The sequence below is a fragment of the Seriola aureovittata genome, chromosome 23 (genome assembly GCF_021018895.1).
Source record: "Seriola aureovittata isolate HTS-2021-v1 ecotype China chromosome 23, ASM2101889v1, whole genome shotgun sequence".
Lineage (NCBI taxonomy): Eukaryota > Metazoa > Chordata > Actinopteri > Carangiformes > Carangidae > Seriola > Seriola aureovittata.
In genome coordinates this window covers 11134038-11274469 of record NC_079386.1, presented here as the reverse complement: position 1 = coordinate 11274469, position 140432 = coordinate 11134038, and the positions used below count along the sequence as shown (strand labels likewise).

Below are 140432 nucleotides of genomic sequence, written 5' to 3'. Positions count from 1 at the left end.
GAAGGTGTGCAAAAAACAAACTAAGACACACGCACACACACACACACACACACACCATAATGAACCACTCAGGCTTCAGCTACACACGTTATAAACAGCAGCACTATGGGGTGTCTCCGCTGGTGTTCTTACATATTTTTATCGATCTGGTGAAAACAACTTGAATTTCTTTCTTTACGCTCACAAAGGCTTACTCAATTTTGTCTGGGGAAAAAACAAATCACTACAGTCTGTCAGGATTATGCAAGTGACTCAGAATCGCCCTAAAAAACAAAAAAAAATCCATTATCAAGCATAATAGAAAACTGTACCTGACATTTTATAGATGCCAATTCTGACTGCAACTTACATACTTCCTTTTGCCTCTGGTACAGTACCACAGGACAAAGGGCTTCCTTCCCTTATTTGAAGGAGGTTTGATTAACGTCTGTTCCTTTCCTCTTCATCACTCCATCCTCTCTTTATTTTTTCCCCACAGAGAATCAGTTCTGCGGAGGACGGCTGACCAAAGCACAGGGCTCTGTCAAAACGCCCAACTGGCCAAACTCTGATTACCCAGCAGGCATCAGCTGCTCCTGGCACATCTCTGTAGAACCGAGCAACGTAAGCCGATCACTGCGCTTTGTATTTCATACTAGACTTATGCTTAGAATTTCTGTATTGATTTAGGTTCATTAATCAAACAGTGTGAACTGTCAAATCATTTTTAAAACCTCTCTATGTTAATTGGACGTTATGTTTTTGTTCTGGCTGACATGTCAGTAATGTCTAATAACAGATATCTAATCTGTGTGGGAGGTTTGTAATATCTCTTTAGTGCCAACAATCACATGGTCACTTAACCAGCTGGGCTCAATGTTGTTAGCTGTGATTTGCTCACTCTTTGTGTCGGGATTGAAATCAAGGGGTAACTAATACTAACTAGACACCTGACCTTCTATCATTTTGGATGAACACCAACACTGAATGTGCAGGAGTTGGTGTTAAGAATCAGTTATCAGCTAGGCTAACTAACAAAAGCTGCAGTAGCATTAAAGTTGTTATTTCCTTGCACAAAATGTTAGAAGACTTCAAACTGTAGGTGCAGCTAGGTGTGTTGAATAAAGTGTTTTGGAACTGGAGGAGGAAGTGGAATCAAAATAGTAGTGAAGGGGCCCATCACAAGGAAATGTTTTACCTCAGGTCTCTAATGTAGGTTCTATTTGTGTGTGTGTGTGTGTGTGTGTGTGTGTGTGTGTGGTGTGTGTGTGTGTGTGTGTGTGTGTGTGTGTGTGCGTGTGTATGTTTGTGTGGGAGTGTGAGTGTGACAGCGGCCTTGTGACGAAGTTCAAATGAAAGACTTCATTGAAAGCCAGCAGACGTGTTCATGTGTGCCAAAAGATTGAATGTAAGGAAAGGGAGAGGGAGGCAAAGGGTAAGAGAGGGAGTAAATGCCCGTCTGTATTTCTGAAGTCAGGCCCTTCTCTTCCACAACCACCTCTACTTACATCGGCACTGCACTGGGTTCATGAAAATTAGTTGCATGAAGCAGCCCACATCCTTCATTTCTTGTCATAAATATATGGTTTATGTTGCCACCTCGTTTCCAGGTGATCGAGGTGAAGTTTCAGAAGCTGGACTTGGAGCCCGACACGTACTGTCGCTACGACTATGTGGCGTTGTTTAACGGAGGAGAGAGGGACAACTCAAGAAGAATTGGGAAATTCTGTGGAGACAGGCCACCGGAGTGAGATTACTCATCACAAATCACAAAACATGGGATAAAAGTTGCTTTTCATTCACTCACTCTCTACTTTTCTTATTCTGTACATAGAACTATAGTGACCAATGGGAATGAGCTCCTTGTCCAGTTCGTCTCTGACCTCAGCATTACCTCAGATGGCTTCATGGCCTTCTACTCCAGTGTGCCCCGCGGGTCCCGAACACCCACTGCTGGGGGAGACTTTATTTACAGTCCTCAGTCGACGTCCATGCCACAAAAAGTGCCCGTGAGGCCCAGGAAACCCATTAAACCAACCCCCAAACCTAGACCCGGTCTCCAGCCTAAACCCACCAAAAAAACGCTGGTGAAGAAACCTCCTCCACGCAAACCTATTGCCAAGCCCGCAGTCAAGCCCACAGCTAAACCCAAACCAGCTAAACCTACACCTAAGGTGCCTGTGAAAAAGCCTGCACCTAAACCCAGAGTTAAACCCACACCCAAACCTAAGATTATCAAGCCGGTGCTCAAACCAAACATCAAGGCTAAACCCACGCGTAAACCAACACTGAGGACGAAGCCCACCTTAAAACCTGCTGTCAAACGAGTAAAGCCAACCCCTAAGAGCGGAGTTAAACCAATCGTCAAACCTAAAGCGACACCTAAACCGGGACAAAGCAAGACAGTGACGAAGAAGCCTGTCGTGAGCAAGAAACGTGAGTGGAATTTATTGACTTTGAAATTTATAATCTGCTTTTTGCCTACATGTATATATTTGTGCACACCTGTAGTAGGATGCAAGTTTATGTGCTTAATTATTTGCCCGTGTGTTTGTTGCTGTGTGTGTTTAGCTTTACCACTGAACCCACTGTGTACACAAGCCTGTAAGAGGACAGGAACCCTCCAGTCCAGCTTCTGCCCTCATGACTTTGGTGAGCCACAACATCAGCTGCACCTCTGATTCTCACGAAACTTCCTCTACATAAATTTTCACGTCTCTACCTGTCACTTATTTCCCCAGTTTGTTCTTGATTTCTCTCTGTGAAACAGGATTTTGCTGTGACTTGATCTCAGCTTTTTCCTTGCTAACTTTAATTTTAGTTTGGCCTGACAACATAAGCATTACTGTTCAGTGAAGTTTAAACACAATTCCTTTGTAATTTATAAAAGTGCGTGAATATCATATATAATTTTCCTCAGTGACCACATCCATCCCCTTTTTTTCTTTCAATGTTCTGTCCTACATTTCGGTCTCTCTTGCAGTGATTACGGGTAAGATTACATCTCTGACGGCTGGTCCGAGGGGCTCAGCAACTGTTGAGGTGTCCCTCATCAAGGCCTATAAGACAGGACGCCTCAACATCAATAAATCAGGACCGGGAATGTCAGTCATGCTGACCTCCACCTGCAAGAAATGCCCTGGTCTAAGCAAAGGTACAATATAACACTCTATTCTCAGTCTTTTCCTTGCTCTCAATATCAATTTGCTTTAACCTCTTATTTGAATATTGAACTGACTGAGTACAAAATACAAGGACAGAAAGAGCAAAAATCTTCTATGCAGACGATGTGATTCTTTATTTAACCAATATATCTCATCATTAAAGACTAATAAATAAATTAATATACCAATGTGTCTTATTAATAATTGAATATATAGGTTGCAACTGTAAATAATAATTATAACACTAGTACTGGTACATTACCATACATTTTCATACGGTATTTGGCCCTTTATAGAACCCATTTAGCTCCTTGGGTATTGATGAGCATGACCTGGCGTTTGACATATTCTGACATATTTTTTCTCACTCTCTCTCTTTTCCAGGCCTGAACTATGTGCTGATGGGAAAAGTCGACACACAGGGCAACGGCCATCTCAGCCCCTCCAGCTTCACTCTCCTCTATAAGCCAATCCACGCCAAAGCACTGGCCAACCTCTCTGGAAAATCCTGCTGACACCACAGCTGAACTCACCAGTCACATGAACAGCCGCAGCTGTCTCTCTAAAAACATGTAACTTGACTGAAAAGACTGAAAATATTATTAGAAATATCCAAAGATAATTTTTATATAATACACATAAAATTAAGTATTATATTTTGTATTTTGTATGTAAATTATAATATTTCTGTGTTAAAAGATCATCAGTCAATCATCATCATCAATAAACCATGTGATACTGGTGCTTGGAGGGATTTCAATGTCTACCATCTATTATCTTTTTATGGTAAAATATATGATCTGCTCTAAGGAAAATATATATCCGACACACATGAAAACACAGATGAATATTCTTATGTTTATGGTTTTTACATCCACCAACCACCCTGATTGTGATCTGCTGTCTAGGTTTGTTGTTAGTTCAACCATCATTCATTCAACTTTATTCATCCCTGCAAGGGTCTTCGTGCATCATCATCATCATCATCATCATCATCATGCTCTTGCTGCCCACAACAGCACCAGGAGATAACCATCACACATACCAGGATGTACAGTATGTCAAGTTGTTGGTCCAGAAGGCAAACATGTAGAGCGTCTTGTTGCAGTAGGAGCTAATTTGTGTTGTGTCCTTGTTGTAGTTGGGCTCATAAATAGAGTAGATACACACATTACCTGAAAAAAAAAGAATATATTATATTCCAACTTTACATGACACATTTAATGTTCTAATCTTTTGTTATGGTGCAAAAGAAAGTGAAAGAGAAAACACTGTAACGGGATAACATTTAGTGTGATGAGAAAAATAACTCCCCTGGAACAGAGACAGGATTGTTGTCTTCTGTGAACTTTATGACGCACTGTGCACATTAGAACCTTTGTTTGTTAGTGTTTTTGTTTTAATTAATCCCACAAAGGAATGCTGTAATATCAATTTGTTAAACAATAAAAATTATCCTCTCTACTCATCCCCCCAAAAAAGTCAGATGCTTCCCTCAGCAAAAAGAAAAAACTGCAAAACCGCTCCTCCTGATAATTTGAGTACATTCCCTTACCAGCAAGTAACCGACTGGAGAAAAGGAGTGACAGCAGGTAATAAAAGATGACGTTGCACATCATATATTTATCACACTTACACACACAATTACATTATATATTCCAGCTGTAGATACTTTGAGTTTATTTCAACTATGCTGACAGCTCTCACCTGCTATTACTGTTGGGATTCCCAGAGTGTGTTGAGCTCTGTCACAATCTGGCATAGTAACTTGATAAATCAAACCTCCAGAGGAGATGGATACATGAGCTGCCTCAGGTACATTAAGATTAGTCTTGACATGGAAAAATGCTACTCATAAGATAAAATGCAACAGTGAAACAGAGACACTAACTGCCCACACAGGTTGCAAACTTTCCAGAAAGCTCCCTAAAAGCTTTCAGTAGCAAGACTGAGATAGAAATGGCAACATACAGTAAGCCCAAAACATCTAAAAACAATGTCAATAACTACAATGTCTTATATAATATCTCTCTTCTATTCCTTTCTGTCTCAGTAGTGAGAATGATCGGAGTTAAGACTCAAATAATTCTGCATTTGGTCTCTCTGTTAAAGTTTACCAGTGACTATAAGGTGAAATTCTGCTTAAATGAATCAGAAGCTGTAGAAAAAACATCATCATCATATTGACATGGATGATCATTAGTGTAAATCTCAGATATTCCTAGAGAGGTTCTGGGCAAGAGTTTCTAGCTTTATCCCAAAGAGCAAAAAATGTTATTACTCACATCCAAACATACTAGTTTTCATAATAACAAGAACCCTCTTTACACTGGTAAACAGATTTCCTGTTGTACTGTGGTAGAAGGGTGAAACTTCCACTAACTGATCTTAGCTTGTTAGCTTTGTGTTGAGAACAGCTTTCACCCTTTTGTTACAAGTGACATCTAGTGGCCTGTAAATGGTATTGCAGTGCATTAATTGTCCAGTAGTTTCTGGGGAAAAGTTCTACTTAAACCTGCATTCATTTATTTTTTTGGCCAGAACATGCTGTAAAAAACTGAAATTATTGGCTTTTAATGAAGCAAATGTATTAACAGTTGCCTATTTACACATCTAGCAGATATGTATCAACATAAGCAGTCATCTGTGGTCGTGTGTTTGGCTGCCTCTCCTTTTAACTGCATTTAAGTCTCTACAAACTCCCGAGGTAATATATTTAGCTCTTTAGTTTCTTAATGCTCCACTATGTTAGTGAATGAGTAACTTGGATTTCTTCTTTTAGCAGCAAGAACAGTGAAATAACTTTAACTTATTTACCAAACAAACTCAGAAATGTTGAAAGTCCTTCCACCAGAAAATGTATTATATACAAATACTAGTACAAAAATAGTATTATTTCAGTTTTAAAGGTTAGGCACATTCTGTGAGAAAATGATGATTAAAGAAAAAAACAAGATGTGATAGTATAACCTGTCATAATAGAAGGTAGATTAAGTTTGTGTATGCATGGGTCGTATATTTCTTCTTGATATTTTCTGTTTCCTTTCTGTTACAACAATGCCTGGTAATAAGACGTGAAGTCGTACTTTAACCTTGAATATCTCTGCATTAATCTGTATTAGTTTACATGCCACACAGTTTGAGACATTTCATAAACTCCATATGATGAATTTAGTGTTCAACAAATTAAAATGATCAGGTTTCTCCAGTGTGTACCAATTTTGAATAACACACTGCTGCTTGCTAACATACAGAGTTTTTGGTCTTATCTTATGACGTAATCTTGATTTATATATTGGGTTATTTATTTCAGTTAATATAACTTGAGTTCAGTCAGTAAACTTCACAGATAATATGTGATATTATGAACTACACTTACAGTCCTGTCTCAGAGCGAGTGAAAAGGGGAAGTGAATGTTTATCATTATATGCAGTTGTGTATGTACAAGATGAATGAAGATGTTACCTTTTGGCTCTGATAACATGTGTTTAGCAATTTTCACAATATTTCAATTTATATACTAAATTATTTATCATGAAATAATAATTGATGGATTCATTTGTTTTATCGCAGCCCTTCTTGGATAGAATAAACATCTGCTGTTAGACTGTTACATCGATTATGAGTTTGAATTATATTGTATTGAAATATTGTATCTATGTTTATTATGAAAGCACTGATGTATATTTGTATAAGGCAAGTGTCAGATTTGTTGGTCAGTACTGTATCTGGCTGTGGACAATTTTACACTCATTAACTGTCAAGTGGAATTTTTTGTCGTCATCATAAACAGCCATAAAACAGCTATTAAAAGTTATCTTAGTTTGAGGAAGTATTCATTTACTGTTTTCCGTTAGTATGACCGGAGCTGTCTACGTGAAGTAAAGCTCATCTCGTGGTCACACAGGGCGTTTTTAACGACATCCCCAACTAAGATCTGGCTGAGTTCGCGTTTCATTCATTTCCTTTTAATTTCAGCTTAGTGTTGTGATTAAATGTCACGCAGTGGAAACTAAAAAGGCCACCTTCAGAAATGTTTCCTGGAATCTAACCACCGCACTAGATGTCATGATATATTTAGGTTTGGATTGTAGGAAATCAAGGTTTAGTGAAGTGCATGATGGGGAACATGAGGAATATGATTAGTTAACTGCCTACCTGACGCAACTCATCAACAAACATGAGCAATAAATAAAAAAAAACAAAAAACAACCAACATTTTATTGCTTCATCCTGTACTCCGAATGAAGTTTGAGCCCAATTTCTGGCTCAACATGTAAAAAATACATCTTATATCATATAAATCTGCAGAAGAAGAAAAGGCTCAGCAATGAGAAAACATTTCTTATAATCAGTATTAAAATCGATTCCACCTTCGAGTTAAGCATGAATCTGTTGGGTCAGTGCAACTGCAATACAAGATAGGTTTTAAAATGACACATATTAGTCTTGTGTTGCACATTATGTATTTAATAAAGAAAGTTCACTCTAATCTGCTCCCCATATGTTCCCATAAACTCATAGCCTAGGCACACTTGCAACAGAAAAAACTAACAGCTTCAGCAGCAAACATGATGTGTACAGTACAGCGGCCCGCCTCCTCGTCGTGTCTGCGGACCGTCTTTAGACGTTGTCGTCGGGGTCGGCTCGGCCGCACAGGCAGAAGCAGACGAGAACGCAGCAGCCGCCGAACAGGAACACGGCCAAGAGGATGTAGACCAGAGTGGTGGTCCAGAAGGCGAACAAGTAGACCGTCTTGTGGCAGTACGGATCCACATTCGTTGTGTTCTTGTTGTAGTTGGGTTCGTAAATGGAGTAGATCCACACGTTACCTAAGAAAAAAAGGATTGATCACAGTTTAAAAGCTTACAGACTTGCTCTAACCACCTTCTTGGCTTCTTACAGGTAAAATGTCCACTGTCTGTATAATCTCTTTCCTTCAGGAGACAGTTACATTATGCAGCCGCTTGTTTTATTCACTGTCAGTGCTACTATGAAGGACATGGCTTACAAAGGTGTGGAGGATCTCTTTTGAATAATTAAATTTTTTGAACATATCTCACTCTTGCTCCTCTGGAGGTTGAATTCTCTTAAGTTAAGTCAAAGTGGATAGATGTGACTGTAATTAAGGAATATAATGTGCACAATGTAATGATACTAAACTAGAAGGCTAGCACGCTGAACCTGTGCATCTTTTCAAATAAGACTCCAATAAGGTTTCAGCTCGCTAGCATTGTAATTTCTCAGAGACGGGACTATTATTTTTTTTACTGATCTAAAATGCATAAGGTTGAGTCCAAACATCAATCTACAGAGTGTGTGTGCAGCTGTGGAACTGTAAAAAAGTGTGGGGTGTTAGTTTTGGTGGACATCTAGTGGCTCATACATGTTACCAGAGTGTTGTTGTTGATTGTCCAGCTGGTGCACTTTAATGGAAGCGAGCGAGGGAGTGTAGCATAAAAGAGGTAATGCCCACTTTAATGAAATAATGGACAAGGTGGAGACGATGAGTAGCTTCCATTATTTTCTTTCATTAGGAAACCTTGCTGTGTATTATTACACTTACACCACTCATGCTAAGATTTGAACTTAACATGGACTGAAGACTTAGTTTTGTTGTTATGGTTACCTGCAATTAAGCATACTCAATTGTCATTTTTAGGCCCACTAGGCTGAAACTAATGCTCTGTAATACAATAAATACTCCCTTCATGAAGGTTATAATGGTCAGTTTTTGTTCACTGTTTTTAAGACGGTGTTGATTAGACTGCATGGTTGTTTTGGAGGCTGCGGTTTGTGGTTATGTTGAAATATGTTGCATCATACTGATAGGTGATAATGTTTAATCATTGGTGTAATTTCAGTTTCTCTTTCGACCAGAACCATGTTTGAGATACACCATAACAAAATTCATATCGACAGAAACAAGTTTTTCGCCCCCAAACACTGCCCCATCTTCTGTCACGTTTCCCGCCTTGTGGCTCATTCGCCAGCCCACCGCTATCTACACTCACCAGCGATGAACCAACAGAAGAGGAAGAAAGATGTCACCGAGTTCCAGGTCATGCAGACTTGACTGAGCGGGTTGGAGGTGCCATCTTTGGGCTCCTGGGCGCAGGGCAGGCAGGAGAGCACCGCCAGCACCAGGCCAAAAACCCCCACCACTATCAAATAGATGGGGATGTAGTGTTGCCGTGGACATTCATTCAGATACACTGACCCTGTTGGACACGGGGGAGGACGATGGGAGATCTGTCAGTCCACATTTTCACAAGTGCAGACTTTCTGGCATTTCAAAAATCACAACTATCCAGTGAAACCGGCTGCTTCACCGTCACTGCAGAAAGTTTACTCAAACACAATGAATTAAATGTCTGTTAATGTGCACGACTCTCTCACCAATTGCAATTTGAGCAGTAGGCAGGATGCAGAGGAACAGCTTTGAAGGTCCTGAAAGAAGACAAAATAGATTCAGTTGAAAGCTCAGACACTCAGACACTAGGACTCTTTTCTGAACCTAATCTGAGAATAATCAACCAGTGTGCGTGAACAGAGCTCACCTAGTATCGGTGTTGGGGGTTGAGGAGGGCTGCGGATGTGTTGAATAAGACCAGTGCGGGACATTATATCGGTAGTGAAGGCTCCAACCTGCAGAGGAGGATAAAGGTCTGAGAATAATGTTGATAAAACTAAAAGTCTGCACACTGGAAGATGACAGTGACTCTTTCACAAAAGTTTTTCTCTTGCATCGTTCTGCCACCAACTTGTTTTACAAAAGCAACATCTCTAAACAGCAATTTACAAACGAGTCAAACTCAAGATGTAACATTTTCTGCAGGAAGGATGGTCTAAGGATGATCGCTTTATCCAAATTACAGCAGAAACAAAAAGACCAATCATCAGTTACTTAGTCAACAAAAATTAATCAGAAACTATTTTGATAATCAATTACTTATTTGAGTAATTTTGCTTCTCAAACATCAGGATCTGATGTTTACTTTGTCATATATACAGTAAACTCAGCATCTTTGGAAAATGGGATTGTGGATTTTTGAGTATTTTTTGTAATATTTCATAGATCAAACAATTAATTAATTCAGAACATAATCAGCAGAGTAATGGGTAATGAAAGTGCTTATTAGTTGCAGCCAAAATCCCAATAAACTTCTAAATAAAAGGACATTTAAATCTCACTGAATCTCTCTGGGTAATCTCCTATTTCTATGTTAGTATAATTGTGTATAATAAAGATTCAGCACAGGCAAAACCAGAAACCTAGACCAGATCTTGACCTACTCTAGATTCAGGTCTTATATCGTCACCCTTAACCCACGGGTTCTGTTGCTTGGTTTTTCTCATGAGAGAGTGAAGTTTTTGTCGGATGATTCTGACAGTTCTTCAACAAAAATACATGCAAGTGCAGGTATTTTGATCGTCTTATAACCAGTGATTTAAAGAAGTATTGCACCAATTCATGTCACCTCCATAAAGTTAGGGATCCCACAAAGGACAGATTGGACAAGAATGGTTAAAGTCAAAGCAGCAGAGGCCCAGATATGTCGAAATCTTTCCCCCAGTAGGCTATCTCTCAAAATACCAACAACACTGGATCATAAATTCCCCATGATGCAACTGGATCGCTCATTTGCATCTTGCATCTTTCATTAGACCTGCAATGCCTCTTTCTTTCTTCACTTTGTAGCACTTAAAGGGAATTACAAGTGGAATTGTCGTATATTTTAATTTTCTTTGCATTAAAGAGCTTTTAAGGAACAGCAATGATACATATAAACGTGTGGCTGTTCATTAGAGAGACTACAATTAGATTAAGTCATGGATCAGGTCAGGTCACTTTGCCACAGATCCTTCCAGTAGATGTAAATTGCTTCTCATGCAGTCCCTATTAATGAGTGTCAGGCAGTATAATCAGGAACTGTGACCAACACAGCGTGGACACAATTCATGTTCACGCACAAAAACACAACAGTAACCACTTTAAAAAATGACTGACTGAGAGGTTTGACTGCATTCCCTAAAGCCAGTCTGACCAATGTTGCAAAACCGCAGGAGCGACAAGAATCAACCTGTGCATCACCACATCACACAGATATGACACAAGGACACGGACCAGATTTGTCTAATTTTAAAGTCCACAACGGGATGTTTTTATAAGTTAATATAAATGTGACGAACAAACGGCTACAACAGCTGAATACATACTATTCTGAGGACGCCCCCACCAAACAAGAGAAAAGTAAATCACACTCAGGTAGGTCCAACTTTGCTAAAAAAAAAAAAAAAAACAGGGAGCTGAATCACCTGGGAAATAAAACGCTGTCAAACCTGAGCAGATAACGTTGAACCGCGCCTTCTCCGACGCGAAGTAAACTAACTGTACGAGAATAGGTTCCGTCTGCAAAACACATACGCACGAAGTCTCCGGTGAGGGCGGAAGTGGCGACTTAAAGCATGGAAGCGACTGTTTGTTGTTCAATTCTCCGACACTCACCTATTCAGTTTGACGTCTGTGTCTGTGTGTGTGTGTGTCTGTGTGTGTGTGTGTGTGTGTGTGTGTGTGTCTGTCGGAGCCGCTGACAGCCGCGCCCAGCAGAATGTCAAACCTCCACCTCTCGGGGGCGCGCATGCACAGGAAGTGAGGCGTTCACGCGGTCAACTGGTTGTTAAGATAAGTTATGACAGGCTCTAAAAATTGACTTTGGGTGATTGGATCCTCCAACAGGTCCCAATATCATTACAAAGTATGGCATAATAAAATAAAAAAACTTTTTATTTTAACTTTTTCTCTAAGCATTGTTTTTATTTTCTTGGAAATAATGGATAACTTCATCTTTGGGATCATCTAAAAAACCCTTTTTTGGTTTAACTGCTTAAGTTCACACTAAAAAGGACATAAAATGGACAAAGTGTTCTACTAAACTGCGCCAAAATATGATTATAAAAGATACTCATAGTGAGTAAAACCTCATCTTCGAACAACACAAAGCAAAGCGTGTTTTATTCTTCAAACACAGGAAGGCCTAATGGTAGCTTTAGATCCCTTCACTTCCGAAAGCAGCACTCAAATGTACAGTAACAGGCCGAGCCTCCTGATAAACAAATACTGTCAAATTAGGGCAGATAACAGTTGAATGCGTCCTTGCCTTTTAACTGAAGTTTGTATATTTGCTTTGAAGCAGGTGTGGACTTCTGAGCCTCTGGCCACATAGTAGATGATGTAATGGCCAGATGATTTTCCTGAGCAATAACAGCTGCAGTAATGTTGCAAAAAAGTTTGTTACATCAACTATCAAAAATAAAACAAAAAAACATAAAAATGCAAAATATTTCGGAAAAGAAAGTTGATCGGGAATACATTCAGGCTCTTTTATTGTAAGGCTCTTTTATTTTCGCTTTGTGCGTGTGATTTTAAGGTAAGACTAACACAGTATCTCAAAATGCAACATTTTGCTGCCGATGAAAAGATCAGAAAAAAAGTTAGATCTTTTCGTTGCTATTTACACCACCTTTCACTTTGCCTTTGCCTAGTCACTGTAAGATATGAGGCCGTTTGACGTCAGCAGAAGTGAATAAACAAACATGCAAGAATGCAAACCTTATTGCAACAACACTCTCTAGGCTGAAGGATAAACTGAAAGTGTTTTCTTAAATAAGTTTTTAAAAATGTAGGCTAGTTTTATTATTATTATTTCATTGATTTAAACTCAAATAAACAAATTGAAGTTCATAAAATGGAGACATTTAATGACATGAAAACTGACTTGCACAATGTTAATTATTTAATCAAAATACAGGTGCTGGTCAATAAATTAGAATATCATCAAAAAGTTGATTTATTTCAGTAATTCCATTCAAAAAGTGAAACTTGTATATTATATTCATTCATTTACACAAAGACTGATATATTTCAAATGTTTATTTCTTTTCATTTTGATGATTTTAACTGACAACTAATGAAAATCCCAAATTCAGTATCTCAGAAAAATTAGAATATTACTTAAGACCAATACAAAAAAAAGGATTTTTAGAAATGTTGGCCAACTGAAAAGTATGAACATGAAAAGTATGAGCATGTACAGCACTCAATACTTAGTCTGGGCTCCTTTTGCCTGAATTACTGCAGCAATGCGGCGTGGCATGGAGTCGATCAGTCTGTGGCACTGCTCAGGTGTTATGAGAGCCCAGGTTGCTCTGATAGCGGCCTTCAGCTCCTCTGCATTGTTGGGTCTGGCGTATCGCATCTTCCTCTTCACAATACCCCATAGATTTTCTATGGGGTTCAGGTCAGGTGAGCTTGCTGGCCAATTAAGAACAGGGATACCATGGTCCTTAAACCAGGTACTGGTAGCTTTGGCACTGTGTGCAGGTGCCAAGTCCTGTTGGAAAATGAAATCTGCATCTCCATAAAGCTGGTCAGCAGCAGGAAGCATGAAGTGCTCTAAAACTTCCTGGTGGACGGCTGCGTTGACCTTGGACCTCAGAAAACACAGTGGACCAACACCAGCAGATGACATGGCTCCCCAAACCATGCTTCTGACGCTGTCTCTTGTTCAAGAGTGGCTTGACACAAGGAATGCGACAGCTGAAACCCATGTCTTGCATACGTCTGTGTGTGGTGGTTCTTGAAGCACTGACTCCAGCTGCAGTCCACTCTTTGTGAATCTCCCCCACATTTTTGAATGGGTTTTGTTTCACAATCCTCTCCAGGGTGCATTTATCCCTATTGCTTGTACACTTTTTTCTACCACATCTTTTCCTTCCCTTCGCCTCTCTATTAATGTGCTTGGACACAGAGCTCTGTGAACAGCCAGCCTCTTTAGCAATGACCTTTTTGTGTCTTGCCCTCCTTGTGCAAGGTGTCAATGGTCATCTTTTGGACAACTGTCAAGTCAGCAGTCGTCGACATGATTGTGTAGCCTACAGAACTAGACTGAGAGACCATTTAAAGGCCTTTGCAGGTGTTTTGAGTTAATCAGCTGATTAGAGTGTGGCACCAGGTGTCTTCAATATTCAACCTTTTCACAATATTCTAATTTTCTGAGATACTGAATTTGGGGTTTTCATTAGTTGTCAGTTATAATCATCAAAATTAAAAGAAATAAACACTTGAAATATATCAGTCTGTGTGGAATGAATGTATACAGTACACAAGTTTCACTTTTTGAATGGAATTACTTAAATAAATCAACTTTTTGATGATATTCTAATTTATTGACCAGCACCTGTACATTGCATTCAAACATGTTAATCAACAATGATGACAACATGAGTATAATTAATAAATATTATAATAACACAAAACAAAACTTGTTTTGGCAGCAGTTTCACTTTTTTGGTTAAACTGCTGAAGTCATGAAGGATGCCCACCTGCACATCTGACCGGCAGATACACATAACCACTCATCTGTTAAATAATAGAAACTTAATATGTTATTTGCACCTTTTGTTAAATATATTTTTAGGAACTGTCCAACACAAGCCTCCACCAGGGAGGACAGTGGTTGCCATGGCTGGATGTAGTTACCAGGGCAACCAGACGATGCTGTCACAAGTCTGTGAGGCAGACGCTGGAGGACGTCTCAATATAGATGCGACCTCGGTATCCCGAGCCGGATTGGCCACCTCGTAGATCAATCACATGACTCCGACTCTTCTCAGCCTTGGCCGTCTGGAGTTGAGCCACGCCAAGCACCGAGTCCCACAGCAGGCCCCTGCTCCACAGCTGCACGACAAGACACACACACAGATTAGGACTGGTAATGTGTGCTTATTATCTGTGTGTGTGTGTGTGTGTGTGTGTGTGTGTGTGTGTGTGTGTGTGAGGGGGAATGTGTGTACCTCGACAGAGATGTGTGTGTTGGGGTATCTCCTGTAGAAGATGGTTCTGAGGTTGAATTCAGGGTTTCCCTCCGCCTTGAACACCCGTGTCCTGATGGTGTCGTTCTCGCATCGCACTGTGGCATAAACATCTGGAGCTGTGATCATAAACAATATCAGATGATGTAAGGAAGAAACAAGAGAACAAGGAGCTCTGCAAATACAAACATATGTGGGAGCTTTCTACGATAAATTTGACACCACTGAGAGTCTAATGTTCAGCTTTTGTTCATGAATATTTAAAATGTACATTAGGAAGCTACAGACAAAAAACAAGAGTGTTTCCAACTCCAAGTCTCTTGCCTGCCCTGCTCTGGTCTGTGTATGTGTCACAATTCAGGAGACATTGTGCTGAGTGACCTGTCTGTTTGGGAGGGCTGAGTCCTGACGCTCTGCAGAGATGAACGGTGGTCACCACTGTAGGCTGAGGTAGAAAACACTGGAACACAGAGGGAGACGGCAAATCCTCCCTCAGTTCCCTACATGATGGAAAAGGGGTTCATGTTGAAGAGGAACAAGGGAAGTTGAAATCTGAGAGCAGGAAACGTAATGTTGCTGTAAAATTGAAAGAAATGATCCACAGTGTGTTCGTATAAATATTCAGCTTTAAGAAGAAACAGCTGCAATCAGCTCAATCTTAAACTGGTGGCCCTTGTGATTGTTTCACATGTTTAATGACTTTTCCCAACATTTTGTGTTTATTCATGTTTTTTTTGTTCTGCTTTTACAGTGAAACATACAGATATCATAAGAAAGTTTAAATCTACATTATGCTTGTTATATAAATTAATAACATTTCATAAAAATACATGTACAATTATATCAACATTTGTTGTTCCAGGGATGTAACATAAAATCCTCTAAAAAAACAGGAAGCAATTTGCATTTTTCACAGTATGGTACAAATAAATGGGCAGCTTATGTGAAAACTAATAAAGAACCTTCTATTATATATATATACCTTCTCTGAAATTCAAATGTGTTGGACATACAATAACAAATGCTTCATGTGAGACTGACAGGTGATCTCTGGGGATCTCACAGATTAGCTGTGTCCCAAATTGTCTCTACACAATTAACGTATATAGTATATTTTGAATACGAATTATCATTATATTTTAGCAGTCAGTAAAACAGTCAAGTATATAGATTATAATTGCACACTGCCAGTTAAACATCACAAACACACATTAAAATATTTTCCCTAAAATCTAAAACTTATTTCTTTGTTTTCCCAGATCTCTCTGGAGCTGTTTAACAAACACCCAGCTCCACCATTCTTCGTGTGTTGCATTCTGGGACAAAAATATGCATTAACAACACACTCAAATATCAATATTTAGTATGTATACTGTCCGCATACGGATCATGTTACCTGATTTTAATTTGAAACCTGCTATCAAACTTGCACACAGACACATTTCACACACCTGAGTCTGACATGGGAATGGGAGAAGAGTCGTAGCAAGAAGCGTCCGGTTGCACCCGGCAGGAAGGTGGTGGGCAGCACGACGTAGCGGCCTGGAGCCAGAGTTGCCCTCAGTGTTACGCTGCGGGAGTCCATGTAGACGGAGCTGGCCGCCTGCTCCACCACGCACTGCACACGGCTGCAGCGGTTCACCTCCGCCTGGGGACGACACCGGCAGGGAAATGATTTTTGAACTTTTGCAGGATTTGGAAAAAGGTGCGTTGTTCATATTTAGTGTCACGACCTGCTCACCTTCAGCACCTCAAAGCCGATAGGCAGGTTTTCTCCTCCTCCATCTTTCCTTTGTATCCTCCTGTCCTCCTGCTGCAGACAGATCAGCACCTCCTCCTCTTTGCCTCCAACCTCAAACATAAACTATCAGAAAAAAAAGACAGATAAATTATGTTAATGTCCAAAGTTCCTGCACTCATGTAAAGTCCACTTTAGTTTTACCTGTGGATTGTGCAGGAAAGTCTCTCGATGGTTGATGCATCCTCCACATCGACTCCTCTTATCCACCTGTGGCTCCCATCCTCCATTCCTCTCTCCACCATCATCTTCCTTCATCACTTTTTTAACAGCCTTATCTCGCTCACACCGTCCTCTTTTCCGTCCCTCCTGCTGACTCTCCCCGAGCCGGGCCTCCTTTCGGTTCCCCCGCTGCTCGGTCCCTCCAGGTTTGACGTTTGTCTTACCTAGGGTCAGAGCAAAGTCGCCGTGGAGGACGGTGGATGGAGGGTATCCAGGGGTGGTGGGGGCCGGAGCCCACTCCCCGTAGCAGCACACTTCTCTCCAGTGACAGCTGGGCCACAGCAGAGCTCTCTCCACCAGCCGGCACACCACCACGTCCGTGAAGTAGTGACAGAAATCCTCGAAATCCATCCTGAGGGAGAAGAAATCAGAGTAAGGTTAACTGGAAATTTGTTATATGCACATAAATCAGAGCAGAGGCTAGATAACTATTACCTTTTTATTTTAAAATCCAAATAATAAAAACAAATGTACCAGAACTCCCCAACGTCCCGAACAATGAGGCCCATCTTCTCCCTCTCTGCACGACTCATCTGTTGCCACTGCTGCGACCTGCAGGGGGCGTGCAAGGCCAATAAAGTCAAAGCTGTAAGGTCCAACACAATGGAAACGGCATATGAAAAGTACAAGTTCAACTTCTGGAAACCTTTTATTGGTCCATTTTGGCCATTTCAAGAGTTTCTCATAGTTTCATAATGAAAATGGCAGATGTCTCCTAGTGAAACAATTCCAAAACTATTGTAAAATGTCAGACATTGTCCAAAAAAGTTGCAGTGGCGCTGTAAAACGTTGTAAAAGTCTGACACTGTTAAATGTCAGCAGAGGCTTAATTCCCAGAGCTCCTGCAAAACGTATGATGTACTCAGCAGTCAGACATGTGGCAGATGAAGTCAGTAAAGTGCCCTCACCTTTGACTCCAGGCGCCCGTCCAGTCTGTGGTCCCCCATGGGTTCCTCATGCGCACCATGAAGAGTTTGGACACCCCGCCCGTCTTCAGGCTCTTCTCCCCCAGCCTCACCTTCCTCACCGCTGTGATCCCGTAAGCGTGTCCTTGCACCAGGCCGCAGTCCAACACCGACTCCACCGCCTCCCCCTCTGCTGGCTGAGAAATGTAAAACATACAGAACTTATTTCAGCCTGTTCTCCAGTTTCTAAAATGCTGAAGATTCCCAGATGCTCAGGGATAAAAGGCCCAACCCGTATGGAGCAGGTGATGAGGGCTTTGCATTCGTGCGCCTTGGCTAGCGTCTGGAAGAGCGTCCTCCTGTGGTCGCTGTGCAAGGTGAGGGCCTCGCGATCCAGACTGAGGGGCTCTGAAACACCCCCAGTGAAGTCAATCAGGGCCTCTGCAGTGTTTCCTCCCTCCAGTGCCTCATAGCAGCCGTTGAGCCTGGAAGACAGTCAAGAGTGGGACTGATTGATTAAATGACTGTGTCAATCTTCCCTCTTCTCGTTTGGACAGGTTTTTATGATACAAAAATCCACCAGATAAGATTCAGCGACAGTTCTTTTTACGGCTAGTGCCATCTTTTTTTTTTTTTTAATTCTCACCTTCAATAGTATATGTGCATGCAAAGGTTAAGGTTAAGGAAAAATTGCGGTTATGGCAAATGAGAAGAGTTTATTGTAGGGCTTCACGCCAATCCAACACCCCGACCTCCACCCCCTGGCATTGTGTCTGATTACATCCAGGACACACTACTTCCTGAGCTGACGCTGGACATTAATTGTGAGCTGTAGATTCATCCAATATGGAGATTATACCTTGGAAGAATGGGCTTTTTTGTCACGATGTAGTACTTGTTTGTAGCTGTTAATTTCTTATAGTACTAGATGACAAAGGAGCAGAGGAATCTGCAAGGTCCTGGAGCCCTTAACTGAGGGTAGAAATGGTGAGGGAGGGCAGTCAGGGGCAATAGTATTGCCATAAGTAGCAGTGACAGTCGTAGCAATCAGGGTACTCTACCTCTGCTAGAAGTCCCATCAGATGTTAACTAGCATTTCTCATTTCCATGCACTCACTTGGCATAAGCCTTCTCCAACAGGGCGCTCCAAAACTCTCGGGGTGTAGCCGAGCGGCAGAAAAGCAGCACGCCATCCCTGCTGACCGGCAGACGGTCGTCCACAACAACGTCCATCCAACAGCCAAGGCGCCAGAACCGGAAATGAAAGATTCCCGCATATAAGTCAAGGCGTTTCGGGTTCCACTCCTGTTCCACGTGGTCAGGGATGACCTGGGAGGAGGAGGAGGAGGAGGGGAAATGAGGAAGGAAAGGAAGAAAGGAACGAAGGAAGAAAGGAAGAACAACAGGCGGGTAAGGAGGGTAAGGAGGAAGGAAAATACTCAACCCTCTTCCACAGAGATGGCTCAGACGCCAGGCAGGAAATGGCAGCCATCATCCAGCAGTTACCCAGACTGCCTTGGTGCAAGTCACGAGTGCTGATGCCATCGACAAACAGACGAGGGTCCTTGCATATTTCCTGGATGGGGATCAGCAGAAAGAGAGATGTATATGTAACGCTTTAGCTGCTAAATGCCACAATATGTTCACGAGCAAGTCGCAAACTTTTTTCTATCCCTCGTCTGGTGTTGGGCAGTTTTCAGCTTATGTGCTGAAAACAGCTTCCTGTTGCGTCTACAAACACAGAGAGCAGAAAGAGTGAACCACAGCAGTAACGTTTTGGGTCCTATAACCAAAACAGTGAGCTGAGAGATGCTAAAATGTTGCATAAAGCTGGAGGGAACTGCAGATTATTATCGGTGGGTTCATTACACACAGTCATTTGATCCACTGTTAATATAAAATATTGATTATATAGCAGCTTTAAAGGCACTCACAGTAATGCGGACTAAGCTGTGTGATTAATGGGTGCAGCAGTTAACGTCACAGTGTTTTATGAGGCCTGTGAGCTGATTCAGTCCGAGTGTCAGAGCACTGCTGAGGAGACAGATCCCCTCTGTGTGGACCTGTTGATCTCAGTTTGGACAGGGTCAGGTAACAGTAGAAGTGCTGCTGGACACACACACACACGCAGAAAGATACACTCTCAGTGGTCGTAACCTTGTTAAATGCAACTCGAGACCAGATCTAAACCGTCTCGCTAAGATGATATCAAGTTCATAACAAGTACAGATGAGCAGATGAGGCCACCCAGATTGTGAAGTGGACCGTTATGACCGCAAATGGGAAGTCAAAGTGTGTTTTACGTTGTTGTCGTGTGTTTGTGTGTGTGTATGTGTGTGTGTGTGTGTGTGTGTGTGTGTGTGTGTGTGTGTGTGTGTGTGTGTGTGTGTGTGTGTGTGTGTGTGTGTGTGTCAGCAGGTGTCACACTATCATCCAGTTCCCTGTTGATACACGCTTAACATACCTGAGTGGAGCATTAGGAACACAGTACCATTAACCCTCTCTCTTCCGCCGTAAATCAGCAGATTAATCGCCGGCGTGGTTTCACATTCTGAAGGCTCAGGCCTCAAACTGAACGAACTCAATGAACCAATCCGCCTACTGCTCAGATATGTCTGAATTTGTTGACAAAATGTTATGATGTTATGAAGTACAATGCGATTAACTGGTGAATTTGGGGGTTTTGAAAATTCTTAAAAAGCATTCAATTCTGAATCCTCCACAAGTAAGTATTAAAAACGTTCAGTTACTACATTTGCTGCAGACAGTAACAGTACCTTTATTTTTACATTTTTTAACTGGTTAATCCACCCATCAGTTTTCAGCCACCTATGTGTGTCACATTCATTCATTCATTTACAAGGGATTGCTGTCATATACAGCTGGGGAATACTGACAAGATTTAAGTACTTAATTAGTAAATGTAGGCCTTATTGTCCCTATTGGTTCTCCATCATTTTTTCATCTGTATGACTGTGAAAAGGTTATGAAAGTTCATTTTATTTGGTATTAAAGAGGTCATAAGAAGTTTTGAAGTTACTGTGGTAAATAAAATTATTTTGGTTACAGACTTTAGGGAAAAACTTCATGGTTCTGACTTGCCATCTCTAATTTAAGTTTTTTTTTAAAGTACATCTCAGACAGAAGTGACCCTTACAAAGATGACACAATGAAGAAATCAGATCAGGAAGCAAAAACATCCGGAAAACCATTGCCATATCCTGCTTATTTCCAGTCCTCTCTTAATCTTTCTCCTGCATTTCTACAAATATAAAAACCTATTCTCTGCTGCATAATGATAATTTTGTTCATACACACATGATCCATTCCCTTAAAAGTCCTTGCACTGTTACTTATAGCCTGTCTGCACTGGGCAATAAATAATTTGACCTTCACTTTAATCTCTCGTTTCATTGTGTTTATTCTTGTGCATTACACTCCCATTAAATACTACTTGGCTTGTTGTAGCCACAATAAACACCTATACTTATACACAGCTACAGCCATCTCAACATTGTGCTAAAAACACCTGGGCTATTTAAACTGGTTGTTGCTATTCCTTAACTCAACTGTACACACACACACACACACACACACACACACACACACACACACACACACCAATATAGCAGTCCATCGGCAGCACACGCCATTTGCTCCCTGAGAGCTAAGGTTTCACTGCCTGACGCCTTACCTATAATAGAAAGTGCTTTAATTAACCCAATCTGATGGAAACGTAACACGCTGAGCCAGACACTCGATTTAGATGTGTGAAAACTCTTCGTAGGGATCTGAACTCATCACCGCTGTAAATGATTACAACTGAGAGTGATTTTACCGGTGTCACAAAGAGTTTCCTCCATCCTTCATCCCCGTCCTCCTGTTTCTCCAAGAGCTTCTCCCCCCACCTCCCCCCGCACACCTCGCACTCACCCTCGGCCTCTTCCAGGTCAGTCCCAGCGGGGGCTGCCTTTTGTAAAACAGGGACTGGGCGGTGGTGGGGAACAGGGGATCCTTGAAGAGCGCACCTCGACGCATGCAGTCCCGCCGCAGCCTGTGGAAGCTCTGACCCTGGAAGTCTCTCACTCGTTCGGGCATCCTGGCTGGACAGAAGAGGCCTGAGGAGGAGAAATGTGACAGATATATGGAAAAAGAAATATAACTGCAAGGGTCAAATGGGAGAAATTTGAGCTACGAAGCCATGCTCCACTGAGGTGGTGTAGGGTTACACTGACAGCGTGTTTAGCAGACTTATATTAAATATCAAAACAGTCTGTAAAAATCACTAAACATTTTGGTTTCTTCTAATTTCATTCATCAAATTGCTCAGTTGTTCAGTTATAGAAGTTGTAGACTTCATGCATTTAAAGCCTGATGTAATGTGAGAGGACCCAACAGGTGGCCCGCAAGAGAGCATTTAATGTCCTGTGATAATCCACGTGTTGTTTTAGGTTTTCCAAAGAATAAAACTAGAGACTTATTATGTCAGATTTTTCACATGAAGATCCAAGAAGTGCAAAGATGCCAAAACACAGAGTTTAGTGGCAGTACCTACAGTATACTGCTCAAACACTGAATAACAGCGAATTAAAATGAACAGAAAAGTCGGTTTCCTCTGTGAAAACACAGGAATCATGGAATAACATATTGTTTAATGTAGACTGCCACAGTCTACATTTGCTTTTCTACCATAATAGCAGAATTTATAACATATAATTTATAATTTAAGTGTCAAAATTAGACACTGACTATCTTTGTTTACAACGTTAATCAGAAGACACAAGTTGTTTAGATATGATATGATAGGCTGGTGTGTAGAGTGAGCTGGAAAAACTAACATATCACTTATGGACAGTAGCATGTATATACATTTATCGATTGTTAATCTTTTGAAAAATTTAAATGTTTAGTCATTTAGCTCAATTTTATCATAGATTAATCACAATTCTTTATTTTCCATTATGAATATTATGTACACTGATATCATAGACACTGACTTCTGGTTTTTGTGTGACTTTAGTGGCCATCTGGGTTGTGTATTTTCGAGCAGCAGAGGAAGCTAGAGGTCCTGCAGGGTCAGTGTGTGTGTATGTGTGTGTGTGTGTGTGTGTGTGTGTGTGTGTGTGTGTGTGTGTGTGTGTGTGTGTGTGTGTGTGTGTGTGCGTGCGTGCGTGTGTGTGTGTGTTAGGGAGAAGGGATAGGGTGAGGACAGCAGTAAGGTAATGGTACCGTTTTAGTCATCAGTGATTTGAACTGCAGGGGACCCTAAGTCAGCTAGCTGCGTGCGTGTGTGTGTGCGCGCGTGTGTGTATGTGTACGTGTGTGTGTGTATGTGTACGTGTGTGTGTGTGCTTATGTGTACGTGTGTGTGTGGGTGTGTGGATATCAACTGGTGTGTGTGAAGCAGTGTGATTCTGCGTCACTGATAGTATGCCAGGTGGTGTGTGTGTGTGTGTGTGTGTGTGTGTGTGTGTGTGTGTGTGTGTGTGTGTGTGTGTGTGTGTGTGTGCACGTGTGTGCGTGTGTGCGTGTGTGTGCGTGCTTGGGTTTGCAGATACCGCACAGGTCAGTGTTATCAATTATCAGTGAGGTTTGGTTTTTTCTTGTATCAGATTTATGCAGTGGCACAAACAACAGGAAACATGTAAAGTAAACACAGATTTAGATTATATTATGAATCAACCTCATGACTGACAGTATCACAGTATCATGTCCTGCAGTGGAAAACGTATCCAGAGCTTTTACTTAAAGTAAAAGTAGCAACATATCAAAAGTACTCATTCTGCAGAGTGGTCTATTATTGTAATTATTTATGCGTTTACGTATATTACTTTCATGTTGCAGCTGGTATAAGTGGGACTAATTTTTAATCACTTTATATAACTAGTAAGTTCATGCGTTCAGTTTCTGAACTTACGTAGACTTGAGGTACTTCTCCTTTACTAGAACATTTCCACTTTCTGCTGCCGTATGCTTCTACTCCACTACATTTACCTTATAACTTTACTGAGTAGCTTTCCACCACTCATCATGTCTTAATGAATGTATGAATATCAGCAACTCCTGTGTCTCAGTATTAACATGATAAAACATAACTCGCAGTTTAGTCAGACTTTAATTAACATGTCATTTAAATGAACTGTTTTTTCGAGTATTTTGAGTCTTTTAATTGGTGTTTTTGAATTGAGTTGGTTTAGTTTGATTTGATCAGCAAACATTTAGTTTTACGTAATGTAATATTCCTTTTCAAATGAGATCATTTGCAGTCATTAGAGCCAGAGCACTGTAATAAAGCCCCTGCTTTTTGAAATAGCTTTTTCTTATGTATTGATTTTGCACATTGTAGTCACTGCTAATGTTTGATACTATTCTAATGGATGAATTAAATTTTTTTTGTTGTTGGATGTGTCTGTTTCAGTGTGTCTTTTTCTGCTGTGCATTAATTGATATATATATATATCAATTAATGCACAGCAGAAAAAGACGCATATATATATATATATATATATATATATATATATATATATATATTATATATATATATAAATATATAAAATAAACACAGCAGCAATATCTCATCAAAAACAGACAGAAATCATGAAAACCAGTGTTAAAAAGAAGAATTTTTTTCTTTTTCTTTTTTTTGGAATGACTTCTCAAATACTCTAAGAAGCTGTTTTAATGAATGCCTTTAAAGTTAACAATTAGACATTGACTATCCACAGTATGTTAAAGTATTTGACCACAAATACAATCAAATGCAGTTTTTTTGGAAATGAAAAATGTGCTTTGTTTGTTTCTTAAGTGGCCATTAAATTTATCAAAATATATTGAAAACAAGCTTCACTGAAAATATGAGCTTTATGATAATCTAACAAAGGTTTTACTCCTGTCTTTGCAAGCATTACTCATCTAAAAACATTTGACAGCATCAGAAAACAGTAGATACTAGATATAGAAGTTGCCCAGTGTGTGTATATTAAAAGAGCTGTCATCAGTTTGAGACATCCAGTGCTCGGCTGGCAGGCGAGGCTCTCGTCCTGTCAGCGCTGGTGGTGGGTTGAGTGTTTTTTTGATAGAATATTTATCATTATCATTCACTAATTTTAAGTCACAGGAGTTGATAAAATATAAATTCAAGATAGATCCTTTTCAACAAGTGTAGGTATTTTACCTTTGAGTCAGGTTAGAGGTTTATCCACTTGCTTTTCCTGAGATGAGACTATTCCTTAAGCCCCGGCACTAGATGCAGGTTCATGTCCTCCTCTGGTCATTTAGGAAATCCTTCAGGGAATCCACATTTTTTCAGCGACAACCACACAACCAAAAATAGGCAGAATGTGTCCACTCCTTCCTGTTGTTCTTCTTTGGCTGTTAAAAGCCGACTGACTGCGTCCAAAGCAAAATTTTCTTCTTCTTCTTCCTCTTCTTCTTTCCTCCGACTCTGTCAGGAGTGTTTGAAACATTTCCACCAGGAACTCATTTAATGTTTGTGTTCACTGGACCTGGATAAAAAAAAAAAAACAATATATGTGAATGATGTTAATGAATAAAATGCAATAGAAAAGTAGAGTAATGATGATATTCCTGCAGCTCTACGATGCTGCAGGACAAAAGTACAGCTTGATGTGAGGGTGCAAGATCCCTGACACCATCTCTTATGACTGTGTATCATGTGTGCGTGTGTGTGCATACGTAACAGCTTCTAGTGTTGATGCATGAGTGTGTGTGCCATGTGCATACAGCCGTGACACACAGGGCAGGGTGACACTGCTGCTGGAGCCGAGCGCCTGTGTAACTTTATCTCCCTCCACACAGACAATAGACAGACGGGTCACCACTCCAAGTGACATAACACATAATTATAGCCGTGGAAACCCTCACACCAGTAAAATACTACACTTACTGCAGTTACTCTTGAGTTTCAGACACTTAGGATGAACAGTGTATCATCTGACACCTGTGTGCAAGGTGTTCTGCTACTGGAGAACATAAACAAATGTGTTTTCCAGGAGTGTGTGTGCACGTATTGCTTACTGCTGCTGCTGCTCTTCTGGTTGGTGACTTCACATTCTGTCGTGTTCTCCTCCCCACTCATGCCTCACCCCGTTTCTCCTCTCTCCTCATTTTAACATGGCCAATGACTCTCTCTCTCTTCTCTTTTTATCCCCCTTATCTCTTCAGTCTCTTCTCCTCTTATCTCTATCTTCTCCCACAAAGACTCCTGGAGTATCTGTTGCTGCCCAGTGTGTTGCCCCTGACACCTGAGAAACCAAGAGGCAAGCACCTTCTATTTTAACTGCTTCACTGCCAAATATCAGGCTAATTATCCCCCGTTCCTATATATGTGATCAACCTCACAACCTGCAACAGTGCATTAGTGATGACCTAGAAAAAGCATGTTTCAGCAAATAAACTGCAATGGCTAAAAATTAAGTGTTGTTGTTTTTTCATTTTACGTTGGGCTTTTTAAAGAACACATCAAGGGACAAAGAGGTAAAGATCCAACATTGAAAAGCAAAATGTGAATAAAGTAAAGTAAATAGCAACGTGACCATCAAAACATCAAAACACATGCTCTGCTTTGCTTGAATCCCATTCCATGTAAAATACATAGAAATACTTCAAAGTATGTGTTAAAATATGGCAACAATGGCACATATGTCCAATATATTTTCATGGTATTTATACCATAAATGCTGATATATAAGGTATGGATACATAAATCCTTCCAGAAAACTGGTGCATTAAATTCTCAGACAGTGTTACGACAAATATCTCAAAATGCATTTAATTGGTGTAATATTTTGGATAAAATAAAGAAATTAATATTTCCAATTAAATAAATATGATTATTTTTAACCTTAACGATTAACCTTTTTAAATAATATATACTATAAACATATCAAAATAACGTGACATGTATTATTATATTCTTTATATTCCTAAATTCTTGAATAAATTGGTGTATATTTGGAGTATACTGTAAAAACGGCTAGGCTACATATTAGCATACTAGTTATAATCTAAAGTTACAATTAAAATTAGCAGAATTATGTTGATATTAAAGCAAACATTTAAAATTATATATGTAAAATAATATGAGCAGGGGGTCAGACAAATGAGAAGTGGTATGCTGACTTTTAAAAGTAAAAAAATGAAAAATATGAGAATAAATACAAATGACATACGTATTTTTTTTGGAGTTGAGTTTTTCTTCTATCGACCTTCCCTCCTGAAATCGAAACATCGGGGATCGGCTACGCATGCGCAGTGGCAAGTCGCCGTCAAAAATGCCGATGTGGCTGCCGAAATATTAAACTTCCAGGTCGCCTGTGGGATTTAAAGCAAACTGTCGCAATGAATGTTTTCTTTCTGGCTTTGTTTTGTGTCTGCGGCTTTGTCGCAGCAGACGAAGACGAGAGGCTGCCGAATAAATGCGAAGGTAGGACGAGAAAGCGACACTAGCTAGCCGCCGATATGGTGCTATTTGTTTACAAATGTCTGTGTCCTCTGTCTGCCTATAAACTTTGACATGCACGCTGGTAGAACAAAGTTTTTACGGCTTTTTACGGTTGTATTTTCTTGTCTGTCAGTGTGTAAGTTTCTGACAGTGGAGCTGCAGGATGCTCTGGCGAAAACCGGCCGCTCCAAAGAAGTGCTGGAGGTTGGAGAAGTGCTGGATACAGGCAAGAGAAGAAGAAAGATCAAATACAACACGTCGTAAGTTAACTCTTGTCTGAGGAATATAACTTTAACATGGGGAGAAGACAATTATTAGCTACATGCTGTTTTACAAAGGAGTCCATGTCACTGCTGTTATTTCTTCAGACTTTTCTCAACTTCTCCAGTTTCACTACTGATATTAAAAAATGAGTTTTATTCCCCACCACTAGAGAACTCTGCTTTATTTGTTAAATCTATGGAGTTACCCTTTAAGAGGACATCTCACTCTTGCATTGTTTAAACTGTTAGAAAGCCTACAACTCTGCCGTGTGTCTATGTGTGTGTGAGGCCAACATTTAAACATGTGTTTTGACTTCAGGGAGACTCGGCTGACAGAGGCGTTGGACAACATATGTGAGCGCATCCTGCAGTATAACGTCCATGCAGAGAGGCCGGGCAGCCTTCGATATGCCAAGGTCAAGTTAATTTGCTCATGTTTTAACATTTTTCACACCCAGTTACATACATTGTATGTTCCTAATGGAGTTAAGAGCACAGGAAAGAATGAGAAGTTTTGATTTTCTAATGGAAAATATTAAGGATTGCTTGTAAGTAGTGTGCCTGTGTTTCCTGTGTGTTTAGTCAGTGACCTTAAGTCTGAGTTCCTCTACCAAAAACTTGTGCTTCATCATTTATTAACAACCATGCCTAAAATTTAAAATTTTCTTGTTTGATTTTTGTCATTTTCAAACATTTCATTAACTTTGTATAGAAAACTGACAGATCGCTATTTTGTGTGACTGCAGGGAGCCAGTCAGACCATGACAACTCTGAAGAACTTGGTCCACAAAGGAGTTAAAGTGGATCTGGGCATGCCGTTTGAACTGTGGGACGAGCCGTCTGTAGAGGTGTCGGACATGAAGAAACAGGTAGGGTTGTGTGTCCTGCTGTTGTCAAGTACAGCACTTGTGGAGCAGTGGGAAATGGAAAATTGGAACACAACTGATTTATTTCAGAGACCTCAATATAAACTTAATATCTGATTGTGTGTGTTGTGCAGTGTGAGACGATGCTGGAGGAGTATGAGGAGGTGGTGGAGGACTGGTACTTCCATCATCAGGAGCAGAGACTGGAGAACTTCCTCTGTGAGAGCCACATCCTCAAGACATCAGAGCTAGGTAGGGGACACAGAGAAAGTGGGGTTAGCTTCACTTCAGCACAGAGACGTGTTTGGTAAAGTCTCGTCCGACACTCTTGATCTGTCCCATTATTTTACATTGTCTTTCTTTAAGAGCGCTGTCTCAAACACAAGTTACAAGGTGGATCCAAAGGAAATGAAACAGGAATGAATGCCAACAAAATAAAAATACTTTTAGTTTTGCACATGAACTCACTGAAATCCAAACATCCCAGCCCTCTCTCTTCCCTCTGATTGAAAGCAAACTGTGTTGCTGAAACCTCTTCGTCCTCCTCATGTTGTTTTTCTCTCCCTCTCTCAGAATGCCTTAAGGAGGTGTGGAAAGGAGACATGGGGAAAAAAGGAGGGGCTGGCGAGGCAGGGGGCGACAGCACTGAAGAAGAAGGAGTGAATGACAACACAAAGAAAGAAGAGCAAAAGACGCATGACGGTGGGGAACTATGAGGAAAACACTTTGAAAGAAAGAAAAATGCAGAAGACAACACAAAACCTCAGTTTTAGAATTTGGCTGGCATGTTTTTAACTGTTTTCTTGGAGGCAAAGTCCAGTGCATATATTTACACTATTTTAACTATTTCAGCTTTTGAATGAAAAATCTTATTTTAACTTTATTTCTGGTGCCAAATTTAGTGATAGTTTACATTGAGAGTTACATTGGTGTGAGATTATGCTTTGTACAATTTAACACTAAATTTCTCCTGTTATTTTTATAGAAATGGTTTTAGCCTTTTATAAACTGTTGCACCTTTTAAAACACTCATCTATTTGGATTAAGGTTTGAAGCCTTTACCATGTTGAGACTCTTTCAGTGTTATATGTGTGTGAACGCTGTTACATCTCTTCTTATGCCAACACTATATGGTACATATGACTTATTTTTTACCCCTAACTGCCATCTTTAATTGCAATATGTACAGTTTTTCATGTTGAATAAAATGCTTTTTATACATAATAATGTTGCATATTTGTTTTTTTTTCTGCAGTTTGTTGAAGAAAAATCTGCTAAAATATATGAGAGCACATTTTGTTACCAGAAGAATTTGCCTCTTATTTCTGTTTCTCTCACATTTTCTCTGTATATTGTGTCTAACTTAATGATAATTTGATGCTACAGTTATCAAATTTTCTGTCTTTCTCTCACTTGAACTAAACTCACAAGACCAGGTAAACAAACCAAACTCTGATGGAATAATAACTGCAGTTGGAGATCACAAGGTCAAGACCTTTGTGGTGAAATGTCATGAGGACAGCATTGAGCCAGAGTGTCTGGAAGATCATCCGAGCACCTCTGACTGACTGTAGAGGTGAAGTGATGGTCGGTGAGCTTTGTAATAATTAGAAATACGATGTCAGTACGCCTGGAGAGTGAGTAAAAATTGCTAAAAAAAGAGTGTCCTGTGTGCAACAAACCCTGCTAAAGCTTGATCATAGTATAGTTGCATAATGCTGCCACCTAGTGGTTTTGCTTTGTTTCACTTTTACACTTGCTTTAGTTCACTCCTCCAACATCACCTTAAGGCCTGGAGATTGAAGGAGCTGCCATTCCTGTGCAGTGTGAATATAAAAGGTGCAGTTACACAGACATAATGGTCTCTAGAGCTGCATATGTGCCGTTGCTGTTACGTTTTATTGTTGGTAGAAAAGCTAGAAAAAAGTGGAGCTCAGGGAGATAAAAGTATATATTGTACTTTATACAATGCAATATGTATACTGTATCAAACAAAGAGAAGTTCTAAAGTCAAGAAAAGCATCTCCATATGTAAACTGAGATAGTTTTGATCATTCCCCCTGTCTAGAATGGCCCTGAAGTGATCCCTTTGTAATTTATTTTTTCACATTACTTTGAGTGTGATATGGGAGAAAAAGGACAGAAATCATAGACACAAGTATCACACATTTTTGACTGCACTTCAATATCACACTGTGAATAAAGAAATCGAAAACACACCATACTCTAATGTGTTTGAAAAGTAATAATTTTACATTTGAATATATTTTACTTTAATTATTTCATGCACCATGGACAGGGCACTTTCTGTTTCTTCTTATCAATTAGTAACTTTCAGACTGTATTTGCATTGATGGAAGTGTGAACTAATAGTGATTTTAGTCCCTTTCTAACCCTGCAGGAGGGACACGGTGAGCATCAGAGCCCTGAAGCCAACCTGGAGTCTCCCCGATCTCTGCCCCAGGTCAGGTCATCTCAACCTCAAATATCCAAATTAGGAATACATTTTCCCTGAAAGACCAAATATACTTATATAATATAGTAAAAAGATGGATCGCTTGTTCAAAAATGTTCACTTTAAATATATTTAAATAATAGTTTTCTTTCTATGTTTTCTATGTTTAGGTGACTGAAGCAGTGAGAGAAAGTTGTCAGTTTACTTCCAGGGTGAAACGGTCAGCGTTGACCTCTGTAGATCATCATCATCATCATCATCATCATCATCATCTTCCTCTTCATCTGTATGTAGAAAGCTGTGTGGCTACTCTGACCTCTGAGTCCTGTGTCTTTAATGTCTACTGTAGTTCCTCCTATTCATTTTCCAAACTAAAACTACTTCCTATGATCAGTTTTTGGTGGTCCGCGCCGGCAGCATAAATCCATCAAGTTCCTGTATCCCATTAATATTTAATGCACCCAAATTACTGATGTATTAAATGCTGAGGGCAGAAGTTAAATCTGATAAGGATACGTGTGTTCTTTGCAGATGTTTTACAGACTCCGAGCTGAACGGCTGCAGCTCTCGTTTCCCCCAGATTCAGCCCAAACCTTTTTTCCTCTGCCAGGACCACACACACACGCTGTGAGCACCGATCTATAAATTACAATTTTTATTGTCAACCAAAAATAATCTGGTCTGCACTCTGACATTAATCATGTTGTACTGTCTCCTGCAGATCTTTATTACATGTTACCTGGAGGCAGAGCCCATTTCTAACAAGGGCCTAGTGAAAAAAGGCCTGTTCCGTCATGAGTGGGAGGTCAGTTTCCTGTTTTATCCTCTTCTCTCTGCCTACTAATGAAAATGTGAGGGCTGCTATAGGGTTCAAGAGACACACAGCAGTAGTGCCAAGTCCAGCCACAGGAGGGCACTGAGGAGCAAAACAAAGAGCAGACAAAATGGTATTGCGTCTGTTACTTGTACTAGTTGTGTTGAATTTATCACTGAATTTATAAAAGAGGCAGTTTATGAGTCATGGGATCAACAGAAAACGGTCAACACCATGTGTCTAACTCAAATGTGCATCAAGTAATTGAGTTAAAAAACGGTGTTTAAGCATCTGTGAGTTCTTGGCCACAAATGTGTCAGTTTGACAATAATAATCAATAAAAAGTGCTGTTCCAATTTTGACCCTTTGTGTTTTATTCGCAGACAAAACCTCCAGGTGCATTTGAAATACCAACGTGCCTTTCTACGCTTTATTTATCCAGCAATGTGATGCAATCTCCCTTGATAATGGAATATTTCCACAGTTAAATCTATAACTAATAGTAAATTGATAGTTTCCAGATGCAATGATAACTATCTCCAAAAGGTACTATCTCCAAAAAACAACACTCCCATGTTCAGATATGTTTTAGGAGTTTTAATTGGAAATACTTTTTGTAACTATTCAGCATTTTTGTCTCAGGTTGTGGGTGATGGTTAATGGATGGTGGGTGGGTACTGTGTCAGGTGATGGCAGAAATCTGACCGGCCTGTCCTTGCGTAATAAAACTTCAAATATGCATTACATATGAACTGTATCTTCAAAGGAAGTCGTATGTAATGCATTTCAAAAGAGTGGTGCTGACAAATATTTATATTTAAAGTTTTATTATACAAGGTCAGGCCAGTCAGATTTCTGTCATCACCTGACACATGTGGCATAATACCCACGAACCGTCCATCAACCACAACCTGAGACAAAAATGCTTAATAGTTACAAAAAAAATACTACTGGACCATACACAATATTTTTTATCATATTACACAGGAAATCATGGAGTGTTTAATGGACAGTACTAAGTCAAGATGTGACAGAAAATGAAGGGAGAGATACATCAGAGAGGGGTTCACATGTAACAAACATCCATGGTTAATATGTTAAGCCCTGAGACCACCACGATGATATATACCTGCTGCTATTTGTCATCTGTTCCCCTTCAAGGACAAGGTATTGTTATATCATCATAGGCAGAAGGTAAACCATTCTGGACATTTGACAGTGGTCTTTTTCTTGACTATTGATCCTTGAACGCAGCAGGTTAACTTACAGTGAGTTTTTCCTCCAGTACAAAACAACATCTCCATCCAACACCTGTCAGCACTCATGCCAGGGACAAAGTGAGGGAATGGAGGAAAAACAAAAAAACATTGCATTTGGATTCATGGCAGCCAGGGTCATTTTCCACTCTGCTGAGTTTGCCAACCAAGTTTAAGAGCCAAAGAGCTCAATCAAGATTGTTTGTTTTTTTAAAAAGACATCTTTCTTGTTGCATTAAAACAAAAACCAACGTACTGTCAAGGATATGCTTTGTGCAGATTTCTGAAGACAAACGTAATTTTGTGTGTTTTTAATACAAACCTTTAGTTACCAGAGGTGATCCTCCAGGTCAAAGCTACAAAGAGAAACCTTTTGCTGCAGTCCCCTGGCAGGGCACAATTAAAACATACATACAATGACAGAAGAGCATAAAACAAGCATTGTAGGACACAATACAAAATTATACACTGTACATCAGCAACAAGTGTATCTAAAATCACATAACAGAGGAAGGTCCAGATAAATATCTCAAAGCTCATAAGATTCTCCAGTTTCTCCAGTATCCTGCAATAATGATACTGATACACATATCTAAATTAAATAATATCAGTTGTTCCACTGTTGATGAGATGATGTCAAAATCAGAGTGCTGTATATTGGTATTGGACAAAAATATATCCTTTGCAATACCAATATTCAAACTAATACATGTAAACCTTTCCATAGCACTTATTAGTTACCGTTTATGCAGAGGTGTGTAAAACAGTGTCGTCAGCATATATTTGCTATTCTATCTGGCTACAATGTTGTGGGAGATCATTGCTATTTAACTGAATAGTAGAGGACCTACCATGGATCTTTGCGGTACACCCATTGTCTTCAGATAATTTTTTCTGTTCTCTTAAACTTCCCTTTGAAGATGGAATGAAAATGGGATCCTCCTTTTAAAACTATTAATATTCATCTATACTAATTTACTGTTAATGTTTGTTTTATTTATTATCTTAAGATAAAAACATTTACCTAATTTCTGATTTTTTTTGGGCCATAGCAACAAATCTTTCCATCACAGAGTTAATTTTACAAAAAAAGTGATATTGATTTGGTTCTATATAAATAAAAATTAATTTATTTGAAATGTGTTTCCAGGTCAATACAACTACACACTCTGGCACAAAAAGTTGTAAGTGTTGTTTCTTTCCTCCTGTACATGAGAAATAAATGTAAACCACAGATGTAAAATAAAAAAACATAATTTCTATATACCTTAAACTCATGCCCATACAGTATCTGATAATTAAAACAAAGCACAGTGCCATATTGTAGCACTTAAAAAGTTTGAGCACAGCTAATCCATCAAAGAGACGCCCCTGTATTGTGAAATCTGCTCTTATTCTGTCATGGTGGCTTAATGTTGACTTTTATAATTACACCTCCGTGGTATTTTGTTTATTTTGATTTGAGTCTCAGCACACTCTTTGCTGCAGGGTTCAAACGTTGGCATTGCAGCGCACCTGTCAAAGACCACCTGAAGTGTTTTATTAAGCACTTAAACATTTTTCTTATTTCATTTTAGGGATGATTTCTGTTATCCATTAGCATTTATGTTATTTGAATCATTCAATAATGGCACCAATTTACCTCTACCTCTATCTTCATCTCAGCTCACTGAAATCTCTTGTGTCTTTGTGTTTATGCTGCCAAAGTGCAATATTGACGCATAAACGTGCTATTTCGCCCTTCAATTTACTTTATTGCACTTGTCCTGCTTCCAAGGATAGCATTTCTTAAGTGCACTGTAACTACTTGACACACACACACACACACACACACACACACACATATACACACACACAGACACACACACATACACACACACACACACACACATACACACACACACACAAAGCACACCTGGGGAAACATTCCTCGAGGGAAGTCATCAATCAGTTTTATGGCTTTCTCTGGGAAAGTTTCCTCCTCTCCAATCAAGCGTCTTCCCTCCCTCCTTCCCTCCCTCCCTCCCTCCGCCTCAGTTCTCTTTCTTATATTTCCATCTGTATCAGTTTTGCTTCACATCTGAGAACGATCCACTCCAGCCAATTAACTTCAACCATTTTTCCTATTCCACTGAGGGATAATTGGAGAAAACTGGAGGGTGAGCTCTCTGCCTGGACGATACGAGATAAGGCTACTGCAACTGGCTTCTCTCTGTGTTCTCAATTTTCCCGCCAGCGGTTATAAACCTGAGGTGGAGGATCTGCACAGTGTTAACAAAATGCCGTAACAAGTCATGAAATGTTGAATTAAGTCTTAAAGTCCTACTTTTCTTTTGTAAAGTGGGAAAACTGCCATGGTCTCTGGAGCAGATCAATCTGTTTCAGGAAGTTTTTCGTTTTTTTTGTGGTTTAGTTTTTTCTCCAGAGCTTGTAACAACAAATACAGTAAAATGATCTATTTTCAGATCAATTGTTAAGCTCAGATTAACATAACGTGACTGTAATGTGTCACCGATGTTGGAAGGAGTACTCAGATCCTTCACTTAAGGGTCCAGCAAACATATTTTCTCAATTAGCTTCTTATTGTAAGCAGTGGGATCATGCAAGGACACAAAATTAGAACAGCTTTGCTTAATTTATATTGAGAGACTTTTGTATTTGCGTGTCTGTCTGTGCTCTTCTCAATGTTTCAAATCGGGTGGGGCTCTGTTGGGAAAAGATGAGGTAAGTTATTTTTCATGCACCATTTAGGATTTAACAACAGTTAAATCAAAATCTGATGTGGTCTTGTTTGCTTATGGTGGCAGACCACTATCCTCATTAATCAGATTAGCTGAGTTTTGTTTTTTTTTAAATTAAATTTAACTCTTAATAACTGCCCCCCCCCCCCCCCCCAAACTTTAAAGTGACCCTCCACTCAAAAATGTGTTATGGTCATTGTTACTTCTCCTGCATGGGGCATGGACCCTCACTGTGCAGAATGATGCATGTTTAGAGTTGGGACACTAAAAGTTTTTTAATTTACCTGACGAAAGAGAAAAGTTTCTCTATGCTCACTTTAAATCAGAGTTTACAGCTTGTCCCTTGGAGCATGATTTGTGGTTTCATGACTAATCGGAAGTCAATCCCGGTCCAATCCACAATTTACACCAGTGTGATGTGGAAACGTGACATCTGCATTGCACACACAAGAGAGAATTGACTTTAGGTGATGTAAGAGACATCTTATATCCAGTAGTTAGACTTTTAAAATAAGAAATAATTGTATATTCATCAATTGTGGATTTTTCAGTGAGGGAGGAGGTGTAAATGTCATTTTAAGAATTAAGAGTATTTTAATATTTCTTCAAACATGTCTGGAGGGAATCTTTAACTTTGATTGTTCCTAATTTAGTCACAAATATTCAATATTGTAGAGAATTGTTTAAGATTTAAAATGGAATTAACTATCAAAATGTATGAAATGAAATAGTTCCTTTCAGAGTGATTCATCATTGTTTTTACTAACGGCTGTAATTCTATCTGAAAGGGTGGTTTAATGTGTAACTGTGCATCATTTAACAAGCTGACTACGGTGGGGAGAGCATTCAAATCATTTAAAGTAAAAACAGTAAAACCACAATGCAACACTCTATTATACAAAACAAAACATTACAAGTAAAATGAAAGCAGTATAATTTCTAGACTGCTTAAAGGTATGATTCTTATACAGGGATAAGGGCTGCATCAAGATACTAACTTTAAAGTCTGAGAAGTAGAAATATTCACAGTTGAAAAATGGCCCTGAATGCGTCATTTTTTACAAGCGGATCATGTGTTTTATGTGTAAAATCTTCATCTGCAAAGTGACAAGTACAGCTGTTAGAAAAATGTCTTGGAGCAAAAAGTAAAATCTTCACATGTAAAATGCGGCGCAGTGACGGCAGAGTAGTTCAGAAAGCATGAAAGTGTAAAGCCAGAAGTCGACTCCAAAGAATACAAATGCCTCCAATCGGTCATTAACTCTAGACTATTGCTTGAGTCAATAAGTTTAGTACACTTAGGCCATTTTTTCCTGTTAATATCTGATTGGACTTTGGAGGGGTAGGCCGCATTTTGTCACATGATATTAATTAGAAAGGTGCACTGGCACTCGCAATATATTGTTTATAAGCTGATGAAAGATCAATCACACAAATAGACGTAATAGGCTGGTTAGGATGACATGAAGCAAATAGGATAGTGGGTATCAGCGTGTAGATCATCCAAAGAGAGGTTACTGTGAACTATGAAAGGTTATCAGCCCAGTGAACCCCCGTTTCGTAACGTCCTGGTTTGGGTGTGATGGATTTACAGTATATCTGAGGGGCGCCGTGCGTCAGGCAGGATGTGGCTCCTCTCGAGGTGGGATCTCTTGGCTGCAGGTCAGTTACTATAAGAAGAGACACCTCCCAGCTGATCCCGTTAATTTGTCTCCCTCCCTCCCCCCCCCCCCCCCCCCCCTTCAGTACCCAACGTGTTGCCCCCTCTCGGTAGGTTTGTCTTCCCGCTCTGCTCCTCTGCAGACGAGCTGGATGTCCGGACACTTGCTGCGCTCCTCTTCATGATCAGGAGGCATCGCAGGAGCAGGAGAAGCGGGGAGAAGGAGAATCACTGGGACGCACATGGTGAGCTTGTCCTGATTCATTTGATCCTCTTTCTAAATGTTTGTTCGCTGGGACTCTGATACTTGAGGTGTTTGTGGAGTTTTCCTCTCTGCTGAAGTCGCGCGTAAAGAGAAGCAGAGCGTGGAGGGCGAGTCTGATCTTGTATTTTTTGTCACTCAAAAAAAAAAAAAAGAAAAAAAAATCACAAAGATGAATCTGCAAAATGAGAGTTAAAATTATATGAGAGTAGCATTTAGCACTGCCTTATGTTTTCTGCCGTAAAGTATCAAGTAATTTAACAAATAATGATGAAATATTCTGACATTTAGTCCGTCATTGCTGCAACTTCTCCGTAGAAATTCAGCCGATTGGCGGGTTTCAGACTTTTTAAAATCTTCTTATTTATTACAATAATTTTCATTATAAAACTCTGAATACAGAGACTTCTGATGTTGAAGTTTATTGTACTGTATTTAACGGACTTTTGGTGTATAATCCAGGCCAAATGTATACATTTGCCACAGTGTTATTTTTGAAATTAAATTACCTAATTATATTCATTACAACTCATGTAAGAGTAAATCCAAAGTTGATATTTTTACTTTCAAAGATGGGACTGAATTTCCTCATTACTCCTTAATTTTAGCAAGTTTTTCCAGTGAGTGTTACTGCAAGTTGCAGCCGGGACAATCCAACTGTTATTATGATCATTATAAACAGTTTTAAGTATTTATGTTTGATTTTTGTCACCGTGTCCTCCTGTTGCGGATCAAATGAACAATATAATATCAAAACATAAAATATGAACCTAACAAGACAATAACATTGTTTTTAATTGGCTAGACCGAACCTGGAAGAATTGGCTCTAAATGCAAAACACCTGCAACTAATTATCAAGATTAAAAAAAAAAAAAATCTGAATGAAGTTGTTTGATCAAACGGTGATAGCTTCACTCTGTAAATATTATTGTTCCTCTCTGGGAGATAAAGTTAATTGACTGCGGCCAATTTGTGCTTAACAAGTGCAATTAGCTCTGCAGAATGGATGTAATCAGGCTCCGGGTTTCACTCTCAGCTCTTGCCAAAATCATCAGACCGAACATGACAAACATGTATGTTTAATGAACCGTGGGCAAGTGAATCATATAATTCTCAGCTCCATTAAATGAAACGGCCGTAAACTGCGTGTGACTGCAGGCTGTTTGCCTTTTAAAGATCTGTGCTGAGTTTTCCTACATTCGCTTTGCAGAACTTGTAGAAGAAAATATACCGAGTTTCTCTTAATACACATACACACAGCTCCTTTTAATTTTGTTTTAGGATACAGAGGGGCGTAAATTTAGGTCACAGCAATTTACCTTTGAGACCTTTAATGTAACTTTGGCAGCAGTAGAAATTAATTAAAGCAGGCTGTTGTGTATTTCTTTTTTATAATCTAATAATCATGTTTAATATTAAATTAACTGAGAAAAAAAACTATGAGAGCTTTTTATTTGCTTTTGTTCTCATAAAGGGAGCGGCCGGCAGTGTTTTTGTTTTATTTCAGCGCCTGCTCTTCATTATTAACTGAATGACACCTTGTGGATTTAATTGACATTCAGAGGCCTCACTTTTATTTCCATCATGCCTGAGGTTGTCTTTGGCATGACTGCAACATAGAATCACAATGATTTCATTTCCATCTGTTTTTCAATATCAACATGTGAAGCTGGAGCTTTACAGAAAGCCTGCTGCCAACTTGTATGAGGCTGTGAAGGGGGGGTAGGATTGACAGGAAACTTAAATATCAAATGGGTGACATGTGTTTTCTTATTCACAAATGAAGTAAGCAGGGCTCATGGGTCAATGCAGAAGCAGAGGGACCCTCCGTGTTGTCTGCGGGGGTACAGTCGGGCCCCTGGGGGCCCCACACATGCAGCAGATTGGCAGTTTGTTGGAGATGCAGGCATGAAGGACACGGGCCTTTAGCTAAAGATACAAGCAGTGACAATCCATTTTGTGCTGACTGTTGCTTCCACCTCCTGGGCTGCCCCACTAAAATTAGATTATTACACCTAAAACAGAGCTCCTGGAATCCTCTCCGTGTGGAATAACACACACATGGGCTTCAACTGTGCAGGCAGGAATGCAGTTTGGGAATACAGACCGCATACGTAGCCCCTCTCTTCTCACCCGGAGCACAGTGTTGTATTTCTGACCGGCTGAGGACAATTGCAAATTAACAAAGGTGTCAGTGTGGTAACATGCGCCAACAGGTGCCTTGGTTCAGCTTCAAACATGTAGGCCATAAGAGAGAGCTTATATAATTGATCATATTTATTTAAAGGCTCCGTGTCTTGGGGCAGAGCTGCAATGTAGAAGCCTGGGAAATCTTCCCAGCGACTATCAGCCTCATATAAACCTCTCTTTAAACTCCAAAGCCTTGTGTTTACTTACACAAACCGCAATTTAGCCTTTTTGAATCTCCTCACGATGCGGCACAGCAATTTGGATTTAAAATATTTGTCTCCGTCTTGCTCCGCTCGTGGCTGGACGGAGCTGCTGCCCATGACGAGGAATGTTAAAATGTGTGAGACAGGCCAAATCCAGCTCATCTGCTCCCCAGAACTGCTCCAGACCCAGACAGGCCCACAGCTCCAATGTGTGAACAGGCCAAAGCGAGTTAACAGGTAGTAAGAGAGAATACCACACACCAGAGGTTTCTACACTATATTTCCATAACTTAAAGTCCTCATTTCCTGCTAAATCCTCCCCCTTAAAGTCCCATCATAAATTCCCTCTACAGCCTAAAAAGCAATCAAAGAACGATCAGATTTAGAGGTAGGAGCTACATGTATATAAAAAAATCTTCACGGTTCCCCTTGCATCTTCTTTAAACAGACCGTTATTCCTCTTTTATTACCCGACAGACCCACTTCTCCCTCTGATAACCCCTCTATACTCTCACTCGAATGGGGCAAACACTTATGCAAACAAGTGTTCTGCAGAGATCTGTTTCTGTTTCCTTTGGCATTGTTCTCTGTTTATCAGCATCTAAATCTATTCAAAGTTGTAAGACAATAAAACATGAAAACCTCCGAGGGGAGGTGCACAAATTCCAAACTAAACCATAAAACAGCTCCTTTTTTTTTTCCTCCTCCAACATTTTTGCTTGATCAGCTTCATGAGACACTTTAATTGCACTTCACAGGGTTTCAGCAAAACGAAGCACGAATGGAGGAGATTTAGATTGGGAAATCAATATGGACTTGCAGCTTGTTGCCCCGGCTTCGAGCTCGAACATGAGCGTCGGTCTCCTCACTCTCCTCTGTTCGACTATGCTGTAAACATGCCCCCAGGTTGTCAGCAAGTATTTTTCCAGCCACTTGCCAGCCAAGCATAGCTGCTTCTAAAGATCACCCGCCGGAGATGTTGTTGATCTCATCATACCACTATTTGGCTGTATAAGCTTTTTTTTTTTTTTTTTTTTTTTGAAAACAGAGAGATTGCTGCCAAGTTATTTTCAAAACTTTTTCACTGAAACTTAATGTCTCCAAAATGGGGTCGTGTTTGTATTTGTTTTGTAATTTAGACCTTGATTTGAGGTTTCCTGGAAAGAACAGGAAGGGGGATGATGGCCTCTTTCACACACGTGCTATTTGTAGTCAATGCACATTAGCAAAGGAAGTGGTGTAAAATACCCCTGATGTGCAGTTTCTGCATTTATTCTCATCAAACTGCACTTTGCAGGAAATGCCGCTCATCTTCAACGTGTTGTTCCGACACCGCAGCCGTGTGAATTTATGGAAAGCGGCAGAGAAAAACCGTTGAAACCATATCCGGTGGGTTTGGGTGGCGGTGCCAGACAGATGATCTGGTTTCGGAAGAACAGAGAGTCTGGATTTGGCCTAGTGGGGCGCATTAAAAACCTCAGGGGCCCTCTCTCAGATGAGCATCCATTTATCAAAGTGGTTGTAATGGGCCAATGTTTAATTAGTCATGTAATGTGACAAAGACAAGAGCAAGTGCATGTCATGGGAATGTTAAACAACCGCCCCCTTTCTCTTCTAGCCTCATGTGTTTCACCCACCCCAACGCTGAACCCCCGCCCGCCTACGCTCACTCGTCATTCCCCATCCAGAATGAATTCTTCAGCATGCTCTCAACGCTCTACTACTTCCCTGAATCCTCTAATAACCTTTACCCTGCTCATAATCCCCTTCGACGCTCTCTTCCCTTCTTACACAGTCAAGACATTGACACCGAATGAAACCAGAGACCTAATTAATCATCCGATCAACTTATAAGTCCGGCTTTTTATCAGTGCGTTCAGATTCCCATGGGGCATGTCTCGACACGTCAGGAATGACCAGCCAAGGCATTCTGGACCCCAGGAATGTGGCTCGGTGGCACCAGACTCACAGTTAGACCACTCATCACTGTGCTCACGGCTTGTGGCGTTTCTCGTAGCAGCTTCACAAAAACAGAGTCGTCTGATGTGTCCGATCTTCCCTTTTTATCCTCGACCGAGTTTAACTGATCCACTTTTTAGCACGTCTTCTATTTTGGAGGTCAAGAGCGGAGCAGGTTGTCCGGGGCAGCAGAGGGTGTGCCATGGCCTCCTCGCGGGCCCCTCAGAGCTGTGTGGTCCCTGAGGGAAGCCTCATATTTCGGTTGTTGGCTAATTGAGCGGGATGACGAGGCCGGAGAGGCTCTCTGCCCCGTCCTCTCCTACGGGTTTGGTTTATGCAGCCCTGCTGACTTTGCTGTCAGTGTCAAACGCTTGTTAGGACATCATCAATCTCGCAGCAGTTAAGAATATTCCCAGAACAGAATGAAGGGGGCAGGTGATAGATGGACAGGGAGACGGAAGAGCAGGGAGAAAGTTGTTTGAAAATGTGGAAGGAAGGTAGTTATTGACGAGAAAATGACCTGTCCTCTGAAAAAGGGAAAGAAACACGAGTGACCCCGAAAAATGAAAGTGGAAAGTGTTGAACGTTCTTCTCAGGGAACAAGTTAAAGAAGTGCTCGTAGGGAATGTGCTTCTGGGCTTCGTGTGAGCCGTGAAAAACAATAAATCACTAGTTCCGGAGAAAGTAGATTCATTGTTCGTTGTGTCCACATGCCATAATTAATGTTCTGGGGCATCAAATCCTGGCACAGAAATAAATTACTCTCATCACCAGTTGTAAGAGACGGGAAGGGATTTGTACGCACTGCGGACATACAGAAGACCATGTATGTCTTTACCACGGAAGTATCCATGTAGGGGCTCAACTTGAACACACATTTCAATCTATAAATCATTTCCTACCATCCCGAACACTAATCTCCAACCCCTCTTATTCCCTCCCCTCTTTTCTTCCAGTCTATTTTCTCATACCCTCTCTTCTGCTCGATAACCCTTCACACCGGTCATGCTCAGCCCCCTCGCTCGCCTGCAACACTGACCAACGGTAAAGTGATTTGAAAAGGGGAGCCATAAACGTGATGGATGTGGTCCAGCTCAGGGTTTAGCCCCAGCTGTCGGGCATGTTTTTTGTCATTTCAGACAGACCCGCTGGGTGCGCGCCCTTCTTCACCCCCACTCATCCACTCTTTTTTGGGACTGAGCGGAGTTTTAAGACGAATATGTTCTTAAAGGCTGTCAAGGCCACGGGTTCAAACCAGTGGCTGACACTGCTCTGAAGATCGGAGATTACATTTTTACGGGATGAGATCTTTACTGGTTTCTACCGAAAGCCAATAAGGTGCAGTTGAAGGGATGTGGTGAGCTGGTATTGTGTGTTTTCAATAAAGGCACAGGTGGTCGATCTTAGATTTCCTTCTTTGGCTTTGAATGCAAGTCATATAAATCAATCAGTTTATGTTTTTTTTTTTCTTTTATGATCTAGCTCCCATGGTTTTCTCTTAAAAATCATCTTTTTTTCTTCCCCAGGCTCGATGACATGATGTTCCTACCCTTTTCCCCTCCCCCCTCCACCTCTCTCTTCCCTGTTTTCCTTCTACTCCTCCTTTTCCTCCCTCCGTCCCTCGTCTCTTCTTCCCTTTCCCACACCCCGTTGAGCTGGACTTCGCCTCATGACCCCTGCTATCACCTAGACGGCCGCCCGCGACACTGCTTGTCGGAGTTTATCAACGCTGCCTATGGAGTCCCGGTTAATGCTAGTCACTCGCAACAAGGGCCAGACTATGACAGCAACATCATCACCTTGACAGACCTCCACAACCCTCACAACCTCACATGCTGGATGGCTCACAGAGGCACTGACACCGGGGAATGGGTCCTCACCGTACCGCTGGGCCGCCGCTTTGAGATCACTTACATAAGTTTGCAGTTCTGCCACCAGGGGGAGCCATCAGACCCCATCTCCATCTCCATCCTCAAGTCGATGGACTTCGGGCGCACCTGGAGGCCGATGCAGCACTACTCCAGCGACTGCCTTGGAAACTTTGGGCTGCCCTCCCAGACAGTGGCCCAGACCAGGCATCAAGAGACGGAACCTCTCTGCTCAGACCCTCGCCCCCTGCAAAAGCAGAGAGGTGGCATGGTGTTGGCCTTCTCCACCCTGGACGGACGACCATCATCTCCCGATTTTGACCACAGCCCCACCCTCCAGGACTGGGTGACGGCCACAGACATACGGGTGGTCTTCCATCAGTTGTCTAAAGTCGCCAAAGCGGGCAACCTGGATAAAAAGCAAGAAGCACGATGGCGTGACGGTGGAGAAGATGACAGAGGGACTTTTGGACTTCTGAGGTGGAGATCAGGCTACAAGGGCCGCACTGGAGATCAGGTCGACAAGTTAAACGCAGATAATACACTGGCATTTTTTGACAGGGAGACAAAAAACTTAGATATAAGTGGGAGGAATAAAGGGGAGAAAGTGGACAAACATGGAAGGAAGGGTCATAATAAAGGGTCAGGTCAAGACGAAGATGGACACAATGTGACCAGCAAAGAAGGGGGGGGTAGTTTCGGTATGGACACTTTCACTTCCTCAAAGAAAAGTGGGAGAGGTAGAGGGCGTGGTCACAAGAAGGAGCGCATTCATTGGCTTCCTTGCCCCAATGGCAACTGCAATTGGACAGTGGAGGGGCGGAACAGGGGCAACAAAGGGCGGGAACTGAGGAAGAGGAGGAACAATAATCTCAACACGAGACAAAGTGCCAGGAATCTGCAGGTGGCTCCGCCCTCTGCTTTTATCTCTCACGTCCGAGCTCCTCTGGCCCTCTCTGACCTGCAGGTTGGAGGCAGGTGTAAATGTAACGGACACGCTTCCAGGTGTCGCCGTGACGACACAGGCCGGGCAGTATGTGTGTGCGAGCATCACACGGCAGGGCCAGACTGTGATGTGTGTGAGGATTTCTACTTTGACAGACCGTGGCATCGGGCTACACCCACGCACCCAAACCCCTGTGTTGGTGAGTCATTCAACTATGTTTACTACTTTTTTAACATATAGAAACATACAACACAACACAGGTCACTCAACAATGAACTGCAACAAACAAAAGGTAGATGTAGACTGTACATGCAAGGGGAATAACTGTGTAAAGTAAAAATGTGAAAGTGTGGCATGTATATTCTTTAATTTATGAATTAATTTCTTCTTTTTTTCCTCTTTCTGAACTCAATCAAATCTAAATCAGCAGAAGAAATACTACACTGATTATAGCGCAAATACAGTAAAGGGCTCATTCAAATTCAGTCCTAATTCTGAGCATAGACTTTACAGGCTACAACTCTGACTTTTCTAACCCACCAAGTTAAATGTTATAAAGTGTAAAAAAAATAATGTAGTTAATTTTGGTCACTTAAACCAGACACACTGATTTCAGCATTCACATTAATAAAACTAGATGCTGACTGATTCTGGACTTTTGAGGCCAGATCCCTTAAACCTGATTTTTAAAGAGTTGTGACCAAGATACATACTGAGCAGGACATTTTACAGTTCAAAAATAAATGTGACAGTGCTCTCTGATGGACAAACCATTTATTGGAGACACTATATTGAAATATCTTGTCACTTATAAGCCGCCGTGTAAGCTCATATTGGCTGATATATCGTCCTGGCCAATTTATCCTCACAAGCGCCATGACACAAATGTTACTGTGACTGACTGTGATTTCACTTGTTTGTTACTTTATGGATGAAGTATGAGTATTCATGATATAGACAAACTTTTTGAATGTGTTATTTTTGCGAACTAATCTCTCCTTTGCCCAGCCTGCGAGTGTAACGGCCATTCAAACAAGTGCCGCTTCAGCATGGAGGTGTTTCAGCAGTCGGGCCGACGCAGCGGAGGCGTGTGTCAGAAGTGCCGCCACCACACGGCTGGACGCCACTGCCAGTACTGCCAGAATGGGTACACCCGCAACCACAGCAAGCCACTGAACCACCGCAAGGCCTGCCAACGTCAGTCATTGTGTGTGTGTGTGTGTGTGTGTGTGTGTGTGTGTGTGTGTGTGTGTGTGTGTGTGTGTGTGTGTTTGGGGTCTGGCTCAAGGGGAAAAATGATGTGCATTCCTGGGAGATGAAAAGCAAATCATAGTGTGAGAGACAGTGTTAATGTCTGACAGTCTGAACGCATGTCCGTGTGTGTGTTTACATGGCCGTTCTGTCCCTGTCCGAGCGAACAGAAGTGTTTATGGGGTGGTTACATTGTGATAGTGAAAAGCTATTCCTGTTAGCGATACTCACACAAAAAACACACACAGAAAAACCCCCACTGAGCTGCCACCTGTATCCCCATCGTTACCACCGGTTGGCATCTGCCATGACCCCTGACCTTTGACTGGTCACATGTCCTAAGTGACTGTGACACTCAGGCATTCACATGTGGAAGCTTGACCACGGGCCTAATATATCCAGAGTTAATGGGCTCTCTTTGAGCTTGACACACGTGCAGGGATGAAAAAAAAATGAGCTATGATTAAACATCCCCATGTTTTGTTTTTTTTCAATATTTGAAACTGCGAATTCACATCTTCCACCTCACTGTCTTGCATGTCAGCTTTAATTTATTGACACCATATTTCACAGAGTTACCATTCAGAGGCAAGTGGTGATATAATTACTCATTTTCTCCTGTCAGGTTGTAAGGACTTGTGTAAACATTAACAGAGTGTGAACAGAGCTGCTCAAGTGTGGCTTCCTCTCTCTATCTGTCTTCACGCGCTGGGTCTTATCCAGTGAGAGTAGAGGTAAATAAAAAGCTTTGCAGTGTAAACCGTGGCAAATCCAGGCAGTAATCATTATACAGCATCACGACGGCCAATATGAAGGTAAAAAAACCAAAAAAAAACAGAAGAGGAATTAATGTAGACTCAGGATCGGTCTCCAGCTTGATGACGGTTTGTGGTAAAAGCACCAAGAACAATGATGGAAATAAGGTCAGGAGTTTGTCCATAAGCCAAACCAGTGATGTGATATTCAGTAATTAAATCCTTGTGGAGGAATTTGTCTCTGTTTATCCATCACAAAAGAATCTCTTCCCTGGTGTCAGTAAATGTCTCGCCTCTTGCTCAAGGACACTCCCTCAGGACAGATGCTTGCTGTCATGCAGGATTAAACCTGAGTTCTGTCATTGATGGATGGTCGTCTTAATCCCGCTGGTTGCACAGTCTGTGTTTTGTTCAGTAGACACAGATTTTAACACATTTTGGCTTAAAATACTTCCCACTTGCCTCGATGTGCTGTCTTCACCACAATGCCAGGAGAACTTGCTTGGGCTCATGCCTGTTTCATATTCATACAAATGAAATATACTGGCACATGGAAGCTAAACAGTACAACCACAGCCTTCTGGGTGCTGAAAACCTTCACTGGAGTCACTCCATTTCATTAAAGCAGCATTATTTAACATTTTTATTTTTATAGCAAAGTCTAAAATGTCGTGTGCAGTTAGAAGTGACCATTTTAGCGTCTTTCAGCTCATTGTTTCGGTTGTTTTCCGCATTGTTTCACCAAATAAAGTTTTGATAAACCTATTGCACGCTACCTGCCCGGCACCAACTGACAGACAGACAAGTTAGCAACTAGCTCATGGAGAACAGAAAACAGTCAAAAAGGATGACAGTTGTAAAATGGACAGAGATACATCTTCAAAACTAATTGCTTTGTCCTCACTGAATGTGGAAACAGGCAAGTGTTTGCTAACACGTTCAGTTTTCTAAGGTGATAGTATGCCACTGTTGGATTTTCAGCTTGTTGCACTGCCCTAAGTGACCTGCTTTTACAAAAAAACACGGCCCATGCAAGACTAATCTTTCCATTCTCTTTTCCAGCATGTCAGTGCCATCCCCTGGGAGCAGTGGGTCGCTGGTGCAACCAGACCTCAGGTCAGTGTCTGTGCCGAGAAGGGGTGATGGGCCTCAGGTGCAACCGCTGTGCCCCAGGATACAAACAGGGCAAGTCCCCTCTACGGCCCTGCATACGTAAGTTTACAGCCACTATTTATGCTAAAGAAGAATCTAGAAAAAGGGCAGTAATATACCTTTATATGGAGATCATGAGAAAGGTAGAAGTACCATGTTGTTTTAGCATTGGAAATACATTTGGAGACGAGGTCTCCAATGCTGGTTTCTCTTGACAGTGACCACAGTCTTCCCTTAACCTTATCCAAGCAGTTTGAGTTTCCTAAACTTGACCAAACCTTTGTCACGAAGGGTCAGATCAGAAAACAGTCATATGACTATTTTTTGTAAACTGATGGGGGCATCAGATCAGATTATGGATGACCAGCCTTTCTGTTGTTTAGGTTGGAGGACTTGTTTTAATATGGATGGTGAGTCTTAACTTATCTAAATAATATCTCTGTGCATTTGATGCATGCTGCCCTTCTCAAATAAATCACAGCCTTTTAATAGTTTCTTGTCAATCATGACAAAGTGACCTCTTTAATTTCTCCTTCAACCTCATTTGCTCGCGGCCTAAATGGATTAAACCTTCTATCAAGAGCTCTAATCCTTTATCAAATAGTAGCTCAATATAAAAGGGGCCGCTGCTGTCCTGACCAATTTGGCCCAATCTCCCAGCGTGTCCCCTTTTCATCATCCCTGGAGACGGTTTCCATAGCAGCGTTAACATGAGCTGACCACTACAGGGAAACCTCATCTCCAGCTGATCTGGGATGAGCGTCAGATCAAGTGGATTGTTTCTACTCATATCTCCGCTCTCGACCAGCACCGAACCTCAGCCATGAGCGCTAATCCACGTGCACTCGCTGGGCTAATCGCGCGAGTGCCGACAACCACACAGCCACTAACGCTGTGTAAGCCCCAATCAGGTGACATAGGGAGCCAGTGGCGACGAGCTTCACACCTGTTGTGCAGCTCAAAATGCCCCCATCACAGGGCCCAGACCCATAACTCTCCCAGTGAAAGGAGTGAGTGAAAGAAAACCTTGTTTGTTTTTACTGCCAGACCATCTCGGGCTATGTATAGCATCCCTTACCCCCACCCAACACCACATCCAACACCTCGGTTCCTCCTCTCATAGGACAGAGCAAAAGGCACGCGGCAGCCAGGCTAAACTTAAAGTTAGCTCGCACTGAAACGTTTGTCCAGGCCTCGAGCAGCTCAGGAAGTTCACAGAATTAAGTATATGTCAAAAGTCGAAATGAAGTAACTACATATTTGGTCACTTACTTACGTCATGGTAATTCAGTTACTTTTTCCATATGAAGCAGTAGCTACAGGCGCCATGATGGAGAAAAAGAAGCTCAGCTACACGCCTGCTCAAGCTAACGTGACTTATGTTAGCTTACCTGATTTCAGTAGCTGTCATCTCAGTTTTTGACTCCAGTGCAATTCATGCAATTTCAGCTGCTTTCAAATCACATATTTCAGTCAATTAGGCTGTAAGTTGATTTATTACATTAGTTTCAATATAAATATGAATAGCAGAAGGACTGACACCCAGCAAAACTGTTATATTAAACTCCTATGAACTATGGCATTTAAATAATCAAAATAAAGTTTATTTTCTTAAACAAAAGAAGTTAGTTATTTGGGCAGATTTTCACTACACGATTATTGTTTTCAAAAGAATTCATGATAATCATGTTAATAATAATGATAAGTCAAATCTTTAACTTTCTTTTTTTGTGTGTGTTTTGTCTCTTTTTGGCAAATGAATTAGACTCATAAGATTGTAGGGAGATGGAGAGAGAGTCTGTAACCATAACTGTACAAAAGTGTAGGTCGACAAAAACAATAAACAAAAACAAAAAACTATCACTCAGTGGATAGTGAAAAGGTGACCAGATGAACCAATAAGCAAAAGATTCACAAGGCCAAACATCTGCCATCACAATATTATCATATGTGTATTATTAACACTGTATTAGTATTTCATTTTTTATATCGCGGTTATCGTCAATACCTCTACCATCTTGTAACGGATACGAAAGCTAAATGAAAACATTTTCTTTGTAGAAACTGAATGTTCTCTTAACACGCTGATGATTATCCAAAGTCCATAATTTTAATAATATTTCTGAATTTAGAATCATAACTTTTCAGAGAGATTTTTTTAGATATCGAATATGTGAGAGCTTGACTTCTTGTTAAATGAAAACATCGTCAGAGTAAGACATCAAAAGTTTAGTTCTGGGAAACTCAGGTAACGTACTGCGTCAGTATCTAAAAATGTCAAACGATACCCAGTCCTGCTCACAAAGGTTCCCTCAACCGGCTCATTACGACCTCTCACATACAGTCTGCACATCCACAAACACACAGCGACTTCCTGTCTTTTAAAAGTAGGGGGACAAGTAAGCTGGGTGGGGGTGTAGGGTGTCACTGGCCCAGTTGTGTCAGAGAGGACGGGACATGAAGGCGGGGGGTGGGGGGGTAGAGCGTGAGCTTGGTAATATATGGCTGCGCTGTCACACACACACACTTTTACAAGAGGCCTGGATAATGTATGTACAGACCAACAGGTTGTTCATTTTCCATCCACAAGTTCACGGACACACACACACACACAGGCACGCAAATTTTTATTAGACTCTGTTTAATGTTTGAGACAAAACCATACAAGAAGTGATGGTTTGACCTTAGTGAATTTCTAAAAGTAAAGTTTGTATCTTCAGCGTCAGGCAGTGTGTTTCTAGCCCGTAAAAGGACCACACAAACGGCCAGTTTGACACTTGCTTATCTTCTGCACAGACATACCTCACGCACTCAGAGGCATTCAAGCGTAACACACAAACCCCACAGAAGGCCGACGCTCGTCTGTGTATCTGCTCCTGTCACCTGTCTGAAACTGTGTTTATGTTTGCAGGAATTCAAGAGATCGCTCCGACCCCAGTGTACCAACCTCAATACAGCATCGGTGAGTAGATTCAACCGCCTTCTTTAAGTTTTTAAATCTTTTCAATAGGTAGGCTACATTTAATATTTCACGGTCACCTTAGAAACGACCTGGTCTCGTGAGTATCTCTAGTTGTATTTCATCAGTTGGGCTGTTTTATGGCAATATTGGATTTACAGAAGTTTTGCACCAGTGTGAGAAAGTGCCTTGATTTTTTTTGAGACATGTTTCAATGAATTAAACAAAAACAGAAATTCATGACTGCTTATTGCATGTATACATTTCTAGATCATTTAAATTGCCAATATAACAGACAAATCCATCTATATCGCCAGCCTTGAATGTTAACCATGTTTCTCATATGCTTTTTATTCTGGCTGTTTATTTCTCTCTTAGTTCAACTTATAAAATATACATTATTATTAAATCAAATGAGGAGTGTGTGAGATTCCAAAAATTTAAATATTCAGAGCAACTTTCAATCGAAGTGAATAAAGATTTTGTTGTAATGAAAACTGAAAGAGAACACACACCTCTAGAGATGTAACAGGTCGCAGCTTGACTGTGACTGATATAATCTTTCTATTTAAATTTATTTCAGCATATCTTGCCATGAATTACTCTCTTTCTGTTTTAGTGTGATAAAGTTTTTTCGCTCTCCAGACATATCCGTTTAACCCTGTTGCTGTCACCTCATGTATAACACAGAGATTTATTGCACTTACTTGGAATCATATATCAAAACAAAAATCCTCTCTGAAGTCTTGCCATGGGCCACATTTTTTTAAACAGAGGGGACCTTGAATTGAAACAGTTTCGGGAGCCGCTGTTCCTCGGGCTGTAGCTGAGCACCTCCTCCTAGTGGCAGCTCGAGGAATGTCCCACCTGCTGCACTCGCGGGTCATCTGTTAGTCACAGGATACTGTGATGACAAATAGAAGCAGCCATATTGTAATTAGGGGAAAAGACATGTGCTGATATACTTGCTGTGAAATGATACCCTCTCATTTGATGCATTCTCCCTCCCTCCCTCTCTCTTCACTCTCTCTCCTAGCGGAGGAGTGTGTTTCATATTGCCAGCCTTCTCAGGTTAAAGTCAGGATGAACTTGGAGACCTATTGTCTCAAGGACTACGGTTGGTGTCATGTTTTCTTATCTATTTTTATTTTCTATTTTTATTAACTTGTCATAAAAATCATAATTTAGGATTTAATGATAACAATAACCACAACAATAATAATAGTTTATTAATATTTAATCAAAATATTAATTATTATTAATAATAATAATGTATATTTTGCACCTCTGTGTTTCTCAGTGCTGAAGGTGCAGGTGAGAGGGATGGAGCGTTCAGGTCCCTGGTGGCAGTTCTCCATCTCAGTCCAAACCGTCTTCCGCACAGGGTCCACCTCTCGCGTTCGCAGGGGCCCCCAATCCCTCTGGGTCCCCGACCGTGACCTCGGCTGCGGCTGCCCCGCCCTCCACGTGGGTCGGACATACCTCCTGATTGGCGCAGAGGAAGGAGAGCGAGGCTGGGGCCCAGAGGAGAGTCGCCTGGTGGCGGACCGCTCTACTCTGGCCCTCCAGTGGCGGGAACACTGGAGCCCCAAACTCAGGGGCTTCCGGGGGCAGGACAAGAGGGGCCGCTGCCCTCCAAAATCCCCCAACAGCCACCACAGGGAGCACTCAAAACCCCAGTCTGGGTACGTCCCCCCTCACCTGCTGACTGAGAAAGACTCTGACAGCGTGAACACGCACTCTGTAGAAGTGGACGAGACTCAAACCTTAGCAGTGCCGCACACACACCCTCACACAGAGGTTAAATCCACAGTGGCGACCCCCTCACCCACTACACCTGCTCTGGTGTGTTCCACTCAAGGTCCTGAATAAAAAAAAATAACAAGGAGAAACAACAAAGACAGGATGACTGAGATTTTCACCTTCATCCTCCACCTTTCTGGACATTTTGCAACAAGAGAGCTACTATAAAAAAGGAGAAGAAAGTGCTTTTTCTAAATTTTTTTCTGAAGGTTTCAGGAAAAACAGAAGTGACTTTATACAGAGAAACTCTCAACACACACGAACACACACACACACACACACACTCCTGTTATGTGATGTTCAAATGCTGATCTAAAAATGTGAAGAAACACACATTTCCTCATGTAACTGTTGGGTTTGTGTGTTTTTGGAGGGTAGAGGTCAAATTGATGACGGAGCACTAACGTCTACAGCAGATGAAATATCTAAATATACCCACCAAAAACAAAACTGGTGCTATGTGAAATATTAGTTATGAGAATTTTAATATTTTCTACTAAAGAAACTTTTGAAAATTAAAGTTTGACTAAACTCTGACTAAAAGGCCATGCAGCATTTTTTCCAGTATTTTCTGAATTATATTTATTATTAGATTAATTTACGTAACACACACAAACAAGGGAAACTTGACATAACAAAATATACAATAAGGGTAAATATTCTACCTCACATTTACTACACACACGTAAACAAAGCTAATTCAGTGATTTTTTTCCTTTTTTAAATAAAAACTATTAGAGATCTTGTTATATAAATGACAGGTTTTACTACAAATGAGGCCAATACAACATTTTTGTATCATAATGAAATTTGAAAATAACATTAATTAATTTACGAAATAAAAATAGTTTTAAACTGACAAACATGCAAATTGCAAACATAGTTGATAGTTAACATTTATAGAACCACTGTAAAAAAAAAAATTGAACTAATATTTTCGTAAAATTCATAAAATCCTTTTATCTCTGACATTTTTCATGTGTTTCTTTACTCATTCTCTGAGCCTGAAATTCACTTGTGTACATAATAACGTTGCACAAATTGTTTTTTAACAGAAATTTGCCATTTTTCCACTTTTATATCTATTCTCAGTAGTTAGGATAAAAGTAAAGCAAGCTCCAGGTTACGCACACACACACACACACACACACACACTCACAAGCGTGTACATACACACACATACACCTTGCATTCATTCTGCACAATATTTTGGGAAATTGAGACTATCTACAATCTGGACAGCTGACACACAGACCAAACTAACCTCAGTCTCATTTCCTAACCGTACAGGAATCCTCAGACAGTCACCGGCCTTGATATGGATCTAAAAAGCATCGGCCCGACCTGTCGTCATGGCTTCTGTTTCCATTTGGGAGATATGGCGTCATAGCCCAGGGGAAATGGTGGAGGTGGTGGGGCAGTGTATTAAGACAGATGGGCGAGCTCCTATTTGTTGAGCAGCTACATTGTTTTGGTAGCGGCCGTGTCAGTGATTGGTTGTGCTGCTGTGCTGAAGCCAACGATTGAAAACACAAAGAGAAAAATAGACTCGCTGACTGATGATTGCTCAGTGCGATTCATCACACAGTACACTGATGGGAAGGGTATGTGTGTGTGTGTGTGTGTGACAGTGTGTTGGCACGTTTTTGAACCCTTATGAGGTTCAAACGTCCACAAAGTCCAGAATTAACAGTTTCTTGGCGCCAAGTAACACACAGGGGCCCCCAAACAAAAATCCACTGATGCCGGGAATACAAGAAAATAAAAATCGACTTTTCAAACCCATGTGTGTGTGTGTGTATGTGTGTATAAATATATATTTTTTTTTTTTGTTTTGCTTTGTTTTTGTTTTTCATTATGGCATCTTTCACATTATTCTTCTGGTCTAATGTTTAGTTTTCAGATAATTCACTGCATTCATCTCTGCCTCCAGGTCAAACCTGGCCACCAGTTTATGATAATAATATAAATTATGCGTGAATGTGGGGATTTGAACAAGAGAAGGTCAGTGTTCTGTGACGGTGTGATTTTGTTAAAACATTTGCTGCATACGAAACAAGGAAGACGACTGATACTGTGCAAAAGACCAGCTTGTAAAGCCAGAACCCTTCAAACTTGAAGCTGCTGTAATCAATATATTTATATTAACAATGGATCAAATGACAAGTTGTATAATAACTCTGCAGTTCCTCTCAGCTCTGTGCACCGTTTTAGCATCTTTCAGTTCATTGTTCTGGTTTTACAGCCAGCGTTAGTATCGGAAAGGAGTGACAACAAACCAATGGAAACTAATTCATTTAAGAATCTTTTACACAAGAAAACAAAACCAAGCTCATGACAAGACGAAGACAAAGCAGATATACTAGGAAAGCTGTAGCATGTAGAGTGCAGGGTTACAGCTGCATCACATTCACGTGTATAATAACACTAACTTATGTGTGTTAGAGGTAGAAGTATCTGTGTCTGTCTGTCTTTGTGTGTGTGTGTGTGTGTGTGTGTGTGTGTGTGTGTGTGTGTGTGTGTGTGTGAATACGAAGCACCTGCTGCGTTACTGCAGGAAACACCTGTCAGCGGTCGTCTCCTCAATGCAGCCTCTGTCGACATGAGGGTTTGATCCTGAAACTCCCCAAACACACACACACTTACACAGACACTAAAAGACAACTTAAGCCCGCAGCTCTCTCTGCTGCAGGGGGAGCACGTTGTCTGCGGCTTGGTTAACGTTAAACTGACAACACACACTTTACTGAGGCGCTGCAGACGAGGGCAGGCCTACTGTTTTGGTGGCATATGGAAAATTTGGATCAGCTTCTTCTCTTCCGGCCTGGTAGGCAGCAGTGTGTGTGTGTGTGACTCTCTCTCTCTCTCTCTCTCTGTGTGTGTGTGTGTGTGTTTGTGAGTGTGTGGTATTATGTTTACAACCTGCTGAGGGTAGGTTTTACGAGAGGTGACTCCTCTTGCACTGCAGCCAGAGCCAAAGTTCAACTAGACCTCTTGCAAACACACACTCACTCTTATTTTTATCCTCTCATTTCCTTTTACACACACACACACACACACACACTTCAAATTTCTCTTCACTCTCATCTCTTAGGTTGCACATCCTTCCTCACACACTCTGACAACTCAAGTCCAAGTTCAGCAAGTTTCACCACCACAGTTTTCAGGACACACACACAGACACAGACACACACACACACACACACACACATAGACACACACACACACAGACACACACACACACACAGAGCTTCTGTTAACCTGAGAGGCAGGGGGTCAATCCCTGTGATCCACAGCCTGCATGCCTTCCATTCAGACACGCCGCCGACACAGCAACCTGACTCCCAGCTAGATTAGGACTAATCAAGCATGGCACAGCTCTGGGCAGAAACGCCATCACTCACACTCACACACACACACACACACACACCTACAACACAGATATAGGGTACTACAAACATGTTCACACACAGAGCTTTTGCTGTTTGTGATGTAACGCTATTTTCAAGAGCAAAATCACCATTAGTTGTCCTGATGCTCAGTGGTTACATACAACACCACTTGCCCTTGCTTATGTAGTATCATTTAAAATAATTTCAGCAGTGTGGCTTGCGTAGATAGTTTTCCTTATTATTCAAGTTATTGCACAATTGTGCATGTTGATATTTCTTCCATAGTCCAGGTGGGATTCATCCCTATTATATGTAGTATGGCATAATTAGTGAAAAAATGATAGTATGGCATAAAAAGTGAAAAAAAACAACATAGTATAGTATGGCATGAAAATGCCAAAAACATCATAGTAAATTAAGGAATGAAAAGTTATATAAACATCATTGCATAGTAAGGCATAAAAATGCCAAAAAATGTCATAGTATAGTATGGCATAAAAGTCATAAAAACATCATAGTATGGAATAAAAATGTCAAAAAACGTCATAAAATGTATGGCATAAAAACTCATAGATTTGATTGGATTAGATTCTTTAGACTTTAGATGGGGTCACACCAACGGGCTGCATGAGGTCAGTAGTTGTCATGTTTTTGATGTTCTCAACCTTACTGGGGTCTGTTGAAACACCAGTCTCGTCTATTATGTGGCCAAGAAACTTGGCAGACCTCCTGAGAAAAAGAAGCACTTTTTGGGGGCCAGCTTCAAGTTATGGCCACGTAGCCTCCCAAAAACGATCTCCAGCCGCTGCAATGCAGTCTCCTCATCAGGTGCAAACACCAACAGATCATCCAAGTAGCACAGAAGACTCAGATACTTTTGGTCTCCAAAAATGCTGGTCATCATGCGCATGAAGTTCCCGGGGCTGTTGCAGAGGCCCTGCGGCAGACGGTTGTACTCATACCACCCATGGGAGTGGTGAAGGCTGAGTACTTCCTGTCATCCTCGTGGAGTGGCACATTGTAGAATCCAGAGGTCAAATCCATCGTGCTGAACAGACAGTTTCCTCCCAGCGCTGCCAAACAATCTGCCTGGTGAGGAAGGGGATGAGCGTCCTTCAGGGCTCTCTTGATCAACCAGTGAAAGTCTGTACAGATACAGAGATCTCCATTTATTTTCCATACAAGCACCAAAGGTGATGCGTATTCACTTGTCGACTTTCTGGTTATTTCCTTTTCCTCCATCTCACTCAGCACTTGGCGTAGCTTCTGGTACCGGCCAGGGGGCACATGGGAGCCTGAATGGTCTGTCATCTGACAGGTGTATGCGGTGTACAAAGCCTTTCGCCTCCCCACAGTCAAGATGGTGGCGTGAAAAGACATCTCCATACTGCAAAACAAGGTCAGCCATTCTCCTCTTGCAGCCCTCAGATACTTCACATGACTCAATATCAACACCACTGAGCCCAACTGCCCTGAGCTTGTCTTTGGCAGAATTTGCATCTGCAGTAGGCGGCATGGCAAATTGAGTGCAGCTAGCAAGGGGAACCTCTGAGCACTCTGCAACATCCAAGTGCTACGACGGGGTAGACATGAGCCAGCTTCGCATTGCGTCTCAATAACACAGGCTTGTTAGATGTATTAATGAGCTTTAGTGGGACCCATCTGTCTCCCCACAATGTAATTACAATCTTTGTGACTAAAACACCTCTGGGAGCCGAGCAGGATGACGTGGGCGCTGTCATTGCAGTGCTGCCTGGGGAAACAGAAGAGTTTTTGGGCAGTTTTCCCCAGATGAGATATTCACGGCCAGGCTCGAGGCAAGTAGCTGAGTTACACCTTACTGTACTGACCTTGTCAGGAACATCTTCACCTTTCCAGGGGTTCAGACCAGACAACATGGACAGGAAATGTTCAGTTTCTTGGTCCCTGGTTGGGCAGGGGCCGGACATCGTCTTCCAGTAGGACTCACATAGCTTGGACTGATGCAGGATGTGTTTTATGACGTTGCTCCCTAATAATCAACTCATCATGCTGTCCTGAAACAACAAGTGTGGGGACTACCATTTTACAGCCATACACTTCCATCTCCACATCAAAAGGACACTTTGGCTTACCCCGAAGTCCGCCACATCCAACAAGCACCATCGTCATCAGTTTGGGAGTTTGTGGTGCGACCTGTACTGCCTCCCTCCAAATACAGGTTGGCTAGTTTCCCTCAGACTGTGACTGGGAGGAGTTATTAGCAGGGCAGTTCAGTCTGGTGTGGCGAGGGGCGAGGCTGGCAAAACACAGTCTCTCAGACATGCAGTGTGAAATGGTGGTGTGGCTTGGGTCATCACAGACTTTACAACTTGCTTCTCCGGTACTTTGCTCGCAAGGGGCACGCTGGAACCTCCCACCTTGAATTGGATGACAAGTTTTGCGCCGCTGCATTTTCTCCATCATCTCCTGAAACATGTCAACCATACAAGTGAAGAGTCTCTCCTCTGACTGTCGGAGATTTTGTGCCACAGCTGGTACAGACGCTTGGCTTTGAGCATGTTGGGGACCACCCTGAACTGAGACAGGCACTGGAGAGGGGCATGGAGGGTGACACACATGACGTTGGGCTTGGAGAGAGGAGGGTAAGGGTAATGGATTTGGAGTGTGGCACTGCTCATATGCTGCTAAGCTAGATGATGGTGGGCCTGGCCGCTCAGAGGTGACCATGGTGACGTGGCTTTTCAGCTGTGTAGCACCACCTGTGTAGTCCTCAACGCTCTCTGGTAATCATCAAGCCTCAGTTGAACATCACGTGAAGTCCACTCATGCATGGGCTTACACTTTAAGGTGCAGACATGAGGGGGCTTCACTGAAATAGTGAAGAACATCATATGACTTCAGGTTTCTTTTTAACATCAAGTGTAGGATCACTACGCAAGGCAATCTTCACAACATCCCTGACCTTGCCCATTAAGTGGCTCATGATTTCTTCTGCTTGTTCACACACAGGAATCTCTTGTTTTCTGAGGTGGGTTTTATTCAAGTCAATCCAGTCCTGGACTGAGTATTTGTCAGTGCTGTAACCTCTGAATGTCTGGAGTACTTTATCAGGACTGTCACATGTGGGAGGTCATGTGGTGGAGGTAGTCTGGTGGTCACTATTCATGTTTACAACACCAGCTGACATTAGCTTAGCAACAATGGATTCACCGATTTGAGCACCTAACTGCCCTACCATGTCTGTGAGGTGGTGAATGGCATCAACATCACTGTGGGGTGTGGAAGTCAGGGGACCCTCCCTCATTAAGGGCTCTGACCTAAACCCTGTTTCTGCACAACCATCAGGTGTGAACTTTGAATGCCCCACAGCCCCACTGTCATCAGTATCACTGAACCAAGCACCCCTACCTTTAGGGAAAGTAGGACTAGCAAACCTATCCATTGTTATTTTAACAGCTGCTTTTAACCATTAATGTACTTGCTTTGTGTATTTATAGAAACAAAATGGAGTAGAAAAACAAATCAAATGGGAGCACAAGAATAATATATATAACAGTAAACAAAAGTCGTCAACTCACTGGGGGTTAAAAAAAACAAACAAACAAATTAGAGCACATTGCCCTAAACCACAATCTTTTGTTGAAGTTGTTAATATGATTAATATTAGATCTATTTTTTTATTTATCTGACTGATTTAAATTTTTAAATGTTGGTCAGGACAGCAGCACAGCATCCACAGCGATGATCCAAAGGGTCACAGCACGAGTGTGACGAGTGTGAGGATGGAGCATAAAGGAGGATGAATTAATGGACTGCTTGGGGCATTTATTTGCTCCTGCAGAAGACAATAAAACACATTAACTGCCTTCTGGTCTCTCCTTTCTGCACCTCTGCTCCCCTCAGTAATGCAAGACGGCACTGTGTTCTTATTCATTTTTTTCCTCAAAATACATATACATGAATTATTTTAACATTACAATATGCATTCAACTCATTTTACACATTACTAAACAAGAGCTTTAAATTTTCACAGGAAAACATTTCACTCAGTCAAATTTACGAACAAATCTCCTCAAAACCATATGGTTTTGTATGGTTTTTTATATATAAAACCATACAAAACCAAAGAGGAAAACAATGCCACCTGGTGGCCAAAGGAACACAGAACGTGGGGTGGCGTGACTAAACAGACACAACAAAATGTATAACTTAACAAAGAAAAACACATACCTGCAGAAGACATTAAAACACACATTAACTGCCTCCTGGTCTCTCCTTTCTGCACCCTATACATGCAAAACAACAGTGTTTATACTAGGGAATGCGAGCTGCGCTGCGTAGGTTGCATGACACAAGGCGGACTGCCGCCGTACAATTCGCGCCAAAAAAAAGTGTAACTAAAAACGCCTGTAAGACTTACTTTACCGGTCAAAACAACACAATACCGCTTAGTAACATAATAATATGCAACTGAGAACAATATGCACCAAAATTATAACATAAATAGCTCAATTTCTACAGAAAATAGCATAATATCACAGCAGTATTCTCTCGTACAACTTACCCTCAGTAATGCAAGATGGCACTGTGAGGGGTAGAAGGGAGGAGCTACGGAAGCCCAGGGGGTACGGAAAAGGCAGAGTGCAAGCAGGTAATTTCCACAGGAAGAGTAAATAAAAATAATTCTTTGAGATAAAATTCACAAATACTCAAAATAATCATTAAATGATAAATAAAATTCACAAACACAAATTGGAAATGATAATAAATAAAGTGCATTTTTATCTCTGTTACACCCACCCCCACTGAATTTTATCGAATATGAGCACCAACTACACAGTTTACACCACAGAAAACAGCACAAATTCACAAATTACCAGGGTTCATGAACAAGAACACCAACACCAAATGTATCCCATAAGGATAAAGTGGTATGAGAGCAGCGCTTATCCCTCAATCCAGCAACTGCTAACAGGGTGCCTCCTACACCCCACAAGACCCCAGCAAATAGTGTAGTGCAGGCCCATGACACAGTACAAAATTAAAACAGTTGAACATTATATCAATACAAAAACTTTCAGACCCAAAAGGGGCATAGGCTATCTGCTTAAGATTTAGCAAATAAATTAAGCTTTAACACTGAACTTGTCCCGAACAAAATCCTGCCTGAACATGGTTTGTATTAGTCTGTTCACAGGTTTAACTAAGCGACCAAATCTTGACCTGACATGTGTCTGTGCATTACAGGGCATGGTTGATGTCTGGTCAACAGTGTGCAGAATGTCTGAGGCATTGTCTGTCTATGTCATGGTACTGAGAGCAGGGTCTGACTGACTCACACTGGCTGGGATGTCCACAGCAGTCAAAGGGGTGGAGTCACCGATCTGTCGTGTGGCCTTCAGATGAGACTGGACAGTCCTGGGGGTCAGAAACATCATAGTATAGCATCATAGTATAGCAAGGTCATAGTATAGCAAGGCATAAAACATCATAAAAATATAGTAAGCAAGGCATAAAACATCATAGGATAATAAGGTATAAAAATTTCAAAAACGTCATAGTATAGCAAGGCATAAAACATCATAGTATAGCAAGGCATAAAATATCATAAAAAACATCATAGTATATTAAGACATAAAACATCATACAAACGTCACAGTATAGCAAGGCATAAAACATCATAGTATACTAAGACATAAAAATGTCAAAAAAAGGTCATAGTATAGTAAGGCATAAAATGCCATAGTATAACAAGGCATATAACTCATAGTATAATAAGGCATATAATGTCAAAGTATAGTATAATAGGTTTATACAAATGTCAACCACGACATGTAGCAAAGACTTTCTGTAGAAATGAAGTCAGTGTAGGATCTTTGTTGACAGGGTGGTGTCTGCACATTAAGTCTGAGTGTGGAACAGACTGTGTGGAACAAGTGCCGTCACAAGTCTAGCATCTGACTTCTCCTGTAAAAAGTTTCCCACCATTCCCAGGTGTCGACCAGTCGTCTGGTCCAGTCTTTAGTCACAAACGTCTCGGGCCTTCCTCAGCTTTGTAGTCTGCAATGGGAACCTCATTTTGTCTTTGTAGTCGTCAAGCAGAACCTTATTTTGGCAACCACAGTGTTAGAAGGGACAGGTGATTTATGACGCTCTGTTCTTTTCCAGTCTGAGACTTGTTCTGGATGTTGTTATGGTGTCCGCACACGGTTCTCAGTGTGTTAGTACTGGCAGAGCTGGACTGGGGGTCCAGGATTAGCGATCAAAAGACTGAGGGGGGGTTTTGGGGTAAGAGGTTAGAGGTAACATTAGCCCGGCATGCCCAGGTGGTGTGGTTGAAAAGAGACTCCCATCTGTGGTGTGGATGGGTCGAACATGGGCCGTATGTATGTGTGTTTGTGTGTGTGTGGCTTCCAACATGCTGTATATGTGTGTGCATGACTTTTATGGGGTGTACACTTCGTGGTGAACTCCGTCTAGTTGGATCTGAACCGTAACTGATTAGATTTCAGGGTTGAGGATGTGACCTCTGACCTTTTTACAACATCTGCACCCCTGAGTTTTCCTCAACCACATTTCAGCTTCACATTACTCTGTGCCATCAAGTCCATCTGCTTCGTTATGTAAATAAGACAAAAAAGAAAAAAAAAAACAATAAAACAGTTAAAACACAAGTGCACTGGTGTTTAGATTTCAGTTTTATTCACTTCAAATTAAATTTTATAGTAAATTATAATGCATTAAATTACAAAATACATTGTGGGAAGATAGCCTGTTTCCAGACCATAAATGAACCTTACTTTGGAACAACAGGTCCAAAAAGGGTCCAAAAAAATAATAAAATTTGAATATCTACTATTCCAAGACCACAGTGTTGTTGGAAATGTGATATGATTGAAAGCTGGACCTATTATTGTAGTGTAATTTGATCTTAAACATTTAAATATTGATTAAAAAACAAAATTAATGAGAATTAATGTAGCTTTAAAAAAAATGGTTAGATTTAAATGTCATCTGTGTTTACATGTTGTTCTACAGGAAATTTGAAAAGTTTTCAAAAGCGACAAATAAACAAAGACCATATTTCCATCAATAAATACATTTATTGTCTTTCTATTGTTTCTCTTTAAACACACTATTTGAGTTTCCTGCCAGGCCTGACACTGATGGTGGTCTCACATGTGGGTGGTCTCATCCTCAGCATCTGTGTCATGTGCCACAGAGATCTGGGCTTCAGGGAGGTTGTTGCACTGCAGGTAGCAGAAAACCACCTGGACCTGAAACACAAACACACACAGAGAGAGAGAGAGAGAGAGAGAGAGAGAGAGAGAGAGACAACATGAACACACAGAAAGCATAAGTTTTAAAAAAGTGTCACTTAACCTTCACACCACAGCTGAATGTACATTGTTGGTTAAGTTAGTGACACAAACACTTTTTAATACGTCTTTGCTTAAATAAAAACTCATTAGAAACTCCACAACTCATTATACAGAGAGGTACAGTGGGTTACGTTATAGAATATTGTACAATTTATGTATAACTGAATTCCAAGTTGAGATAACTAATTTATGGAAAAAAAATCTTATTTTGATAGCATCAAAAGATAATGTCAATATTTACTTTAATTATTTTATTCAAATAATTCTTAATGAATTTCTTTCAGAGTAGATTTTTGTTTGTATTTGTTAATTCAATTAAAATAAAATTTAATTAGAATAAGATCTGAAGGGCTGCAATTCTAAAAAAACAAAAACAAAAAACTATTACTCGTAAATTATTTCTCCAATTTATTAAATTCTTTAATAGAAATTCAGTGAATTCAAAAACTAACACCTGGTGGATATACTTTTTGTTGTTGTTGTTGTTTGTTTGTTTTTATTTAGAGTTAATAAATTTTAATTAAAAAACTACTTTTAGGTTACTAAAAGGATTCGGTATTCCTCCACCATACTTTAATTCCTAAACTAGCCTTTAAGTGACAGAACACTTAACTGAATAGATAATAATGATTTTTGTGTCTGGTCAACATTTTCTAGATGTGACCTCAGTTTTTTTATAAACTCTGACTTGCCCTGATCTATGCTAAAACAAAGTAAAAAAAAAAAACATTTGAAAAACCAAACACTGTCGCTTACACCCACCTGTACCTCCACCTCCTGAGAGATGTCCACAGCAGGACCGCAGTGTCCCAGTCCGGCCACAGGGGGGCGTAAAAGGCTCGGACCGAACACTGTGGCCAGGTTCAGCAGAGACATCTTGTTGACGTCCTGCTTCTCAGACACTCTGGGGGAAAATGAATGAGGGGAAAAGTGAGGTGCAAGAAACTTGAAGCAACAATGCAGATTCAAATTATCAGCAGCAACGTCACAAGTCATTTGGCAGTTGAGGGTGTATGCAACTCTAGAGATGATGTCATTGTCAGTTACTGTCATCAGTTCGGTTTTAATTTTGTTGAATGATGCAGATTTTTTTCATGAATGACACCTCAGTTTAATCTAGTTAATTATTTAAATTATTCTATAGCGGATTGTAGAGGAACTCAATCTGAGATGAAGCAACGATTGAGTGATTGTGTGGTGCTGTGTTGTCTGTTGACTCAGACCGTTGGAGGTGGTGCATGAGGTAGAGGAAGGTGTGACGGTTGGCTTCAGGACAGGACTGTAGCAGGGACAGCATGGAGACGAGCCGTGAGTTTATGTCTTGGATGTCTGAAGAGGAAACAGGTCACATGCAGTTGAGCTGACTTTAAGATTCATTTAGAGGTGTTACAGGCCATGTGTTAACTTTTATCAATCACCTGTGGCTGGTTTTATCTCAAGGTTTTTTTTTAGTACCATTACTGGCAGAAAATGGCCTCTAAAGGTTAGAAAATAACATTTGTTAACGTCACATAAAAGATGCCAAAAAGGGAAACCTTTATATTTATTATATAAGTATATGTAAAGTTTTACATCAAGTGTGTATGTTTTAATGCTACAGCTTGAATAAACATTTGTGTTATTCTTTCAGGTTTTGTGCTCTGTCTTGTGTTGTTGATGCGTTCCTCTTACCCAGCGTCGTGGCCAGACTCTGAAACAGCTCAGTGGGTATGAGAGGTTCAGGCAGCTCCCTGAAGTACAGTTTGAGAACACCAGAGACAGCGTTCACCTCTGCACTTCTCAGCCTGGTTACTGCTTCACGCAGATCTGAGCGGGACAGGTGATGATGGTTATGATTAGTATTATTGTATCTTCTTTTGGTACACACTCCCCTCTTTATTAGAGCAAAAGCCCCGTCATAAAACATGAGCATGTAGCTGACAGCTCCCGACATGAAGCCTAATGCAACTTAACTTAAGCAACTTTTAATAACTGACCCACTGAGGTTTTGTTCGTCAGACTGTGGTCACTCAGGACCAAACACAAACAACTAAGTCATTGAACAACAAGTCTAAGAGTGTACAGCCATGTTAGCAGCCCACTGAGGTTTGCACAGTGGTGCTTTGAGCTAAATGCTAACATCAGCATGCTCAGTGTTAATGCTAACATGCTTACAGTCAGCAGACTTAATGTTTAACATCTTGTGTTCGTATGCTAACGGTTGCTAATTAGCACTTGACACAAAGTATAGCTGTGGCTAATGGCTAATGTCATTAGTTTTGCAGGTATTTATTCATGAACCAGGTCACTGGACAAATAAACACTTTGAAATAACTGACAGACATGAATGTTTGTCCCAAATTTCATGGCATATTTTATTCTGGACCTTTGTGATTGTGCTTTAGCATGGATTTTAATGCAAAATTAAGTACCTAACGAATTGTCCAAAGCCTCTTTATGGTGCTCTATGAGCTTTTATATTTTTGTTGGTGATGAAGGCTGTTTTCAGCCGTTTGCATTGTTTGATAATGTGAAACTGGGGGGAAACTGTCAAGAGAAGATTGATTGTCAGTGCAATTCACTGGAACCAAATATGAGACATTTGGACAAAGTTTCACCCCCTGTAATGAATCCAAACATGAAGTAAAAAAGTAAAAATAAAAGTCTCCCACGTTTGGGCCCTGATTTCTGGCCTTACTCTGACAAACACCTGTTGTTTCAAGCAATCGGAGAATATGAAATAACAACTTCTGTGTCTGAATTACACTTTTGAGACATAGCAGCACATGCCAGCAGAAAACTGAGGTTTCGCTGTGTGTTTTCTTACTGCTGTTGAACGCAGCTTTGAGCATGTTGATTTCACCGGTGGTTCCTGAGATCCGGTAGATTCCCACCTCATCCATGCCTCTCCTCTCCACCTCCTCCACACTGCATCGCACCACATGGGGCACCAGCACTCCCTCGTGTCTGGCAGAGAATAGAATAGAAAAGTATGAAGAGAAACACATCCTCAGATTGGGTTGATGGGTTTGATTTCAGACTTCATTCTTGCCACACTTCTGCTTCTCTTCAGCCAACTGTCCCACAAAACAAACCGCCTCACTTCCTGAAACTAGGTGTGCGAAATGGCACAGAGGGGAAATTAAACTGTCGACTCAACTGCAGCTTTCAGTTTCAAGTATTTTAGCCCCCCTCGTGAGCACAGACGGGGTTGGTGAAAACGCTTTTGTTGTATTCGAAAGATTAGCAGGAACTTACTGAGCCACACTTTCAATAGGGACACAGAAGACGGGCTGTTGTTGAGCTGTGGAGCTGGGCAGGTTGAGCGGGTGGGGATTGTACTTAAGGGACAGAGTCACCTCCACTTGGCCGAGCTGTAGAGTCTGTCTCCTCCATCGCTTATTCAGGGATTTAGAGTCCAGCTGATAAACACAAATATGTTCAAATCAACATGAAGGCAGGATTTTACAGAAGGACAACATGTTGAGATTTGTATCATGCATCTTAAAATAAAGTTTGAGTGAGACCAAGGTTAGAAAACAGTCTAGGTCCACCCACCTCTGTTTTTATGTAGACCTTACATTCTACATGCACATATTGAACATGGTGCTACGGTAGGTAAAAATTTCATTCAAATCCATGACCTGCAGTGGGTGCTAATATATTTTCTTTTTTTAAATCTATTCTTTATATATTTATAGCAGCATTCATTCGTTCTTTCAGCCACTTCGGGGCAGCACAAAAAGCTGAAAACACAACATGGACATATAACGCATTTACAAACAATTGCTTATGAAGACATTGAGGAGATACGGCGCCATATTAACATTGACTTAGAGTGATGCTTTGGGCCATCCGATGAATTCCAATAGTCCAACATGGTCTCTCCTTTAAGCTCTGTTTTTGGTTTCTACCATCTCTCAAAGGAAATATGTGAGTGAACCCGAACAGTAAAACAATGAGCTTAAAGACACTAAAATGCTCTGCGGAGCTGAGACGCAACAGGTAATAATAAGCTGAAGCTGAAAGTATCTTCATACCCTTAAAGTAGTTTTTCCCAGGACAGTGTCAACCTGTCTGTCAGACTGACTCACACAGAGCACCTTCACGTTCTGAGCCCCGTCCACCTGGAAAGACAGCTCCTGTTTGAAATAAAGAAGATGTCGTTAACGCTGACACCGAACACTTCAGTGTCCTAAAGCTGCGACAAGAGCATTCATGCCTCACTGTAAGCCTTTCAATCCTGGCTACCAGTTGGATTTAGAGTAGGTTTTACTGCCACTGATCATGTTTAAAGCATGGCCACACTGCAGACTTTTTAATCCCCTATAAGTTCAACTGAGGCCTGACATCGTGTCGGATGCTGTCTAGACATGAAGATGTCATTCAGCAACATGGACTGCCTGACAAATCATCTACCAACTGTGTCGAACTATCAGATCTACAAGACCATAAGACGGGCAACCACAGTGTGAGTTTTCTAACTCCATAAATAACTTTTTTCTGTTTCAAGTTTCAAGTTTCAGACCAAAGTAAGATGAATAATTTTATTTAAAAGGGCCAAAGTCTGACCTGGTCCCAGTGTGGGTTGAGGCTGTGGACTGAAGAGTGTGTCTGGGCCTTTGTATCATAAAACTCATAGCCATCCACTTCCACACACATATAAACACCTGCAAGAAAAGGTGCCAAAAATTATATGACCTTATCATTGACCTGCTCCCAAAGAATTTTAGATATTCAATTAAACTTTTCTTAGTGTGATGTAAAATATTAAAAACATACAGGTTGGTTGTTGCAGGCCCCAGGCAGAGTGAATCGCCACAGTCAGAGTCCCACACAATGACTCCATGTCCTCTACTTGTGGGAGACAGAGACAAAAAAATACCCTAAAGCTCACTGGATTTAATCGACCTGAACTAATCTGAAACTTAGTAAGATGAGAGAGATGTAGGCAGCATGAAGAGATCAGAGTCAGTGTATTTTATTTCAGATTCAGGACGTGTTTCGGTGGACATTGAAAAAGTGTGAGTGAGTGAGGTAGATAAAGAGAAATGTTGGTTGTACCAGCGTTGGAGCTTTGTAGTGGTGGTTGCTGGGTCATTCTCAGTTTCACACATGCACTGGTGAGAGTGAGCAAGTCTGGAGGGACTGTTTCTATGTCTGACAAACAACACATGGCAAGAATAGGCACCAATCAGCTGACACAGTGACTAAAGAACGAAAAAACAAAATCACATTACATTTGATACCAAAAGCAGATATATTCCATCACACGGGACAAAAAAGCTGATAATCCTCATATTTGAGAAGCTTGAACCTGAGAAATCTTTGACCTTTTTGCATGAAAAATTTATGATTAATCGACTATCAAAAAAGTGGTGCTGGTTCCAGCATCAATCATGTAAAATTGATATGTATCAGAAGCAGGCATATGAAGAAAACTGTCAGACATTAGTTGATCTTTTTGGACGTTTCAAGTTTCTCACCTATGCAGACTGTTAACCAAGTCACAGCTACTCTTTTCACAAGTCTTTTTTCATTTAGCTTTCACGCCATAGAAACCATGATGGTGTTGAAGCTGCATTGGTGTTAACGCCCCCAGCCCATAAAAAGATCCTTCACGGATGACTGTATTTTAGCGTTCGGCCATCTGTTAGCAGAAATTATCTACTAATAGATTGCCAACAATCATCTTTAAAATTTGGTAAACAGAATTAAGAAAATAATCTAGTAATTCTAGCAATGGCTTCCAGCTTTGCCGTAATGGGAACTTACTATCTGTGGTGAGTTTATGAATGGCTTCTCTCCATTCTTCAAGTTCATACATCGAGGAGAAGAGGAGAGTGTGATTCTGCAGTGAGACAAAACAGATTGCTCTTATCATGCTATTGCTAACACATTGTCTTGAAAATATTAGGATGTGTGTTAGTATGCGTGTGTGTGTATACCTTGCCGCTAGGGCTGTGCAGCTCCAGTCTATAAACAGGAGAGTGTGTGAGCAGCAACAGCTCCATTTGCTCCAGTTTCTTCCTGCTACGAGCCCCCAAGTTCATGCCTCTGACTCCCTTCTTAACAAACACACACACACACACACACACACATTTTTATATTTCAATCGTGTTAAAAAAAAAACTGGTCACACTCTTCTTTCTGTATTTGTGTCGCCTTCACAAACATACTACTTGTTGCTGTAGCTGCTGTCGGAGGATGAACATCTTGGCTCTTATGGTGTGTAAGCGGAGGTGTGTGTCAGATGATCGCTCATGATCTGCAACCCAGCGTAGTTTGAGACCAGCGAGAGGCAGATACCAGCAGAACCTGTACTGATCCTGCTTCCTGGAGGAAACACACACAAACAGAATTTTAAAAGAAATATTTGCAAATGTATTTAAAAGGAGAAACTGAATTATCACATTGACGTTAAATAATTAGACCCTTTGCTATGACACTTAATCATTTACACCTGTTTCTACACCTTGATTAGAGTCCAGCTTTGGTCAGTTCTATTGATTAGACATGATTTGGCACACACCTGTCTAAATAAGGTCTCATAGCTAACTTTAAGCTAACGTAATCAATTTATACTTTTACCTTAACTGACTGTTTCAGTTGTTTATGCATTACTTTTAGCTAACTGTTTGAGCTGTTTGAATAGTTTATTGCTTTTAGCCATTTCAACCATTATCCACTTCTTTTATCTGCTTAAACCTCTCTGTTTGCTAGCTTGAACAAAATGACACCATTTTATGACAAACAGCTGAGAACAAGATACAACATGAAGTGTTGCTACCGTTACATTTTCAATATGTAGACCACATTTCCCACAAGCCCTGGTGTTCTCACCCTCTGGTTGCATGTTTGAATCTGGTGCACAGCAGGAGGTCGGTGTAAAGAAAGAGGTGACGCAGGCTGCGTTCCCCCTCGCTCACATCCACCACAAAGCCGTCACGCATCAGCTGACGCCTCTGACAAACACACAAAAAGGCACGTTATGTACCGGGGGGCAGCTACTGTACACTGTCAGGAGTGGGGGGTGAGGGGGGGTGCATATGTAAAAATGCATTTAAACACATTTGCATGTTCATCTTAGACAGATTTTGTACAGACGAGCCTCACCATGCCATGACTGAGCATGACCTCACGTTTGCATTGTGAACTTTCATTGACACCAGATAGGAAGCTGCGAGACAATCGAAGAGCTTCCTGTAAGGCTGCGTAATCTGCATGCTCCTCTGGTGTCGTCTTCAGGAGGTCCTACAAGGTCATAGAAAGGTTGCTCAGTCAGAAAATGCCAGGTGGGGAAAAGAGTAGAAAAAGATCCTCTGCTTCAATTATGTCCCTGGAGAAAACAGTAGCAGCTATAAAGGTAAAATTAGAGGTTTAGGATTTGAAATATAATATTAAATTAATTAAATATTAAATTAATTAATTAAAAATTTATTATCCAGGGTTTTCTTACACGCAGCACTAGTGTGGTCTTGGTCACTCTGTCCAAAGGCTTGTACAGTAGAGCTGTGAAGGGACAGACAGCAGTCAGACATAAGCAGCCAACAAGTCGTTTTATATAAAAACACATTTAGAGTTTGTACCTTCAAATGTGTATTTGGTCCGAGCTTTGTCTGCACCGTTGTTAGTCATCATGCTCTGAAAAAGCAAGAGACAAAGTGAGGCTGGTAGGGATAATGATACAACTTGTTACTGTAGGTGAGTATTCTTGTATCTCTCCAATCCTCTGGAAGTAGAGTTGTTAGTACCTCGGCCAGAGTTCGGAAGCGAGGGTCTGACTGTGTGCACTTGTGAACAACTTCAACAGCTTCCTCATAGTTTTCAATGAAACCACCATACAGACCAATCTGGTTCACCTGTGTGAGCAAAATAACGGATGAGAGGGGATACTTTCGATACATATTTGATGATTAGGTGTGTGGACATCCATTGATAACAAATTTTAAAATTGTAGAATATCTTTTTGATATTTGCCACATGAAACGTTAAACAAAATTTACTCAAAAATAATGTATTACAATTATGCAGAAAAATGAACACTTTCGCAGATGATATCATCATTTCCTTTGAATGTGGTTGGCAATCTGGGAGAGCCAGAACCATCCCATGGGGGGCATATATGACCAGAGGGAAAATTTATAGAAAGACTAAAGTTAGAGCTTTTTTCATAGCAGAGATTTAACACAGTTGTGACGTGGGGAACTTGATTCATATGACTTGACTCAAGTCAGACAAGTTTGAGGACTTGAGACTTGTCTGACTAAAACTGATAAAAGACTTGACTTTGACTTGGTTTGGTTTTACATATGAAACAATATTCATGCGCTTATAAAGTGCAAAAAACCTAAACAAAAAAATGTAATCCAAACAAACAAAACAGATTCAATAGAGTATCTCAAGTCATGTTTGTGTCCAGCTGGTGAATGAAAGTAAGAATATTCACTCTCCTTTAGCTTTGCTTTGGTCTCCACAAAATCCTGTGGAAAGTATGTGGGACTTTAGCTGCTAAATGATTCACTAAGTTCTCCAGCTAGTCTTTAACTCCTGCCATTTGACCAGGTCGTGTACGGTGGGTTTAATAGAGCTTTTTTGCTAAAAAAAAAACAAAGGATACAAGCTGTAATTCAACAGAAAACTCACCATTTTCAGAAACAGGTCCCCCACTATCAGCTCAAACCCTGTGTGGCTCATCTGTCTTTCCTCACCCGAGCTTGGATCTGTCTTGCAGTGAGTACTCAGCTGGGCCTTCAGGCCAGAGTAGAAGCTTTGGTGCATGTCTCTGAGCTCGGGCACCTGGTAGAAAACAGTCTGGACCTGTCGACTGGACAGAACTGGCTTGGAGGTCCCGGCTGAGGCCCGCAGAGCCTTCATGGGCTAGAGACAAAAAAAAAAAGCAGTACAAGGGGAGAGGTGCAAGGTCAGCAGTTTAAGTGAGAAGAACATGGAGGACAAAGATAAAGTGGCTGTGGTGAAAATTAGACTGTGTGAACATACTGAATCGAGCGCATAGTTCTCATTTCATACACCACCAAGCCTCATTCACTTGTGTTTCAGTACCCTCTCAGCTTTGGCATATATATTCTCAAACCACTGCTAAATAAATATAGAATACATTTTCATGAAAAATATGAATAACACCCACACAATGGCTTATGCATATGAGCTACAACAGCACAAACAAAACGCAGCAATAAGAGGTTCTGAAACATCTGATTCATATTTCACATCAGTGTTTTTTAAGTCAAATGAGTCACATCTTGAATGAGAATGAGGAAACAGGGGATTGCTGTTGCTATTAATAGCACCAAAAAAAGAAATAAGAAATTGTCCAAGGAAGCCCCTCCTAAATCAACCCAAACCTCAAAAACCTTCTTCTGCTCTCATTGACTAGCGATTGAAATGCTGAAAGCAACAAGGATTCTTTTAAAGACAAGTATATGGCAGAGTCTTTCTTGGCCAGACAACCAGCATTTAATTCTACATAAACTGATTATCATTTTTACACCTCTTTTTGAACAAATGAAACAAATGAGAAGTAAAGTGTTAATTAGTGAACTTTAAAGGTGCCTGTATGTGGGATTTTATTAGCTTGGAACAGTGCCAGGCTAGCTGTTTCTCCTTGTTTACAGTCTTTGTGTTAAGATAAGATAACCGTCTGTTTGCTGTAGCTTCATATAAACTGCAAACATGACAGAAGTTTCAATTGAGAAAAAAGGGGAACCACATTTCTAAGGGAGAACAATGATGACGCTAGATATTAGGGCTGTATATGATCTTTAATGACCCAATGTTAACCAGAGGCAGAAAAAACAACTCAGACATAGTAAACGACACATACAAAACAATAAAATGACCTCCTGTGTGTTCGTGTAAATTAAAAATAACATATTTGAAGAGTTAATATTAATCAAAAATAGAGTTACTGGGTTATTCTGGGTGATATATGGTTTAAAAAAAAAGCATGTCTAATTTCACGACACATGTTGTGAGAGTAGAATTGAAATGGGGAAGTTTAACCGTAATGATAGTCATATCAACAGGGGTTTTCTCTGCTTTTGCAATATGATTAAGCTCATGGAATAACAAATGTCGACATATCAGCCCCTAAGTTTATGATATTGAATAACAAGAGTAGAGTTTGTGCTCGTGTTGTACATATAAAAAGTATAAAAAAGTAAGAAATCAGAATTCATTTTCATGTCTGTATGTGAGTGTGTGAGTGTGTGTGTGTGTGTGTGTGTGTGTGTGTGTGTGTCTTTGTTAATGTTACCATCAGCAGTGCCTCCAGCTCTCTGAGATAAACCTCCTCACTCTCCAGGATGCCCTTTAGAACCACAAGCCTCCTCTCCAACATTTCCTCCGGGCTGCACGACGTCTGAAACAGACATTCAGACAAAATGTTCATCAGAGTCACTCACAAAATCAGTATCATGACAATTAATTCAGTCAGTCACACTCCAATAGTAACATCTGATACAACAGTAGACATCTGAAATGGCAACAGTCATAACAGTAAGATTTTGAGGTGAGATTTATTTTAATCAGATAAATCCTGGGCCGTCTCTAACAGCTCAGACCAGTTTATTGTAATCAGCCTAATATTTCATTAATTTAATGTTAACTAGGCTACTTATAAACATGAACAGAAAATGACTGTATCTTACACATACAGCAGTGAGTCTGTTGGACCCCAACGAGGTTACGACAAGATTAAATTTATTCATTTTTTCAGTTTAATTCCCTGTTTTTTTTTTTTTTGATAGAATAAAAGTCTGAAGTGAATTGGGCACAGGGGCATATGTGGTTTCACATATTATTTTTGGCATTATGTGGTATTCTGGAAAATTCACTAAAATGTAGGTAGATTGATTTCCAATAAGTTGGAGAAGGCAATAACTATTACAAAGTATTGAAAGGTTTTAGGATGCATCTTTATTTGCATCTCAGACCACACGTATGCCGCTTGTGGCCTTGGATCCCTTTCAGCTTTCCTACTGGCAACATGAAAATAAAAGTGCTGAAAGAATTGAACTGCCCACCCCAAATGTGAACTCACAGGGGTGTCGGGGAAGTCTAAACTCTCTGCTTGGAAAGGGGAGAAAATACAGGACGCTGCCTCCTCCTGGAACACGTCCTCCTCCAAGACATCAGTCTCTGCTTCCACTACAACTGACACACAAACACACAAACATGTAATATATGGTAGTACATGGGTGTTATGTAAAATTAAGTTCCCATATCTACTTCCCCCCTTGGAATGTGTGCAAATTAGTTGTGGTCGCAAATTTAAAGAAAGATACCTGCTCTTTAACTGAGGTGGATTAAATAGTAGTTTTTAAAGAAGTTTAAATAGCACATATATATATGTATGTATATATAGTGCATTTTAACAAACATCAACGCTTTTCAAATTGGACACTTTTGAGTTTTATGTAGGAATATGAAATGCTGAATTCTACAGTCTAATGTTTTCTCCAAAGACAAGAAAACACAATGTCTCCATCCCTCACCTGGTACATGTTGGGTCTCCAGATAATGCACAGCCTCCTGGTAGATGTCCATCACAGCTCGCAGGTCCTCTCCTCACCGAGCAGGTCAGGGTTTTGGCGACGTAGCATGTGAACACAGACAGCTGGCGACAAGAAAACTTCCTCTTTCTGCTAAGGACGCACAAAAGAGGAAAACACAACTTCCTGTCTGAGTGAAATGCGCTACTGGCACGTTCAATCCATTCCCACAGTTGCACTTCACTTCCTGTAAATGTGTTCATTTTACTATTCTGATCTTCACCACTGAATATTCCTTCATCACTTACTGAAATGATGATTGTTTCTTTAACAAGCTGCCATGACTATATGAGCCTACATTGTGATCATCTTGTATATTTTACAAGTCAGTACCAGTTTAAAAGTTATAAAAATGTAAAGATATCTAGTGATAAACATATAAAAGTCAATTTTAAAACATGCATAAATTGCATGTATAATACAGTTGAATTATGTGGAAATCAAATTAGCAGGCTTGTTTTAACGAATTAACCAACAAACCAATCATTTATTGAGGAAAAAGCTGCACTAGTTTATTCTCCCGTTAAAGATAAAAGGACTGAGTGACCACTAAGAGCAGAGGAACTGTATTTATTAGTCCGACACTGCCCTCTGCAGGAAAAGAGCTGATACAACATTATTTCATTCACGTTCACGTTTTTGGCCTCGCTGTCTAAGCTTTGGTGGGTGTCAGCTCTTGATTTGTTCCGTAACCGTAGTTGCTGACGTGATGAATGTAAAACCACTGAGGCTTTCAAACATTTCCTGCAGCAGCATTTCAACAGTGGTAGCAATTATTTGCTACTGCCAGTTGTGGTTTGTATTGTCATAAAGCCATTTCTATGCTCTGACGCTGTTTTTTGAGAGCAGTGAAGACTATTCATATGTTGAGAGACCATGTGTTACAAATAAATAATCTGCATTTCAGTGTTTCTCCATTTACAAACATTACCGATATGATCAAACATGAAAAGGCACCAGAAGATATTTGTAACTCAATTTTAGGCTGCCGCTTTAAACCTCCTTTAAACCTCCTTTAAACCTCCTTTAAACCTTTCTTTGTGGCCACTTGGGGTGGGAACAATCTGTAAATGCAACAATTACATATCATCACCTTTTTAGGTTGATGTGCTGAATTTTAGCAAACAGTTGCTTGTTTTGCAGATCAACATTATTCATTATCTGCATCTGCCTGATGAATTTAAGTGCAATATTTGCTCTCTTTTACCTCTGTTTTTTGGTCTCCACTAATTCCTGAGGGAAATATCTTGCTCACTAGCTGATAAATTCTCCACCACGTTCACGTCTGAAGTCTGGTGCCCGGCAGGTGGCAAACTGTGTGTTTATATTTCCTGGTCACAGCTCCCTGATGAGAGCTGAGAGGATGAATTAGAAAAGTATGTTGAGGGCCAGAAATCAAAAACAATGAGCTAAAAGAGAATAAAATTCTCTTGAGATACAACATACTCAGTAACAAACTACTCAGTAAAACTTTAAAACTCTTGAAAACAAAGCAACCGTGTCTTATTTTCAGAATATCCTCACTTTAACTTTTGTTTGTGTTGAAAAAGGTTTGAAAGTCTGTGTTTTGTCTTCAATTGGTTTTTCTATCTTACTCAGTTAAAAACACACACACTTTTGCCTTTATGTTTCCCTTCCCTCTGGCCCAATAAAAAAAAGTTAAACAGAAAATAACAAAAACTTCCAGTCCTCCCAGTTTGTACATGTTTAGAAAGACAATATTTTTGAGAGCACTTGAAGGCAACACTACTGTTATCAAGGGGGGCGCTGCATTCCCAAGTCCCAACATCCATATTATTGATCAGTTTTAAAATTCATTATTATTAATGCTGACTAGCACAGAAAGTGTGTGTGTAGCTTCTCCTCTTGCATTCCTTATTTGACTCTAATTATAAGGAAAATAGGAAATTCCCTGAAAGAGCTGCTCCATTTAAACTCAAGGAAATATTCATTATTTTTTTGTTTGTTATTGGAATTTTTGTTCTCCACATGTTTTGAATTGCTTATTGACACGTTTCATCATCAGTTAACCTGCTTTGCATTGAAGACTACCGCACACTGTGTCAGATCAAACTTACACACTCTCCCCAGGAAACTTCATGGTGATTATTTGGAGATTACGGTCAAGAAAAATTACATGTCAACCCTGAATGTAGTGGTGAGTAACTTAATAACTGAACCTGTAAATGTAAACTTAACTGAAGTGCTTGTTCTTTCGATGCTTTGGTAACTCCTGGCTGAACCAAACTCCATTCATCTTTCAGCCAATTTAAGCAGAATACATGAAAGAAATACCTGCAAAAATAAGTAACTGCAAAATGAATAGCTCTGTCAGAGCACTTCTGGGCACTCCTCCGCAGAGCTATGTGGCGTTGGCAGTGTGAGTACTGTGGTTAAAGCTGCCACAGTGTTTCAGTTTTAAAAATTTCCATTTCCATTTCTTTTCATGCCCAGAATGACTGTTCACAATCTAATATTTAAAAATTGACATTAAAAAGATCGGATCCTCTTTTTTTTAGCTGAATTGTAATTAACCCTAAAGCTTAATTTGTGCAGAAGAATCCATTTAAAGCAGCAGCAGTACTTCAGAGTGCACAACCACATTACATCCATCTGTGATATTTGGCAAACAGGAAATGCTTTTCTTTTTTCTTTGTATTATGTAAATTCACCAAAGTATTTGAAATATTTCGGTCTGGACCAAAGATATGGAATGATCATGTTGCTATCGTGGTTACATCAGCCAAAGTGAGTAAAAAACAAGCCAGTAAACAAGATAAAATATAACAATCAACGCTAATCACAATTAAATCATCATAAAAACATTACTTGAAAATTGTAAACTTGTGATTATAACCTGTTATTGCCAGAAAGATATGCAAACTGTTTTGAAGTCGCAAAACTATTAAAGAAATTTTGCCCCAGTGCAAGAAAGGAATGACTACGTTTCACACCCTCGGTTATATTTCCCCCACACATCAACTCAAGTGTGTGGGAGGAGGATTTGCTGGTATCTTGGGTGCAGTGTGAGCAGTTTCTCTCATTAGGCAGTTGTAGCTCTTTTTCATTGTCTGACTACAAAGAACCTCATGCTGGGACTTGCCCCCCCCCCCCACTGCTTCAATATCTGTAGGCACCGAAATATGTCCACAGCACCTCGACTTCCTGAATCTCACTTGTAGCTCTGGGTCAGGATGTGGTCTCTGTGGCGTCTACCTGTCTCTGCCTCTCACTCTTGTACTTGTTGGTTGTTTTCATAATAATCTATGCTGCTATTCTGCTAATGTTATGACAGTGAAAAAGGCTTAACAAGGGACAGCGGGCTGGTGATCCTCTGACTTTTCCTCTTGCGCCACCATGAGGTTGCCAAATATTTTCATGCTTTTGCATTTTACATTTTGATCAAATTTTGGGGGGGTCGCTGTCTTAAAATCAACAGAATTTGCCTCATGATCTAAAGTAGCTTGTTTTTTGTCCTCTAATAACACTTAATAATAATAATAATAATAATAATAAGTAAGCTAGAAGTTTTCTGCACTTTATTTCATTAAGTGTCACCAGTTCATCATCTGACTATGACAAACTGGCACAAGATTGTACATTTGTGTCTGTTCCTGTGTAATAATCTTTCCAGAAATCAAAGTTTTTCTTCACAAAGAGAGACTTTCTTAATTTTGAGGTTAAAATGTCCCCATTGTAAACCTTACTACAAAGGTGTCTCAAATGAAGGAACACGCCCAATAACTGTGAATATTGCTGCATCGTTGTCAGGCTGTGCCAGCTGTTCCTCTTTGGCAGTTTACTCTTGTTTCATATTGTTCCCTTTGAAATATTAAATAACTCTGCATGACCTGCAATTCATATTGGTTGCATCCAAACTTTGAGTTTATCAGCTTATCTTAAAAAAAAAAAAAAAATCTCTTACAATATATATGCAATTCTTAGTAACATGCAAACTACTTGATGACACACCAAAGGGTTTTTGAATACAAATTTAACTCTTTTTCCATGTGGGTTTCAAACGTGCTATGTTTAACTCTACAAAGTAAATATTTTATCTGTGTGGCTATTTCTGACCTACCACCTTAACTGAGTGGTTGCCCTTTACCTTTTTTAGCTGGTTTGGGTCAAAATTAATTCATTAATTAAATTATATAGTCATGCAACAACCTCAAATCAGCACACCAATTTTCCAATCAGCAAATCATGTGGCAGCATGCAAAGCAAAAAAAAAAAATCCTGCAGATATAGGTCAGGACCTTCAAGTAATGTTCACATCAAACATGTGATCTCAGTGACTTTGACCGTACTGTGATTGCCGGTGCCAGATCAGGTAGTTTGAGTGTTTCTGAAAGAGCTGAACAGTCTTTCCGACATCTTGTTGAAACCGTGCCACCAAGAACAGAGGCTGTTTTGGGAGCAAATGGAGGCCCTGCCCAGTATTAGTGTGGTGTTCCTAATAAAGTGCTCAGTGAGTGTGTAAGTACTACACATTTTCTGACTCTGCAGTAGATAAAAAAGATCATTAAAGTTCTTCATTTTGTGCAGACATGTAGACCTGACATGTAAAGCAGTATGCACACAGAGTTACTAAACTGTTTCCTTATCTATCTTATCTGTGGTCTGATCGCATCAGTCAAACCTCGAAATAATTCACTGATCAAGAGTTGCAGTCAAACTTTTCGATTTGCACGTATAGAAAAAATTTTATTTACTTTCAACATCATGAATAAAGACAGAGGTGAGAAACTGGGGAACATTTCTGATGAGGAGAGTTTCAGCTGCTCAACAGAATAATGTGACTTGGCAAAGATGCTGTGATGTGTTGTTGTGTCAATAAAAGAACATTTGAAGTTTCTAAAGACTGGACACACTGTGATAGCTGTGAGCTTGCTGCCTGCAACATCAGTATGTTATTGGCAAGAGTGAAACAAAGGCCAAACAAGAACCTGACATAACGTCATTCATATCATGACATTCAAACTGGCTGTAATAGTGAATTTAAGGCTTTAAACAGCAACATTAAGTAAACAAAACAGCTATATCTAGATTCTTGGCATTACAAACAGCAACGTGCTACTATACTGAGTATGTTTATGACGCTCAGTGCTGGCTGCTACATATTATATGCAAAAGTAAACAAATCGAGCTGAGGATATTTTTTTTTTTGTCTGCATCTGTCTTCTTCATAATATTGCTCAAACAACAAACAGAAAAAAACATGTCTTGTATGTTTTGAACCTTACAAAAGAAAAATAAGTCCTTGTTAAGACTAACAGCAAACATTCCCTCTAACTAAAATGGCAGCGCACTAAACATTGACGACCTGTGTGGTTACTACTGCAGAGGTGACGGGCATGTTGCGCCTGATCTTCAACTCGCGATTCATCTGGCACCAGACGCATTCGTAGCACCAGAGCAACAAACAGCAGTCTTCACAGCACGAGCCCTGCAGGAGGAAGATGAAGAGGAAGAGAGAGCGAGAGAGAGAAAGAGAGAGAGAGAAGGGATTAATCCAGCAGTCTGATGTACGGACTTATTTACAAAAATTTAATAAACCTACTTAAATAATGCAATAAAAAGTGGATTTTTTTACACTTTAGCAGGATATTTAGTGACTCTGAAGATGTCAATAAGCTTAAATATGCTAAACTGCTCTGTAGAGCTGAGGGGAAACTGCAGAGTTGAGTGATAAATCCCCTGACGGAGTTTCCTCTCCTGCAGTCGTCAGTTAGTGACACACATATCCCTGTTTGTGGAGCAAACTTTTGTTTTCAATAGACAACTGTTACTTTAAGCAATCAAAAGCAATTAGTTGCATGATGAAAAAGGACAATTGATTTTTTATCAGCCAAGAGGGCCTCAGGGCAGGGCTGTATGAGCTGCTGGGTATAGATTTCTGATTGTGGTTTGATAAAGAGCTTCAGTCATCGCTGCATTAATAAGAGATTAACATGCGCCCTCTGAGCAGCGCTACTTCTTCAAGGCAGATTGGAGGCTACAGTGAGTCACTGTCGGAAAGTGATGAGATGGGCTAGCTGGTTAGCGTGCTAACATCAGTAGAGGTAAAGAAGTGATTGAGACAAGAGTTAATATTTCTCGCAACGTTTCCACAACGTTTCCACTCATGTTCATCACCGACTGATGAAAGGTGCTACAAAAGTACATCCTTAAAGACTTAACTCTTAGCATTTTCAAAATGACTCCAATTTGACTAAAAGTGTGCAACACCATTTGTGTGAGTGTGAACCAATGTGCACACTGTACTTAGTAGTAGTATTTGGGTGGTGAAAATTGAGGAAATGTTGCATTTCACATCTGCACATTTAAAATGACACTGGTGACAATGACAATGAAACTGGTCCAAAGCAAACCGCACGCACAGCTTTTACTGGATGCTGGTTAGTGGTTGTCCTGCACAGGCACTTCCTCACTTGTGGGCAAAGACTTGTTGTTTTTTTAAAGCTGAACTGGAGACATTAAACTACAACACTTTTTTTTTTTTTCTCAGAATAAAAAATCTCGTATGTGCGATGGCAATGTAGATATTTGATTCATCTTGCAGCCCTTATTGTGTCATTTATAACTACAGCTTACACATAACACTTAGCAAACATACACATATCCACTGAGAAAAGGCACAATTATTAATCGGAAGAAAAAAGCCTTAGCCCCATGTATAACACCCTCCCTCCCAAACCCGGCCTTACAGGGATGCCGTAGCGTTCTCTAATGGTGGCACGGAGTAAGCAGGACACCACACAGCAGTAGTCCATGCATGGCATGCAGCAGCACCAACCATTCATACTGGCTGTCTCACATTGCATGCAAGGAAAACACCAAAGACCACAGCAACCTTCAGGGCAGAGGAGAGAGAATAGAACATGTGAACTTTGACGTTATTAAGATTGCACGTTAAGGTGTTAAAAATATCTCTTGCTCGTTTTGGATGAAACACAACTGTGAAGAATCTCATCTATAAAGTCACAGAAATTTCACACTGATATTTCCCGGAATACAACAGTCAACCCCGTGACACTGGTATTTATGATCTTCAGCTGTATTTCAAGAATAACTTCACCGCTTTCATACATACAGGTCGTTTTGATGGTGGTGAGTCAGGAGTGCTACTAATCCTGTGCCAACAGCTGTAAACTCTTTGGCAGGTCTGAGAAAATAACGCAAGAACAATTTGTAAGAAATGAATCCTAAATCATTTTTTGTTTCCTTTATAGATACCGGATACTTTTTCTTTGTATCTTACCTACAAAGAGCACTGTGCCATTTCTAGCATCTTTTTTAGGAAGAATATCAGCATTCAGTACAAACATAAAGCGGGCGTTCCTTTCTTGCGCTCAGCCTTAACAAATAAAGTGGGGCAGCCTTTATGCTGCCTGAGAGTCAAAGGTCAGGGCAGAAAATAAATCTTCCAAGCACTGGCTGCTGTTCATTCAGCTTACTGGTTTAAGCAACTGTAAATCCAGCTGCAGTTATGCTCAGGTGTTTATTTTCTGTCTCATCTGGTTACACTCAAATGTTGTGAATGTGAAATTTCAGCCTCAGTTTTTTCTTGGTATTTGTCTTTTGTTTTTGTTGTTTTTGCTGCGTCCCAGATCAAGAGTGAACTTTGAGCCACAGCTTGTCTGCCAACTTGGACGCCAAAATGTAAATTTGAACATCTGAATTTCCATGACAACTGGGCAAACTCCATCTGCTGGTGTAGATAGTGTGAAATGATCAGTTTCCGAACTGACTCAGTGGTGAGATTATTAGTTTATTCAGGAAAGAGTTTCTGCTTATGGGAAGATGTCTCTACCACTGTACCATACGGTAAACTGGAAACCAGGTCTGTGGTTATAATTGGTGCATTTGGTGAAGAAACATCACTGCTGTTTATTGCTCTTAGTTAGGTAGACTTACAGGTGCCCATATCAGAGCAGCAATCACAGAGGCCAGTGCTCCATGCTCCACTGGTGCTGTTGGTGGTGGTCGTCACCGTCATCATCTGCACTGGCTGCTGGTAAACGGCCATGCCTGGAGGATACAGGGCAGAAATGAAGGGGGAAAGTGTGGGAAAGGCTCCATACACAGGAGGAAGAAAGGCTGTCACAGTGTAACAGTATAACATGTACTGTAACGCAGTGTTTTGCCATCCATGTTTCACTACATCCTCCTGAGCAATCACAATAAAGACAAACCTAAGACAGAATCGTTGGGACTGTGCTGGTACTAAAGGCATCCTTGTTAGGGACTTGCAGCGCCTCCACTCACACTCCCCGTGACAATCAACAGTAGTCAGAATTTACGTATGTTGCAATGCATTCATATCAAATGCTAATCTCTTTCACATCTTTTCACATCTGTCTTTTTCAAAATGTATGTAGCCTCTGATCTCAACCACATTCAGCACCTTTTCGAATAAACAGGAAAGCCAGTACGACACAGACCTTACTGCCCAACACCAGCTGAACAATCACATTTGGTAGGTGCGGGATGTATTGCATAGTACCCTGTTTATGTCTTTGTGTGTATAAATAATATGACAATATGGGTAATACTGCAGATCTGTGAGCAGGACTGTCTTATGGCAACTTTTAATGCTTACATTATTCCTGCACCAAAGTGATGCATTTAACTTGATGGACTGGCCAATGAGAAACTGTCTTTCACGGATTTATCCAATAGTTTAAAAAAGATTTGTTACTTCTGATATATGATATAAAAGTACACACAGCTAGATAGAGGAGTTTATACATATTGCCCATCACTTATTTTCAGTGCTTAATCACATCTTCCATTATTCATTGAGTCTGACAGTTCACACTAAGATATATGCAGCTATCATTGTGTTAGTGTTAGCGTTAGCTTCAGTTAATGTTATGGCTGAGTTAGCTTACTAGATATCTGAATGTACGAAGAGATATTCAAATGTTGTCAAATAAAATCAATTTTAGTGAGGTGAAAGGATAAAATACGACGTTCTGTTACGTCATAACCCCATTTCATTGAAAGTAGTTGATTTCATATTTACAGATTTTATATTTATTTTTCTACAGGAAATGAAAGAACACGCCAATGGTTGATGAGATCACGCAAACCAACCGACAAACGTGTAATTACAGCAACTATCAAGTGCATGACAATAAACCAATAAATTACCTTATTAAAAAAAACTCCCTATAGACCACACATCAGGCAAAGACTACCACGTGTCCTATATATGCTAATAAACAAACCTTTTCTTACCTTTTCTCTGGCCCCGAGAGCTCTGACAAACTTTAGAGAGACAGCAACGTGTTCAGTTCACGAGAGCAGCGCCAACAGTTTCTGCTTCACTTCACCTGGAGTTTCTTTTGAGAGAAAAAAAAACTCATTTGTGTGTTTCAGGAAAACACACAACCGTGCACGCGACTCGTCACATCAAGCTACTGTTCAGCACACTATACGTGTTGTCAAAATGCGAACTAACAATTTACATGAGCAGAATAACTTTAACTCACAATAATCTCTCTGTAAGTGATAAGTTAATAATAATAATAATGATAACAAAAAAAGGTGACGCAGTTCAAAATGTGCTAACCTCAGACGGACCAACTGGAGGCTGAAGAAAATTCAAGGTAAAACAACAGCGGACTGGTGCACTCAAAAGGTAATATATATATATGGCTTTAAGTTTAAATGGCGTGTGACAATGATAAATCACAATAAAACTTAAAACTCATTTAGTAGATGCAAACTATCCCCCTGTATAAAATAGCAGGGACGTTACAAACAGGTCATTAAACAGTAAAAAGTAAATTTACTTAACTAGTATTATGACTAATAAAATATGTAAGTAAAACAAACTGTATGATAATGCTGCGTTCACGTACTGTCGGATTTTAATCTTCATGATGAATAGAGCACCTTAATAACTTTGCATTAATTGTAGTAGTTAAACAAATATTAGAGTTTTTTTTAATTTAATTGATCTACATTATTGTTGGTAGACTTTTGTTTCTTTTTTTTTTTTAGAACAGACAGCCATAAACCAGTGGAGCCATTTTTCTCTGTTATTATGTGTATTTACTTGTTTTAATACCTGTCTTTGTGCACTTGGTGGTGTAATGAGCTCAGGAATGAGTTGGGGGTCGGTGTCTGTATTTTTAGACAGAATATTTCATCATATACAGCTACAGCACTCATTATGTATTGATCATCTAATAAAGGATTATCTATTTTTTATAGTCTACTGGTGATCTATATGGTTAGATAAGTGGAATTAAACAAAATGTTTACAAATGGAGAGAAATTACAGCAGCAATTCTGCCTCTGCAACATGAAGTGACTCTTGTATATATATATAATACATATATATATATAACTTCGTAAAGATGTAATGTCTAGTTATATATATATATTATATATAACAAAACATTACATCTTTACAGGCACAGAGAAGGAGACAAGGGAAACATGTTACTATCAGATCAGAGTTTGATGTCTTTGTTTAGACTTTGCAGGAAGCATGTAACCTAAGGAGCAACATGAAAGAAACTCCCCTCATCTAAAGATGAAATCCATACTTTCCTCTGAGGTATTTCTTGTTTACGATAGGATCATATCACACACACACACACACACACACACACAACCTGAGCAGAGGTCTAATCAACCAGATTAAGTGAAAACATGTATGAGTGTGTTTGAGGGTTGATCACAAGTTGATGAAATCTTTGCAGAGGAGCTGCAATTTCATCATTTCCACTGAGATTAGCACATCCAAGCTACTGTACTTTTACTGCCTCTTCTATCTGCAAGACATTATTCAGATACAGTAGACTACACACACCATGATACGGCTGTGTGTGCTTCACTTTATGATCTGGGTGAGGTGGCAGGGAGTGAGAAGGCTCAGGGGCTTTCTATGCATCTCTTTCCAGGGACCTCTTATCTCATTATTTGCCCCATGGGCGGATCTGCACACTGACAGCTCAGGCTGTGTTGTATATTATCAGTCATCGCTCAGGTTTCAGTCAAGTTTGGTCACATTTGCACGAGTGTTAATGAAACTTTGCTCTGCTTCTCATCCACTTCTACTGAAGAGCAGCAACAGCACCTCTGACCGGCCAGCTGCTGAGCTCACAGCCATCTGACATCATGTCACTGCTCTGCAATAACATTTCAAAGCAGCCATGACACTTAATATGACAGGTAGTAAATGGAATATCAAAATGTGTCAAATTACTTCTTAATTTTAAAGAAAAACTAAAGAAATTTCTTTTGGGTTGGGGTTAGAGGCTATAGGAAATACATTATGTCACCGAAGGTCCTCACAAGTATAGAATGACAAGTGTGTGTGTGTGTGTGCGTGTGTGGAGAGAGAGAGAGAGACTGAGAGAGACTGAGAAAGACAGACGGAAACGTGAGCTGTGGTGTCACTGAGTCATTTTTCAGTGAGACAGCAGTGAGAGAGGATCATGCGGCGGATAAGCTTTCTTTCCCATCAGCTCCATTCTCATCATCGCCTTCATTCTCACCATCATCATCATTATCCCATAAATCCAACCAAGCCCAGCTGAGGAATAATGTCAGGGAACAACACCACGGGGACGACACAGGTGAGCGACTACACTTGCGTGCGCTTTTACGTGTCCACCGTGTCCTTCTCGGTGCTTCTCTTCTTCAACCTCATCATCAACTGGTCGATAGTCCGCGAGGAGCGGCTCCGGCGTCATGCCCGCTTCGTGCTGGTGTTCCACCTGCTGGTGTCTGCGCTGGTTCACCTGGGCATGAGCAGCGTCTTCTACTACCAGATCCACCTGGACGCGCGGCCGGGGCGCAGCGCCTGCCTGGTCATGATCATTGTTCTGATCAGCAGCGCCTCCAACATCCTCCTGACGCTCACGGTGATGGCTCTGGACCGCTACTGCGCCGTGTGCCACCCGATGCGCTACAGCGCCTCCTGCACCCTGGGGCACTGGCCCTGGCTGCTGGGCGTGATCACCTGGATGCTGGCTTTGGTCATCCCGTTCACTCTGCTCCTCCAGCCGGACTCCCAGGCCAGCAGAGACGACTATCACGGGGAGTGCGGCCAGGAGAAGCTGAGGAAAGGCGGACTGCAGAAGGTGGTGTTCATTGGTTTGTGCACGGTGCTCATACTGTACAGCTATGTGAGGATACTGGTGGAGGGGAGGCGGTTAGGGGTGCTCAATCGGCGCAACCGGGCCGGGTGTAAGACGATCGCCCTGCACGGCACCCAGCTGGCCGTTTACATCCTCCCCAACTTTGTGAGTTTCGTGCTGACGACTCTGTACGAACGAAAGTTCATTCAGACAGAGACCAAAGAGCTGTCCGCCGTGGTGATCTTTGCTTTCTTCAGTTTGGCGCAGTGTGTCGCGCCAGTTATTTACGGTTTGCGCAAAGAGGAACTAATGGAGCAGCTGAGTCACAGGTTCCCCTGCTGCTCCAGATACTTGAAGAGTGTCCTCGGCTGGACAGTGCGAGCCAGCTGGCAACACCCTCACCACAGAGCAAGGTATGTCCCACCGGCTGCCTTCATCTACATGTGGTCCTTCCCCACAGACACCAGGGCGCCTCTTTCTCACAAGAAACAGTAACTTCTGTAACCTCCAACAAAAGACTATTAATGGTGAACACATCATTATAAGCGTTAAATTAGTAACTTTGGGGTTGCCAGGTTGTGATCTCTGTTGGTGGTGAGTCATTAAACGCAGTAAAAGCAGCTCCACAGTCACAATTGGTCTTCACAAGTGTGTCATCTACCATAATGGGCGATAGAAATAGTTAGGAAGTCATGACCAATATGTTACTAAATCACTGATGAACGACTTTTACAATAATGAATCAAGTTTACAGTTGAAAAGACTGAAGACTGGTTTTTAAATGGATTGCAGTTCTTCCAGGAGATCACAGCTAAAAAAGTGTCTGTTGGAGGAGGGAAAGCACCAGGAGGAGATTTCGCAACCTGCCAATCCAAACTTAGTTCACACCTGATCAATAAAACACCTGTTAATTACTTTTTTTTTTTAACAATTAAATAAGACATTAGTTACAACGTCATCAGAAAGTGATGTCAGAATGGACGAAGTAAAACCACTTAATTTAAACAAAAACATTTTTCAAATATGTGGACATTTGAATATGGAAAAAAATCAGAAGTGTGGCGGGAAATATCTGTTAATTGAAATTTTCACATCCAAAGAAAACACTGTCACATGAAGTCACATGAAATGTCGACCTAGATTGGAAAAACAGCCAACTCATTCAAAACACACTTGTGGTTTACAGCTTTTTTTTTTTAATAGCAATAAGCCACATGGAGTAGATGAATTGCAGGGGTGTAGATAGATTTATTCACCCTGTGCACAGCAGGTGGTGGACACCTTCTCTTTCTTCTTCTGCCCACTATTATTCGGTTATGTTAGCTTAGCATACAGATTTTTTTTTCATTATTTCCTAAAAAGTAAACCTCGAACACAGACGTGAGAGTCGATCTTCTCAACTAACCCTTTGCAAAAAAAAGAAAATAATTATTTATTAAAATGACTAACTGTTTCTTAAACGGTTAAGGGGTCACAAGAAAGTGCTGAATCAAGTGTTAAAATCTAAAAATCTTCCCTCTTTAGAGTGAATTCTTTAGGGTGATTAATAACAAGAAAATGTCACTTAATCGAAAGAAACGTGTAAAACACTTCATTTGCATATAAGCTTTACTATTAGTGTGACTACTGCTACTACTATGACTAAAAGTGTAGTTAAAATGGACAGTAACCTCATCTGAATATAAAATACTTCCCTTTTAAGTGTTTTGGAGGTGTGACATCTCGCCACAGAAACACCACAGAAAGGGCACATGAGTTAATTCCTGAAGCTCCGGTGTAATTTTAACTTGTATTCACTGTCTTCTTCCCCTCAGGGAGCGGACACTGACGGCCCAGACCATCATCTCCCTGGAGGTTTCACAAGTCCCAGCGCAGGAGGAGGAAACTAGGAGTTGCTCACACGACTCACTCTCGTGTCAAGGTGATACGAGCAATGCCTGATGCGGGGAAAACAGCGGGTCAGGATGTCGACTGGCACAGGAACATGGCTGGGTTTTTTTTTCCCTCAGCTCAGGCCTGAAAGGAACTAAAGGGATCTCCCGGGACTTCATAAACCCCCCCGGGTCGGTCAGGAGATTTAGACCAGGATGTGCAGCGAGCGACTCGGGACATCAGCATGTTTATTATGTTGTGCTCTATTTTTTTTGACCACTTGTCTCAGACATGCGGATTCACAGTGGAGCGGCTCAGTGGCCAACAGAGTGTGTTTGCAGAGGGCTGGTCCAGAGATGTAAGATTCAAGTCTTCAGGTCACAAACACAACTTCTCTGACCTCGGGACTGCAAACACGCCTGCATCACGTGGGATTAAAAAAATGACTGGGATGGAGGATTTGATCTCACATGTCGTCTGGTGAATGTTGTTTCCATGTGTTCTTAACTTTGTGGACATTAAAAGTTGTGAGTTTAATGGCCTTGATCCGCTTGAATATTTCCAGCACCCTGAAACCAGAAGAGGGAAACGGTCACATACATTCAACATGGAAGTAAATACTAACAAATACATGAAGACATCTCATGGTTGATTTTACATCTTTATCAAAACCATTTGATAACATTTAGAAACTGATGCTTATTCACTTTCCTGTCAAGTTAGATGAGAAGATCGATACCACTCTCAATGGGTGCATGCAGATTGATCGATTAATGTATTGATATTACAAAGTTTTGTCAGTCACTCTGCTTCTCTGCTGCTGTTGTGTGGATGCATACACATTTGTTATTTATCATTAAAAGATTTTTGTTCACATCTATGTGATTATGTAGTTGACAGAGAATAGTAAGAAGAAATGTCCAACTTTGTGAAATTATTCAGATATTCATAAGTAACATACTAATTAATAATACATTCACTTCATAAATCGTTACATATTAATCTCCCCTGCATGATATTATTGAATTGAATAATGAATTGAATTTAGAGGCACTGACGGTACCTCTAACTGACGCTATCTGTTTCCCGTCTTTATGCTAAGCTAAGCTAACTGTGTCCAGGCTTTAGTTTCACATGTAAAGGACACCCATTACATCGATACCATTATCCAGCTTCTCATCTGTAGATAACTATCAGCATGAAAGTGAATTTACATATTTCTCAAAATGTTCAGGGGTGCAACTTGTAATTATTTTCTTAATTACTCACTTGTTGTCTACATTATGCCTCAAATGAGTGATAAAAAAAAAAATGCCTGTTATCAGTTCCCAGAGCTCCAAAATGGCATTTTCAAAATGTCTTTTTTTCCAACCAAGTGTCTAAAACCTGAAGATATTCAATTCACAACGATCTGCAACGGGGCAAAGCAAGAAATCCTCACATTTGAGAAACTGCAACCAAAGAATATTCAGCATTTTTGCCTGAAAAATGACAATTCATATTTTTGTCAATATATTAATCCACTAACCATCGCAACTCTAAAAATGTTTAACTTTAGATACAAAATAGCTTTAGTTTAACACTAATCTAAAAACTTTCTCAAAGCAAAGCTGACTTTTGTGTTTGTTTGAATGCTTCCTCACTTTCAAGATTTACCACAGAACAAAGAAGTTATAGCATCTACAGGCAAAAGCAAAGACTGCCATCTTGGTTGACTTTTGGCACGGTTGCAGTTGAGTCTGTCAGGTATTTCTTTTAGTCAGACCAGTCGGGGCCACACGCCAGGGAAATTCTCAACGTTTTAACCACATGGCTCATGAAGCTGCACCGCAGCCCTCATCATCTCTAGACTAACCCCCGCAGAAGTTACACTTGACAAGTCTGCATATAAGGGCAGGAAGGGGTTCCTGTTTGTATTATACAACGGCATCTCTGCCCCGGAATACATGTGGTGGCAAAGCGCTTACTGCCATTCCTGTAAAGTGTTGTTACCCTGGAAGAGCCCGGGCTGCAGAAGTGAAAGCAAAGTTGCAGATTATAATGAATACAACAGAAATAGGAAGTAAGAGTGGCAGGAAGGGAGAGAAACATTTCTTTAATAGGATTTTTTTTTCTTTTCCTTTTCTGCTGCACACTAATATTTAATCGGTTTTTACCAGTTAAAAAAAACAGGCAGAGCCCTGACAAATGACAAAGAGGATCAGATAAACAGATAGACAGCCAGATCAATAGGTTCTTTATTTGTTATTCCCAATAGAATTGTGTTGTTAAAACCAAAAAGCTCAAAGCAAATCTGCACAAACATTGCAACTCCAACAAAACAGCTGAGACAATCATCATATGTAACAGCAGCACTCCTTGTCACAAACTTGCAGATATCTTAAGTTTAATGGAAGCCGTACAGTCAGTCAAAAACCCTAAGTCTGAGCAGTTATTTACAGTTAATGATGCCTGCTACCTTTAGCAGAGAAAACAAACACTCCGTCTTTCGAAACTAACGTGACAGGCATTAGTAAAGAGTAGAGAATGAGACCTGCACATCTTGTGCTTGACTCAAGTCATAGCAGGAACTTCAAACAGCATCTGTGGACCGGTTTGTAAGGCAAAGGCTTTGCTCCTGATATTTAATGCGTCTGTGATGAGCACCAAGTGAGTTTAATCAACATGCAGAAAGGCATTAAAGCACATAAACACCACACCATTATATATACTGTACATCCGAACACAATGTAGATAAGTGTACAAATTCAAAGGCAAAATCTGTCCTTTAAAATTCCTTTGTATATAAATTAAACTGCTTAAAACACATTAGTTCAATACTATTCACTGGCCTCTTTAAGTTGCATTGTTGTTGTTGTTGTTCTTACGTTTAGTCATCAGACAAAAATAACACCACAACTTCACGTTTCAGCAGAACAAATGATGAAACCTTTCAATCAGTTGCAGTTATGAAGGCAGAGAGATAAAGTAAATGGTGCATTTAAAAGCTCCATGCACACATTCGAGACATTCTGTCATCAGTGGTTCTTCAGGTAGTAGGGTTGAAAAATCTGTGGATTTTTTGTACCTATTGTCCGATAAAAAATTTTTTTTTTTTTTTTACGTCATATTGATAAAAACTTCAGCCCAATTTCTAGAGGTTGTTAGTTGGAATGAAATCAATAAATGACAGAAATACAGGTTCGCAAAGAGACCAAAGCTGATAACAATCAAGATAACGCATTATAACGAACCCATAAGTTTCAAATTTTGATTCCTTGGTAAAAGATATGAATCATATCAGCCCTAGGTTGCAATCGCTGATCACTACAAGAATGCTTAATCTTAAAGTTCTGAAAAGGCGCCACAGTGCAGAAAAGGGGCGCCCCATGTGAGCGTGTTCACCGGGGTGTCATTTTTACATCACTGCCCATCAGAGCTGGAGCCGATAATTGGCCGTGACCACTGCAGAGTCATTTGACCCGGGACTGAATCCCGATTGTACCCTTTTCACTGTGACGACAAAAGCCAGATGTTAGTGGGTGTTGGCGGATTTTCTGTCCAGTGTAAAAGGGGCTATAGAGAACGGATTGAATTGCTCAGGAGGCAGAGTGGGCCGTCCACATGTCACACTATCTTTGGGGGGCGAGACACTGAACCCCAAATTGCTCCTGATAGTCAGATCACCCCCTTTTGCATGATAGCTCGCTGCCACCAGTGTGTGAGTGAGCGAGCGCTTTAAAAATGCAGCCATTTTACCATTTACCACTGATGTGTGATGGAGCAATAAAAGTTGATCAGTCTGAGGGAACTTGGTGCGGATTACCCAGAATCTGGTGAGAGATGGAGGGAAATGAAATAAAAAAAAAAAAAGAAAAAGGGAGTGTGGTGCGTTTAGAAACCCAGGGGGTGAGGAGAAACCACTCCGCCGTTCTCCACCATGGCTGTAGAGATGGAGCGCAGGTTCTTGAAGAGCCGCCTGGAGTCGCTGGATTGCAGAGTCTTGATGTCGCGTGTGACCCTCTCATAGGCCTGAGGGATGAAGGGAGCATTAAAGCAAGTTCAAATGTTTCTTTCATGACACCACCTTTTTGGAATCAGGACTAGATGGAAAATTATGGCTAAAGATGGGCTGTTTACTGACTTTATAATATGCAATTCATTAATAAGTAATGATACGTTAGTTTGAACTTGATTTCTTGGAGAAGTGGCATTTGCACGTGAACTGGAGCTGTGTAGTAATCTATTATCAGTTGGTACCAGAGTCAATGAATGAATAGCTGTGGCCTCCTATTGTCAATATTATCCAGGTTACAACTATTGTAACGTTTTCAGAATCACACAGACTCATCTAAACAAGTCATCAAAATTAAGGATTATAGTAATTTCTGGCATTTTTTCAGCGTGTGTCTTACCTCCATACACCAGCTCTCACACAGCATCTTTTCGTGCTGAGCTGAGGCATTGCCCTGACTCAGAGAGCGTGAAGCCCTGCAGAGGAGAGGAAAAACACATGAGAAACGTCTCTCTCTGTGGCGTAGGAGTGTTCGTGTGGAAACAAAGGCCATAAAGAAAATGAGTTGGAGTGCACAGCATGAGAAGAAGAGTGAAGGAGTAAAAAGGGGACAGAGTTAAAGGTCGTGAAGAAGAAAAAAAAAATAAAAAGCTGACTGAGTTTTGAATTTGAATGTTTGCGTACCGGGACAGGACGACCACCATGGCGTACAGGTCAATGGCACAGTCCGCGACTCTCTTCAGCACAAACTGCTCATCTGAAACAGGACAGTGCTTGTTCAGATGACTTATCACAAATGTATTACACTATCATAAAACAAACATACCTGCAGACAGTTGGGGCTTTTCTCTACGTTTTTTTTTTTTTTTTTTAAATTCAACACCTACAAGGGTTTTTTCTCACCTTCACACATGCACACACTCTCACTTACCAATGATCTTCTTGCCATGTTTTATAAGCAGTTCCTCAACGACGGCTCCAAACTGTTCGATGGCTTTAACTGTCTAGAAAGCAAAAAAATAATAAAATATAAAACACACACACAATGGTCAGAGAGAAACAAACATGACACATGTACATGTACATCAGTAATTAGAGGCAACAAAGCAGAAAAATTCTATATCATGTGCTTTCATACTGTCATTGGACACCCACTCACTCAAGGCAAATTGCTTTGGGGAAGCCCCCTACACAAATGCCTTAGACAGTAACATACCAGGTCCCCGCTGTGTGCCAGCTCAGGATGTACGGTTCCCTGCAGTGTCAGGCCTGTGCCCAAACCTGCCTTCCTACAGAGTAAACAACAGAAGACAGTTATATCAACATGGCTGAGGAAGTACAAATGCACTTACCCACTAACCACAACAGCCACTTGGTGAAAACAGCTCAATACCAATTAGTCCTCCATTAGTTTCTATGCTGAATCTGTTCAGCCACAGTGCTGCTGTTCACAAGCCAACAGACAGTGATGCACGACTCAACTACAAAGAAAAGTCACTTAAAGCCTATGCAATGACTGCATGACTGAAACATGCGGCTCGTCCTGTGCACAGTGCGTTTAAGGGCCGGGTATGACATGCTGTTAAACCACAGGTGTTTATACCTGATCTGACCACAATCAAAGGCAGGGTGAAAAGCCAGAGAGGGGTGAGGTGCAGTTCCCGTTAAATAAGGTAACAACATCGCACATTTTCCGTCAGTCTCGTTCGTAGTGTCGCAGGTCTGGCCAGTGGCGCAGTGTGAAGTGTGTGAGCATGCCAGATACTGAGAAAGTTTGTGTAAGTTGTTGTAATCTGCACCACAGGACAGTGTGAACACATAAGAGAGCTGTACATGTAAGACTACAGACTGAATGAGGCCAGTTGCAGTTTTCTGCACATAAGCAATCCTCTGTGTGTGTGTGTGTGTGTGTGTGTGTGTGTGTGTGTGTGTGTGTGTGTGTGTGTGTGTGTGTGTGTGTGTGTGTGTGTGTGTTGCAACCTTTTGGCTCTCTTGGTGATTTCTCCAGCAAGCAGCCCAGCGTTGCCGATCGGGTTCTTCAGGGCTTTCTGTAAACCCTTCAACTGGTTACCAGCATTCTGGAAGGAGGCAGAGAGAGAGGCGCGCATGAGATATCAATGATGAAGACGACTGATTTAAAGCGCTGAAAACATATTTTCTCTCCTTATTTTTAGTGATGGGATCCTACATGAACAGTTCAGCATTTGAATCAGAATCAGAATCAGCTTACAGCCGGTTGGATGTTCGGTCACTGTTACTAGTATGTGAAGAAACCACACACACGCACGCACGAGCACACACACACACACACGCACGCACGCACACACACACACACACACACACACATGCACACACACTTTGAGTGATGAATTGTTCTTCCTGTAGATGTTGTTGTTTGTTTTTTTTTTACTTTGACTGTGGCTTATCTAGTCACAAATATCTGATGTTAAAATATATATTACAAAATACACACTAACAGAACAAGTCATGCCCCCTTTCATGCCTTGACTTGCATCAGACTCACAACAGTTCTAGGATAAGACGTTACATGGTTTATGTATAAAACATGATGTAATCTTTACCTCAAAATCTTTGACCCAACGATGGGAGGCATGAGAAGTGTGGCCTAATACAGCAGGATTTCATTTAAAATAATGCGGTTCTCTCCACCATTAGTTTAAACTGTCTCAAAGTTTACTTCCTATATATTGAGGTGGAGGAATCCAGACCACAGCAATGAAACACCATCAACTGCTGTTTCAGTTTCTCTGCCTTTTATTTTTAAAAGACCAAGACATCAAAAATAAAAATCACAGTGTTCATCAGCGTTGGTAGATTGTGCGGTTTCCCACCAACCTATTAGGCTACTTTTTATTTGAGCAGGTGGGTGAAATGGTTTGGAGAGGCTTGTGGTAATTTGAGCTACTTTTTGCTTCATCAAGTTGGATAATTTAAAGTTATCATTATTATTCTAATGTACTGGTTCCTCCTCTCTTCCAAATAGCAGTCAATTACAGAGTTGAGTCTTTACTTTAAGAAACAGAGACTGACAAGTGTTAGGAAACACATGCCCAACAAGGATCCTTAGTGTAAAATAAGAATAAGGAAGTTGGTACTTGATAACCCATCAAAATCTTCAAGCTGTAGCAGTATCTTGTAAGTTGCATAGGAAGTACTGTTAAGAGTTTTAGACAGCAAGCAAAGATCACTTCCTCCCCAAAGAGCATCTGTACTTTTCCACACAGACATTATCAGATCACCATCGCTGATTCTAGGAAAAACAATACAACACAGGGGTTTTGTGTTACCTGGAAACCATTAAGGGCCACAAAGAGCCTCAGGATGTCATTGGTGCCCTCGAAGATTCGGAAAATCCTCAGATCCCTCATTACTCTCTCTACTCCAGAGTCCTGAGGAAACAGATACAGGAAAATGAGGAACTCCCACCTCTTTGCAGCAAATCATGTGCAGAATTAAGCTGCAAAAATCACATATGACACATAATTTACCACTGAGAATGAATTGAGTGTAACTTTCTTTGAGAATACTGAGCTGCGATATTCATCATACAAAACACTTTCCCACACAAGTTAAAATAAGGTGGTGATAACTCCAGGTGTGAACACTAATAAAGACAACCACTGTTCGTTTTAAAGCAAAAGTACAAGACAATGTAGGTATTTTAGTCAGCGCAGATGATGCATTGTATCCAGAAGAGCAGAAATGAAAATGTTCAGGGCACACTTCTGACTTAACTTCCTTAGTGAAATGAAACACACAGTCAAAATGCACTCAGTGAGCAGAACTAATCAAAGCCTGCTGTATCAGTGTTTTTCCCCCCCTCTTCCTTTTCGATAGCTCATGCCCGACAACTAATTTCACAGTCGAAGTGCAGAAACATGAAGGAAGTGGACAAATAACAAAAACATCTGCAGTGTATCAACACAACAGAACAGCCTATAATAAGTACATTTCTTAAGCTTAATATGCTCAATTTCTGTCAACGTTTTTAGTGTAAATTGTTCTGTTGTTAAGCTAAATTGCTTTAAATTGTGCAGGTTATTTTTCCCACCCCATGTAAGTACTTGCAGATCACAGTCTGATTTGCCACCTCTGCAGCAGGTTCTTCAAAGTATCTGGGCAGACTTTCCACTGTATTGAGGCAAAGCAACACGTGTGTGCGAGAGGCGGCCTCCTGGATCGTTTGGTTTATTTTAAGAACAGCAACAATATTGTTGACACAACTTTACGTCGCCCCCATATTTTCAACTAGCTTATGCCGGTCTATTCTTGTTTTGTTTTTTTTAACTTGAGGAAACCATCAGTGTGGTTTTTATTCTCTGAGAGTCAGCGAGTTGTATGTGACTCAATACTACACTGGTATGACAGAGTATATGTGGCCTTATACAATGATATATACTATATATATAAGTGTTTTCATAGAAACAAAGCTGTATCTAAATGGATGCATTTAGAGCAGCAAACTTTGCACTCTTATTGCCGGCTGATGTCATCACTAATGAGTTGAGTATAGAAATACGATGTTAAATAAATACGTTGAGAAATCACTGCAAATACAGAATCAGCGATATGCTAATATTGTCGGATCAGTACACGGTGATGTGGTGAAGCAGGAAAGAGTTCCTTCTATAATCAATAGTAGCAGGAACTGAGGAGAATCAGGAAACTGGGAACTAAAGGTCACATACCTGATTGATTTTCCACTGTATGTGAAGAAGCAAGAAGACTACGCAAATAGATGGATAACAGATTAAGAAATGAAAAGATTTGTTTGAGACAATAGAGACATTGTCATGTTGTTTGTAGTTAACTGATTCCCGTAATGTTTGAAGTTTCAAAGGAGACACATGACTGAAAACCCAAGAATGACTGTTGGCAAAGTATCAGAGATCTTTATTTCTGCGTTAGTACTTAACTGCATTATAACAACTGGCAATGTTTTGTGTCTCTTGGTTACTTGTTCACTCGTGATTTCTGCTCCCTAATAACTTTAGGGTTCATAATAATTAAGTCCACCCATCGTCCTAATGCTTGATGATTGTGTGAATGAATGTTGTCCACAAGTTGTAGCAGCACTGAAAACTATTCCGTAATAGCTCCAAGGTTGGCAAAAATCCTGTCCCCAGAGCGCAGACTTCAGCTGCAGTCAGCAACTCTGGCACAGGAAATGCTAGTTAAGTTGCTATGTTTCTAAACCGGGTCTGGAAAAGTTCCTGCTATGTGCATATTGTGGTAAAAACACTAGTAAATCCCAGACCTATTAAGACTCTACATCTGAGTTCTTGGAAAAGTTCTTGGGGTGAAAACTGGCTCTACTATTCTCAGAGGAGGGAGTTCCTAAAAAAAAAGAAAGTCCTGGGATTTTGGGCTAAAACTTTGGGCTAAGACTTACTCATCACTGCTTATACATATAGTCAGCCAGCTAAAGCGACTGTAACATTGCTCATCTACCTTGAGAAATAGTTGTTCGATTAACTTGTTGTGTTTGCTTTTTGCGTACTCTATATGTACACAAATGCTAAAATTCAATAACTGGTGACAACACAAACTGCTGGCGTGTATTTTTGTATTTATGTGGCTTCAGCTTCGTCGTCTTTTGTATGTAACAGGATGTGGACTGAGCACTCACCTTCATGAAACCCATGCCGCCCATAACCTGTATACACTCATCAGTCACAGTCCACGCCGCTTCCTGTCACAATTGGGGGAAACAAACAAACAAACAATTACACAAACACACACACACACACAAACACGCACGCGCGCGCGCACACACACACACAATCATCTTAATTTAGTAAACAAGTCTCGAGACATCCACTTCCCCTACCACCATATGTCTTCAGTTTTCCACAGAATAAGGAACCTTATAAATGTTATGAAAGACGTGCTGTGTTTATCGGCACCCTAGCTTGTGTAAGAAGTTATTAACATACATACAAAGTATAAAATTGGACTAATGCGAAATTTTCTAAAAACCTCCCTGGTTTCCATGAGAGATGGTTTTAAAAGCAATTATCACAATCAGCCAGGCACTATGGGAACTATTAGCACCTCTGGTATGCCTGTTAAACCACTGAAACTGTTGAGTCCTTACAGAGGCAAAGATTTTGCTGATGGCAGCTTCTATCTGGAACTCAGTCGCTCCACTGTCCATGTTGCCGCTGATCATGTAGGCCATTGACTGTAAGAAGACACAGAGAATGCAATGTCAGAGTGGATTTATAACATTTTTTTTACAACATATTTTCTGCAACAGTAAAAAATAATGCAAAGATTACACACTGTGACTATACAAGTGTGAAAGTGGTTTAATTTAACGAGAATTCGTGCTGAAAACATCTTTGCTTAGCAAATCAAAATCGTATTTCTTTTAAAACACATGCTTTACAGTAAGCATAAACCAGCGACATGCCACAACAACAGAGTCTGATTATGCTGTGCACAGCGAAGTTTGTGGGTAAAACAGGAAATGACACCTGATGTTGAGAGACAATGGCAATATTTAGTACCATACCGCCTTCATTAAACATCTCAGTTTCAATATAGCTGAGAAACATGACAATCAGACTGGAGTACAGGTTAAAAATCCACTGTTAGGTAGTCTGACCTCAGTGACGTAGTGCAGCATCGCCATGCGCGCCATCTTCTCCTGGATGGCCCCGTAGTTGTGGATCTTGCTCCCAAACTGGGTTCTGTTGGCTGCGTGATCCACCTGATTAAAAGAGGAAAATCACCTTCACTGTCACACTTTAATTCATAGTTACAGGCAGTGTCTTCACTGACTAAACACGTCATTCCTCTTACAATAGCACATGAGAACACACAGATTTTGTCCCCCATACACATGCGTCTCCAACTCAGCTTATAAAATATTGAAGACAGGGAATTTCCAATTTGAACCTCTTTAAAGGTTTCTATGCTGTTCTCTGTTCTATGGAATCTCATAAAAGCACAAACAGCAAAATAAATATAAGCGGCTTTTTGTAATCAAGTCGGATGGATTTTACAGTCTACAGGAAAGTTATATGCATACAAGCCATTAAAGAATGTATAAGCTAAACTTTGTTTAGGGAGAAAAGAATCCTGTTTACTGTGAGTGGAGCAGCATCTGACAGCAACAGTAGGACAGTATGGCAGTAATTATTCATTTTAATAATTCATAGTGTTTAACTTTCTGTTAGAAAAAAAAATCCCCATTATTTGATGGTTGCAGCTTCTCAAATGTTAGAATTTGCTGCTTTTCTATGTTTCACTTTAATGAACTTCAATGAATATTTTTGTTTGATTTCATATTGTTGGTCAAATGAGACGAGAGATCTGAAACAGTCAGCCACAGCATTTCCAAATTTTTCTACTTATAACAGACTCAACAAAAAGGATCATTAGCACTGAAGCAATGTCCGCGCACGATAATCAAATTTATCAATGCAACTTTACTTTCTGTGCTCTTCAACACAGAAAGGATTGTTTTAGTTTTAGACACATTTCAGTGACATAAACACATTATTGACCATTGATTAATCACTTTCAAACCTTTTTGAACCATATAACGTGTTGAAATCTTTTACAGTGCAACAATGGCCACTGCATTAACCACTTTGCAATCATATAACATGACAAGACTGATTGTTCTGCGGTGAAATTAGTCACACGTTTCCAGTGTCAGAAAGATGATGCAACTACCAAACAGGCTGAATTAAATTTCAAAAATGAGTCTGTTGTTTCTTTGGTACGTTAAACTACTGCCTGTGCAACAGTATCAGTACACAAAGCTCAAAATGATCACATTTAAGACACTTCTCTCTCTCTTTATGAGCTTGTTATAAAAAACATTAGAACATACATGCAGTATCTGGTCACATGCTCAACCCAGAATAAGGCTTGAGAAAAACAACACACATGACCAGAGCACATTTGAATCTTCAGCATCTCTAACCTAAGCAGGAAGTTGCATAGCAGAAACAGGCCCTACCAAACTAGAAGATGGGGAATTTCCCACAAACCCACAACGAAGGAAATACAACACTGAAAGAGGGGGTGTAACCAAGACGACACAGATAAGGGTCCATGCAGCATTTACAGAGACTTGAAGCTGTGAACTAAAGATAAATGTCTAATTCATGAGAACAGCTCAGCGCCTGTTGTCATCCATGACACCATTTCCTTAGCTGTCTACATTTATTATGCAATAGGTAGTTTACTCACAGCTTTGGTGATGACTCCCTTCATGGTTCCAGAAAGGGCGGCTGCCATGCCAAATCGCCCATTGTTCAGGATGTTCATGGCGACCTTGAAACCTCCACCCACCTCGCCCAGCACACAGTCGGCTGGCACGCGAACATTATCAAAGTAGACCTCGGCCGTGTTGGACGCCTTGATGCCCATCTTCTTCTCTGGAGGGCCACTGCAAGCAAGAATACGGGACAAGAGAGTTTTAGGGCGTACGAATAAAAAGAGGAATTTCAACCTGAAACGGCCCATTAGTCATTTACACAAATTACGCTTAATCATAGCTGATAAAGTTTGTCACACTTTGGTGACACAGACAGTAAAGGGAAGGGTTCTCACTGTGTCACTCCTCCGAAGCTCCTCTCCACGACGAAGGCTGTGATCTTGTCCTTCATCTCCCCAGTCTTGGGATCCTTCATGGGTGTCTTGGCAAAGACAGTGAAGATCTCAGCCAGGCCTCCATTGCTGACAAGAGAAAGAGGTCATCAGATCATGGGAGAACACAAGCAGCTTTTTGCCATTACACTGTATTATTGGACATATTATACAGTGCTGCCTCCTGGCGGTGAAAGTAGCAAGAGAAAGGAACATTTTCTGGATACTTGTGCTGTGTCCTCACCTGATCCAGATCTTGCTTCCACTGAGAGTGAAATATTGTCCGCAGGGGGACTGAACAGCCGTGGTCTTGATAGAGGCGGCATCAGAGCCGCTGGCTGGTTCAGTCAGACAGAAGGCGGCTACATGCTCACCTGCAGCGAAAAACACGCACAAGTACATGCACAACAGAAATATTAAACAAGTCATCATGTTACTTCTCAATACAATGAAAACCCTTGGTTGAAGAGATAAACAATACTGTTATTGTCACCGAATCCAGTGAAAAGACAAAATGCCACCTTTAAAAATGCATAATTGAAGAAGAACATGACTCAGAGGTAAAAAACAACCAACGTCCCTGGTTCAAGTTCAGCTGAGGACCTTTGTTGCGTGGTGCCCACCGCCTCTTTCTCCCTTATTTCCAAATCTACCTCTCACAGCGCGACTGATACTGGACTTTTGTGACCAATGTTGATATTTGAGAGTTTAAATAAATTTTCTTTATACAACCCCTGATATGAATTAACATTTCGATTAGGTTCCCATGAATCTGTTTTGGGCAGAACATTTTACAGTTGAAAAATAAACACACTGCTCTCTGGTGGACAAACTATAGAATGGTGAAACTGTTTCACAACATATCTTTGGCTGACATATACTGTATGACAATACCAATACAATTTTGAGTTCTCAAAACTCACCTTTTTGGAACTACTTGAAATGTTTTGTGACATATCCCATTATTATGAGGAAAACTACAGACATTGAAATGTATTCTAAGTCAATCCTACATAAATCATCAGCTGTCATAACTAAATCCATAAATCCACCAAATCCACATCTAGAAATAGTCCCCGACAAATGCACTATTTACTCCTCTGTGAGAAACCTCTCCTTGAAGATAAAGCGCGCAGCTATTTTAGCAAATGATTTGCTTTTTAAAAAATGAGGAAGGAGTCATTAAGTGTCTTGGGTTTGGAGTGGATTTGCTAACACTAATAAAACACAGAATATCACCAGCCTTATCCTATCAAGAGCATGTTTGAGTCAAGCAATATACAACTAAATATGCATCTAAATCGAGATACTGACAATGCAACGTCAAAAGTTGGTCATTTTACCTGTAGCAAGCTTAGGCAGGTACTTCTCCTTCTGTGCTGGATTCCCAAAAAGCAGGATCCCCTTGAAGCCAATTGACTGGTGCGCTCCCAGAGTGATGCCAACGCCCAGATCATGGCTGCCAACGATCTCGACCAACCGGGCATACTGCAAGATGGACGGATATTGTCACATTAAACTCACAGCACCCACATGTTTACAGAGCTGTCTGACCCAAGCAGCAGCTAGACAATATTTACTATTGTGTGTGTATTACAGAGTAAACCTAATCAAGCAGACGGACCTGTGTGTTTGAGAGGCCGAGGCCGCCCAGGTCAGCTGGCACCTGTAGGCCAAAGGCACCCATCTCCTTCAGGCCCTCCATGGTGTGATCCTCCACCTTCTCCAAGGCATCGTTCTTGGCAGGATCATTCACCTCCTGTTCGCAGGAAGCAGAAACACAGAAGGTGAGGGGTGACTAAGAGTTGTAAAGAGGCTATCAGCATGAAATCCGACAAATTTATCCATGAGCTCCAAGAGGTTTCAAATTACCTCAAAAAATTTGCCGACAGGCCCCACAAGCTCTCGGAGGAACTGCTCCTGCTCCTCATTGAGGGCTACAGGACAGAGAAGAGTGATTACACTGCTACCTTTCTTTCCAAGTTCCACAAAGATATTTAAAGAAATGTTGGCATCTTTTAAAACAGATATTAACAGGAATGTCCTCTGATTTACCTGAGGGGAAGGGAAACACTTGGGGAGTCACAATCTGCCCCTTGAAAATGTTGACAGCAAATGATTTGGATTCCTGTGGGAAATTAAGTCAAACATAGTCAAGCTTGTGCAAACACAAACAGAATATCCAACAGAGTTAAAGATGTCCTTAGCTGTCAACTGTGTATCTGTTGTGTATCCCTGAGGTTCAACAAGTCTGTTAAATGCATTTTCTTCCTCATAAAAGATTTCTAAAGCTGATTTTCAAAAACATTTTGCTACCTGCATATTTTATTATTATTTATGTTTACTAGCTAACTAACTTCTTTTCTGCTGCCTTGCGTGAAGCTATTTGTGGGACTGTATAACCACGAGTACATGGACATGCCTCCAAATAAAATTCATTAAAAACTTCTCCATAGTGATACAAGAGGTCAGAAGTTCGACGGGGGACCTTTAATTCTGCAGACGTGATTCATACAGTGATGTGTAGCAATGGTGGCAAATCTTAACCGCTTTGAAAAATACTGTTTAAAAGCCATTTACAACACAGAATGATGATATAAATATAATAATGAATTTACATACATCAGCAACTGTCTTCTTTTCCACTTTAGTGGCAGTTTCACTGCCGACTGCTGCTGGCTTCTCCAGCACCGCCTGAAGAGGAACAGACACAAGACACAGAGAATAACTTAAAAACAGTTCATCGGTTCAATAAAAAAAAAAAAAATGTATTATAAACTGTAAGAAAATGAAGCTCCAAACACATTTGGTGCAAAAATCAATAATAATAGATAAAGTAAAAGTACATCTTGCAATAATTCAGTCATAGTTAGAGCAAAGCAGTTTGACTTAGAGCCTTAAATTTATTAAAATTTATCTAAAATTATAAAATTTATAAATGCCTCTATATGAACTGGCAAAACTAATTCACTGCTTTTTCATGTTTGTAGTTAGTGAGAGAGAAGGGGACTGTTCAGGGGACACTGTTTTAGGTGATTATAGGATAGAATGATTATGAAAACTGAATGAATGAAAACTGAATATATACTATGTTGATCATGCGTCATTACCAAGCTGCTGAGCTGCAAGTAAAATCATTATTTTAAGATCTTGACACTGTCAGACAAAATAAACAATAATACAGGTTAATGAAAGCGGCTGTGCTGTGAAATCTGCTTTGTTGACATTTAAAATTCATGATCAGAGAAATTTAGAAGCAATATCATTTTATTACACCTTAATTACAGCCACAATTCATCCATTACCAGATGTAAATGAACTGCAGATATGTCACATTTTTCCTGCTTGTAAAACAAGAAAAACGTTGGCTTAACCATCCTGAATTATAAATGTGGCTTCAGAAGAATAAACACTCCACTTCTGAAATACAAGAATCTGCTGCAACTTATAAGAAAAAAAAACAAAACAATCTTTTCTGATTTCATTTCAGAAACCCTCACCAGCACTTTCTTGTGTCTTATTTCTTTAAATGAAAAAATCTAATAAATGTCTAAGCACTTGTGCTGTGGCACTGAACAGGCTTTTAATTGTTTTGTTCAAAAAGCAAAAAGAATAAACTCCCACTTTTGGACGACATCCAGCTCATGCTCCCATGTGATATGACTGCAGGTATTGTAAGTTGGCTCAAACGAATTTAAAACAAGTAATAATAAGTAAGTATACGCAAACAAATAATTAATTATTTAATAAGTAATACGTAATAGAGGAAATACATTTTGTTCAATTGATTATTGTTAGGTTGATATGCAGCACTGTTTGACATCTTCTGACAACTGTCTGTCCTGAACCCTGTCCTGGACAACTGTAGTGTCACCCACATTCATGGTGTCACCTTTATCAAGGAGTCACGTGATCAGCGAACTTTCACCCACTTCCAACGGGAGGGGATGCCAACGTTATGTCATCCAGCCACTGAACAACAATCCGAGCATATTCTAAAAACACTGAATGCTACAAAACATATCTTATAAAATGCAAATCACTGGGAATATGAACCTTAATGAAGGCTAATGTTATTGTACCTGTGCAGCTTGGCTTGCGTAAAGACGGGAGCTTTGCACACCAACCACAGCCCTGGTCTGCCGCTGACCTCTGTAGCCCAGACAAGGATACATAGGTCATTTTGAACATTGTTAGCAATTTCGTTATTATTAAAGCATTTCATATTCGTCAAGACCCAATACGTTCAATAATAGCTATAAAAATGACTTACCCAGACACAACGGGAGGAATCCTGAGAATGGTGCCACACAATGCGGAAGACTGAGTCACTTTGCGAAGCAGCATGATTATATTTTGTTCTAAAGTGGAAAACAAACAGAATTCACCGTGATTAGTTAAATAACACAGACAAGTTATGAAACGAGGGCGGCTAGCTAACGGTGAAAATAGCGGGCAGCTATGCTACGTAACGTTTTGTAACTTGACCACTTTTGATTCGGTGTTTTACTTCTTCGTAGAAAAATAAAACAGCAGTGGCGCGTTAAAACATTTATATTCCTTCTAGCGAAAACCAAAGACACCAGTTATTAATCACAGACCTGTACAAGTTATGTTATATCACGTCCCCAACGACCGGGCAGAAGCCGACTGACTGGTCCCCTACTGACCTGATTTTTCCTCTTCTGTTGTCTTCCCAACCGCGGTGCTTCATGGGATACGTAGTTTTACAGTATCGGGGTGGCCCGAGAGACTTCTCCAAACAGCGTAACTGAATTGAATACAAGAAATGCACCTGAAAAATTTTAATTTGATTAAATAGAAACACATTTTAAAAACAACAGAAGAATAAAATTAGAGCAAACGTATTCAATAAATAAATAAAAAAAATACTAAAAATACTAAATAAATAAGTGGAAGTTGTGCTATATAATATACTGTAGACTTCATTCTGTTCGCAAATTCTGAGATTTATAGTAAAGTCAAAATTATTTTTTGAATTGACAAACCTGTACATAACTACATTTATGTATATAGAATTCTGCTATTATCACATTGTTATTACGTAAAGAAGAAACTCAAAACTATTGCCCTGCATGAAGAACCTTAACTTTTTGAAATTACCATAATGAAATTCTGAAATAACATTTTTGGTGGTCAACCAGCTATTTAATCTTTCCCAGGCTTTGGTGATGTAGAAGAACAGAAATGTTGAGGCTGCAGTGGACACAGGCTCACCAAAACCAGACATCTGAAGACTGGAAAAGCCAGTCAAGCTTCATCAGTATGAATCCATAGACCGGCCCCGCCCTGTATCATTCCAGGCTGCTGGCGGGGTGATGGTGTGGGGAATATTTTCTTGGCACACTTTGAGCTCTTAATACCAATCAATCATGGTCTGAATGCCACAGCTTATCCGAGTATTGTTGCTCACCATGTGCATCTCTTTACACTCAAAGTTATCCATCTTCTAAAGGCTACTTTCAACATTATAACACACCATGTCACAAAACAAAAGTCATCTCAAACTGGTTTCATGAACTTAACAGAGTTCATTGTCCTTTCCAGTCACCAACAGGCTCTCCTGTTCTACACCTTTGGGATGTAAAACAGGAGCAGTAATGTGTATGTTCTTTAGTTTCAGTATGTTTCTTACAAAATGTACATTCATTACATTGTAATATAACTCTGGTGATTACAATACTGTTAAGGGTTCTAAAATCAACCAATTTAATTCTTAAGGAAAATGAGTTACTTTGTTCTTATATTAACAGTGTTGGTTTTTTCTTGTAAGATCTCTTTTTCACCAGAGGATGACAAAATTCCTTTTGTTTAACAGTTTGTTACTACATGTAACACCCAGGAAACTGATGTCAAATAATAACATACCAGTTGTAGGTATCCAGTGCAGCCAGATGATGGACAAATTAATCTTGTGTGTGGGGTGGTGGATGGGGGACGAGGGGAGTTGGGTTTTGTCATGACTGATAACACATCAGTCTTTCAATTTATCTGGTTGTATGAGAAAGTTCATATTCACAAACTGACTTATTTTAAATCCCAGACTAAAATAATTAAGTCTGCACAGTATGTAAGTATCAAATTTATTCTCAAGTACACAAACAAAGGTGGCAATATGAAATCAAACAATGTGACACTGTCAATGTCATTCTTTTTGAAATGTTGACTCTTCATTTAGCACCTTAACAGTTGGGTTACACATGATTTATATAGTCACTCATACAAAAATGAAATAGGTGAATAATGCGAGTCAGTAACGTAAAAATAAGCATGGGGGGCTGTTTGGATCACAGTTACTTAAGATATACACTGCATGTAATCAAAAAGTACCGCTTTCAGTATCTTATTTCCACCGACTAGTACCGTTCAGCCTCTACAGTCCCATACCAACAACCATGGTACTCCTCACAATAAGAGTTTGTGTGACGACTAGGCCTAGACAGTGATTACTAAACACAAGTTCACCTGACATATTTGGACCTATTTTCTTTTCACATTAGAGCTTGCTGTTCTGTATTATTGCATTTACATAGGAATAGTAGATATATACAGAAAAGTTCATTGTCAAACAATGCTGGAACAAGATGAGTTATTTTACGTACTTGGAGTGTGGAAATGTCTCTAAAAATGCAAAGAGTAAGGCACTTGATATACTCCTGTGCCACCATCGAATCTGGCATGATGATCCAGATATATGTACAGGATTGTATCCTTTTCAAGTACACAGTGTACCTGGCACCCTCTAGTGTTAAACTGTGGTCTGTGCGCTTCCTGGATGGGTAGCTCTGAGATAAATGGCTGATTAGGGAAGGTGCTTCCCTTCATAAAATATCATCTTTCTGTTTTGAAAATGGCTAAAACCAGAGTGCTGAGTAGCTCTGATAGGCACTCAGAAATTTTACCGAGAGTTTGCTTTTTGAGAAAAACAACCATGTCCACTGCAGAGATAAGAATTTAGGCTTGAAAACAATGAGTGTTATTTAATAATTTTGAATGAAAGAATCTAGACTTTGTGGACACATATAGTCAGAACATATCCCACATTAATTGTTTTACTTTTGTCATATTTTCTTTGTCAATGTTAAACCCTGTTCTCACCAAATTTGTAACAAGTGCCCTCAATCCAATAGGCACTTGTGAGCTCAACAAGCTACCACCAGATTCTCGTCAAAACAAGTGGGAACCGTACACTAACTTCACATGAATGGTCACTCAACACCAAGGCCGGGAAACTACATGACATCCACAAAGAACTCGCTGGGGTTGCCCATGGCCAGATGGAACGACTGGCGTGATGCAGTCAGCTCTGGGGGTACAGAGCCCAGGTCACGGGTGGGCGGGGCGCCAGGAGGTCCCCCTGGAGTGGAGGAGGGGGGTGGAGGTAAAGCCGGGTGCATGGGGGCTGTGGCCAGCTGCTGCGTGTGAGGAAGAGCGTGAGCGGCTGCCATGGCAGGGTGTGGGTGCTGGGGCACCATCATCACCATCATGGGGTTGTAGGGCAGGATACCTGGCGGGTAGGGAGACATGTGGGGGGGTTGGGGTATGCGGTGATGATGTGAGCGCTGGGAGGAGGCGTGGCTGTGCTCACTGGGGGCAGCAGAACCGTGGCCGCGCCGCAGGCTGCTGCGGGTGGAGTATTCTGATTCACTGCCGCTGCCGGAGCGCGAGTCAGCCCCGCCACCTTCTCCACCCCCGCCAGAGGGGGATTTCTCCCCTCCACCCACGGTGCTCCCGGGACCTTTACTGCTGCGACGTCGCTCACCCTCGCTTCTCGTCGATCCACTGCTTCGGCTCCCTGTGGTCAGAAAGAAAGTGCTTTTTAGACCGTCTCTACTTTCCAGACAGCTGCAACTGTAGAAGTGTAAAGACTCTACTTTTAGACAGATGCTCAACAGCAAAAACTCAAATACTATACATTAGATCCACGGTTGTTTATTGTTTGTCTTCTGCGATTGATGTTCCAATGACACAGTTTGTGAATGCAACACTCTTTGTAGCTGACTCTCAAATCTCAGATGTCTGAGCTTCTTTAAAAGACTACACTAGCAAATTGATATTGCATGTCCATAAAGTTGGAGGACAGATTTTTCAAAATTAAAGCAACAGAAGCCGAAATATCCTGACTGTTAGTTCCTAGTTTGTATCCAAAACCACTTGATATTATAATTTCCATAAAGCAGCACAACAGTCTTTTATTAATAAATCTGATGTCATCATCCAGAGCCACAGATGACATTATACAACTGTTAACAACTGTACACTGAACTTCATGAGATGACCCTTTAAAACAGCTACTACAGCAACTATAAGTAAGTCATTAAAGAAATCGATCCATAAACGTATGGTATGCTCACTGACTGTGCTCACCTTCACTGTGCTGGCTGCCGGTGCTGCCGGGGGCGTAGCTGTAGCTGGTGAGCTCGTGGTACGGAGGCGGCTGGCTGGAGTAGGGATGTGTAGGGTAGGGCTGATAAGGGAAGGTGTGCATCATGGGCCATGGCGAGGCCCCGGGGAGTGGCAGAGGAGCCAAGGTGTCCTGGTCTGAGGCCCCGCTGGAGCCGTCATTGTCATTCAAGGACAGATTGGCCATGTCTGGGTGGGAGATAAAAAGGAGGTAAACAATTGAAAAATCTGAACACATTACACAAAATGCTCCTTTAAAGATTGACTTATTACATATCTTTATCATATTAATTTCAATTTCAATTTCATAATCATGTTACCTTTTAACGTGACTATTAAATACATGAGCACGTCATGGCTGCATCTTGTGAACACTTTGTTTTTGCCTGCAAGTTATTTTTATAGGTTCTAAGTTTAGCGGTGGCAGGACATTAAAGAAATCCTTCCATAACTGCTACAGTCAGTGTGTCCACAAAAGGCCTGTGTGCAAAATATGATTATAACATTCAGCAGATTAAAGCAGATCCACAGTCAGTCATTCTTTAATGTCAGTGTTCTTCCAGTAACTCACAGTTCTCACAGTCGCTTAAGTCTCCAAATACGTAGTAGCACTGTTCGGAGAAGGTGATCTTGTTGACGGTGTGTCGGATGAAGCCGGCCTTCAGCAGGTTGCTGGCGTACTTTCTGGCTTCACGGCGGTCCTGGAATCCCTCGATGTGGTGGAACAGCCACTCCACTACGTCCGAGCCTGGTGTCGGAGGCAGAGACAAGGAAGATAAGCTAAAAGAGAACTTTATTCATGCCAAAGGAAATTTCAGCAAAACAGACGCCCAGTATACATAATAAAATAAAATTAAAACATGCATCAGCATTTACACATACATAGTATAATTAAACAAAAAGGGGACCACACACACACAGACATCCACACACGTAAAACACAGGGATGTACAAAACTAAATATCAATAAAAGTGCAGGATATAAGTTACTTTTTTATATATCATAAGCAAGGACAACCTGTACTTGCATATTACAGGCACAGAAATATAGAGTGTGAACACAGTAGCAAACAGTAGCAACAGGAATGAACAGCAGTAGATTTGAGTTTGGGGAATACATTAGATCAGAATTAGGAGAAATAAATCCTCTACAGCATAATTACAACAGCAGAGAGCAACATCCAAGGGCATAAATGCATTAGTTGTTCCAAACACTGTTAATGCTTTGTGGTAAGCAGGACTTAATATGGAGTATTTCATCAATAAGGAGCAGTGCAAATCAGATTTGGGTTTAAAAATCTAGGATTACACGATGAAAGTTTCCTAAAGAAATAGTGCTATTGCAGCCAGTGGCAGGACACTTTGTCTGTAACCAACATCTTTAAGGACAATTTAGCAGCATTACCATTTAAAAGACATAACAAACTAAAGCCTAAAACTGACCAAGATGAATTAGCACCTCTGACACTCTCAAACAAGAGCTTCACCAAAACGGAATCTGCCAGCATGATCGCCTGCTGGATTTTTACTATATTAAGAATGAAAACTCAAGTCAGATAAAAAATAAGTGAAATCAGAAATTGCATACAGCCAAAAACTTACAAAATAGTACAAAATGGGAAAGCATGTAGTTTATGTAATTACTCCTTGTGATTCTGTTGCAGGTGATTCCAATTAAACAGATGTTTCCAGTCAAAACAGGCGCTCACATTAGTACTCTAATGGTTTTTTTCCCCTCTCACAAGTCACACGGTTTTAATTCTGTGAACATAATGGCTGCCCTGTAAAATCCTGCGAGGCACAGAAGGTTCATGAAACCAAGTCCTCTTGTTGTTTGTCTTACCAAGGAAAGCGTTGGGGATGGTGATTTTAAGCCACATACGGTCCCTGACCTCCAGACCAGACTCCGGTGAAGCCATGGCCTTGGCAACTGATGCCATGTCAGAGTGTAGTGATAAATTGAAGTCATCGAAACCTAGAGAGAGAAAGAAGAGAACTTTAGGAAATCTGAAGCGGAAGAAGTGTAGACATGCAAGGATAAATGAAAGAATGACTGAGATGAAATCAGAACCAGGTCAAAACAAGAAGGCAAGGAGAGGAACTTTGAAGAGGAGATCAAAGACAGAAAAGCTGTAGACATCATTTATCACATCATATAACAGCAGCGGACGCAAAGGGAGACAGACAGATGTGAAAGATGATTCCTGTGCCAGTGTCATTACAAGAGAAAGACAGACAGAAACTGTCCTAGGAAAAATATACATTACAATAATGACCATCATTCATGTCTAGAATATGGACAGACTGACAAAGAAACTGGGCAAGGTTTAAGAGTGGGAATAGTTTTATGAGAAGATGGTGTGGATGTGGAAGAGCTGAGAATAAAGAGGAGATGTCAGGTACAGCACACAGAAAGTGAGATGGATATGGAAACAGGCTCTCACGTTCGGTCTCAGTGACGGAGGAGGAGGAGGTGATGGTGCTGAGGGAGGAGCTGCCTGGGTAAGGAGGGTACGCCCCAGTCATAGCCACAGAGTGGCTGACCCATGCTGCTGGGTCGATGGGTCGGATCGGTTCATCTACACAGATAGAAAAGAGATTAGAAAACTCAACGACAGAAAAGCTGGTTTGTCGGTGGGCGTGAGGCAGTGTGGTCACTCACTGCGAGGCAGAGTGAAGTAGCCCTGAGGAGAGGGGTCCCAGCACTTGGCCACTGTGAGGATGATGGGCCTAGCAAACACCAAAAGAATAAGAAATCAGCATAATTCAAAATCTGATTGCAAAGACTCTAAAAACTGGGCCTGATAATATTCAAAATGAGAGCAGCAACTCACCCTGGCTTGTGTACAATCTCCCTCAGTACCCGCACTGCATCGTCGTTACTCATGTTCTCAAAGTTGATGTCGTTCACCTTGGTGAATATCAAAGCAGGAAAGAAAGATTTTATTCAGACACAAAAGCACCAACTTCATGTTTTGTGTTTAAAAACAGAGACATGTCAACTTAATCAAAATCCTGAAATGAGCCTCAGTGTCTCAAAACCAAAGACGTTTTACCAGCATTTCAAAAACATTCATCTGAACAGTCATTTGAAAGGGAAATAAAAAACACTGCTTTGTTCAGGATTAAGCCATAATCCCTGCTCACCTGCAGCAGCATGTCACCAGGTTCAATGCGTCCATCTGCAGCCACAGCTCCTCCCTTCATGATGGAGCCGATGTAGATGCCTCCATCACCCCTTTCATTGCTCTGACCCACAATGCTGATGCCCAAAAAGTTGTACTTCTCTGCATTATTGAGAAATCAGAATACTGTTAACATTGCTCACACATTCTTCTTCTTCAAAAAAGTGTAGTGCAGTACTTTACACTGTGTAACTGATTTTAAAGTTTCCCTAGAACTTCCCAGACACACTGAAGTTCAAAGACAGAGACTTTACAAACCCATGTTGAGAGTGACGGTGATGATGTTCAGGGACATTGTGGAGTCCGTCACACTGCTGAAGGACGAGGCCTGGAGTTGAAAACCACAAAATTCAACTATGAGATTTGCTTACAAATTCATTGATATGCAGATGTGGCTCCCTGCCATAAAGTCCTGATTAAACATATTACAGCAGAGGGCAATCGTGCAAATGCATACGGAGTAAGCAAAAAAAAAAAACATGAGAAAATGAGTTGACAAAGGGGTCTCGACATACCCTCTCCAGACGTGGAGGGCGCTGTTTCCTGCGTCGACGGTGCCGTTTCAGAAGCCTGGAGGCTGTGCTCTGCTCTGTTGCACTGCTGAACCTACAAGTTCAAGGGTCAACAGGAGGTGAAAGGTCAGACATAAACTTTTAATAGGCTTGTACTTATCTTCCCTTCTGTGACACTTTGTGTCTGAAACCCATCAAGATATTAAGGAAGCTAATTAGGTGTTCTTGAGCAAAATTATTATTTTCCATTGTCATTTATCTCATTTATGTTTAACATTAGCGTCTCTCAATTGTTGCAATTTTTTTCCGTTTCGTGTTTTGATACCTTTCCCATTACACCCATTAAATTTAACTTTAATGGCACACATACACTTTCAGGAGAAGACTGATCCCGCTGTCTTCTTTCTCAGTTAACCCTCCTCTTTCATCAATCTCTCACCTGCTCATGGTGTCGTCGTCCTCGGAGTCACAGAAGCTGGTCGTTTCCAGCTCGCTGCTCATCACTGTACTGGAGCTCTCATATCCTGCCAGGTGGCGCTCCAGACGACTCTGGCCATTCATACGAGGCCCTGTGACACCAAAAAGGCAGATATTCGCCGTGAATTTTCATGTTTGCTCAAGTCAGTTTTTTTCTATAGATCACAAACATTCCTCACTTCTCAACATTCCTTGATTATATCACAACCTATTCACTGTTTGGATGCTGGAAGCATGCCAGGTCTCGATGGCACAGCATCCAAAAGGAGCATGTTTCATCAGCAGTGTGATCTTGTGTTTCTCACCGTGTTGCTCGATGCTCTCTCTGTGACGAGGTCTCTCTCTCCTGAAAGAAACTACAGACTCTGTTTCAGTCTGGTCGTCCAACGTCTCCACACTGCCTGTGGCATTGGGACTGTAACAGAAGAAGCAGGAGCACAGTTGGAATTAGTTATACTGTGGTTGTACTTAAATCTGCACTGAACAGATCAGATTACAGAGGATCTGTCAAGCATTAACATGGCTTCATATGATGACTAGGAAGATCGATTTCAACTAACCAATCAGAATACATCTACAAATAAACCAATTAGAGCAGCGCTGCAAACCAACAAACCAATTAGAATAGCAATAAACCGATAAACATACGGCTACAAAGCAACCAATAAATGAGAATTTGGCTACAAATGTGTGTCAAATTTGAAGTTCCCAAGATATTGGGTTCACAATGCCAAAACCCTGTTTTGTGAGTTCACTGTGATCTTGACGTTTGACCAACAAAGGCTAATCAGTTGATCCTTGAGTTCAAATTAATGTTTGCACCAAATTTGAGATAACGCGTTCATGAGAATGGGACAGACGGACAGACAATGTGAAAACATAATGCCTCCAGCCCTGGGTGTCTCCGGCACGGAGGCATAAGGACGTACACAGGTACACCAGACTTCAGTATCATGCTCGTACCAACAGATGTGCCGATTACACACATAGACAAAGAAAGTGCTGGTTCATGATGACAGCAGGCTGAAAAGAAAGAAACTTTTCTTCAGACAGTCACAGTGAACCCACAACATGAAAAATTACATTTCATTTTCCAGTATGAGCAATGGTGTTGATCCAGCTCCAAACACAGCATGGAAAGAAAAAAACTGACGTGGTTAATCCTCCACTGACTGCAAACCGCACATTTAGTGAAGTTAAAAAGAAATTGTTTAATTTGAAATTGGATTCAAAAACCATCAGGCCACCGTCCTGAAGCCAAAGGAGACAGACAGGACGAGGTCCAAACATAAGAGATGAATGAGTGCACTGCAGCTGTAATGGGAGGTTACAATGCTGGGTCTGAACTCTATTTGACCCCTCAACCAAACTTAAAGTGCTCCAGACATCAGACTTCTAAAAGAACTAAGATCTTATTAAAAAAAAAGTTATCAAAATTAAACCGTGTAATCTGAAAGGAGTTGCTCTAATTAACAAACCCACAGAATTATCATACGAGTCTGTAGTTCCCCTCAGCTCCACAGAGTGTTTCAGCATCCTTCCTGATTGTCTTGGTTTTACAGCCCACAACTTCACTGCGCTCATTATCGTCATTTTGAATTTCGATGCAAAAACTCTTATAAAAAGTGCCCAACACATTAACGGCGGACAGACAAACTTCGCTTCTGACCAGTAAACATTGTGGAGCATTTATCAGCTAAAGACAAGGATATGTCCTTCAGCAGATGATGGAAATCGAAAGTGAATCTCAGACCTGCATTTATCACATGAACAGAAACACAGCACTAAATGAATGCTAATAGCTCTGTGCCTGCTGGATGTGTAAAGAAGCAACTGTTTGCCAACACATTCTCCATATGAACTTCATAAGGTGATAAATACATAAGTGTTGTGTATGCAGCTCGTTGCAATGACCTCCAAGTGGCCAAAAAAAATCAATTATTATCGGTTTAATGATATTTTAAAACAAAACCAAAGCTGATTTAAACCTTGGTTATTGATGTTAATGAAACATCAATATGCATGGGCTCTGATATTTTTTACACAGCACACCGTATACCAACAGTACACTGTTTAAACTATATTAAAAAGTAAGAGCCTTTTAAAATCCGATTGTTTTGGTTCAGTGTATTCAAAGAGCTGGTCGCGTTAATAACAAGAGCAGCCTCAGCTAAGATCCGGTTCAAATGAGCTGTACTGTTCTTGCTATTCTTGTTGTAACCTGAGACCGGGAGTGTGTGAGATATTCAGGAAAAATACAGTATCATCATTCCAGCTATGTGAGAAGCACTAATGTATATGTTTGGAAGCCCAGGTGAAATATGCTGGTTTTGAGAAGGTTTTTGGGCGTGTGATGCCCCTCTCCAGGTAAATATACAGTGTAGTGTTTCTAATGAATGTGTGTGCTTTGCTTACTGAAAGGAGGGCGGTCTGGAGTCCCCGATACCCCCTGTCCTCTCTGCGGGTGGGGGTGGCAGGGGCGGAGGAGGGGGCGAAGGCTGGGTGGTCGTTTCCACGGGAGGAACGACTGCCACTGGAGGCTCTGCTGCTGGAGTGTCTGAAGATACCAACTGAAAAAGAAAGGGGAAAAAACGAGAAATATTCAGAGAGACAAGCAGAAGAAAGTATCCAAGGTAAAGAGAAACAGGATGAAAAGTAGTGCAAAAAAAAAAAAGAAAGGAAATATGTGGAGTGGAGAGAAATTGGCATAAAACATAGTACAAATTGAGAGAGGGCAGAGAGAAGAAAGGGTGAGAACATGAGAGGAATGAAAGGAGGAGTAGGAAGGAGGTAGAGAGTAAAGGGAGGGAAAATGGGTAAGATGTCAATTACTCTGACACAAACACTGTACTCTTTTCAGTTGGGCGTCTCAAGGGCATACTGAAACGTTATCCTACACTTAACCTGTCTCTCTTCATTTATATGACAAAAGTGCACACACACACACACACACACAAGCACACACACACAGGATGAATGTCATGCAGCGTCCAATTACAGAAGGGAATAAAATGTAGTTAACACCAGTTGACCAAAAAATATGAGCTAAAATATAAGAAGAATATTTTCTGTTATTACTGGAAATATTCAAAATCCATTAATTTCAACACCAAATCACTGCAGAGCACTTGCCCACATAGACATCGTTTGAGGTTTGATGCATTTATGGAGTTCAGATAAACAAGCTTAGTATTCCCCATCAAAACAATTTAACCAAATGGAGTCCATCAGCCTCGAAAGGCTGACGTTCAACCTCTTTACTGAGTCACTCCCTGCTTTTCCCTCCCCACTAATGGCTATGTGACTATGAAACACTCGTCTTCTGGGATCCCTCAATCCATCTTGGCGTGCAGATCACATATCAGTCCCTCTGGTCTCTGAGCTTTGTTCCCCTCTCTTTTAATGCCTTCCCTCGTTCTTATGCACTTAACAGATGCTCAGGCCTCAAACCTGCTTATCTGGGCCAAGTCCCCATGTTTTGTCTGTATTCAAATGTAACCTGCTGGGTGGGGTATAACAACTGGGCCTTCTGCTGGAGAAATGGAAAGTATGGAAACTGTACCTGGCACTGTTCTCTAACTGGTAACAAGCTGCGCTGCTTGTAACTCACAAGCTTGAATATCCATTAACACAATGAGAGAAACATTTGCCTTCCTCGTGATTTGCTCATCAAACGGAAACGCCGCTTTGACTCCACATGTTGCATCTTCAAATGATCATTGTAATGTGCTGATTTGTTGCATTGTGTCTATATCTGTTCTGATTTTTACATCAAGTATAAAAACTCAGTGGCCATTTTATTGGGAACAACTGTCCAATGTATTGCAATTCAATACAACAGCTCTGCCACAAATTCTACTTTTACCAAGTTTATAATGTCTAGTTTTTTTTTTGCATTGTCACAATTGTGTGAATTGTGTGTAACTGTGTGCTACTAGACAGTGTTTCAAATTTCATCCTCCATATTTGCACACATGAGAATATTAGAAAAACTTCTGAATACTGTATAATGTAGTCATTCAATAATTCAATTAAAACCTCTGACAGTGTCAAAAATGACAGAACATTTTAGGCATAAAAGTAGATTTTATGGCAGCACTGTCTTATTTGTTCAATCATACACGTGTACCTAATAAACTGGCCACTGACTGCGTTTTGTCTTTCCAGTTATTTTTACTTCATGTAGGAATTTTAATCCTAGAAATGTCACAGCTGGCTGCCTGCAAAGATGCAATAACCCTAAAGTGGTATGAAAAGCAACCTCCAAGGCTTTAAGAAATGTATAGACTTAATGCTGGAAATAACTGTTGGGGGGAACCTTGTGAGAAAATGGATCAGCTTCATCGCAAACAACAAAGAATATAAATGTGTACCCCACTTGGCCCTCATGCTTTGTTGATTTTTATTTTCCTACCTTTTGTGCATTATCTTTCAATACTATTAAAATAATAAAAAATAATAATCATACTTGATTTAAGAAAATTCTTTGTTGCAATGGAATCATAGAAAACTAAAAAGAAGGGCAAATGATTTAACTGAGGCTGAGATGAACATTTTTATAGTCTTGCTAAACTTACAGTGCACACTGTTGGCTACAGTGACTCAGACTGTGGCTAAAGCTACAAGAACATTTTTCTCATGGATCTCTTCTCTAGTCTCTTTCCTCCTGTTTAACCTGACGAAACAGTTAGTCTGTTTCAGGCTTCCCACTCTTTCCAAAAGATTATTCCCAAGATATTTTTTAACAAAAACGCTCTCCCAAGCAAAAGCCTAAACAACAAAAGAGCGTGATGTGGCAATATGATATACAATTACTCAAATTTAATGACATCTGAACTTTAATTACTCCATTTTAGTGCTGCTTGTTAGACAAGATCATTAGTCTGAGGGAGGTCTGGGGGAATGCACAGGAAAAGGAAAAGTGGTTTCTGAAAACAGCCGCTGGCTGATAATCTTGGCTGACTTTTCAGACAAAAGCCAAGTCTTGACATTTTCAGACAAACCTCATTGGGAAATTGTTGAAATTAGGTCACTTAAAAATTTCGAACAATGGTTACCAGTGACATCCGGATGGCTCCCACTTTGATTTTTATTAGAAATATGCAGCAGGTTTATTATTTCTTACCCATGACACCACTCTGCCGTTGAAACATGGCAACTTGGCACTGTCATCGGAAATCTCTTCTTTCACCACCCTGAAGAAGAGAGACAGAGTGAGCATTAGGAGGTATAAATTGTTCAGCCCTCGTAACATTATGGCATGGTATGTGGTATGTGGATGGTATAGTAGAGTCGAGTCGAAGCTTTGCCAAGGCTTTAGTCTAGTCATAAAGAAAAAAGTGAAACAGCAGGCAATGGTTTACATTACTGACACATTACATAAAAATTATTAGGCTACAATAACAACATGGCTGAACTAAATCATATACCGGGATTATTTGCATTATTCCTTTTACATGTGGTACCAGGTGTCTTATGTATCAGTCTGTGGCTGACACAACTGTCTACAATGGCTGTTGTAGAGTAGTACTTCAGCTTACATCACATATGACACAACAGCTGAAACTGTAATGTTAAAGTGACATTTAAAAAGGACGGTTGATTTTGAAGTGTTTGTGCACTTGAGTCCTAGCGAGGGATGGACAATATGGACAAATTCCTCCATCACAATATATGAAGCTTTAGTTCACAATAAGAATATACAATCTTCTGGAAATAATTTGAGGAAAAGTTTATAGATAAAATTGTTTGTTTTTGTTTATCTGGTAAATTAAATTCAAATAAAAGTCAAACAATGCCCTAAAGACATTCTGCTCACTGATTTGCAACTTTGCCAATGACCCAATACACTGGGTAATATACAGTATGACACAATCTCTGACACATAAATCCAACTGCTGGCTTTTGAACACTTGTTTCCATTTCCCCTTACATTATTTTTTAAAATCTTTTTGGTGTTAAATTGAGGAAATCCACCTTTTTGGCTCAAAGGGATTTTACTCCTCGTGACATTATGTTATACTAATGTCACTTTGCATTGTTATCAGTGGTTTAACTAACCAATAAAAGCAACCATTCCCTCACTGACTATCAATCTGTAACATCAAAACAAAATCCACTAGTAATCCACTAGTAATAATATCACTGGGATTCTGCTCAGATCTAATATTATTACCAAAATACCACCAAGTCTGAAGTCATGACTCAGCACAGCAGATCTCAAAGAAAAGAACAAATGAAACTAATTTGCTTCCTCCAGCAAGTGAGAGAGACGCTGTGGAATTTCTTCTGTCACAGTGATGAGTTAAACACACACTCTTACTGCTTTTGTGCCTCCTTGCAAATTACACAACCTGGTCACTAAATATGCATGCAAACATAACAACAGTAACCTCTCAGAAACAGCTATCGCCAGAGCCTAGCCTCCACATGGCCAAAGATCCTTAAAGGCAACACATCCGTCTGACTCCCTCCTCAGTACTCTTCCTCCATGATTGTCAGAGAGGCAAACATTTAACTTCAGCTGTGTAATTTCCCCCCAGCAGACTGCCACTACATTATTACAGAAGTGGGCCGGGATAGGGGCCGGGCGCAAGTGCCACACAGAGGACACTTGACTGCTCCAAACCCCTTCAAAAGTTTTCATTTTCCAGCTTCATCCGCCAGTGTGCCTCCTCTTATGTGTGTGAGACTTGGTCAGGCTCCACTGGGCTTTCGTAAGCAGCTGTTGAGAGCTGGTTTTGTGGGTGAGTGTTAGCATACGGCCAGATTGTTGTGGGCACTGGTGGGGAGCTGTTGCAGGAAGCCTTAGCTTTGGAGAGCCGTGTGTATGGCTACTGAATGTTAGTTAACAAATATTTCCTGCTGCGAGAAAGTGCATCTACGACGGCAGATGAGCTGATGCAACATTCTTCTCCAGAGAATGTAATTGTCTTCATTCCTCTAACCTCCAAACAAACAAGTGACCGGTCGAGCCATTTCACACACACTCTACAATACCTCAGATAATGCACAGACAGCCCTGAATATGTTGAGTCCAGTTGGATTTACTAAAACCTGAAGTTTTTCACCCCCCACTTCCCTTTTTTCCCCCCCAGTCGCTTGCTCCCATTAAATTCCTCACACCCAACACAGCATCTCTTTTCTAACAATGAATCTTACTGAAACAGCTCCCTGATCCCCTTTACAGCACACGAACACAGCAGAATATCCAATAACTCTGAGTGAACACCACCCCACTCTTTCTCCCCTTCCTTCTCCCTGTGGACAACCCCAGAAACCCAGCAAATGGCCTCCGTCCAGCCCCAGGTTCCCAGCACCGGCCCTGGCCTGCACTGCTCCACGGATCTCCCCCACTGCCACACACACAGCTCTGGTCGACAGCTGGCCTCGTACCAGGGCAAATGAAAACACACACTATTACACACTCCTCTCCTGGGTCGGAGAGGGGGGAAAAAACGTCCCTGCTTTGATTGGACAGCTGACTCAGAGCTATGTTTGAAAATTTTTCATCTGAACTCAGTTGGAGATATTCAAATGAGAGTATGTGACGCCAGGCTGCACAATTTAAACTTAAGAACAGGGAATTTTTCTGCCATTTTCTCTTTGAAAGACTTTCCTTGCTCTGTGGACGAAGTCTGGCGTGGGCGGTTCTTTTGAGATGAGGACATTTTGCCTTTGGAAAATCACTAACATTGTGTGCTCACTTTCAAGCATACAGGGCCTAAACTTAATAATGTCCTGTCCAGTTACGCAGGGACAGGCTCCTAATTTGACGGCTAACTTGGAAATTACCCTGAGGATTGTGGTAAGGCCAGTCAAGTTAAAATAATTGAGACCATTAGAATGCCCATGACAATTGCAGATAATAGCTTCACACAGTCATTAGGTGAACATGTAATTGTCAGTTTATTAGGTACATCTAGCTAAAACTAATGCCGTCTAATACAACAGTCCTGCAGTAAATCATGATGGTAATAATGTTCAGTTCTTGTTGAAACACTTTTAAAGAGGTGTTGATTCAAGTTTATGGTTATTTTGAAGGTTTTGTGGTGCTGTTGATTTGTACTGTTACTTAATCTGCCCTCATTCGTCTAAATGGGGTAGGCATTGGTTATTTAATGAAACAATATTGAACAGGAAATTATTCTGCAATTATTTTTGCTAAGTAATGGTTTGAAAATTATCTTAATATCTTTAAGTTTTCCATTGTTGATTGAACAAAACAAGTTATGTTAAAATGTCATTGTGGTCTCTGGGAATTTGAAATGGATATTTCCACAACAGACTGAAATTATAAGAAACCAAAAATTTATTGAGAAAATAATCTGTATTTATTATTAATAATAATAATAATAATATTAATAATATCATGAGGTACGGCCCTAAACCATGTTTCTGTGCAATCACAGAAGACGCACGCTGAATTTTATTTATTTACACAGGAACTTTGGCAAAAAGTTTACTAAAAACTCTGTGTAGGCTACAAAGGATTAGTTTCACTATCTATTGTCTATTTTTGTAATGAAAATTGTGAATAACTGAGTCTGTAATTTGCCAGAACTATGACAGATGCCAAACACAAGTTTGCAGAGCCAAAAGCGATGTTGCAACATTGCTCACTAGTCTGACCAAGCATCATTTATAATAATGCAGCTCACCTCATTTGGGAAACTGCCTTTTTACTTGATAAATAACTAAAATTATCAAAATAGTTGTCGACACATTTAAATGAATCATTTCAATGATGCAAAGCCAGATGTTAGATATTTTTAAAGCTACTTACCACAGATTTGCTGAAACAAATCTCTAATAGCCAGTTATTGATGTTGCTGCTATTAATATTCAGCTCGCGCAAGGCCTAATGAAAAGGCATCTCATCCATTTCATCTTGTTGCTGGAGTTGATATTACAGCTCGCCTTGGCACATGCTGTGGTGGTGCCATCCAAAGAGGAAAAGAGGCAAATAGCCCAGCCTTAACGCTCATCCAAGACTACAATGCATTTAACAGAAGCCCTAAGGGTCTCACTGGGTGAATAAACCACAAACATGCATTCCTCTGCAGGAAAATGCACAGCAGCCACACAGAAAAAAAAGATTAATTGATAGAGGAGAGGAGACAGCTCTTTCTGGAGGAGTGGGCTGGGAGAAAGGGGAGAGGACGGGAGGAAGCCAGGGAATGAAAGGATGGCTGGCAGGCCAAAGTGTTAAAGAGGGGAGACAAAACCCTGGCTTCAGTCCTGAAAGAAAGAAAAGGCGAGGATTTCACAAGATGATGGACTGAAGGAGGGAGGGAGGGATGAGGATTATGGTAAAGAAAAGCAGCAGGGACAGGGAATGCCTCCCATTGTAATGATGATGTTTTCTAAGAAATGTCCCTGCCTACATACCCTTAGTATTTATAGAAACACTTAGATATTCATCAGCAGTCATTATTACTCTGCAGTTTCAGATTAGGGATGTGTTGGTTGAATGGTGCCCTGACTGGCTGGCTGGCTTTATTCAAGTTCACCCTGTCTATACCTTTAATTATTCCCTGTGTTGGGAAATATGCGACAGCCGGTCACAAGATAAGATTGCATGACTTTTTGACACGCAAACAAGCATGCATTTCATTGCTTTTTTTCAAATGAACAAGCATTGTAAGTGTTAATTTAAGATATGTTAACGCTCTTCCACTCAGAAAATAATGGCACATGAAAGGATTGTTTTCCACCTTTTGTCACATTTACCTTGCATGAGGTGTTTACTAAATGTGTATCAGCTTTTATCACCCTTCATTTAGCATGCAAAACACACAGCTCTTCTCTACTAAAGGGAAAAAAAATCACTGCAGCTCACCCGAAGTCCTGGTCCATAGACTTGAAGAAGAATTTGTAGTTCGGCTTGTTCAAGACCTGTTTAAAATCCAGCAAAGTGATATTTTCGGCAGCAATGGGTATCTTCACCAAATACGGCGTCTCCTCTTCGTCGATATGATAAATTATTTTGGTTTCCGCCATCTCTGCGGTTGGTTTTTTTCCCCAAGCTGGAAGTTACCACAAGAAACACACACTAAGAGGCGAGGTAGCGTTAACTTTGTTGGGTAGTTAGCTAGCAGCGGAGCTAGCTAGGTGGCTAACGAGACGGCAGAGGTGAAACGATGATGGCCACTGAGATTTTCAGTCCGAGCCAGAGGACGTAAAGCGTTAAAACCCTGCTCAAAAACTCGTACTCCGACTTTGCACAACTAAAAACTCGCATTCCCCCTGTTACCGAGGGGCGAAAAAACGACGGACACGCTACATTCACACGACCTACCTACCAACAACTTTTCCCCCAACAAAAACATACAGGGGAGGGGGTCTAAAAACTTTTCTCCACTTTATGCGAGCCAACGCGGCGTGTGACGTAAACACGCACCCCCCCCTTTTTTTTACGTTCTCTCCCAGCCATGCACCCCCGCCCCGAACCCCCAACGTTATTATTATTACTGAGAAGTATTGAAAAATACTTATTTTTGTCTTTAACCAACAGAACACCCACAACTAATTCACGTTCATACACCACGTTTTCTGTGCTGTTGTTTTATTGCTTCTTTTACTCCTTTTTAAACAGTTTTCCCTGTTTTACTGTGAATGAATGTGAATGTGACTGTTATTTGATGAGTATTTATTTCTCATGGTATATGATCAACATTGCTTGATTGGGGTGACAGCACTATAATTTCCATGATTTTATGGATGAATAAACTGCACTTGAGCAAATAAAACAGAATTGGTGCATTATTAGGCTAAGTATGAATAGATGTAAAATAAAGTGCTGTATCTTTCTTTCAAACTGTAACATAAACTTTGATAAGTATTAACGTTGTTTACATTGATGTTATATGCGATATAGCTACTCAGCCATGTCTGTGAACTATGACAATAAACACAATGAAGTAAAAAGTACAACAGAGTAGGCAGGTACAAGTATGAATCCCTTAAATTCTACTGAACTACATGGATGGATCCAACCAGGCAAGGGGAGCAACTGCCCCTGGGTCCCCAGACCCTTCAAGACCCCAAAGGCATTGTGAGTTGGTTGGAGTTGCAGTAGGCTACTTTAATGAACTGAGCATTTATTTGGGGATATACACTACTAAATCACGATTTTAACTGACATAATAAAATTCAGGTAGTAATGACGGACCTGTCTTAACTGTCTTGGTTAGTATCAAATGTATGTATCAAAACTTACATCAGGCATATTCCCAAAAAAAGAATGTGTTTCACCAAATAAATAAAATTCAATTTAAATTAAACAAGCACTCAAGAGGGACCGGTACAGTTGTGCTTATATAGGCTTACATTTGTTCAGTAATGTTAATATTTTCATTCTGAATCAAATTCACTATGGTCTCCCAAAAAATCTAATCAAATAATCTAATGTAATGAACTCATGAACCATGAGCATTATCAAATACAAAAAGATCCACACAGCCCCATACAGAAAAATGCACACAAACATATACACAGCGGAAAACACATCCATCTTACAATCACTTTGCATTGTTACATTATTTAATGCCATCATTAAAGATAATAGTCCTTAAGTATTTAATCTGGCCTGTTGGGACCTCTTAGGCAGGTTCATCATCACTATATTTTTACTGTATTTTACACCACAAAGGGGCAGCACACAAACACACACACACACACACACACAACACACACACACACACACACACACACACACAGACGCTATTATTTACCTGCCCAGTTTTTCTGTAATTTTCTAAATAGACGCACCTGACACAGTGCAAATGTTATATACAGCAGCTTTATTCAGTTTTTTTTTCATTAGTAGTACAATCATCAGCTGACAGGGAAAAACTGCAAACATGGACGTGAATGATAAATGACAGTACCTCAGAGTATTCAAAAATAATAAATATTATGGATGTGAGCTCAGTTCATCCATTTCCATATAAACCACTAGAGGGAACTCTTCATCAATCTATTAATGAAAGAGAGGCAGATATGCAGTACAGTAAGGAAGGACTGGTATACATGATGGTATTCTAGTAAAAAAAACAAATAGAATATGAGTAGGTCCCATAACTACAGGGTGAATAGCAACCACAGTGGTCAAAAATATATTCATAAAAATATAATTGAAAAACAATTTGTGTTTTATGTGCTCTAAACCTTCATGTGTCAACCTATGTTTTTTTTTACATGACTTCATATCAAGAACTACATCTGCTACAAAATGAGATAAAAACCAGTTTCCTATCAAAGTTGTCTGTTCAAGAAATGTGGCCCAAACACCACCCCGACCACGCAGGTGATCACAAATAGCACCCAGAAGATGACAGCCAGCAGCTGCACACAGAACAGCGTCTTCTTGCTCTGCTGTATGACTTCCTCTTCACCCACAAGGCCTGGCGCCGTGCCGTACGGTCTGTCCGGGTGCATCTGCTGCACCCTCAGGCTGACGGTGGGCAGGATGATGAAGCGGGTGTCCCTGTTGTCGCCCTCCAGGGAGAGTACTACCCTCTGGGTGACCGTGGCCAGGCGGGTCGCCATGGTCACAGGCAGGCGGAAGGCCACGGGGGGCAGCCTGGCCAGGATGCGGGAGTTGCAGGGTAAGGAGAGGGCATTTCCTGTTTCTAAGGGGGTGAGGTGGCGGCACAGGGGGCAGGGGATGGCTGGTGGCTGTTGGGGTCGGGGGGCTCGCAGCGACAGAGTTGAATCTTCTGGAGGCACTCTGTGCAAAAAACGTGGAGGCACTCCAGCATCCGGGGGCATTTGTTGTACTGGTCGTACTCCTGGTAGCAGATGGGACACTCCACATCCACACCCACCCCTGGCTCCCCAGGGGTGGGTGCTGCAGCAGCTGGGTCCCCCTGCTGGGGAGCTGGTACAACATCCCCTGTCATGGGGGGGGGGGGGGGGCTGGCCTGGGAGCTCAGTGATGGCAAGATGTAAATTATAGATGAATCTTCAACAGAAGATGGTAAAAATCTGTAAAGAGAAAACAAGATCAACTTCGAGTCTGTGAGACGACGAGAACTCCAGAAGGTTATGTGGCATTTAAACATCAACATCTGCTCCCCCAGGGATGCTGCTTTGTTTCGTCTGAGTTTTATGAACAGATTCCACAGCCCATGAGTCATAGCATTCATCCATTTAACCACTCAGACCTCCACCATCTAACCGCCCCCCACCCTGAACTCACAATCACCCCTGCTCCATATTGTGTGTGCTGGCTTGCAAGACACTCAGAGCGTGTCCAGGAAGTTGGGAAATAAAGAACAAGCAAAGCAACAAAGGAGCTGTGAAAGGAAGTAATAAGTCACAGCACGAATACTCTCTGCATATGTGTGTCAGCACGACTCTGTTTTCATCATTTAAGCCTACATTTGTTTCACGTCAGTAATTCAACACTAAGGAACATTTGAAATGACACAACACCAACAGGGCCCACGTACGCTGAATGAACGTAAACTGCTGTGTCAGAGTCAAATAAATGTTTAGTTAAAGGAACAGTTCCACATTTTTAGAGACAATATCCATATTTTCTTCCTAGTTGTGTCTCTCATCACAACAAGTAGCCTATGCCAAATCAAACAACAAAATACAATGATCAGCCACAATGATCAGCCACAATGTCCACAAGCGTTTTCTGAATTGACGCCCGTAACGACAAAATAAATATGTTTAATGATATGACAACACTATCATTAAGGTTTGGTCGGTTAGGTTTAGGCAAAAAAACAATTTGGTAAAAGTGCATGGTTTAGGTTAAAATAAGTACTTGGTTAAGCTCAGAGGAGCTTTGTCACTATTTCCTCCTTTGCTCCTGGTTGACAACAGTCAGAATTCCTAGGGGCACCAGGGGGCGCTGTCACCGTATTTAAACATGTTGCTTTAGGGCATTTGCTGGAACGACTGATTTCATCGTTTTTCTAAGCAGGACAGTTTTTCGAGGATTGATAGCACTGTCATATCTGACCATTCAATATAAACCTAGCTTAGCCAATTAGCATGTCATAGGTTAGCTTAGCATTAAGAGTTGAAACAGCAGGAACCAGCTAGCGTGGCTCTCTCTCCGAAAGTAACAAAATCCACCTACCACCACCTCAAAAGCTCAATTCACCCGTTATATCTCAGTTGTTTGAAACATACAAAAACCAAAGTGTAAAACAACAAGTTGCAGTTTTTTGGATGGGCGGAGTTTACCTAGCTGTTTCTCCCTCTCTGCAGTATTAACGGTAAGATTAGCCAAGTGGCTGCTGGCTCCAGCATCATACTGAGGGGACAAATATGACAGTGGTATCAATCTTCTCATCTGACTCTTAGCAAGAAAGCACAAGTGTATTTGACAAGAGGAACATTTCTGTAAATGATTTAGTCCTCTGATCAGATCCGAACAAAGCATTTGATTTTGCTTTTATTTACTGACACTTTTTTGTAGCTGTTTGTTGCTCACATGGGACAACTACAAGGCAACCCATGCTACCTCATGGGGGGATTGTTGCTTAGCAGATGGGGTCTCCTTTGAATTGATCCATGGCAACACATTGCCTGAAACCTTAGTAGTAAACTACATATTCATGCAATCGGAGCTGAATAGTGGTTCAAGTATGATTTACAGCAACAATAAGTGTTTTGTTTCACAAAAAAAAAAAAAAAAAACATAATGACATCTAATGACAAACAAGCTGTGAAAGAGAAACGCTGGAGCCAGCACTGAATGGCTGCTCTGTATAAATAAATGGACCCTCTTGTATCTATGTCAGCCACCAGTTTCACTGTGATTGTACAGTGGGAAACTGGCAGTGCTCCATCATTACACATTAAGAAGCAGACAAGAGGGCCACTTACCCAGCACTCAAACCCCTTTGATCAGAGCGCACTTTGATGTCGTCCTCTGACCCCGGTTCTTCCGCTCAAACAATTCATACTTCTTCACGTGTTGGTACAGATCTCGTCCCGGCAGAGCGTCTTCCTCCCTCTTCTGTGTGCACATTAACCACTTAAATATCTGTCTTAATATTCTCTAACTGCGTGTCTAAGCTTGGCTCACCGGTAACCTCCTGTTTTCGCTCCGTCTCACCTGATTTTACTCGTCCTCGTCTCTCTGTCGGGTCTCCCCTGAGGTTTCTCTGTGGTTTGCTGAGCAGTAATTAAACCCTTGGTGATGTGAAGGTAACCAGGGCATACTAGACAGAAAAAGACAGATAGTCGTTTCTATTCCTGTAAATCCTACTCTGCTTATATATTATGTTATAAGGCTTCCTCACAGTCAGCATGTTGGAGCTTTAAAACAGCAAAATATGGACTAGGGTATAATTATTAATAGTTTGCTATATGTTTAAAATGAAGTTTTTTGTTAATAATGTTTAAAAAAAAATTTTTTTTTTTTTGCAGAATACAAATGATCACTAGTGCACATTTTTAATTCTAGTGGGTGTTGCAGGGACAGAACAGTTCATGCATGTGTTTTCAGAACAGAGTGAATGTTCTGCTGCAATGGTAACAGGGGAATTATTGACAGATAAATAAAGTTACATGAGTCAGTGCTGCACTCTGAGTGATTTCTTTGTAACCAGCCGGGCCTGTGCAGACTTGCTAGATGCCTACTCAGCTATTTTCAACATAATAATTTGTTACACTATCAGACTGACTGAAGGGAGATTCGAATTGATTAATATCTGGAGGAGGCAATGCACTTACCTTGAGTTCCTCTGTGGTTACTTTATGCTGTCATGCTCTGATGAATACAGATTTGTAAGTTTTCAGCAACAAGATATAAAAGAATAGACCTGAATCGATGAATTATGTGGTCCTGTACATGTGGAGAAAGTTTTAAAATCAGGGGATCAACTTTTGTAGCAACATCATCCAGTAAATGTTGAGATATTTCATTGCATAAATGAAACCTTTCACGTGCTGTAGGAGCCAGAAGAAAAGTAGGATTCATCCTCTGGGGACCATGAATGTCTGTGAAACATTTCACAACAATCACATCAATAGCTGATGAGATCTTTCAGTCTGGGCTCATTCTTTAGTGCGACACCACTAGCTTGTACGGCTGAAAACCCAAAATATGAGCTAAAAGCTACAAAGACAAAAAGACAGGCAGCTTTTCTTAGCTCGTGGAAAGTTGGACATTTTGGAGAGGTGTCACAGGAAAGCAAGTAATTGACAGATTAATTTGGACTTGACTTCGTAGAAAAAGCACATGTAATAACATTAAAGACTGCTCTGTTCTATTTAAGTGTCTCAGTGAGCATTGTTCGAGCAAGTTTTATTTACAGCTGCGATTTTCCTGCTCTAACATGTCAGAATATCTTGTTTGAAAAAGCCTGCTGGCAAGACATAACACTCCCCTGAAAGGTTAGAAGAAATAATCTACCAATACACTTGTTTTTAAACCTATTAAATTGTTATGGACAACTAATCACTGATTTACTGGCAATGACATGGCTTAAAGGCATTAAAACTGGTGGAAAACACCGAAAGTGGTGTCATGAACTCTGGATTTTATCTCGTCTTACAGCACTAACTTTATGAGTGATGATGACATGTTGTGCGCTGTTGTGACACACACAATCAATTCAGAGATCTGTTGTAGCATAAAACAACCTTTCACCACATGTACTGTGGCTGAATAAATGAATAAGTTGTCAATAATAGAACAAACATCCTGCTGTAACTTAAAGAACAAGTGTATGGCATGTACTTTAAATCAAATCACATAAACCTGGTCTTGCGAAAGAGCTAAGTTAATAATTTCTTCAAGGTTTCACTCGAGCTGTACACATTTCTCTTTAATTTTCTCCTCACTTTTCGGGAAAAAAAAGTTTCCTTTTACTGTAATTCAGGTTAAAAAATTGTGTTTTGCATGACCAAGCATCCTTACAGTAAACAGAAGGAGGCAAAAAGTGGGTAGGCCTTAAAGCGGTTAACAAAAGGCTGTAAAATACACAGACACTCACAAGCACAAAGCACAGACAGGGAGAGAGAGTTTTGATTGTTGGCCAAGTTTTCAGCGGAAATGACCATGAAAGGAATACAGGCTGGAACAACTGCTAGGAGGTGGGTTTGTTTGGGAATTACCATGGGGGAGGGACATCACAGCGTCACCCACACACACACACCCTGACATGTCACCTCTGAAATAAGGACAAGTTAGATATATTAAGGGGAATATTGAGAAGAAACAACCTGAAACACTTATTTACTTAACTTTACATACAACTTTTAACTCAATTCTCAATCCTACATTTACTGATTAACCAATAGAATAAGTTTAATGTCTTCAATCAGCTTCCACCTGACTGTGTGTGTGTGTGTGTGTGTGTGTGTGTGTGTGTGATGATTCAGAAATGAAAACCAACACCACATGTTTAAAGTTATTTGGAAGTTTCTGTCTGTCTGTCTATGTGTGTGTGTGTGTGTGTGTGTGTGTGTGTGTGTGTGTGTGTGTGTGTATGTGCGGGTCCCTTTGGTTTCATGGCAGTATCCTACGTGTATTTTGAGCGTGGTGAGTCATAGGTCGTGTTTATTTGGCTCAAATCTGACGTTTCGTTTCTGGCACAAGATCAAACTTGGAGTCCCTCCTCCTCCTACGCACTTCCTCACACCCAGTGGTATAAGTCAGGGCAGCCCTGAGTCCATGCACACCTTGAGGTCAATCAGTGAGTTAAGGCTCACAGCTCATCACAAAATAATAAAGTAGTATGTATTCAGAGCTTGAGTGCGGAATTTGTTACCGGACCTACAACGCGGGTCGTCGGTGTCCCCGGGAGCTCCACTGTAAGCACAGCTTCTGTGAGAGCTGCCTCCTGGCTCTGTCCCGAACCCCGGGAGCCGCCGAGGCACATCCAGGAGATGACCGGTTCATCGTCTGCCCGCTGTGCCGACAAACCACATCCATCTCAAGTGAGGGGGAGATGAGAGCCGAGCTCAGGGTGGATGAGTCCGTCCTGGAGCGGCTGCTGGCCGCGGGGGTCCTCGACGTAGAGGAGGAAGAGGATGTCCACCCGGGGGTAGAACTGGACAGTCAAGTTCAAGACAGCTGTTATGACGAGTTAGCGTCGCTTCCCGAGATTCCTGCCGACGAGAGCGACTCCGCCGCGGGCTCCGGAGGTGGGAGGGTCCGGCGGTCTTGGAAGAAAGTTTGGAGGAAGATTAGCGGGAAAAGCTCACGGCAGAGTCGTCGAGAAAGTAAGTAGATACCGGGTGATGGTTCGTGAGAAATGTTAATAACTAGTTTTACAAGTTGTCATGTTGTTGGCTAAACAAACAACGAGGGCGTGTGTGGAGCACAACACGAGGGTGTTTTTAAAGGGAGCCACTTGACAACGGGGTTTGGTAATGGTGACCATGGTAACAGCAGGTCGTAAATACAGACTTTTATTTTTATTTAGCGCCTTAAAGTTGACAGAGCAGGCTACAAATAACTTGTGATATAGTTCAAAGTTTAGGACTTCAGGCTTAGTTCATGTGTAAACTGAACCACATTTTCACCAAATCATCCATGTTGTTGATTTCTTAAAGAGTTTAGAGCAGAGTACAAAACTTAACAGAAAGTTTTATTTAAAAAGAAATAGTGATTTCAAAAACTTTTTTCTAATGTGTCCTCTTTTCCTTCAGGAAACTGTATCACCAATGATGACCTGAGGCACTTTGCCATGATGTCCTGCTACATGTTTTGAGCTGTCTACGGCCTCAGATACCCTGGACAATGTGACAATAGTTCTTCCTCCCAACAAGGACTGTTGCTGCTGATGCTGATGACGATGATGATGCTGATGATGTAACCTTGCTGAGAAGACACAATGACAATGAACAAGATGATTTGCTGTCTTTCCAGCTTTCTGACCACTTGTTTAACTGAGGATCACTGTGTAGCTGTTTTGCTCAAATGAGGAAAAAGAAAAAGGAAAGTCTGTGAGTTGTCAGAGGGGCCCACTTCAGGGCTACATTAATGTACAAATGTATTTGATATTTATTCTTCTAATTAATGTATTTATTTTTTGACATATTTGTTACATATTTAAGGAAAAATAAATGAGTTCTGGTTTCAATTGACTTTGAGTTTTCCTGTGTCTGCATGCTGAGTTTTGGATGGGAATTTGGGTGAGTCAGTGTGTGTATCGTTAAAATGAAAATACGCTAGTCCAGGTTTGGCCTTTGTGCGTGCATGTACAATGAAAGTAACACATTACACAACTCAATCCAACCCAAACAACAGCAGACTTTACAAAATAAAATTCAAGCTAGAGGCAAAAATGATCCTCATGTTCAAAGAGAAGTAAGGATAAATACATACAACGGAGGAAAAGATATGTTGTTGATATTCTGCATGAAATGGGCTGAAATAGAGAAAACTACCCTTCACAGACTGCTCCAGGAAGTGGGTTACCTGAAACCAGGTGAACAGCATTGCCTCCAATCAGACAGAACCAGCAACAGAGCAGCAAAACTCCTCAGTGCCTCATTTGTTTGACGAGTAAAACACACAGATTGACAACACTAGTTCATCTTATTTTCTGATCTTCTTTTGACTCTCATCCAAACCTGGGAAGAAGCCGTCCACCATGTCACACAAAATCGCTCTTTACTCAAGGTAAACTGCAGAACTTTTGCACAAACAAGAAACAGGATTTTCATAAATTACAACGATACTCCTTTGAGTGTTTTTTTTTTCTTTTCTCTGCAGACTTGTGTTTGTCTCCCTGCCCGTCTGTGTAGCTGTCATGTTGTTTATCATGTGTTCAGATGCTGCAAGAGGTAAGTGTAAACAGGCCAGTATGTGCAAGGCCAACACTGCAGATTATGCCGTTTCAGTGGGATAATGTTCATCTTAATGACTCTGAACAACGTCATGAGGCACATGTTGGCTGACTGGGGTTAGATGGAGTTTGATATGTTTGTTTCTATAAAACCGCAGTTGATTTTTTTTTTTTTTTTAATGATAGCAGAATGGGGGATTTTCTCTGGCATGCCTTGAACACATACTGCCTGAGTTTATACTTCCCCACCAGCAATGACACAAAAATGCAGAGATACATTTGTTAGTTAAGGGGAAATCATATGAACTTGTGTAAACAAATTTGTAAATCCAACTGATTTTGTGGTAGGGTAATTTAAAGTTGAATAAAACTAAAGAAAACAAGGGTGTAATATCAAAGGAATGTGTTAAATAAAAGAACATTTCATAAAGTAACAACTGCAAAGATTTAAACTTGAACTTTAACCTGATGCCAGATTTTTGTTTTGGTGTCTTCATATTAGCCAACACTGTCTATTGATTTATTTACCAGCATTATAAGGAAGAAAACATTATTTCTTATTTTCCCATTCTTTCCCACCTGTAGCCAGTCCCATCGCAACCCAAGTGGATACTGGAGTGAAGCCCAATATCCTGAGATCGGTGTTTAGTCCATACAGCCAACGTCACTCCCTCTCTGCTGGTATCCCGCCAACTGAAACTGGACTCCAACCCGCAACTAATGAGATGACAGGGAATTCTCGACAAGCACTGTCAATCATTGACCATCAGTCAAACCCTGTATGGTTTACAGGAGGTGGCTTTAGTTACAATCAAAACATCCCAGATGACAGGCAGGCCCGAGCGGGAATGCAGAGAGGTCACGGTGCAGGAGGGGTGAGGTCAGCGAGCAGCACTTTTACCAGTCACTCTCAGCGAGGGGGACAGAGCTTTGAGAGGCCACAATCCAGATTTAATTCATACCCACTGATCATTACAAAATCGTCTCAAAAAGAAGCTGGCAGCCCCTTTCATCAGAGCTCTACTTCTTCACAAGTCTGGTACCACAAAGATGCTCAGAAATCCCACAGCCAAGGACAAGCTCCTAGCAATGTCTCTCCAAAGTTGGCTACAGATAAAACAGCGTGGCCATTAAAGGCTGGTGAATACTGGAGTACACTGCCAACTCTAAGAGGGCATTACACTGGCTATAAAGAGACAAATGAGCTCTCTGCGGTTAGAGCGCAGAGTCCATCTGGTGGGATTCAATCAAGCAAATTTCTCGGCTTTGCAAGTCAAACTGTCTCTCATGCGCCATCAATCAGCAGCGGCTTGGACGCCTTTGTTATTAAACGCAACCCCAGCCCAGAAAAACTGACATCATCCATCACAGATTTCTCCCAGAGGCTGAGCTCAGTGACCAGCAGTGAGACACTAAGACCCAAAAATGTGCAGTCTTACCTCTTCAAGGACTCCCAGACCTCATTTGACACAAGTAATACAGTTACAGGTGGGCAACAAGCTTCAAGTGGTCTGAGGGGTTTTACCACAATGCCACAAAAGCAAAGTCCCTCTGTTGCACAAGTTTACAGCAGATTTGCTTCAAATTTTCAACAATTAGGCAAAAAAGTTCCAACCAAGGAAGATGATGCCAATCCACTGTATCTTAACAGCAGTGTGGCCCAGTATGGTGGTCAGACAGACAGATCTATCAGATATCAACTCATCTCGAGCATGTATCCTCCCGCTCAACTCTCTTTGCATCCTGCTTCAGGGAAAGGCAAGACCATAAAAAGTTTTGTCCCCATTTCTCATGCAGCTCCCCAGGATAACTACGCCGCTAGCAGTGAGAAATCTGTTACAGGAAGCCCAGTTATTACAGCTGCAGGAGGGTCAGTGAATGGCTACAAACCGGCACAATCCTCGAAAATCATCTACGGTATCGGAGGGTTTGAAAATACCCCGTCGTCAGCTGCGAAGGCGAAATCTATCCCCCCCTCCAGTGAAAGGACCAACTCTCGACGACACAGCTTCGATAAAGGAAAGGACTATAAGTTTAAAATTGCAAATATTCATCCCTCTTTGTTGCCAAAGTATAGCTTTGGCCAAAGAAGAGCATCTATTCTGATTCATACACCAGCAAAGCATGAGAGGACACGCACAGATTATTCACCACCTTCTTTAGATGTAATCCAAACAACAACTGTTTCTACCTCAAGGGTGTTGACATCCGGTTTTAAGGCCGTCCAGCCTCCGCTGCCTGAAAGTGATGCCGGTATGGACAACAAGCGAGATCACAGACAAGTCAGGTTCTACAAAAGAATGTATGGTCTCAGAGGTTTTGGCCCTCGACCACTTGAGGGAGCCAAAGCTTTAGTCAGAAAACCAGACAAGTCTGCCTCACTCCAGCAAAGTTTTGAACCTGGGAGCTCGCAGATCTGGCAAACCAAAAGCAGCAGATGGTACAATCAAACAGGTGAAACGGAAGCAGAAAGCAGCAATATATCCATTCAGAGGCAAAATGAGCTGAATGAGCAAAGCAATGAAGACTTTAAACCACTTCTAAAGACTGCAGGGAGCACTGAACCAGTCGAGCACAGCAGATTTACACCAGACAAATACAAAAAGAACCAGAAAATCTACACTTTCCTGGGATTTCAGTCTGTTCAAAACAGAATTGGAAATGCGCCTAAGGAAACACACTGGAAATACACTGAGCAAAATCCAACTGCAGCATCGCCAACCCACAGAGTCTCCTCAGCTCATTGCAGATCAGCAGGAGACCTCAAAGTTGAATCCAGCCAAGCGTCTGCGCCAAGAACGCCCAACAAATCCAAACCCGTTGCAATGAAGGCGAGTCTGCTCAACAGATCCACCAGCAGCACGGTGAGAGGGAAACGTGTGAAAGGAAAACACATTAACAGCAAAAAGCTCAACGAGTCTGCTTCTCTGACCAATGATACTCTAAATGTGGCCATTGTCAGGCTGCCCACGCGCCCTGCCAGGGTCAAAGCTGTCACATATGCTGATATTCTTGGAAGCGCTTCATTCAGCAGTGTCAGAGCTACACCCCAGACACCGACCACACCGGCTGATGAGGTTTATTTTCCAAATACTACAGCCGTGACCAAGCAGGAAGAAGAGGTGGGTTATTGGACCTTAAACCCGGATGGTGGAGTGCAGAGCAGGGAAAACACGAGCAGAAGTCCTGAAGCAAATGCCAAAGATGAAGTAGAGGATTTCAGCAGTGCTGGGGAAATGCAGTTTGGTTTGAAAAGCAGAGAATATGACGGTGGAATGAAAACATTTGATGCTTTCTTGGATAATGAAGAAAGTGGAAGTGGGGTTTTTAATCTGTCTGATGTTTTGCCAACTGATACCACAGAGAGTCAGGGACTCGGTGAAGATTCGTTGGAGTTAGATTACTTACGAATATCAACCGGGAACATCTCCTTCAAGTCAATGAAACTGTCCCATACTGAGAAATGATGATGAATTATGTGTGACAGGAACAATCCCAATAAAAGCACTTGTGATTCTGTTCTTGGGGAAAATCATCTTTAGTCTGAGCTACTATGTTTTGTGACAAAGTTCAAATTAGTGTCATTATAATCTACATTATACATTATATTAGTAGATCATTTCGAATAGTTCAACATTTTGGACTGGTTCACTGGCAACTGTCAACTATATTTATTCATCACTATTTTCTAATGTTTTATACAAGGTAGGATTTAGTGTCATTCTCTCCTTAAACGATACACAACAGAACAACATTGTGTTTTTTTACAATAAGAACAAACACGATTTAAAAAAAAAAGACATAAAACTAAGTAATCGATCGATTTGATGATGAAAATAATTATTAGCTGCAGTTCTGTGGTCCATGCTAACCATCACCAATCACCAAAGCCCCTACTCATTAGTGAAAATTAAGTGGCTTTTCAAATTCTTTCCTGATATTGCCTCAGCTCACCAGCCCGCTGCTTCAATCACTGTGGTAAAAACCACTCATCTGGCATGACTAACCGATTACAAGGAATGCTGGGAATTATTTGAAAACACAGAGGTCAAAACGTGGCTTCATGAGCGTAACTTTTGACTCATTTGGCAAATGTTTTGCATAATGTGATGTCAAGTATGAAGAGGGAAAGTGAAGGAAGGTCATTTGCGAGGCTTTTTATAAATTGATTGTATTCCCATTCCCTGTGTCCTCATTCCCAGGCAGGCAAGCGGCTACTCACTGTGCTGCTGACACAGATTTTCCATCTCAGCTCGGAGGAAGGGTTTCAGCATGCTGGTCTCTAACAACTTGTTTAACATGCTACGAGATGGAAAAACTTGATCCTCCCCTCAGTGAGAGGGTCTTTCTCTTACTCTGCCAAGCCATTAATACAAAGAGTAACTGAAGAAAACAGGTCATCATGTGATTTGTTCCTATAGATTTCGATAGATAGATTATGCTGCTATTACAAGAACATGCTGATGTAATCTTATCTATATCGTTAACACTAACTGCATTAACTTGAAGCTATGGATTAGCACATCCATGGTGACCTGATTGTGCTTTTACAGCAAAAGGAGGTTTCAGATGTTCCACTAGATGGCGACGCTCACTCATTTTATCATCCCACGTGTGACCTAAAGTATAGGATGTTGCAGTCCTCATGCTGTGGTGCCCTGTTGGGCTCCAACACAACTTTAAATCAAGAGGAATTTACAAAACAAGCTCCAGAGGACGAGATAAATCGCACAATTATTGTTATGGATTCTGGTTTTTCTAAGCTTAAAATAAAAAAATTTACAGTTAAGAGCAAAATCGATGTTTTTGCTTTCATCTTTATCAATCAGTCAACCGGGCGTTCAGTTTTCAAGGGCACGGGGTCCGTGCTAAACCAAGATCACAGCTCCTAACAGGTCCATTCACACCAACCTGACCCTTCACCTTTTCCCAGTCAGCCAGCTCCACCTAAATACCAGCTCTACACTTGTCCTCAATCTGCAGCTAGGAGGGGGCCCCACAGTGAGGAGAGGGTGGAGGGGCCGGTGGGATCTGCCAGTCAAAGTTAAACACATTGTACATTGGATTAACGCGCCATCCCCCACCACCCCTCCAACTCACCACCCACTACCCACCACCTCCACCACCACCACCACCCTACCAATACCCGTGGAAAGTGGGGCCTTCCACTTTCCCACAGCACTGAGAGGTATTAAGGTGATATGATGTTTGGAGGTTTCCGTGTGCTGGCATGTCAAGGCGTTGGCCTGCCGGCATCTTCAAAGTCCACCCCTCTTTCTGTGCTGCCTTTTGTTGCAGCCGAGTGTTTGTGGATCTGGTTCACACACTCCCTTCTCTTCCTAGTGTGTGTACTCACGTATAAAAGTCCCTGTGTGTGTGTGTGTGTGTGTGTGTGTGTGTGTGTGTGTGTGTGTGTGTGTGTGTGTGTGCGTTGATCACAGACAGTGTGGTGTTCTCTTGCAAAAGCTGCCCCCGTCCCCTCCCCTTCCCTTCCCTTCCCTCCCCTCCCCTCCTCCCCCCTCCTACTGTGAGGGGAATTCTGTACCATGTGTCTGTGGTTTTCAGGGAGCTTTCAAGGAAAATATAGCACAGAGTCCTCACAGTCACCCGCCCACCCACCCCCCCACCACCACCAGCAGCAGCACCCCCCCCAAAAAAAACGCCCTCCTCTTTCTTCCCCTTCTCGTTTTCCCTCACTCACTCTCTCGCTCCATGTGGCACTTTTTTCTTTTTTAAAAAGATTCAACCTCCCTTTCTCTCAGACCAGCCAGCAGCGACAGGGTGACAGAGCTAATTTCTTATGCAGCCTGTAATAAAGACAAATCCATAATCATGGCAAACATTCTCTCATGAGGCGAGAGAGAGAGAGAGAGAGGGTGAGGGTGAGCGGTAGTTGGTGGTGGCGAGGAGGAAGGGGAAGGGGAGGGAGAGAAAGACAGAGAAAGGCTTTTTGTTTGGCTAAGTACACTATGTGAAAGAGGGGGCGGTGAGGAAAAGAGAGCTGGAAATACATTAGAAAATGGTTGCGTCGGCTGTGGCATTTGTGGATCACATTACCTCACATGCCATGCAGCGGATGGACCCGACCGTCGGAGCCACTTAGTTTGACCATGGCTGTGTGTGTAAACTAATTTTATTGAGTCTACAGTGATTAACTTTGCCCTAAAAACTATATGTAGGAAAGAGGGGAGAGGAAAGTTGGGGAGGAGGAGGGGGGGGGGATTAGCAGAAGCAGCTTGCAGTATACTGACTCTAATCCAGGGCTTTATTGGCTGGGTCAACATATATACAGTAGGTTTACCTAAGATAAAACACCTGCAGCATTACATACTGTATGTGGTTTATT

General features: G+C 40.9%; 13 protein-coding genes across 22 annotated transcripts in view; 6 read left to right on the top strand and 7 right to left on the bottom strand.

Moving 5' to 3' along the window:
* pcolceb (procollagen C-endopeptidase enhancer b) overlaps positions 1 to 4635 on the top strand; it is an 8579-nt gene extending 3944 nt beyond the window's left edge. Inside the window, exons 3-9 of the mRNA XM_056368512.1 lie at positions 1 to 4; positions 479 to 603; positions 1590 to 1726; positions 1814 to 2415; positions 2551 to 2631; positions 2963 to 3133; positions 3528 to 4635. The exon at positions 1 to 4 is cut by the window's left edge and continues 255 nt beyond it. Of these exons, the coding sequence (XP_056224487.1) occupies positions 1 to 4; positions 479 to 603; positions 1590 to 1726; positions 1814 to 2415; positions 2551 to 2631; positions 2963 to 3133; positions 3528 to 3658 (1251 nt within the window). The 3' untranslated portion in view covers positions 3659 to 4635. The remainder of the gene's footprint in view (positions 5 to 478; positions 604 to 1589; positions 1727 to 1813; positions 2416 to 2550; positions 2632 to 2962; positions 3134 to 3527) is intronic.
* Positions 4636 to 7351: 2716 nt separating this feature from the next.
* Positions 7352 to 11788, bottom strand: LOC130164012 (transmembrane protein 272-like). 4 transcript variants are annotated; one of them, XM_056368377.1, is made up of 5 exons: positions 11654 to 11788; positions 9705 to 9792; positions 9544 to 9594; positions 9159 to 9365; positions 7352 to 7976 (listed from the first exon to the last, which is right to left on the bottom strand). In XM_056368377.1, the coding sequence occupies exons 2-5, from the start codon at positions 9766 to 9768 to the stop codon at positions 7768 to 7770; spliced, it is 531 nt and encodes a 176-aa protein (XP_056224352.1). In that variant the 5' UTR covers positions 9769 to 9792; positions 11654 to 11788; the 3' UTR covers positions 7352 to 7767. The 4 variants fall into 4 exon arrangements, with proteins under 4 accessions (XP_056224352.1, XP_056224355.1, XP_056224356.1 ...); XM_056368380.1 differs by lacking the exon at positions 11654 to 11788 and adding an exon at positions 11488 to 11638; XM_056368381.1 differs by lacking the exon at positions 11654 to 11788 and adding an exon at positions 11365 to 11621.
* A 730-nt stretch (positions 11789 to 12518) lies between these two features.
* Positions 12519 to 27269, bottom strand: LOC130164944 (calpain-5-like). Of its 2 annotated transcripts, XM_056369953.1 has the most exons (15): positions 27135 to 27221; positions 25981 to 26207; positions 25118 to 25448; positions 21877 to 22061; positions 19388 to 19519; positions 19061 to 19272; positions 18236 to 18428; positions 17947 to 18140; positions 17513 to 17590; positions 16961 to 17390; positions 16760 to 16882; positions 16470 to 16666; positions 15400 to 15518; positions 15001 to 15137; positions 12519 to 14884 (listed from the first exon to the last, which is right to left on the bottom strand). In XM_056369953.1, the coding sequence occupies exons 4-15, from the start codon at positions 22039 to 22041 to the stop codon at positions 14708 to 14710; spliced, it is 2157 nt and encodes a 718-aa protein (XP_056225928.1). In that variant the 5' UTR covers positions 22042 to 22061; positions 25118 to 25448; positions 25981 to 26207; positions 27135 to 27221; the 3' UTR covers positions 12519 to 14707. The 2 variants fall into 2 exon arrangements, with proteins under 2 accessions (XP_056225928.1, XP_056225929.1); XM_056369954.1 differs by lacking the exon at positions 25981 to 26207 and having other exon boundaries at positions 27135 to 27269.
* On the top strand, positions 27203 to 29756 carry cnpy4 (canopy FGF signaling regulator 4). The gene is made up of 6 exons (XM_056369955.1): positions 27203 to 27388; positions 27540 to 27666; positions 27989 to 28085; positions 28416 to 28538; positions 28670 to 28787; positions 29109 to 29756. Exons 1-6 carry the CDS (start codon positions 27304 to 27306, stop codon positions 29249 to 29251), a joined length of 693 nt encoding a protein of 230 aa, XP_056225930.1. The 5' UTR covers positions 27203 to 27303; the 3' UTR covers positions 29252 to 29756.
* A 7804-nt stretch (positions 29757 to 37560) lies between these two features.
* On the top strand, positions 37561 to 54591 carry ntn5 (netrin 5). Its single transcript, XM_056368391.1, has 7 exons — positions 37561 to 37706; positions 43603 to 45089; positions 45899 to 46087; positions 47959 to 48108; positions 50960 to 51010; positions 52044 to 52124; positions 52308 to 54591. Exons 2-7 carry the CDS (start codon positions 43613 to 43615, stop codon positions 52877 to 52879), a joined length of 2520 nt encoding a protein of 839 aa, XP_056224366.1. The 5' UTR covers positions 37561 to 37706; positions 43603 to 43612; the 3' UTR covers positions 52880 to 54591.
* An 8279-nt stretch (positions 54592 to 62870) lies between these two features.
* On the bottom strand, positions 62871 to 75199 carry si:dkey-33c9.6 (active breakpoint cluster region-related protein). 6 transcript variants are annotated; one of them, XM_056368449.1, is made up of 22 exons: positions 75062 to 75199; positions 74608 to 74720; positions 73822 to 73926; positions 72192 to 72425; positions 71300 to 71407; positions 71135 to 71189; positions 71005 to 71057; positions 70662 to 70799; positions 70389 to 70510; positions 69725 to 69881; positions 69494 to 69613; positions 69321 to 69396; positions 68610 to 68705; positions 68328 to 68402; positions 68118 to 68215; positions 67586 to 67687; positions 66804 to 66967; positions 66373 to 66512; positions 65238 to 65372; positions 64790 to 64895; positions 64329 to 64470; positions 62871 to 63461 (listed from the first exon to the last, which is right to left on the bottom strand). In XM_056368449.1, exons 1-22 carry the CDS (start codon positions 75111 to 75113, stop codon positions 63360 to 63362), a joined length of 2493 nt encoding a protein of 830 aa, XP_056224424.1. In that variant the 5' UTR covers positions 75114 to 75199; the 3' UTR covers positions 62871 to 63359. The 6 variants fall into 6 exon arrangements, with proteins under 6 accessions (XP_056224424.1, XP_056224428.1, XP_056224429.1 ...); XM_056368453.1 differs by having other exon boundaries at positions 74608 to 74714; positions 75062 to 75193; XM_056368454.1 differs by having other exon boundaries at positions 69494 to 69610; positions 74608 to 74714; positions 75062 to 75193.
* Positions 75200 to 79797: 4598 nt separating this feature from the next.
* ponzr1 (plac8 onzin related protein 1) lies at positions 79798 to 84502 on the bottom strand. Its single transcript, XM_056368429.1, has 4 exons — positions 84365 to 84502; positions 83039 to 83152; positions 81829 to 81974; positions 79798 to 80567 (listed from the first exon to the last, which is right to left on the bottom strand). The coding sequence occupies exons 2-4, from the start codon at positions 83148 to 83150 to the stop codon at positions 80430 to 80432; spliced, it is 396 nt and encodes a 131-aa protein (XP_056224404.1). The 5' UTR covers positions 83151 to 83152; positions 84365 to 84502; the 3' UTR covers positions 79798 to 80429.
* Positions 84503 to 86394: 1892 nt separating this feature from the next.
* Positions 86395 to 89972, top strand: zgc:194312 (uncharacterized protein LOC794943 homolog). The gene is made up of 2 exons (XM_056369166.1): positions 86395 to 87635; positions 89037 to 89972. The coding sequence occupies exons 1-2, from the start codon at positions 86686 to 86688 to the stop codon at positions 89161 to 89163; spliced, it is 1077 nt and encodes a 358-aa protein (XP_056225141.1). The 5' UTR covers positions 86395 to 86685; the 3' UTR covers positions 89164 to 89972.
* Positions 89973 to 91309: 1337 nt separating this feature from the next.
* On the bottom strand, positions 91310 to 106397 carry acadvl (acyl-CoA dehydrogenase very long chain). The gene is made up of 21 exons (XM_056369165.1): positions 106318 to 106397; positions 105990 to 106077; positions 105799 to 105868; positions 104339 to 104410; positions 103772 to 103844; positions 103589 to 103653; positions 103341 to 103475; positions 103060 to 103204; positions 101961 to 102090; positions 101681 to 101806; positions 101318 to 101516; positions 99720 to 99824; positions 99207 to 99293; positions 98739 to 98801; positions 96397 to 96498; positions 95069 to 95166; positions 94305 to 94377; positions 94020 to 94092; positions 93773 to 93845; positions 93489 to 93564; positions 91310 to 93105 (listed from the first exon to the last, which is right to left on the bottom strand). The coding sequence occupies exons 2-21, from the start codon at positions 106061 to 106063 to the stop codon at positions 92968 to 92970; spliced, it is 1977 nt and encodes a 658-aa protein (XP_056225140.1). The 5' UTR covers positions 106064 to 106077; positions 106318 to 106397; the 3' UTR covers positions 91310 to 92967.
* Positions 106398 to 107801: 1404 nt separating this feature from the next.
* On the bottom strand, positions 107802 to 124666 carry dvl2 (dishevelled segment polarity protein 2). Its single transcript, XM_056369771.1, has 15 exons — positions 124156 to 124666; positions 119440 to 119509; positions 116730 to 116884; positions 114620 to 114729; positions 114277 to 114406; positions 113841 to 113931; positions 113584 to 113653; positions 113288 to 113427; positions 112975 to 113051; positions 112803 to 112870; positions 112585 to 112719; positions 111984 to 112115; positions 110712 to 110888; positions 110105 to 110329; positions 107802 to 109532 (listed from the first exon to the last, which is right to left on the bottom strand). The coding sequence occupies exons 1-15, from the start codon at positions 124314 to 124316 to the stop codon at positions 108970 to 108972; spliced, it is 2304 nt and encodes a 767-aa protein (XP_056225746.1). The 5' UTR covers positions 124317 to 124666; the 3' UTR covers positions 107802 to 108969.
* A 1443-nt stretch (positions 124667 to 126109) lies between these two features.
* si:ch73-335l21.2 (RING finger domain-containing protein) lies at positions 126110 to 129389 on the bottom strand. The gene is given in 3 exon segments (XM_056369750.1): positions 126110 to 126994; positions 126997 to 127304; positions 129168 to 129389. Coding segments are annotated over 2 exon segments (645 nt in total). The 5' UTR covers positions 127220 to 127304; positions 129168 to 129389; the 3' UTR covers positions 126110 to 126572.
* A 2398-nt stretch (positions 129390 to 131787) lies between these two features.
* On the top strand, positions 131788 to 133382 carry si:ch73-335l21.4 (E3 ubiquitin-protein ligase-like). Its single transcript, XM_056369751.1, has 2 exons — positions 131788 to 132515; positions 132945 to 133382. The coding sequence occupies exons 1-2, from the start codon at positions 132029 to 132031 to the stop codon at positions 133004 to 133006; spliced, it is 549 nt and encodes a 182-aa protein (XP_056225726.1). The 5' UTR covers positions 131788 to 132028; the 3' UTR covers positions 133007 to 133382.
* A 149-nt stretch (positions 133383 to 133531) lies between these two features.
* LOC130164784 (uncharacterized) lies at positions 133532 to 139211 on the top strand. The gene is made up of 3 exons (XM_056369749.1): positions 133532 to 133920; positions 134014 to 134084; positions 134672 to 139211. The coding sequence occupies exons 1-3, from the start codon at positions 133892 to 133894 to the stop codon at positions 137551 to 137553; spliced, it is 2982 nt and encodes a 993-aa protein (XP_056225724.1). The 5' UTR covers positions 133532 to 133891; the 3' UTR covers positions 137554 to 139211.
* Positions 139212 to 140432: the final 1221 nt, after the last annotated feature.

Bases quoted from the DNA above. Each gene is read 5' to 3' on its own strand.
- ponzr1 (XM_056368429.1), bottom strand. From the start codon at position 83,150: ATGGCCGTTTACCAGCAGCCAGTGCAGATGATGACGGTGACGACCACC. The intron at 81,975-83,038 runs GTAAGTCTACCT...TCTGCCCTGAAG, and splicing joins CTGCTCTGATATGGGCACCT to GTTGCTGTGGTCTTTGGTGT. The intron at 80,568-81,828 runs GTAAGGCCGGGT...TTCCTCCTGCAG, and splicing joins GAGAACGCTACGGCATCCCT to GGCTCGTGCTGTGAAGACTG.
- acadvl (XM_056369165.1), bottom strand. From the start codon at position 106,063: ATGCTGCTTCGCAAAGTGACTCAGTCTTCCGCATTGTGTGGCACCATT. The intron at 99,825-101,317 runs GTGAGTAAACTA...TCTTTTAATCAG, and splicing joins AGGGAGTCATCACCAAAGCT to GTGGATCACGCAGCCAACAG. The intron at 94,093-94,304 runs GTATGTTACTGT...TTTGCTTTCTAG, and splicing joins TGGCACACAGCGGGGACCTG to ACAGTTAAAGCCATCGAACA.
- LOC130164944 (XM_056369954.1), bottom strand. From the start codon at position 22,041: ATGCCCGAACGAGTGAGAGACTTCCAGGGTCAGAGCTTCCACAGGCTG. The intron at 19,273-19,387 runs GTTGAGTATTTT...TCCTCCTCCCAG, and splicing joins AGCCATCTCTGTGGAAGAGG to GTCATCCCTGACCACGTGGA. The intron at 16,883-16,960 runs GTAAAACTAAAG...TTTTTCTGATAG, and splicing joins CTTTCCTGCACAATCCACAG to TTTATGTTTGAGGTTGGAGG.
- si:dkey-33c9.6 (XM_056368449.1), bottom strand. From the start codon at position 75,113: ATGGACATCTACCAGGAGGCTGTGCATTATCTGGAGACCCAACATGTA. The intron at 69,614-69,724 runs GTATGTTTGTGA...GTGTTTGTTAAG, and splicing joins AGCAGCTACAGCAACAAGTA to AAGGGAGTCAGAGGCATGAA. The intron at 68,403-68,609 runs GTACAACCAACA...GTCTCCCACAAG, and splicing joins ACTACAAAGCTCCAACGCTG to TAGAGGACATGGAGTCATTG.
- dvl2 (XM_056369771.1), bottom strand. From the start codon at position 124,316: ATGGCGGAAACCAAAATAATTTATCATATCGACGAAGAGGAGACGCCG. The intron at 113,052-113,287 runs GTGAGCAGGGAT...ATATTCACCAAG, and splicing joins CTGGTGACATGCTGCTGCAG to GTGAACGACATCAACTTTGA. The intron at 110,330-110,711 runs GTGAGTTACTGG...TCTCCCACCCAG, and splicing joins CTTAAGCGACTGTGAGAACT to ACATGGCCAATCTGTCCTTG.
- zgc:194312 (XM_056369166.1), top strand. From the start codon at position 86,686: ATGTCAGGGAACAACACCACGGGGACGACACAGGTGAGCGACTACACT. The intron at 87,636-89,036 runs GTATGTCCCACC...TCTTCCCCTCAG, and splicing joins CACCCTCACCACAGAGCAAG to GGAGCGGACACTGACGGCCC.
- cnpy4 (XM_056369955.1), top strand. From the start codon at position 27,304: ATGAATGTTTTCTTTCTGGCTTTGTTTTGTGTCTGCGGCTTTGTCGCA. The intron at 27,667-27,988 runs GTAAGTTAACTC...TTTTGACTTCAG, and splicing joins AAGATCAAATACAACACGTC to GGAGACTCGGCTGACAGAGG. The intron at 28,086-28,415 runs GTCAAGTTAATT...GTGTGACTGCAG, and splicing joins GCAGCCTTCGATATGCCAAG to GGAGCCAGTCAGACCATGAC.
- LOC130164784 (XM_056369749.1), top strand. From the start codon at position 133,892: ATGTCACACAAAATCGCTCTTTACTCAAG. The intron at 133,921-134,013 runs GTAAACTGCAGA...TTTTCTCTGCAG, and splicing joins AAAATCGCTCTTTACTCAAG to ACTTGTGTTTGTCTCCCTGC. The intron at 134,085-134,671 runs GTAAGTGTAAAC...TCCCACCTGTAG, and splicing joins GTGTTCAGATGCTGCAAGAG to CCAGTCCCATCGCAACCCAA.
- ntn5 (XM_056368391.1), top strand. From the start codon at position 43,613: ATGATGTTCCTACCCTTTTCCCCTCCCCCCTCCACCTCTCTCTTCCCT. The intron at 45,090-45,898 runs GTGAGTCATTCA...TCCTTTGCCCAG, and splicing joins GCACCCAAACCCCTGTGTTG to CCTGCGAGTGTAACGGCCAT. The intron at 52,125-52,307 runs GTTGGTGTCATG...TGTGTTTCTCAG, and splicing joins CTATTGTCTCAAGGACTACG to TGCTGAAGGTGCAGGTGAGA.
- LOC130164012 (XM_056368377.1), bottom strand. From the start codon at position 9,768: ATGTCCCGCACTGGTCTTATTCAACACATCCGCAGCCCTCCTCAACCC. The intron at 9,595-9,704 runs GTGAGCTCTGTT...GTCTTCTTTCAG, and splicing joins ACCCCCAACACCGATACTAG to GACCTTCAAAGCTGTTCCTC. The intron at 7,977-9,158 runs GTGAGTGTAGAT...TTTTTTTCTTAG, and splicing joins CTTCTGTTGGTTCATCGCTG to GTAACGTGTGGATCTACTCC.
- si:ch73-335l21.4 (XM_056369751.1), top strand. From the start codon at position 132,029: ATGTATTCAGAGCTTGAGTGCGGAATTTGTTACCGGACCTACAACGCG. The intron at 132,516-132,944 runs GTAAGTAGATAC...CTTTTCCTTCAG, and splicing joins ACGGCAGAGTCGTCGAGAAA to GAAACTGTATCACCAATGAT.